General features: G+C 46.7%; 2 protein-coding genes across 2 annotated transcripts; one reads left to right on the top strand and one right to left on the bottom strand.

The window, feature by feature from the left end:
- Nucleotides 1–18,605: 18,605 nt before the first annotated feature.
- Nucleotides 18,606–96,605, bottom strand: NHSL2 (NHS like 2). The gene is made up of 8 exons (XM_082609101.1): nucleotides 96,128–96,605; nucleotides 36,858–37,013; nucleotides 33,642–33,769; nucleotides 33,140–33,335; nucleotides 31,205–31,336; nucleotides 27,668–29,995; nucleotides 25,617–25,749; nucleotides 18,606–24,772 (listed from the first exon to the last, which is right to left on the bottom strand). The coding sequence occupies exons 1-8, from the start codon at nucleotides 96,168–96,170 to the stop codon at nucleotides 24,448–24,450; spliced, it is 3,441 nt and encodes a 1,146-aa protein (XP_082465227.1). The 5' UTR covers nucleotides 96,171–96,605; the 3' UTR covers nucleotides 18,606–24,447.
- RTL5 (retrotransposon Gag like 5) lies at nucleotides 37,481–41,860 on the top strand. The gene is made up of 2 exons (XM_082609096.1): nucleotides 37,481–40,838; nucleotides 41,284–41,860. Exon 1 carries the CDS (start codon nucleotides 37,482–37,484, stop codon nucleotides 39,201–39,203), a length of 1,722 nt encoding a protein of 573 aa, XP_082465222.1. The 5' UTR covers nucleotide 37,481; the 3' UTR covers nucleotides 39,204–40,838; nucleotides 41,284–41,860.
- Nucleotides 96,606–108,347: the final 11,742 nt, after the last annotated feature.

The raw sequence follows: 108,347 nt of genomic DNA, 5'->3' as shown, positions 1-108,347 counted from the left end.
ATACAAGATCTCCATTGCAGCACGTGGGATCTTTTGGTTGTGGCATGTGGGCTTCTTAGTTGAGGCATGTGGACTTGTTAATTGTGGCGTGTGGGCTCTTATAGTTTGGCATGCATGAGGGATCTAGTTCCCCGACCAGGAATTGAACCCAGGCCCCCTGCATTGGGAGTGCGGAGTGTTATCCACTGGATCACCAGGGAAGTCCCCCTTCTAGTGTATTTTTAATTTAAGTTATTGGGTTCATCATTGTTTGTTTGTTCTTTTGTTCTTCTAGGTCCTTGTTAAACGTTTCTTGTATTTTCTCCATTCTATTTCCGATATTTGGGATCATCTTTACTATCATTACTCTGAATTCTTTTTCAGGTAGATTGCCTATTTCCTCCTTATTTATTTGGTCCTGTGGCTTTTTACCTTGCTCCTTGGTCTGCAACATGTATTTTCATTTTGTCTGACTTACTGTGTTTGAGGTCTCCTTTCTGCAGGCTGCAGGGTTGTAGTTCCTCTTGCTTCTGGTGTCTTCCCCCAGTGGGTGAGGTTGGTTCAGTGGCTTGTGTAGGCTTCCTGGTGGGAGGGACTGGTGCCTGCATTCTGGTGGGTGGAGCTGGATCTTTTCCCTCTGATGGGCAGGGCCGCATCAGGTGGTGTGTATTGGGGTGTCTGTGGGCTTAGTATGACTTTAGGCATCCTGTCTACTGATGGGTGGGTTTGTGTTCCTGTCTTGCTTGTTGTTTGGCATGAGGCGTTCAGCACTGGAGCCTGCACGCAGTTGGGTGGAGCCGGGTCTTGGAGTTGAGATAGAGACCTCCAGGAGAGCTCAGGAATTCTCTGGCGTTCCCGCATCCTGGACTCAGAGCTCCCATCCCAGAGGATCAGGCCCAACTCCCAGCCTGGAAACCAAGACCCTGGAAGCCACATGGCTCAGGAATAAAGGGGAAAAAAAAGAAAGAACGAAGAAAAAAGGGCGGGAAGAAAACAAATGAAAACAAAGAGACATACAAAACCCAAGACAAACAGCAAAGAGGAAAACAAGCAAACAGCAACAGCAACAACTAAAAACAAACAAGCAAACAAATGGACAAACAAAACCCCAGACAAATGGTAAAAGCAAAACCAAACAAACAAAAATAAAACAAAACAAAACCCAAAGAAACACACACATACAAAATAAGAAACAAAAACATAAAACAGAGAAAACAAAAAAACAAGAGAACAACCAGACAAAGAAAAGAATCCCAAAATGAAATCAAAGAATTAAAAACAAAACTAACAAAAACAAAAAATAAAAAACAAAACAAAAGCAGAATTCAAACTGAAGGAAAAAGCAAACAAAACAAACACACAAAAACGATTAAAAAAAGGTAAGAACAAATAGAACAGAGGAAAAAAGATAAAAACAAAACAGAACAATGGAAAGAAAAAAAGGAAAAACACAGAAGAAAAAAGTAAAATAGAAATAGAAATATTAAAAAAATACATTAAAAAATTAAAAAACTAAATAAAAACATAATAAAAAATAACAGAACAAAACAAAACATTAAGAAAATAGTAATAATTATATTTTCTGGGGTCTCAGCTGTCAGTGTCCTTGCCCCTACTGTGAGTCACAGCCAACCTCTGCCTACCCAGGAGGCCCTCTGAAACCTCTAGGTAGGTCTCTGGTCCCTCTGTGGGCACTGCGCAAGCAGCTTAGACTCTGACCTGGCCCAACTCCTACGTGTAGTAGTCCCCAGTGTCCACAGCTCCTAGAGCTAGACCGCTTTCAGTTTTGGGAACACTTGTCCATTCAAAGTCCACAGCTCCTAGAGCTAGACTGGTTTCAGTTTGGGGAACACTCATCCATTCAGATACTCCATAGATGCAGGGTTTACCAAGCAGATCACGGGGATTTAATCTGTGGTTTGTGCAGCTGCATGGAAAGATTTTTTACCTCTTCCTTAGTTGCCCCACCCTTGGGGCTCAGCTGTGGTTTTAGCCCCATCTCTGGTGTGGGCCTCCCACAGGAGGCTGCCCTAGAGCACTCAGGTCTGTCCCCATGAAGACAGGGCATGGAGATGGCACGACTGCCTGGGTTGTGGGGGCCCTGGCGATGACAGCTGCGTGGGAAAGCTGGGGGCCACTGGTGCGAAAGGTCCGGCCCTAGTAGGTGCCTTTCTTAGCACTTGGTGGCTGACGTGCAAAGGTCAGCCCTGGTGGGGGCTTTTCCTAGTACCTGGTGGCAGTTGCGAAAAGGCCAGCCCTGGTGGGGGCTTTTCCTAGCACCTGGCAGGGGAGGGGGCCAGCGTGTGGGGAGAGAGAGGTTGCAATGGTGGCTCTCCCCCATGCTTCACTCAGCAGTGGAGCCTTGCTTCTATGGCAGTCTGGGTTTCCTCCACAAGCATTCCTGTATGTGGATTTCCTCCCTCCCATCCCCTCAGGCTGTCTCCTCACAGCCAACAGCAGTCCTCCCACTGGGTTTGCTCTCCAATCCCCACGTTCCAGCTCTCAGCCTCTGTGTGCACCGGCGGACACATGTCCCAGTCTGGGGTGCACAGGGCTGTGGCACAGACTGTCTGTGTAGGACTCACACTCTCCTGTCTGCCACAAACTGGCCGTTTCACCCTCCTCTGACAGCCTCAGATGCTCCCCTTCTGTCCCAACAGATTTCCCCATCAGTGAGGGGGCTACCCCAATGTGGGAGCCTCTCCTTTGCTTCAGCTCTCCCCCAGGGGTGCAGATACCATCCGACTTCTTCTCCTCTTCTTTCCACCTACCCGGTTATGCGGGGATCATTCTTGTCCTTTCGGTGTCCAACGTCTTCTGCTAGTGTTCAGGCAGTGTTCTGTGAGAATTGTTCCATCTGTAGATGTATTCTTTTTTTTTTAACATCTTTATTGGAGTTTAATTGCTTTACAATGGTGTGTTCGTTTCTGCTTTATAACAAAGTGAATCAGCTATACATATATATATATATCCCCATATCTCTTCCCTCTTCCATCTCCCTCCCTCCCACCCTCCCTATCCCACCCCTCTAGGAGGTCACAATGCACCAAGCTGATCTCCCTGTGCTATGTAGCTGCTTCCCACTAGCTATCTATTTTACATTTGGTAGTGTATATATGTCCATGTCACTCTCTCACTTTGTTCCAGCTTACCTTTCCCCTCCCTATATCCTCGAGTCCATTCTCTAGTAGGTCTGCATCTTTATTCCCGTCTTGCCCCTAGGTTCTTCATGACCATTTTCTTTTCTTAGTTTCCATATATATGTGTTAGCATACGGTATTTGTTTTTCTCTTTCTGACTTACTTCACTCTGTATGACAGACTCTAGGTCCATCCACCTCACTACAAATAACTCAATTTCCTTTCTTTTTATGGCTGAGTAATATTCCATTCTATATATGTGCCACATCTTCTTTATCCATTCATCTGTCGATGGACACTTAGGTTGCTTCCATGTCCTGGCTATTGTAAATAGAACTGCAATGAACATCGTGGTACATGACTCTTTCTGAATTATGGTTTTCTCAGGGTATATGCCCAGTAGTGGGATTGCTGGGTCATATGGTAGTTCTATTTTTAGTTTTTTAAGGAACCTCCATACTGTTCTCCATAGTGGCTGTATCAGTTTACATTCCCACCAACAGTGTATGAGGGTTCCCTTTTCTCCACACCCTCTCCAGCATTTATTGTGTGTAGATTTTTTGAGGATGGTCATTCTATCCGGTGTGAGATGATACCGCATTGTAGTTTTTTTTTTTTGTGTGTGGTACGCGGGCCTCTCACTGTAGTGGCCTCTCACTGTTGTGGCCTCTCCCATTGCAGAGCACAGGCTCCGGACACGCAGGCTCAGCAGCCATGGCTCACGGGCCCAGCTGCTTCGTGGCATGTGGGATCTTCCCAGACCTGGGCACGAACCCATGTCCCCTGCATCGGCCGATGGACTCTCAACCACTGCGCCACCAGGGAAGCCCCCTCACTGTAGTTTTGATTTACATTTCTCTAATGATTAATGATGTTGAGCATTCGTTCATGTGTTTGTTGGCAATCAGTATATGTTCTTTGGAGAAATGTCTATTTAGGTCTTCTGCCCATTTTTGGATTAGGTTGTTTGTTTTTTTGATATTGAGCTGCATGAGCTGCTTGTAAATTTTGGAGATTAATCCTTTGTCAGTTGCTTCATTTGCAAATATTTTCTCCCATTCTGAGGGTTGTCTTTTCATCTTGTTTATGGTTTCCTTTGCTGTACAAAAGCTTTTAAGCTTCATTACGTTCCATTTGTTTATTTTTGTTTTTATTTCCATTTCTCTAGGAGGTGGGTCAAAAAGGATCTTGCTGTGATTTATGTCATGGAGTGTTCTGCCTATGTTTTCCTCTAAGAGTTTAATAGTGTCTGGCCTTACATTTAGGTCTTTAACCCATTTTGAGTTTATTTTTGTGTATGGTGTTAGAGAGTGTTCTAATTTCATTCTTTTACATGTAGCTGTCCAGTTTTCCCAGCACCACTTATTGAAGAGGCTGCCTTTTCTCCACTGTATATTCTTGCCTGCTTTATCAAAGATAAGTTGACCATATGTGCGTGGGTTTATCTCTGGGCTTTCTATCCTGTTCCATTGATCTATATTTCTGTTTTTGTGCCAGTACCATACTGTCTTGATTACTGTAGCTTTGTAGTGTAGTCTGGAGTCAGGGAGCCTGATTCCTCCAGCTCCATTTTTCTTTCTCAACACTGCTTTGGCTATTCGGGGTCTTTTGTGTTTCCATACAAATTGTGAAATTTTTTGTTCTACTTCTGTGAAAAATGCCAGTGGTAGTTTGATAGGGATTGCACTGAATCTGTAGATTGCTTTGGGTAGTAGAGTCATTTTCACAATGTTGATTCTTCCAATCCAAGAACATGGTATATCTCTCCATCTATTTGTATCATCTTTAATTTCTTTCATCAGTGTCTTATAATATTCTGCATACAGGTTTTGGTCTCCATAGGTAGGTTTATTCCTAGATATTTTATCCTTTTTTTTGCAATGGTAAATGTGAGTGTTTTCTTAATTTCACTTTCAGATTTTTCATCATTAGTGTATAGGAATGCAAGAGATTTCTGTGCATTAATTTTGTATCCTGCTACTTTACCAAATTCATTGATTAGCTCTAGGAGTTTTCTGGTAGCATCTTTAGGATTCTCTATGTATAGTATCATGTCGTCTGCAAACAGTGACAGCTTTGCTTCTTCTTTTCTGATTTGGATTCCTTTTATTTCCTTTTCTTCTCTGATTGCTGTGGCTAAAATTTCAAAAACTATGTTGAATAATAGTGGTGAGAGTGGGCAGCCTTGTCTTGTTCCTGATCTTAGTGGAAATGGTTTCAGTTTTTCACCATTGAGTACGAAGTTGGCTGTGGGTTTGTCATATATGGCCTTTATTATGTTGAGGTAAGTTCCCTCTATGCCTACTTTCTGGAGGGTTTTTATCATAAATGAGTGTTGAATTTTGTCAAAAGCTTTTTCTTCATCTATTGAGATGATCATATGGTTTTTCTCCTTCAATTTGTTAGTATGGTGTATCACATTGATTGATTTGCATATATTGAAGAATCCTTGCATTCCTGGGATAACCCCCACTCGATCATGGTGTATGATCCTTTTAATGTGCTGTTGGATTCTGTTTGCTAGTATTTTGTTGAGGATTTTTCCATCTATATTCATCAGTGATATTGGCCTGTAGTTACCTTTCTTTGTGACATCTTTGTCTCGTTTTGGTATCAGGGTGATGGTGGCTTTGTAGAATGAGTTTGGGAGTGTTCGTCCCTCTGCTATATTTTGGAAGAGTTTGAGAAGGATAGGTGTTAGCTCTTCTTTAAACGTTTGATAGAATTCACCTGTGAAGCCATCTGGTCCTGGGGTTTTGTTTGTTGGAAGATTTTGTTTTTTAAATAAATTTATGTATTTATTTTGGCTGTGTTGGGACTTCATTGCCGCGCATGGGCTTTCCTCTAGTTCCAGTGAGCAGGGGGCTACTCTTCATTGCAGCATGCAGTCTTATCGCGGTGGCTTCTCTTGTTGCGGAGCAACGGCTCTAGGCACGCAGTTTCAGTAGTTGTGGTGTGGGCTCTAGAGTGCAGGTTCAGTAGTTGTGGCACTCAGGCTTAGTTGTTCTGCAGCATGTGGGTCTTCCCGGACCAGGGCTTGAACCCGTGACCCCTGCATTGGCAGGCAGATTCTTAAACACTGTGCCACCGGGAAAGCCATGTTGCAAGAGTTTTAATCACAGTTTCAGTTTCAGTGCTTGTGATTGGTGTGTTCATATTTTCTATTTCTTCCTGGTTCAGTCTCGGAAGGTTGTGCATTTCTAAGAATTTGTCCATTTCTTCCAGGTTGTCCATTTTATTGGCATAGAGTTGCTTGTAGTAATCTCTCATGATCCTTTGTATTTCTGCAGTGTTAGTTGTTATTTCTCCTTTTTCATTTCTAACTCTATTGATTTGAGTCTTCTCCCTTCTTTTCTTGATGAGTCTGGCTACTGGTTTATCAATTGTGTTTATCTTCTCAAAGAACCAGCTTTTAGTTTTATTGATCTTTGCTATAGTTTCCTTTATTTCTTTGTCATTTATTTCTGGTCTGATGTTTATGATTTCTTTCCTTCTGCTAACTTTGAGGGTTTTTTGTTCTTTTTTCTCTAATCGCTTTAGGTGTAAGTTTCGGTTGTTCATTTGAGATGTTTCTTGTTTCTTAAGGTAGGATTGTATTGCTCTAAACTTCCCTCTTAGAACTGCTTTTCTGCATCCCATAGGTTTTGGGTCATCGTGTTTTCATTGTCATTTGTTTCTAGGTATTTTTTAATTTCCTCTTTGATTTCTTCAGTGATCTCTTGGTTATTAAGTAGTGTATTGTTTAGCCTCCATGTGTTTGTATTTTTTACAGACTTTTTCCTGTAATTGATATCTAGTCTCATAGTGTTGTGGTTGGAAAAGATTCTTGATACGATTTCCATTTACTTAAATTTACCATGGCTTGATTTGTGACCCAAGATATGATCTATCCTGGAGAATGTTCCACGAGCACTGAGAAGAAAGTGTATTCTGTTGTTTTTGGATGGTATGTCCTATAAATATCAGTTAAGTCCATCTTGTTAAATGTATCATTTAAAGCTTGTGTTTCCTTATTTATTTTCATTTTGGATAATCTGTCCATTGGTGAAAGTGGGGTGTTAAAGTCCCCTACTATGATTGTGTTCCTCTGAATTTCCCCTTCTATGGCTGTTAGTATTTGCCTTATGTATTGAGGTGCTCCTGTGTTCAGTGCATAAATATTTACAATTTTTATATCTTCTTCTTGTATTGATCCCTTGATCATTATGTAGTGTCCTTCTTTGTCTCTTGTAATAGTCTTTGTTTTAAAGTCTATTTTGTCTGATATGAGAATTGCTACTCCAGCTTTCTTTTGATTTCCATTTGCATGGAATATGTTTTCCCATCCCCTCACTTCTAGTGTGTATGTGTCCCTAGGTCTGAAGTGGGTGTCTTGTAGACAGCATATATACTAGTCTTGTTTTTGTATCCATTCAGCCAGTCTATGTCTTTTGGTTGGAGCATTTAATCCATTTACACTTAAGGTAATTATCGATATGTATGTTCCTATTACCATTTTCTTAATTGTTTTGGATTTGTTATTGTAGGTCTTTTCCTTCTCTTGTGTTTCCTGCCTAGAGAAGTTCCTTTAGCATTTGTTGTAAAGCTGGTTTGGTGGTGCTGAATTCTCTTAGCTTTTGCTTGTCTGTAAAGGTTTTAATTTCTCCATCAAATCTGAATGAGATCCTTGCTGGGTAGAGTAATCTTGGTTGTAGTTTCTTCTCCTACATCACTTTAAATATGTCCTGCCAGTCCCTTCTGGCTTGGAGAGTTTCTCCTGAAAGATCAGCTGTTAACCCTATGGGGATTCCCTTGTATGTTATTTGTTGTTTTTCCCTTGCTGCTTTTAATATTTTTTCTTTGTATTTAATTTTTGATAATTTGATTAATATGTGTCTTGTCGTGTTTCTCCTTGGATTTATCCTGTATGGGACTCTCTGTGCTTCCTGTACTTGACTAACTATTTCCTTTCCCATATTAGGGAAGTTTTCAATAGGTATATTCTCTATCCCTTTCTTTTTCTCTTCTTCTTCTGGGACCCCTATAATTTGAATGTTGGTGCGTTTAATGTTGTTCCAGAGGTCTCTGAGTCTGTCCTCAATTCTTTTCATTTTTTTTAAATTCTGCTCTGCAGTAGTTATTTGCACTATTTTATCTTCCAGGTCACTTATGTGTTCTTCTGACTCAGTTATTCTGCTATTGATCCCTTCTAGAGAATTTTTAATTTCATTTATTGTGTTGTTCATCCCTGTTTGTTTGCTCTTTAGTTCTTCTAGGTCCTTGTTAAACATTTCTTGTATTTTCTCCATTCTATTTCCAAGATTTTGGATCATCTTTACTATCATTATTCTGAATTATTTTTCAGGTTGACTGCCTATTTCCTCTTCATTTGTTAGGTCTGGTGGGTTTTTACCTTGCTCCTTCATCTGCTGTGTGTTTCTGTGTCTTCTCATTTTGCTTAACTTACTGTATTTGTAGTCTCCTTTTGTCATGCTGCAAGTTCGTAGTTCCTGTTGTTTTTGGTGTCTGCCCCCAGTGGCTAAGGTTGGTTCAGTGGGTTGTGTAGGCTTCCTGATGGAGGGGACTAGCGCCTGTGTTCTGGTGGATGACGCTGGATCTTGTTTTTCTGGTGGGCAGGTCCACGTCTGTTGGTGTGTTTTGGGGTGTCTGTGGCCTTATTATGATTTTCGGCTGCCTCTCTGCTCTTGGGTGGGGTTGTGATCCTGTCTTGCTAGTTGTTTGGCATAGGGTGTCCAGCACTGGAGCTTGCTGGTCATTGAGTGGAGCTGGTCTTGGCGTTGAGATAGAGATCTCTGGGAGATTTTCGCCATTTGGTATTACATGGAACCTGGGAAGTCTCTTGTGGACCAATGTCCTGAACCTGGCTCTCCCACCTCAGAGGCACAGCCCTGACGCCTGGCTGGAGCACCAAAAGCCTGTCATCCACACGGTTCAGAATAAAAGGGAGGAAAAGAAAGAAAGAAAGAAAGAAAGAAAGAAAGAAAGAAAGAAGAAGATAAAATAAAATTAAATTTAAAAGTTATTAAAATATATAATAATTATCAAAAAAACTTTTAAGTAATAAAAGAAGAAAGAAAGAAAGAAGAGAGCAACCAAACCAAAAAACAAATCCACCAATGATAAGAAGACCTAAAACCTGTACTAAAACAAACAAACAAACAAACAAAATCGGAGAGACAGAACCCTAGGACAAATGGTAAAAGCAAAGCTATAGAGACAAAATCACACACAGAAGCATACACATACACACTCACAAAAAAAGAAAAAGGGGAAAAAAATATATATATCGTTGCTCCCAAAGTCCACCTCCTCAATTTGGGATGATTCGTTGTCTATTCAGGTATTCCACAGATGCAGGGTACATCAAGTTGATTGTGGAGATTTAATCCGCTGCTCCTGAGGCTGCTGGGAGTGATTTCCCTTTCTCTTCTTTGTATGCTCCTGGGGTTCACCTTTGGATTTGGCCCTGCCTTTTTGTGTAGGTCGCCTGAGGGCGTCTGTTCTTCACTCAGACAGGATGGGGTTAAAGGAGCAGCTGATTTGGGGGCTGTGGCTCACTCAGGCCGGGGAGAGGGATGGGTACCGAATGTGGGGCGAGCCTGCAGCGGCAGAGCCTGGGGTGAAGTTGCACCAGCCTGAGGCGCACCGTGTGTTCTCCTGGGGAAGCTGTCCCTGGATCACGGGACCCTGGCAGTGGTGGGCTGCACAGACTCCCGGGAGGGGAGATGTGAAGAGTCACCTGTGCTTGCACACAGGCTTCTTGGTGGCGGCAGCAGCAGCCTTAGCATCTCATGCCCGTCTCTGGGGTCTGCGCTTATAGCCGCGGTTTGAGCCCATCTCTGGAGCTCCTTTAAGTGATGCTCTTAATCCCCTCTCCTTGCACACCAGGAAACAAAGAGGCAAGAAAAAGTCTCTTGCCTCTTCAGCAGCTCCAGATATTTTCCCGGACTCCCTCCCGGCTAGCTGTGGTGCACTAGCCCCCTTCAGGCTGTGTTCACACAGCCAACCCCAGTCTTCTCCCTGGGATCTGACCTCTGAAGCCTGAGCCTCAGTTCCCAGCCCCGCCCGCCCTGGCAGGTGAGCATACAAGCCTCTCGGGCTGGTGAGTGCTGGTTGGCACCTATCCTCTGTGCGGGAATCTCTCCACTTTGCCCTCCGCATTCCTGTTGCTGTGCTCTTCTCTGTGGCTCCAAAGCTTCCCCCCTCTACCACCTGCAGTCTCCGCCCGTGAAGGGCTTTCCAAGTGTGTGGAAACTTTTCCTCCTTCACAGCTCCCTCCCACTGGTGCAGGTTCCATCTCTATTCTTTTGTCTATGTTTTTTCTTTTTTCTTTTGCCCTACCCAGGTACTTGAGGAGTTTCTTGCCTTTTGGGATGTCTGAGGCCTTCTGCCAGTGTTCAGTAGGTGTTCTGTATGGGTTGTTCCACATGTAGATGTATTTCTGATGTATTTGTGGGGAGGAAGGTTATCTCCACGTCTTACTCTTCTGCCATCTTGAAGCTCCTCCTGTAGATGTATTCTTTTTATTTATTTATTTATTTATTTATTTATTTATTTATTTATTTATGGCTGCGTTAGATTTTCATCACTGCATGTGGGCTTTCTCTTGTTGCGGCAAGCAGGGACTACCCTTTGTGATACACAGGCTTCTCATTGCGGTGGCTTTTCATTGGGGAGCGTGGGCTCTAGGCATGCGGGCTTAGTTGCTCCGTGGCATGTGGGATCTTCCCGGACCAGGGCTCAAACCCGTGTCCCCTCCATTGGCAGGCGGACTCTCAACCGCCGCACCACCAGGGAAGTCCCTGTAGATGTATTCTTGATGCATTTGTGGAGAGAGATAAACTCCACGTCCTCCTACTCCTCCGCCATCTTGGTTTTTCCCTAGTACAAGATATTGAATATAGTTCCCTGTGCTATACAGTAGGTCCTTGTTGACATGTATTTTGTATATAGTAGTATGTATCTGTTAATCCCAAACTCCTAATTTATCGCTCCCCCCTTTCCCCTTTGGTAACCATAAGTTTGTTTTCTTTGTCTATGAGTCTATTTCTGTTTTGTATCATACTACTTGATCTCTCAGCAGCACTCGACACAGTTGGTCATTCCTTACTTCTTGTAAAACCTTCCTTTTTGGCTTTCATGACACCACATTCTCTGGGTTTTCTCCTTCTGCTGCTCTGTCTCAGTTTTCTTTGCTGATCTTCTTCTTCTACTCAGTTTCTAAGTATTTGAGGCTTCCCACAGCTCTGTCTTGATTCTCTCCGCTATCTACATTCTATCCCTATGTCAGCTCATTCAGTACCATGGCACCAAATACACCTATATGTTCATGGCTCCAAATTTATATCTCTTGCCCTGACTTCTCTCCTAAGCTCCAGCTTCACATAACCTGCTCTCTACTTGGTATTTCCACTTGTATAACTAATAACTTCATGTGTTTAAAACACAAATTGTTCCCTTCAGCTCAAACATCACCTCCTGACAAATGCCTTCCCTGACCACCTTATCCAAAATAGTTCTCCCCTATTACTTTCTATCATAACATCCTATTGTATTTCCTTAATAATCTAAAATCATCTTGCTTGTTTGTTTATCAGTGTGTTGTCTGTTCCCTCACACTAGAGTGTAAGCTCCTTAAAGACAGGAACCTTGACTGTTTTGCTTACCATTATAGTCCCAGCTCCTAGACGAGTGCCTCTCTTATAGTAGGTGCTCAGTTAATATTTGTTGACTAAATGTTCATTTGAAAAGGAGATGTTGGAGATACAGGATAGAGGGGGGATAAGGAAGTGAGTGCACACTGGTGGGATTGTGGACTTGATGTTACTAAGGTAGAGGACTTCCCCTCTGATGGCTTCTAATTCCTCTGAGAAGCAGGTGGCAACATCATCTGCTGGAGAGGTAGCAGGGAGGGGAGACTAGTGGAGGGTTTTGACTCTGAGGAAAGTGGATGTTTGAAGTTGTGATGAATAGGAGAGCTGATTATGGAATGAGAGAGAGAGATTTTTTTTTGAGTAGAGCCAAAGGCCCCTTTTCAGTAAGAGAACACCAGTTTGCATGACTGTGCGTGGTCTTCTCCAGCAGCCTGGGTGCGAGAACAGAGAATGTGGACAGTTGGATTGATCCAGGGGGGTTGTACCTCGTGGGTGGGAGGAAGGACAATGGAACTAAGGTAGTCGAGGATGTTTGCAAGAGAGTGGTCAAAATGATAGACCTGAACTAACTGGGGAAGAAGTTAAAAGAGAGGGAAGGGCTGTAATATAAAGGAAAAGTACACTGAGCTCCATGAGAGCAGGGATGATGTTTTTCATATTCAAAGCTGTATCTCCAGTACTTAATACAGTGTCTGGTGTGTTAGATGCCTACTAAATATTGGATGAATGAATGTGTTAAGTTATTGGAGGTCTCAATGAACTTGAACAGTGTCATGGAGTAATTGAATGAGAGAGTTGGAAAGCTAGGAGGTTGTGGAAGACTAAAGTTAAGATTTCAGTGATATAGCAATTCTGGAGGATGACAAGGTTCATTTGTGACCCTGAGAGTGGGTGACTGGAGCAGGAGAGGAGGCCATAAGAAGAGAGCAGGAAAGGAAGAAGAAGCCAGGGATTTGCAATGGGTCTTCCACAGGAAGGTTGAAGTGACCCCAGATTTTGGCAAGTCTAGGGGTGGAGAGGAAGACTGAATGAAGGGGAGTGACTGAGAGGTTCAGCAATCATGGTCTGGAAGGTACAGTGGGGAGTAAGTAAGGAACCCACTCTACCTCCATATGCAGAAGTATTTAGGGAGGGAAGGAATCTCTGGGGAGAGGCCTATAGGAGAAGTGGAGTTCTCAGGGGAGAGTGAGATCTCAGTTAAGGAATGCATAGGGATGCTTTATGTTGGGGCTGTAGGGGTAATTATTAATCCCTAGAATTGAGGTTCCAGTGGGCACAGTTGAAAATGATGGGAGGGAGGGGGACAGTGGAAGGTTGGGTAGGAGAGTGGAAGCTTAGAGCACGGTGAAATCAGTATTGAGAGAAAAGGGGTGACCAAGGGAGTTTATATCCAGGGTGGTGACTCCCAGATAACAGGAACGTGTGGCCCATTGGTCCTGGTCCCCAGGGCTGCAGACTGAACTAATCTCAGCAGTGGCCCCACTCGCCTGTAAGCTCCATGAGGGATGGGGATGGTGTCTGTGTCCGTCACTACTCTACCCTCAGCATCTAGTTGCCAGGCAGGTAGAAGGAGCTTGTTACATTTTTGCTGACTGGATGAATAAAAGAAGTGGCTGGAGGAGCACGAAATGCCTGGCCCACTGCAGGTGCTTGATAGATGCTGGTGCCATTTTATTCCTGGTATCTTATGATGGCTCTACTTATCCATTTGCATCTGTGACATGCCCTTGGAGAAGGTTTGTTAATGGGCATGAATGAGGCTTGTGAAACACCAAAGGCCAATTAAGGCTACTGGTATATATCCCGACATGGTGACTACAATTTGAGGAAGGTAAGAACCTCATCAAACAAACTGTAATCTTTCTGAAGTAAGGAGTAGGAACCAGAAAATAAGAATTTGTAAGTGTTTAACCTGCATTGTGCTTGGGAGAAAGACACCTGTAATGGACACAAAACTGTGTTGCCCAGATCCCCCTTCAAGGGCAGATATTGCCCCAGCTTCTGGGAGTGCTGTCAGCCGAGAACTGTCTTTAGCTGTCAACTCCTTCGGAGATTGCCTCTGCTGGAGAGAGCCACCTCACCCAGGGACTGACTGAAGCAGGGGTGTGAAAGCCTGCCTTTGGCCCATGTGGGACAACTCTGATGGGTCACATTAGTGCCTGAGCTCTCTGTTGAGTCAGCTGAGGCTTTGTGGCACCTGCGTTGCTGCCTTTTCCTTCTTCAGCCTAAGCTTATTTCCTTCCCTTCCCTCCCACAGATGTCAATCCCTCGGACATTTCCTAATAAACATCCCGTGCACCAAACTCCATTCCCGAGTCTGCTTCCCAGGGAACCCAACCCGCAACAAGGCTCAAATGCCTTCAGGAGCCTGGCACCTGATATAAATGAATGAAGCTGGTTGGGCTTCATATAACAGGGAGTGGTGGGGAACTAGGTAAAGTGGAGAGTTTGTGCCCCACCTACATTTTGAAAAATTAAAAACCAACATTGTGTACTCCTGGCAATGTATGAAAACTCAATTCAGTTTGCAGGCCTCCTGTTTAGGACCTGTGCTTTAAAGGTGTCCTCTCTCTTTGGTTAATATACCGGCCCCTGGCTTTAACATGTCTTTTGTGAGTTTGGTCAGTGTGGGTCAATCCCTCAAAGCTCCCCCAGCTCATGGTGGGGGGGCGCAAGCAGGCCCAGACCCTGCCGGGGTCAACACCAGCCCCTGAACCACAGGGTCTCACCGAGGTACTGCTTGCTGTGAGGCCTACCTCGAGCCAGTCTCCTTCTCTGATCTTGGTCTTAAGTCTTGACACCTACTATTGTCTGAGAGTAGCCCTAGCCCCTCTCCCTTCCCTTGTAAGCTTTCTAGGTTGTTTCAGGCTCTGTGGTGTCTTTTTGAAAGATCAGCCCAGTGGTGTCAGGGGACGTGAGCTAGCACGGGGCCTGGGGAGACAAGGATACTGGCTGCAAGGGCCTCAGCCTTAGAGGCCTGAGCCAATTGGCACCAGAGAACAAAGCTCCTTTTGGATGGGACTTGACCCTTGAATATAGCTGTCACCACCTACATGGTGGGACCATACCCTTCTTGAGGGATGGAAGTGATGTGGGCCACATCTGGTCTGTGTTTTTTGCTCCCAGCCCTGACTCACTCTGGTCTTCCCTGCTGGGTGGCTTCATTGAGCCAGAGAACAAAGAGGGAGTGCATGCCCTGAGCACAGTTGCTATGGCAACCTCCTCTCCTTAGGAGCCTGGTGACCGGTGCCTACTTCACCAGAGCTGCGGCTGTCTGAGGCCCCTTGTTGCTTCTAGGAGCAGTTGAACTAGAATCCCTGAGACAAAGTCCTCAAAGACATATTCCCTGCCCCTATAACTTAAGTTCACAGCTCGGTGGGCCAGGTTTCTGCAAGACACTGTGTCCCGCGTATCTGTTTTGGGCTCTCAGGGGTCTGTGAGAATCAAAGCTCATGTTTGTGGGTCCCACACTTGTGTGGTCTGGAAAACATACTCACAAACTGGGCTTAGTGTCTGGATAAAGTCATCATTGCTACAATGAGAATCAGAGGGTGAAACAGAAAATGATTTTAACAGAAAAAGTTTATTTTAAGAAGACACAAACAGCTCTAGCTATATAAAGAATACAGTTCAATTGCTGGTAGCAAGCCAGTAAGGAATGCTTTTTCTTTTAAAGGAAAAAAAGAAAAAGAAAGACCAGAAAAACCCTTTGTAATATCACCCCACAGAGGGCTCCCTTCCATTTTGTGTTGGAACTCTAAAAAGACCGGGATGACAATCTCTCTTAGTTTATGCTGCTTCTTGATATTTTTATCCAGGGCCACATTCTCATCACTTGGGGGAATTGCCTTATCTCTGCCTTCCAGTTTAGGATCTCGGTCTGCAAATTCCTGTTTCCCTTATTTTTCTTGAGTGCACCGTTGGCATTCAGTAAGCATTGAATGGTGAGCGCTAACATAACAAAAGTCCTTCTCCTGACTATGCAGAGTAGGCCTAGCCAATCCTCCTTCCTCATTTTGCTTTTGGCAAGTGTGGTACTTTTGCTGCTTTAGAGTCCAAGGTACAAGCCTGGTTTCCTTCTTAAGGCTGGAAATCCTAAACAAAAGGCAGAAAGAAACTGTTTCATGGATGCTTTCAAATAAGGAAATCCTAAAGTTACTCATGTCTTGAGTTTTTAAAATCTAGATTTCAGTAAGTGGGTAAATCCCTGGGCTCAAATGACAGAAAGCAAACTAAAGGTCCCAAGAAACAATGTTCTTAGATTTAAAAAAAAAATCCTGCAGCCTGAGAGGTATGTCTAAGTGACAGAGTTCATATGGAATTAAAGTCCTAGCTCTTTGTATGTTGGCCTGTCCAGAATTGCCCCAGGGAAGTTTCTTCAAATGGCTTCCTGGGAGAAGCCAGCACAAGCCAGTGGAAAGAAGGTTTCAAGAGACAAGAAAAGGGAAATGCCTCAGGAGCCCCACCATCCCTCCTCCTTGACAAGCCCCATCAGACCTGGAACTGGACCAGAGAACTGATGACAGAACTGGATGGTGTGTGTGTGTGTGTGTGTGTGTGTGTGTGTGTGTGTGAGAGAGAGAGAGAGAGAGAGAGAGAGATACACGAGTAAATGGGACCTTCATAGTCCAGGTGGAGAAACCACGCATACACACACAGGCACACACCTTGTCTTTCACCCGTATCCCCCAATATTTATACAAGCAAATGTGAAAATGTGAAACTGAGCTTTACACCCCCAAGTAGCATGAAAGGTAGAGATGGGAGTGAGATGAGAGAGATGTGAAGAAGCTTTAAGGAACCCTCTTAGGGGTTCAGAAAACAGGAGGTGGTGGTGTGCTGAATGACCGCTGGCTGTGGTGCTGCATGGGGCATCCCAAGGAGCCGATCCCCAAGGCTGGGGGTCTAGGAGGCAGGGGGTTAAGGTGGGGAAAAACTGTGGGCACAAAACACCTTCCATACCTCATTGATTTCATTGCTGGGGCTGAGTCTAGAACAGGTCCAAATCACATTAAATTGGACACATGGACATTTTGGGTTTTAAAACCAGCCATTGGAACCAAGAGAGCTAGTGATTCCCCTAGGAAACAGTAGACTGAACTGGAATTTCATGGCCTGGGCCACCAGACTTTCCAGAGATGGCCCTGAACACGTGATGGCAGTATAGGGCAGAGTGGGATAGATGATCCAGGGCAGGCGTCCCTGACCACAGTTTGGGACAAACGAAATAAGAAACCTCAGAAATCCATTCTTTCCTGCCAACTCACCCCACACTCGAGGAAGCAGAGGCACATTGGATAACCAGTACAGGAGATCTAAAGAAAAGAATGAGGGTTTCTACACCGAGGTAGTTAGAGAGTGAGACAGAGAGACAGAGACAGATGAGAGAGTCCATCTAGCGGAGAGTACTAGTTGGCAAATGCAGCCCCTTTCCACTCCCTTCTGCCCAAGCCGGCCTGATAGCTCGGGAGATGGGAGGGCAGTGAGCCACATCACCCAGCACACAACTGAGTCATCATGTGGGTCACAGAAATGCCCGTCCCAGGGGTCAGCAAACTATGACAAGCAGGCCAAATCCAATCTGCAGCTTCGTATGGCCCAAGAGCTAAGAATAGTATTTACATTTTTGAAGTGTTGTCAAGCAAGCAAGCAAGCAAACAAACAGTAACAAAGAAGAAGACCATGCTACAGAGATCAACTGTGGCCCACAAAGCCTAAAAGAGTTACTATCTGGTCCTTTATAGAAAAACTTTGTCAAACCTTGGTGTAGATGATGAGGAAAATCCCACCAATCTCTGAGCGTTCCTGAAAAGGGAAACCAGAGGAGGTCCAGGAGAAGGACTGGAACAATGGGATAATTGGAAATACCACTCCATCTGACGAGCACTGCCTGCAACTCTACTAAACCAGACTAATGAGGTACACAGGAGCTATAGAAGGAAGCCTGAGAATAGCTAAAGAGAGAGTCATACTAAGGAGCATTAGGCAAAGAATGTTCTGGAAACGAAACTGCATGCAGAGCTCAGTACTGATTAGGAAATTTGGTTATCGTTTGATGAGACTGAGATAGAGTTTGAGCCCAGGGATTGTTAAAATATCAAGAAGTTTCTAGAATACAACTAAGTATCTCACGAACACCTAACAGTCTGAAACTATCTTGTAAAGTTTAAGAAGGGGAGGATAAAGTAGATTCTAGGAAAGCCTACACTGGTTTGCCCTACTTTAAATAAATGCCACTTACAAAAGTTCACACTGAAAAAAAAAAGAGGCATTAGGGGACATTGACAAGAGGATTTTTCATTTTTCAAAAGAAGTCACCAGAAGACTCCCTTCCATAGGAAGCTTCTCTACTAAAAAAAATGAAATTTAATCTATAAAAATTCATTTTTCAAATAACTTTTAGGGAAAGCATCCACTGTATAGAGTAGGGCATGTACATTGAAATTGGAGGGAAATGAAAGTTTCTAAACTGCAAATCAGATTTGTCTTTGGATTCACAAGCTGAAGAACTCGAACATTTTCCTTAAAGCATATATATTGCTCGCTGAAATACCTGGGAAATTCACGTGTCATAAAAGTAGAAGCCAGCTGTGGCTCTTCCATAAATGCAGTGCTTTGGATGAAAAAACACTGGGCCCAGAGGTAGGAGAACTGGGATTGAGGCTGGGCCCTGCCACTGCGTGACCTTGTGTAAGCTTTTTGACTTTCTGGGCCTCAGTTTCCTCCTCTGTAAAAGGAGAGGTTGGTCTCTTTCAGCTCTAACATTCCATGACTACAGATAAATATAGAAATAAGATCAATACAGCAATCTAGAAATAAGAAATAGTCCCCAAAGTAAGCTCTGGAGTCAGTAGAAAAAAGTAGCAATGAAATATAATAAAAAGAATAAAATTTTAACTACTAGCCAGAGTAAATATATCTCATTTAAAAATTAATGAAAAGATTTGTAATTTACAATTGATTCAGCAGAGGTAAGAACATACATGTTGCTGTTTCTTCACCATCACACATATGGAGGAGGAGATGAGTGTCAGGTGACTTGTACAATGAGCATGATGCTGCGTTTGCATGCAGAACATTTTATAAAATTGAACATTAAAAAGAGCTCAACACCACATAAGGAATACATTTCCATAAAGCTTGGAATTAAAGAGAGAGGAGTTAACTGGTTGTTCCAGTTCAGATTTTGTTTACAGATTTGTTGATATCAAATTCCACAAATATGCAAAATCTTAAAATCAAATCTATTTCTGCCAGAGCCCTCCTAGAGAACAGCCACCACAGGAAAGACAGACATTTAAGGGTACCAAATGAATGTAACACATTTTCCTCTTTCCTATTTGTGAATTACAAAATTGTTTTTAAACCAAAAACTGGCCAGATGTGCTGGCTAAGTCAAATCAAAGGTTTTGCAAGTTGAGCAAGTAGTTGATTCAATCTGATAATTTCTTAACAGCAAATAAAAATGTATCCGAGCAACATGACAATATAAATCACATGGCCAGAGACTGACAACATAAAGTAACGACAGCAGAAAAGATGGGAAAGGCTGGAATCGTTTGGAGAGTCGTGGCTACAGTGACTCAGGGGCTTGAAGAAGTAACGTCACTGGAACACACACACACACACACACACACACACACACACACGCGCACGCACTATAGGGATGCTGCTGCTGGTCCTGGGACCACGCTTTGAGAACCACTGGCCTAGATTTTGGGCTTTACTGAGCAAAAGTAGATACCTATTTCACATAACCCATTACTTATGCAAATTTCTTGTTTTGTTAAACTTATTAAAAGTGCCTTAAATGTGTGCCTATAACCATTTCCTACTGTATTCCTCTACAAATATTTCAGAGTATTAAAAAATTTGTTTATTTCATATCCTTGTTAAAATCCTTATCATTTTTGCTGCCCTTTGACAAATGTAGCTCTCTGTACCTCTTTCCCACTCATCCGTTTAAATACCAAATAGTTTAGTCAAGTACAGCTGAAATACACGCAAAGGCTTTGGAGGGACTGGGCGCTCTGGAATAGATCGGGTCTCATTCTCACACCAAGGGGAAGTAGTAGCACAAAACACAGATAAGCGTTGGGGGGCAGCCGAGGCCGCGTGCAGTAAATCTGCGCCTCGAGGAAGTTTAATAATCTGGTACCAGAGGTACTAGACGGCTGACATTGATCTGACACTGATTGGACAGTTTCACCTTTCATAAACAGGACACATTTTCACAAACTCTTTAAATCCTTGTGTTCTTTACTCAAATACTAAGTAGTATTAATTCCATTTGTGTAAAAATGTTAAGGTATAATAAGAATTATCTGGGCCTTCTCAGTGGCTTTAGTAGCCATTTCCGAGAGTCCCTTGGTAGTAACCATACTGAACAGCACTGCGAATCAGGAGAATTTAATCGACCATCAGCAATTTACTTAGTTCCAGGAGATTAAGATTTTTTTCTATATTCGGGAGTTAGTCATCAGGGAATTTGACCTTTCCATGGTGAAAAAGACACTTCTGCAACTGATTGATGCCTAAAATTCTACAAGTAGAACGTCATTCCTTTGGCTTAAGGCTTTTTCCCTGTTAAAATGCAAGTGACCCTCCAAAGAGGTATCATTAAGCCTTATAATCTCAAAGTAAAGGAATTTATCCCTTTCCTGAGAGCATGCTTTCCTTAGCAAGGAGGAGGACAAATGAGGACGCACTCAGGAGAGTTGGTGCCAAGAAGCAAGGTCTGGGGGGAATTGAGCAGACAGAGGAGACGGAGGATCCCATTGACCTCCAACTCATTCACTATTTTGCTGAAGGGCTGTCCCTGTCAGCATCCCTATTGAAATGGGTGCTAACTTGCCACTTGGAGTAGGTTACTTAGAAATCGGCCATGTTTTCTGATAATATTGAAGAGTCTTTGATGTGTAGGCATACAAAGGTTTAGAACAATGGGAAAATAGATGGCAGTAAAACACCTGGTGCGACAACAGATAGGGAGTTACCCCCCCAAATCAGAAGAACCATACATGTCCATAGAAAGAAGATAAACCAATATTACTTTATAGAGTGCAAATCGCAAGGCCGGGACAAGGGTAAGGCACTAACATGGCCCTGAGAGTGGGTGCCTCCTTAAATTTTGCACCCCAGGCACCTCACTCACCCTACTCTAGTCCTGGCCCTGGCAAATCATATTAAAGTGAAGCCTGGCCATTGTGTTACAGACTTGATGATAATGGAAGGTTCTCTGGCGGAACAGAGCACTGACTGTGAACTTGTATTTTTAATAAGTAGTTTGTTGAAGAGGAAGAGAGCAGGTGGCATGGACGTATCTGCTCAGACTGATGGGGCCAGCGGGATCACAATCCGACCCACGTTGTCGGAGAGTTAAAATGGGTGTCCGGTGACGTGCTTGTTGTGAGAGCCTTGCAGACTCTCCTCTGTCTTTGCACATTCAAGGTAATGATTCCAGATCAACTGGTCGATCTGTGGTCAGTAAGCTAACGCAAGCTATTTTGCTGCCTGCGGTTTTGCATCCTTAAAGGGTGAGCTGTCGGCTAGGGATGCAGTTCAAAGAAATAGGGACTGAGGGGCAAGTTGGGGCCATGTGGGAGGCCCAGGTGAGAGACTGAGACAGGCAAAGGACAGGAGAGAGCAGCGAAGCTTCCTGCTGTGCTGAGAACGACTTGCTCCCTACCCTCAATGTTTGAACCACAAATACATAATGAACACCCACCAAGGGCAAAGTGCTCTTAGCTACCGATTAACCTCCTCCCCTGGGGACGACTGCATCTACTCCTGCCTAGGCAGAAGTCAGTCCAGTAGAGCCACCTGCTGCTGTTGGTTGGAGTCAGAGGAAACAAAGGGACAGAAACAACTTGAATTGGAACCTGACTTCCTGGGGCCAACTTCATTTCACCTGTATCCCTTCTGTATTCCACCTTCAAAAACTGTTATCACTCTTCACACTAGTAATAGTGGCAACAGTTGCTTCTCTGAAAGGCCTCCTGGAAGGGGCTTTCAGCCTCTCTTCTCCAGCCTTGGCAGAGTAGGTGCACGAGGCAGCAGACACTGTGGCTTGTGCCTGGGTGGAAGACAGAGTTGGTGCTATGATACCCAAGGGGAGGCGAGACGTTGAGTGTGAGGATTAGGAGAGCTGTCCGGTATTACGTTCATCAGAGATTGGTAGAAATTCTACAATTTGGTTGTTTGTTTGGGACTAGGTCCACCTGTTGCAAAATATTAAATGCATATTACCAGTCCTCAGTGTTACCTGTGACCGCATCATCTCTGCCCCGAATCCTCTTATGCTAATGGCAACACCACTGGGCATTGGAGGGCCATAGTGAAGATGTAGAAGACCTTCTAAACAATTCCAGGCGTACGAAGTATTGCAGGGGAAAGCAAGACTCAAGGTAATTGAAAAACGTCAAGGTGTCTGGATATTCAGCTTTAGAATCCTTCGGAAAAACCACCAGAGGTGGCAAGGTGAGGGGAGAGGCAAAACCCACTAGAAGTACCAAACAAGAAGCTTCCAGAAAAGTTAGCGGAAGTAACAAGTCCTATACTGTGTGACTCTCATACTCTGCTTTAGAGCTCCCAATGGTTCTGGAGTAGAGGGCCCTGGCGGCCTTTCACTTTTGTTAGGCAAAAGCACAAACACCCCTTCATTTCCCCACAGAGGAAAATGGTTCCATCCTTTGGGATTCTGAGTCCGGGGCAGACAAGTGTGTGGCATTCGTATATAAATTAAGGCCAGGAATGAATCTTATTTTATTTCAGGCAAAACCTCTGAAATTTGGTCAGGACCCTTGAACTAAATAGTTGGTACGCTTTCAAAAGCAACTGGGCTTTTAAGAACTGTCTATTATTTGAGGTGGCTTCTGTCTAAATCAGGGGGAGGTGCTGGGCCTGACCTGTACTCAGAAGTCTAGAATTCAGAACTGTACCAACCAAGGGCGCAGGCCTAGGGCTTCTATGTGAGAGGCCCAAGTCCCCTCAGCACTCAGTGTGGTTTTCCAGCTGCTCTTCCGCTGTGTGGGCAGTTGGGCTAAAGAGCTTGCTTCTTATTGAGACCTGCCAAAATCAAGATCTGCTTGTCTCTGGGAGCAGTTTCCACATTCTCCAAGAGGTTGACCAATGAATCTGTTGGGTGGGGGGTGAAGGAGGAAGAGGTCAGGGGACTCTCTTTGTGAAGCAGGCTACAATTTCATTTGACTTTCCTTTTTCCCTCTTGGGAATGGTGGACAATTAATCCTCAATTATTGGTCAGCCAGTTTTCTTTGTTCAGTGCTATTTTCCCCCCAACCTCCCAGAAACCAGACATATGAAAATCAAATGAATCACGGCTCTTGCTTTGCTTAGAAAATTGAACTGACAAGGAAAGTTAGTGTCTATAAGCTTTGGCAGGGGGTGGGGAGAAGGGGTCACAATGACTGTCCTGGGACTCTGTCAGCATCCAGTATCCCATTTACCCCAGTCCTTACATTCTCCCCCAGCAGGTTAATTGAAAATTGGTCAAACAGCAGAAAGTAAATGGCAAAAAGTAGCCCTTTTTTGGGTTATGGGCCATAGCAACTTGCAAGGCTGCCTTTCAGAGTTTGGATCTATCCTTTTAGTCTGTACGTTCTCGGTTTGGGAACAGAGGAAGATTTCCTTTAAACAAAACCAAACCAACCACAAACCACAATCTGAAGTGAATGGTGGTGGGCAAGTTACACTTACTTTCTCTCCTCCTTGTGACTTTGAGGATGCTGTTCCTTCAGCTAAAGACTTCCTGTAATGAATACTATAAGCAAATGAAGCGAGAGTTCTTCGAATGCAGCATGAGCTGGGCACAGACACTAGCTACCGTTGTTGGCAGACATTTGAAGGATCTCAAGGCGCACATGTGAGTTACCTTGGCTAGATCTGAGTGAACAAACGGCTGCCTTGTTTGTTGGCCGAGGTTGGTTCATCCAAAGCAACCCAGTCCTGACCTTTTCTAGCAAAAGGGGGTGGGGAGGGGGGAGGAGGTCTATATGTTTACTAAAACTCATCACCCTGATCTCCGTGTAGACAATCAAACTGAAAAAGGTGTGAAGTTCAGGACAGAGTCACATTCATATTTTGCACGACAAAAGCCATCCAATCAACCTCATGCCGAAACAAGTGCACACCTGCAAACCTCTCGCGGCGGAGAATTATACTGTGGCTGAAGAGGCATCAGGGTCCTTCTGTTTCTCCATGCAGGGCCATCAGGGCCTTGCTGGGAAAGTGAATAATCAGCAATGGCACCCTATGTCCCCTGGGTTTGGCAGCCCCCAATCTGCTCTCTCACTGTGCCCCTCAGTGATAGGAGCCAGGGATCGAGCAGCCTGGTCATTGATTTAAAAGATGGCATATGTGCCCTTGCATCTGAGAATTTCTTCTGAGTGCATACCACTTGGGGGAAGTAAGGAGAAAATCGGTAGTTAGTAATGGCAAGATTGTAAGTATGAGAACATAAAATGTCTGAAGATGATTAAAGTGCCTGATGATTTTAGTTCTGGATGTGGCCTCTCTCCTGCTGTCCAGAGTGTGAGTTAATGTAAAAGAAATGCAGGCTCTTTTGTTATTTCCATGGTTCCTTTTTAAAACCCTTTTTCTCTTCCCCCTTTTCTACTCAAGCTTAGTAACTCAACCTTGCTTGCTGAACTCAGGGCTTAGGTACTGGGGTTATCAGGGGTTTCGTAGTCTTTCGAAAATTGTGCAATAATTCGCCGAGCTAGTGGGTTAGTGGTCTTCAGCAGTTCAGCTGCTGAGGGGCGGGACCTTGGAGTCGCCTTGCTTCCCTTCTTCTGTAGCAAGGCCTTGAAATCATCATTTCTGCCAGCATCTAGGCTGGCACTGCCGCTTGACCCTGCAGAGGCAGCCAACTCACTGATGGGAGACTCAGCCGTGTTCCTTATTGGTGAGTGGGAGGTTGGTCTGCTGCCACCAGCAAAGGCCTCACCAGGCTCCTTCCAGCCAAGCAGCTTTCTTTTGGACCTAAATGAGAGAAAGTTTGCTTTGAGTGAATTCACGCGGCAGACATTTCCTAATGCTTCATATAACTTCACGAATGCCAGTGACACAATCTGGGAACTTCTACGCAACAGCCTTGTGAGCAGTTGTACTTACCAGCTTTCTCTCTCTCCACTAAGTCCTCAGAGTCCCTTGTCTGGCCCCCTGTCCCTACACTCCTTTCAGTGCCCACAGCTAGAGTCACTTGGCCTATGCCTGCAGGCTCAGTCCTGCCCAGGTTCTGGTATCAAAAGGAAGAATTGAAGGAGTCAAGGCTAGTAGCTCAATGACTCTGAATCAAGACAGCCCACGAGCTGATCCTGTTCTGAACTGGTGCTCCAACTCCCATAACTGGGCTCTTTCACGTTTCCTCATCATGGAGCCCGTGCCTTGTGCTTGTGTCCAATAACTGGGTCCCCGTCTGGTCCCCCTTTGCCTAAGCTCCTGCTTTCATGCTCGGCCTGGTGCCCCACTTCACTTCTTGATGAGATTTTTTTGGTACAAGGAATTCTGTGAAGGGTTAAATGTCTCTGACTCTAGGCAAAGCTGTGAGAAAGCAGATGGAGCCACAATAGGCCATGGGGTTGCTAGGAGACGAGGGGCCTCTCACTCTGCACCTGGTCCTCCCTTCCCCGCCCGCCTCTCTTCCACTTCACCCAAAGATGTCAGTGAATTGGAGGTGGTGAGGCCCTGGACTGGGTTCACTACGTGGGTATCTGAACTTAGTCTCCAGTTTCCATTCTAAGCATTCTGCTTAGAGGTAGCAGTTTTTCTTCTGATATAAGAAGGAGAGGCGATTATAATAGGAATTTAGGAAATTGGTCCAGACCTGTGGATCACAGTAAATAAATCTTCAGTTGTTCGTGAAGCCACAAACACATCATCATCATCTTCCGCAATCCATTCGGCTGTTTTCTCACTGATTACACTTTTTTCTTCGGTGCTTGGTTCCATCGAGCTCCCTAGGCATAAGAACCAGAAGGAATGACTTTGACCACAATTGTTAGGACAAAGCACATTCTCATATGTATTTCACGTGATGTTCAAAGCAACTCTGGGAGGGCAGCAGGGCAGAGACTTGCTGTCTCCATCTTGCAGAGGAACAAAATGTTCCTAAGGTTAGTGATTTGGCCAACAAAACATGGAGGGAGTGATGAAGATCAGCCTGGGTTCCTGTTCTCTCATGCCTTTTCCATTACAACAGGTTGCCTGAGCATTCTCTCGTTTTAAATGCATCATTTTTAAAGCTCAAGGAGCTGAGAGCAATCTAAAGCGATGACTCAACCAGTGGGTGGGAGTGGGACCTATCTGAATCTCAGAGGGAGCCTGTGGAGTTTGAGGAAGCAGATTCTAAAATTACCTGTGGCTTTGATTTGTTTGCTTGTTTTAGTCACAATGATTTAACTTACGTTGAAAGTCCAAATCAGCTTAAGGAAGGCCATAAGATTTTGATGTTTGGTGTTAAGGGTTTCAAAAAGGATGAGAAACATGGATGAACCTAGAGGACATTATGCTAAGTGAAATAAGCCAGTCACCAAAAGACAAATACTGTATGATTCCACTTATATGAGGTCCCTAGAGGAGTCAAATTCATAGAGACAGAAAGTAGAAGAGTGGTTTCCAGGAGCTGGTGGGAGAGGGTGATGGGGAGTTATTGTTGACTGGGTACAGACTTCAGTTTTTCAAGATGAAGACAGTTTTGGAGATGGATGGTGGTGATAGTTGCACAACATTGTGAATGTGCTTAACACCTACTGAACTGTACACTTAAAAATGGTTAAGATGGGGCTTCCCTGGTGGCGCAGTGGTTGAGAGTCCGCCTGCCGATGCAGGGGACACGGGTTCGTGCCCTGGTCCTGGAAGATCCCACATGCAGTGGAGCGGCTGGCCCCGTGAGCCATGGCCGCTGAGCCTGCGCGTCCGGAGCCTGTGCTCCGCAACGGGAGAGGCCACAACAGTGAGAGGCCCGAGTACGGCAAAAAAAAATGGTTAAGATGGGCTTCCCTGGTGGCGCAGTGGTTGAGAGTCCGCCTGCTGATGCAGGGGACACGAGTTTGTGCCCCAGTCCAGGAAGATCCCACATGCCGCGGAGCAGCTGGGCCCGTGAGCCATGGCCACTGAGCCTGCGCGTCCGGAGCCTGTGCTCCACAACGGGAGAGGCCACAACAGTGAGAGGCCCGCGTATCGCAAAAAAAAAAAAAAAAAAAAAAAAAAAAATGGTTAAGGTGGTAAATTTTACGTTATATGTATTTTACCACAATTAAAACAAAGAGAGACAAGCAAAACCCCCAAAAGGATGAGAAACATTTTCTAGCCTGGTCTTAAGGTCCCAGGAAGAGCAAGGCTCAAACCATCCAAGAAAATGAGCCCCCTTCCCTCTAGAAAACACTAAGAGAAGCTGCTGCTGGTAACATATTCCACTGCTTGAAGCCTTCCAGCCTGCCATGGCGCTTGAACTCAGGCTGGGAAGGTACTGAGTCCCGCGCATGAAACTAAATTCAGTGTGGCTGGTGAAAAGTGCCGTGTGGTGACGTGGAGAGACAGTGCCTAGGGCAGGAGATGCCTGCCTGAGGAGGAAGATAAGCTCCTAAGGTCCTAGGGTGCTAAGACCTAGTTTGATTTCATTAGCTCAGCACTGGCGGTTTCAGAGTAGTCTGGCCCAGACTGGGCCTTGGAGATCCACCCCTGGGTTGGTCCCGATCCCAAGGGCAGTGAGATGGATTTAGAGTAACTCAAACCCTCAAGAGGTGTACCCTACTGATTTGGTCGCCCTGGGATCAGGATCATTATCTGGGGGCATTTGCTTCTGCCTCTGGCACTCTGTCCTCACCCTCACCTCTCCTGGGATTGAAAGGAAAAGCCAGCAGACACTTTACTAACCCAGAGGGCTTGCCTCCCTTTCACTGTCAGCTTGTGGTGTGGAGGTTGTCCTTGTACCAGCCGATGGCAGGTGGTCGCTAGTTGGGAGACACTTGGCATCTTCCTCCAGGGTGATGATGGGGCTGAGAGGCAGCCTTGGTTCAGCCGTGTAGGCCTCCATTTGAGTTGTAGGTGAGGTGAGAGGCAGGTACAGCACGCTGGGCTTTTTTGGTACAGGAGGTGGAATCTTGCCTTTCTTTTTCTCAGCTTCTTCTTGGCTCTGGAGGCTAATTCTTTCAGGTAGGGCTCTCCCCTTGGGGCCCTCATCCTCCGTACTTCCCTGGGGAGGTTTCTGTGTTCCTGAGAAGAAAGCACCAGAGGAACTGGGAAAAGGCGTGAAAACAAGAGATGAGGGTGCTGTTGACTCCCCCAGGGTTCTGCCCTCAGGGAAGCTGGAGGACTTTGGTTTCCGAACCACGGTGTATATATCTTGAGGGAGTGGCCTCATATGTTGAATTGAGGTCTTGGGGGTCATAGCCAAGGTAGGTGAAGTTAGTGGGTACTCCTTGGGGACAGCTGGTGGCTTGTGGACCAAGCTTGGAGGCCTTCGGGCCAGTGGGGGCTTCTCGGCTATGGGAGGTTTTGCCTTTCTCTCTGGCAAGGTGAAGACTTCGGCTCCTGACTCCTCAGCATAGTCAGGGCTCTCAATGTCATCTTCCGGTTCAGACTTGCTGACTGACCTCAGGCGAACAGAACGTAAGTCAGACTGAGTAACCATGGGCATGATTGGCTGGTTGGGGCTAGTTTTCTGGGCCAGCTTGGCCCCAAAATTTGTATCCGAGTGATGCCGGCTCACCTTGGTTTTGGTTCGGATGGAGATACTCATCCCAGACAGGTCCAGGTTGGTTGAAGAGGTCAACGGTAGGTCAAATGATAGCCGTGACTTGGACATTTTCTCCACTGGTGATGTTGGGGGTAGTGATGACTTCCTCTCAGGTACCACTGGACGCACCCGGACACTGCTGCTTGGAGGGGGCAAGTGGCCCAGGGTCAAGGACATGGAGACAGTGGGTGTTGGTGTCTCTGACTGGCTGGAGTATCCACTGGAGGGTGACATCAGCCCAGTGGGCCTTCCTGGGGAGGATACCTCCCTGGCCTCCACCTCGATGGAAAGCTGGGAAGGCGTTGTGGCTCTGGAGGTGGAAGGGGAGGCGAGAGACTCTGAGCTGCCCTGAACTTGGGTGCACTCAATGACTGTGGTGCCAGTGGCAGTACTGGAGCTGGACAAGGATTGGTAGGTGTCACCAGACTTCCAGTCAGTAAGATACCAGTGGTGGGCGAATTGTGTACCCTCTGGGTCTTTGAAGGTTGGCACAGCTGGGTGACCCTGAGTATCTGGGTGGGATGAGTGATGTCCTTGGTGTTCCAAGGAGAGGCAAAGGCTCCTGGGCCTCTGGTCCTTGGGTAGCGCTGACCCACCGTCTGGCGAGAGGACTGGTTCATCTTTGACCAGCGAGACACTGCGAGTCGGAGGGGAAGGCTTCTTCTTGGCCTTCTTGAGTGAGATGCTCTTGGACCTCTGCCTTCTTTGCTGGGCCTCCTGTTGGGCGCTAAGGGAGGCAATGTTGTCAGCACTGTTACTGCCCTCAGAACTTGTACTGGCATAAGGCAGGGCACAGGCTTCACTGGCCTTCTGCTCCTCGTCATTGTCCACATCCGTGGTGCCTGTGTCTGTGGGTACAGACAGTGACCGCTCCCGGAACCTGCTGGCCCCACCTGGGCCTGTCTCCAGCCTTGAGGTATCACCAGTCAGGAGGCCAATCTTGGAGGGTCGTTCTGATACGTGCCTTCGTTGAGTAGAATGCTCAGAGTAGCCAGCAGACCCACTGCATCCTGCTGGGGTATCACGAGTGACAAAGAAGGTAGCAGCCTCCTTAGGAACCAGAGGTGGCAATGTGTGCAGAGAGATCCAAGAATTCCCAGAGGAAGGACTTTTTCCATTTTCATTGTCTTGACTGCTCTGAGCAGTGGCACTTGGAGTCACGTAGGTAAAAGCATCTCCCTTCCAGGAAGGGGAGAACGTTGATTCTGTTGGTCCATTGCAAGAACTGGGGACGCTGTACACCATCCCCATGCTCTCCATGCCAGGGACTTTTGTGCCACCACGTGCCTGGAGAGGTTCTTCCAGATCACTAGAAGGATTTCTCAGGACTGGTGAGGTGAGATTTGGTAACTGAGCTTCCTGACTGATGGCAACTCTTCCATGAACACCTCCTGGAACTGAATGGCTGGGCTTGATGTCTGAGGTGGTAGAGCGGGCCACACTGCCTGTGGGGCTGTTGCTGTGACCTGGGGGAGGTAAACACAGAATGTTAGTGGTGCAGCCAGAGATCCCCCAGCAGCAGCTGTCACTAAAGAGATGGGAGCACCAAAGTTTTGCCAAGAAGCAGTTGCCAACAGCTTGGTCAGAATTCCTTGGTTCCTTGGACGTTGGGTCCTTGCCCATCACCACACAGTGAGTCACAGGGCGCCCTTGAATTGTCCAGATGGCTGCCAAAGACTTTCCAGCTTTGAATATGCCTTTCAGAGCTGAAGTGGCACGTGGGACTACCATGGGTTTTTTCCAGGCTTTCACCCCAGGCTCACGAGACGACCACAGACCTCAGCGTTCACCTCCTCTGAGATGAGAGCAGAGGCTTTCAAACTGATAAAGGACAGCAGTGTGAACTTCAGCTCCAGCAGTGCATTGGGAGTATGCCACAGCTGGAAAGTTCAGAGTCTGGTTGCATTTTTGACACCTTTCACTTTTTAACTTGGCAATAGGAAAAAGTGAGAATAACCTACAGATGTGAGGAAACCATTCAGATGTTGAAAATCCCCAAATATTTTCTCATATGCACAACAATTATATCATGATGATGTTATATGATGATGATGATGACAACGATGACGACTACTCTTATGATAATTTATAATAACAGCCACCATTTGCTGAACACATACTATGTACCAGGCACATGGTAGGAAAATTACATACAATAACTCTGATCCTCAGGAACATTCCACCGGGTTGGAATCATCATCCCCAATTTACAGATGAAGAAGCTGAGGCTCAGAGAGGTTAGGAAACTTGGCTAAGGCCTCACAGTAAGTGGAGAGGCCAGAATTTGTATCCATATCTCTCTGGTCTATGCTCTTTGGATGGCCTTCATTTAATGGCAGTAATGGTTTTGTGAAGATGGCACTTTTAGCGATGATTCCCCCTCTTAGGCATCTATCTGCCTAAATTCGAGATACATAGTTATATTCCACTTATAATAGGAAACAATAACATAACGAATTTATTAGCCTGGGAGACCTGCTCTCCATATTCGGATGCTGCCCTAGACAAAAGGTCCTTGGTTATCCTTAATTACTATATTGGCTTTTTCAGGACATCCAAAGTCCCTCCCCCACCCCATCATTCCCGTTCCCTGTCACAGCAATACCACTTGGGTTGCAGAAATGGTGAGAGTGAGCAAGGGGAAGGGTTTGAGGGATCAGCTATGGTGGGGTCACCTTGGTCTCGCTGAGAATAGTTAGAGAATCCAATAATGGTCCGCCTCCGCCTCAGGGTGGACTTGGGGTTCACGGCTGTCTCTGTGTTAAACAACGAGTGTCGCAAACTTGCATGTTTATCAAACTGCTGCCCTGTAGCCAAAATAAAGACACTTGGGTGCATCCTGGTTTCTGTTTACAGTATGGTAGAAACTGGCCTGAGGTTGAGAGAAGGGATGATGTCAGTAGCGATGAGCATGAATAGCATCCAGGCAGGTGACCCTTCTTCCCCATCCCCCCCAACTTGGCCCCGGGCACCCGCAGCTCCAAAGCACGCATGCTGGCTTTCAGAGGTCCACCCAGGGTCACCTGTGAGTCTTAGGTGGCCGAGAGCCATGGTTTTCAACCCTGGCTACATATCGAAATAAACTGGGCAGCTTTTCAAACTCTAATAACTAGACCCCACCTCAGAACACTTAATACTCTGGGAATAGGGCCCAGATAGAAGCATTTTATCTAACTCCCCAGGTGATTGATTGTTCAGATGTACAGCCCGGGGTGAGAACCACTGGAGTGGAGAGACATGTTGAGACTAGATATTGCTTGATTGCAATCTTTTCTCAGAGAAAAGCCTTTATTCAGGCCGACGAAGACAGTGTCTCCAAGAAGCTGCGCCATCCCTCCCCACTATCCAGGAAGCAGTCTGATGGTCTGCCCTCCAGCCACATGATCACATTTGATCAAAGTTCGCCCCTGCGTGGTGATTGAGATCTATTTTTCTCAAAGCACCCGCTCAGTCTTTGCTCCTATGGAATTGCTAGGGCAGGGGCAGGGCGGGGGCAGTGGGGTGAGGTTTGCTGCTCCCCTGCACTGTCTTCATTCAGCGACTGGCTAACCAAACCCTCCCCTCTCAGCCCCGTGGCCACATAGGTACCCCCTTCCACAGAAAGTGGCTCTGTGGGCAAAACACAGGGCCAGCCTCATTGAGAGTAAGGTAGAAGTTCAAAAGCAAAGCACCCACCATCACTTTGTGAGTTTCTCCTCTCAGCCCTCACACCTCTTAGTACATCTCCCCAGGCTCTGGGCTCTATTTCCTGTCTCTAATTTCCTGAGATGACACTGGATTACCCCATATCCAGGGAGCATCACCACCTGTGGCCAGAGCTGTCCTCATCATCTTCACCAACTTTTTCCAGCACACCACGGGCTGGCACTGGCTCACGGGGTGCCTCTGGTCCCCTTGGGTTAGGAGGTCTTGATTTCGTCAGGCCATTGGCCCTATCTCCTTCTGAAATGGCTGACCCTCTTCCGCTTCCACTTACAGCCGGTTAAGTGTGGAGAATGAATTAATAATGGGCATGGTACAGGGTGCCACATGTCCCCAGAGACATAGCCAGCTGAGCTGCGTACATTATTTTCCCCATCTCAAGGTAGTACTGGATCCCTCTTTGGTCTCACACAAGTGGAAGAGGCCCACCTCACTAGGAGACTGAGTGATGACTCAAAGTGCCACAAGGCCCTTGGTCTGTACTCTGGGTCTGATCCTCCCATTTACCGCCAGCACTCTGAACCCCACACTTCCCCTGCAACTCCTATCTGTGTGCTCCAAACCCGGCTTCTGGCACAAGGAGTCTTCTTTCCCCAAACCAAACATAACTCATACACTCTAAGTTTCCACAGATGCTCCAAAGAGCACATGAATTCATAAGGTTTTAGAGTTTTCTGTTAAGAGAGCTTCCTTTGCCATCAAATGGTCTCAGTTAGTGTGGCAGGGCCAGTAGAGAGTGAAGAAAGAGCATGCCTCTGTTCCCGGGCGAGAGCCACGACCTTGACAGTGCAGGGTGAGCCAGTAGCAAAGAAAGTCTCGCTCCCTCCCCCAGCACCCAGTGCATTTGGAGAGGATGATCTGTAGTTGGCATGGAGGAAGCGAACAGAGGCGATGCTAAACAACTCTACCGGAGACATTGATGGGCACGATGTCAGAGTGCGTGGGGCAAGGCTGAAGCCATCGCTTCTCCTCTAGGACGGGCAGGGGGAAGGGGCTATTCCAGGCAGCTTGCTTGTCGGCTGTGGTAGGCAGGCTCAGGGAGGCCTCAGGGGCCCTCACACCCTGCATGGTAGTCTCATCCTCGCTCAGCTGCCGTTTTGTGGGCTGTTGGGAAAGAAGGTGATGGGAAGGGTGTGCTCCCGACTGGAGACGAGCCGTGCCCACAGAATGGCTGTCTAGGCAGGGTGGTTGGAGGCTTCATCTGGGAGGCAGGAAAGTGTGGACAGGCTGCCAGGCCGGACGCCTGCCGTGCAGGTCCCATCTCGGCAGGGCCTCAGGATGGCTCTGCTGGTGAGCAGAGATGAGCAGCAGCTTCCAGTGGGTAATGTAAGCAGTTCCAGGTTCCCCGTCAATGGGTGCGGGGCGAGCTCTGCATGCTGGCTCTCCCAGGTGGGGGAGGAGGCAACTCACCATCAGTACAAACTCCAGACGCCTGGCAGACTGGGGCCTTGGGCTGGGAGTGGGCTCAGGGGCCTCATCAGCAGAGCGGAAGGTCTGCCCCAGAAGTCTGGCCTCCGAGTACTGTTCCTCATATTCTTCTGAAAAACAGCACAGTGGATACACACTCTAGGGAGCCACGGCCAAGCGGTGGGCCAGGGAAGGACCATGAGCTGGGGGCTCCTGCTCTAGCTGCCAGGTCTGACTCTCATTGTTTCTTTAGGATAGTTCCCGGCATCTGAGCCATTTGGGAATGGAAAAATGCCTACCTCCTATGAGGAGAAAGGAGAGTCAATGGATTTGAGTTGTGCTGGTTCGGGGACCAAGCCTTTGTCTCCATGGCCCCCACCTTAAGTGCTCAACTCAGGCAAGAGGCTCAGGATGCAGATGCCTTTTGCTACTCTCTGCTGCGAGATTCTCTCTTTGAAGCCCTGCATCTCTTCAGGTTTTCTGCAACCCTACCAGGGACATGACCTGTGTGAAGCACAAAGAAATTTGCATTGGGAAGTCCAACGTGGAATGCTCCCTTGGATGCTGAGAACTCTTACCTGAGCCTCTGAGGGCTCGGTTCCCTGCACCTTAGTCCCGCTGTGGGGGGCATATCAGGTCCAGGAAGGATAGGGAAGGTGGAGGTAGTGGCGGAGGAGGAAGGAGAAGTTCAGGGGCATCGCTGGGGAATAAGAAGGATGCAGAAGATTTGAATGGGTTTCATTTAAGTGATGAATTCAACGAGTGAAGGAAGTGAGACTAAAGAACAGTCAGGACTCTGCACATTTGAACAGAGATTTGAAGAATCATAGAAACTTGGGGTCAGGAGGGGCCTCGAGGGTCCTCTGGTCCAACATCCCATTCTGGGCTCCGGCTTCCTCAGCATCCCTTCCAGGTGTTTCTTCAGCCTCCACACACACCTGCCTGCAGAGAAGGGGAGAAGCCTTCCTCCCAAGGTGGCTCATTCCATCCAAGGACAGTTGGGGCTTTCAGGCATGTCAGGAAAGTTCTTCCTCATCTTGAGGTACCTTGGCCTCCCCCTAGGTTTCCACCCACGTGTCCTCATTCTGCCCATGGTGGCAACACAGAGCACACTGACTCTTTCTTTCTGCATAGCAGCTCCTCTCTTATCTGAACACAAGGCTCATGGTGTCCCTTAGAATCTTGCTTCTCTAAGCTTGCCACTGCCCTGGCAGGGAGGTGGGGTCATGGCCGTTGTTCAGTTGGGTGGCCCCTCTGCAGTTTTCTGTTCTCCGTAAAAGTTACTCTTTGTTGGTATGGGTAAATGACAGCTAATAAGACCTCTTTTCACTTTTAATGTTCACTCAGCAAATGTCCTCTTGGGGATCCAGCCCTGTGCCAGGTGTTTCTGGAAACCGGAGAGTAGTAAGAGACGTGATCCTTTACATTCAGAAGCCCAGTCTGGTTAGGTGGACAAAATATATACCTGGGACTAGTAGATGAATGAGTCAATGAATGAACAAATGAAAGAAAAATCAGTTCGGAACTATACAAGTCCTCCTGAGCTGGGTGGTACAAAGGGCCTCGTATGAGTGCTTAGGGAGGGAATGATGCAAAGTGCAGAACTAGTGTTAAAGGTCTTTTTGGATGCGGCAAGAATAGAACTTGGAAGAAAGTGTAAGGATTGGAGTGGGGAAGAGGGAGTAAGGGCTTTTAGGCTTGGAAAAGAGGCCCGAATGGTAGAGTGAGTGCCTGGAGGGTGTAAGGAGCTTGTGACTAGCACTGGGGTTTTATTTGTCTTATTTTCTCGAGATCTAACTTACCTACAGTAAAGTGCACAAATCTTAAGTGTGCAGCTCAGTGAATTCTGACATATGCATGCCCCTTGTAACTGCCATCCAGATATTTGTAGCACCCCAGTAGTCTCTCTCATAGCACTGAGTTTTAATCCTATTGCCACTTACACTGGATAAATCCCTCTGGTCAGTGTGTATGTTCTTCACATTGTAAGGTCCTGTGGGGGACCACGATTGTTTTTTTCTTTTACGTTAATTTTAATATTGCGTCTAGATCATCCTATGTTCCAAAGGACACAGACCGGGAGTTGATGTTGCATCTTATCTGGGTCTCTCCAGCTGCAAGATACTCTTGCTAATCAGTTTATGGACACCCTATTTTTAATTCTCACAAAATGCCATGTGGGGAAGCGGAATCCCCATTTTAAAGATGACTGACTGGGCTTCCCTGGTGGCGCAGTGGTTGACACTCCACCTGCCGATGCAGGGGACACGGGTTCGTGCCCCGGTCCGGGAAGATCCCACGTGCCGCAGAGCGGCTGGGCCCGTGAGCCGTGGCCGCTGAGCCTGCGTGTCCGGAGCCTGTGCTCTACAACGGGAGAGGCCACAACAGTGAGAGGCCCGCGTACCGCAAAAAAAAGAAAAAAAAAAAGTAAAGATGACTGACTAATCTGAAGCTCAGAGAGGTTGGGTAATCTGCATAATGTCACACAGCTAGTTAGGTGTGGGATTCAAATTAGCTTCTGGCTCTGTCTGATGTGAAAGTCTCGGTTTTCTCATTCTGCCTGGTGCAGGCAATCTGACTGCTCAGGCATTATGGCTGGACTGTTTCTCTGGGTTGTGTGGACCCAGCTTTGTGTACAAGGTGCTCATTAGTATACTTCAGAGACATGGGGTTGGGAATTGGGGATGAGGTGAGCTCTGAGTGCTGTGTATTGGGCTTACTTTGGTGAGGCAGGAGCGACCCAGGAGATATGTGGACAAGGTTATTGCAAGAGCAGAGTGAGTGAAGCCCAGAGTGGGAGACCCTGCAGATGCCTCCTTTGTCTTTGGGCGCCGGGATTCCAAAGACTTGGGTGATGTTGCAAGAGAAGGCCTGAGGGTATGTGGGCCCACACTGCGGGAGCCTCTCATCCAGCGCTCTTTGTAAATGACTTGACCCATGGCCCTGCCTCGGCCCTCTGTCCCTTTTCCCCAGAGACTACTGAACTGAAAAAAACGAGGGAGGGGGACCAGAGGGTGTAAACAGCCGTAGAGTTAGGGCTTTTGGAGTCAGTAGTCTGGAAGGTGAAAGATGGAAAGAGTGTGTTTTGTTTCTCAATAGGTTTTCTACTATTCTCTCTCTTTATTTCGCGAGTCCCTGTCCTCTTTCTTCGTCGCCTCCCTCCAGACGCTATGCATCTGTCCCGTGGGCTCCGGCCGCAGCCCCCCTCCCTCTCAGTACCTTGCAACAGGCTCTGGAGATTGAGCTGCGCCTCGCGAAGCAGCTCCTCTACACTCGGGGGCCTGCCCGAGGAGAGGAACACGTTCACTGGCTGTCGCCATGACGACCTCGAGTGGGCAGTCGCTGTCGCATTTTCCCGACCCGAGTTAGCTGCAGCTAGGGAAGGAGAGAGGCAGTGAGAGGCGCCGCCGGCGAACGGGGGGGCGGGGGCGGCGCGCGGCGGCCAGTGGGCGCCCGCGGTTCCCCAAGACCCGCCCCGGCCGGGGGTGAGGGGGCGGCGCGGGCCACACTTAAAAGGCGGGGATGCGCCAGCCGCACGATTTTTCCTCGACAGATCGTGCCGCAGTCCGTTCTCTCCTTCGCCATCAGCCTCCGCCCGCCCGATCTTCGCCTCGCTGCCTCGCCGCCCGCCTCCTTCGCCCGGCGCCTCCCGGCTCCCGCCGCCGCCCGCCCTTTGCGCTCCCCGGGACGAGGTAACGCGCCCTGGGCCGAGCCGCCGGGCCCTTGCCCCGGTGGGTGTGGCTCGGCCTCCCGCGCGCCCTGCCGCCGCCCCCGGCTCCTCTAGCGGCCCCCAGCTCCCCATCCCATCCCCGCCCGCAGCCCCAGGCCCCCAGGCTAGTCCTGATGTCCGAGGCGGCCGGGAATCTCAATAGTCTCCGCATGGCGAACGTGGCCCTGCGAGAAGAATTAAATGCCCTTCGCGGGGAGAATGCCAATCTGGGCCTTCAGCTCGGCAGAGCCCTGGCCGAGGTCAATTCCTTGCGGGGCAATGTCTCGAGCTACATGCGTTGGCCGGTGCCCGTGGTGCCCGTCCTTTCCGAGGAGAACTTTGAGTTCCCGCTCAGTGAGATTGACGCCGTTCCTGAGGGAGAGCTGCCCTTCCTGTGCTGGCCTCCCCCGCGCGCCGAGCCCGAGTACGCCCCAGACGAACTGTTGATTAGCGTGATCCAGGATTGCGGCACCTCCGGCGGGCCCACCGACCCACCCCCGCTGCCCAGCCCGCCCCCGCCGGCGCTGCCCCCACCCTCGGCCAAGGAGCTGCCCCCGCAGCCTCCTCTGCCGCCGCTGGAGCGGCCCGAGATAGAACCCTTCTCGGGCGACCCAGTCTACCTGGCTGAATTCCTGATGCAGCTAGAGACTTTCATAGCCGACCATGAGGATCATTTCCCCGGGGGCGCTGAGCGGGTGTCCTTTCTGATCTCCTTTTTCGCTGGTGAAGCCAAGGACTGGGCTGTCTCAGTCACCCAGGAAGGGAGCCCCCTGCATGCCAACTTCCCGCGCTTCCTGGATGAAATCCGTAAGGAATTCTGTGGCCCCATCCCCCCAAGCGTGGCAAAAAAAGCCATCCGCAAGCTCAAGCAGGGAGACTGTACCCTGGGCAGCTATGCAGATGCTTTTCAGTTCCTGGCTCAATTCTTGTCTTGGGATGACTGCCGCCTTCAAAACCAATTCCTCAAAGGCCTGTCAGAATTCTTCCGCAAGGAGCTCTTATGGTCAACTGAAATGGCCGACCTGGACGAGCTGATTCTCGAGTGCGTGGAGATAGAAAGAAAGGTGCGTGTCCCCAAGCCAATCCCACTCCCTGGGGTTCGCAATATTTTCTTCCCTTTTGCAGCAGACCGTAATCTTGAAGGTGAAGAGGGAGAAGAGTGCCACAGTGGGGATGAAGATGAAGAGGCATGCAGGCGCAGGCTCCAGGACAAGGACCAGGGGAGGCGCGTGAGAGCTATTCAGCAAGAGACCAGGGGGGAGGAGGGGGAGAAGAGGGAGGAAGAGATGAGGAAGAAGGAGCTGAAACAAAAAGGGGAGGAGGACGAGGAGGAGGAAGAAGAAGAGGAGGAGGAAGAAGAGGAGGAGGAAGAAGAGGAGGAGGAAGAGGAGGAGGGGATGAGGAAGAAGAGGAAGAAGGAGGAGGAAGATCAGAATAAGGACGAGAAAGACGATGAACATGAGGGTGGCCGCCAGGAACCGGAGCAGGAGCTCGAGCAGGAGCCAGAACAGGAGCAAGAGACAGAGGATGAGACCCAAGATGATGACCTGGATGAGCTGATGGAGATAGAGCCCACCTACGCCAATGCTTCATCCCAGACTTCTGGCTACTATCATGAAAATTTCCTAGATGTGTCACCTCCCATCATACAGCCCAGCAGACGGAGGAACCAGAATCGAGTCCCACTTTTGGAGGGCCTTCCAGGTACCAATTCACCATTCTACAGTTCGCCGCCACTGATTCGCCGGGCAGGTCGCCTGGGGCAACGCCAAATACGACGCCGTCCCCCCGTGCTATTCCGCCTCACTCCGAGGCAGGGGGGCCACCGGGCTGCGCGGGGCCGCATTCGCGTGTGACAGCCAGGGCGAGCCGCCCCCCCCCACGCGAACACACCCTTCCACTGCTTTCGTCCCCTGCCCCTGCTTTCGCTGCCACACCTGCCCCATTGACTGACCAGTACTTAAGGGAGTTCCAAACTTGCAGAACCCGAAGAAGACCTGGAGAACTCCAGACCTTCCTGCGACCGTGACCGGGGAGTGACACCCGGGAAGGGAGGGCTCAGCAATAGCTGCCCTCTTGGTGTGCACTCTGCTCAGTCCTGCCACGAGCTAGAGAGCAGGTGTCTGGGCCTGTTCCTGTAAATGAACTGGTCACCCTCTTGTATTTCCCCTCTAGTTGTTCCCAGCGCTCACCTCTCCTGCGTTTATTCACGCCGTGTTCTATGGTTTAATCCTCTGACGGGCTAACCGGGACTTCACCCAGTGCCTCACTGCTCTGCCCCAGTGAGTGAAAGGACAGGCTCCACTGAACTCTTAAAGCCGCTGAGGCCACTTACTAGGTATAATCAGTGGAGAGCAAATGCTATCAAGAAACGTTCCTGGAAGCCTACACTTGCTTCGGGTCACCCCTCCAGCAGGAGGGCCCCGAAGAACCCCCTCCATCTAGCCCAGTGAGAGTATGCAAAACCACGTGTCCAGTGGACCACCCAGCTGAGACCTGACCTTGACTGACTGAGCAAGCTGGTTCCACCTTCCCACAGACTACAGGCTCAGGGCCTCAGGGCTCCCCAGATCTGGGACCCTCTCCTCTTACTACATTATACCCTCCTGGGCATCCCCAGTGGACAGAGCCCAATGTTCCATGCCCTACCCTTTTCCTTGACATTGCCTAGAGGGTACGCAGTTGGGTGGGGGAGCCGGAGGAGGAGAAAGCAGCAGCAACAACTCAGTTTGACCTTGTAAAGAGTGACTCTTTCCTTAGGGACGGTGGTCTCCTCCCCCAGCCAGGCCTTGGACTGCAGTCTCCAGCCAAAGGTCTTGGCAGAAGATTTGCCATCCTTGGGGTTCCAGAGGTGGCCTAATTGGCCTTTCCTTCCCAGACTGCCAGAGAGAGAGGCCCAAGGCCTGCTCTTCAACTCCAACTTAAAGGACTCCTTATTTTCTGAGAGTAGAGAGGAAGGTCCTGTCTACAGAGACTTCACCCACTGCAGCCTTGCTGTCGGGATGACCTTGTGTCTCTCACACTTGGCGCAAGCCATGGCCTGGCGCTGGGCATCGAGTAGGCGGTGAGGCCTAAGCGGTTGACTGCCTCCTAGTAGCTCCTGGGGCTTCTGGGTCCTAACCTAGGGGCCCTCATAGAGACCTGCTGCCTGTCTTGGGTCCAGAAAACACTGCTTCTGCAGTGAAAAATACACACTATGTCACTCTGGCCACAGAATGCCAGTCAGATCCACTGCTGGCCTGAACTGCCCTCCACACTGGGCTTCCTGCACGGGGCCTGGCAGCCGGGCAAGTGCAGCCGAAGTGTCTGCGGCCAAAGGGAGGAAAACAGTAAATTAAGCCTCTGTTCCTCACTGGAGTCTGATAGGTAACCTCAGCCCAGCCTTAGGATTTTGAGCCCAGAGGCAAGAGGAAGGAGCTGGAGGAAGAGGAGTCATGGAGAAACCCAGGCCTCGGCTGGTTTCTGGTGAGGTCTCTGTTCATCAGTGGGAGGTAAGAAGCCCTTTTGTTGCTCACACATTTCTCAGCCTGGGGATCGGTGGAGTCAAGTTCCTATAACCTGTTGTTATCTTTTAAAAAGGCTACTCCCCTCCTCCAAAGAGAAAAGTAATACATAATCATTATAGAAAAATTGGCAAATAGAGAAAACGATAAGAACCCCAAAGTCCCAAACATTCAGAATCCCACCACACAGACGCAAGCACTGTTAACACTTTCTTTCTAATGTGTTCTCACTGCGTCTTTTCAAAGCCAAGATCATCCCGCGAGCTCTCGATCAGCAGGATTTAAGATGGCTGCCACCTATGCAGTCACACAGACTGAATCATTTATTTACGAATTCTCCTAATGTGTTGGACATGTCAATTGCCTGGTTTCCCCCATCCCCACCAGTGCAGGAGTAAATAACCCTGTAAAGAAAAGTTTGTCTGTTTTTCAGCTATTTCCTCAGGAGAGAGTTCCAGAAGGGGAACCGCTGTTCTTCAAGGCCGTGGACCCTGTTTGCTGATGGTCGACACGCTGGCCCTGCTGCCCACGTGCCTGCCGGAGAAGTGCAAAGGACAGGTGCCTTGCACGCCCATCTCCAGGGACCCCTCAGCACAGGCCCTGCCTGTTCCCATGGTGCTTCTCATCCTGAGCCCGTGTAGCCTCAGCCGGGGAAAGGGCAGATGAGCAGTGAGCTGGTTTCTGGCCCTCTGGTGGCAAGGGGGCTTGGGCTCCCTTTGACCCTCTTCCCCCCTTTTCCCAGGTCTTCAATATTGTGATGTAACAGCCACAAGGGCTGTAAGAGGAACTATGGGCTTTGGGCGCTTTCTTGGGTTGAAAGAGGGGTGGGTGGGGACGAGGGGATGCATGCAGGGGTATGAAGGCAGCCCACGGATTCCCAGAGACCCGGGAAGAAATCGTTTGAAACCAATGTGTTATCGTATATTGTTGCATTACTGTGTTGTGAAGATGAGAAATCGTTCTGTATGCTAAAGCTTTCTCCTCAATAAAAAAGATATAGGGTGTGTAAAGACTGTGTCTCTCTGGGTTACTGAGCAAGCACAGAAGCCCACCTAGGAGGCATTAGGTACTTACCAGGCACTTCGCCTGGATCAACCCTAGCCTGAAGCCTTGAAGTCCTTCGATGAGGAAACTAAGGGCTTGTGGATGGCAGAAGTTGTCAGGAGGGAAGTGGAGGGGCTAGGTATCTTGAAAAACAGCATTAGTTCTCCACTAATATAAAGATATAAAGGTATGAGTGGTCTAGCCCTACCCTACCATCCTATAACAGTGCTGACCCCTGGCCCCCAAACACACCCCCGCCCCGCACACACACCCCCACACAGGACTTTTGAGGGAGGGAGGGGGCCCACGTTGGGGAAGGGGGAGGGCCCTTCCACTTCTTGACACTAGATGGTGCTATGGGACACCAGTGAGAAAGCTGGTGAAGATTTTTAAATACATCCCTAGAGCAGTCCACGCAGACACCCTCCAGTAAGATTTCACTGCTCCTCACAGATTGTGGGAGCAGAAGAAACTGAATCCCATTCTGGGATTTGCTCAAGTTTCCCAGCCATGAGTTGAAATTTCTTCCCCTGGGACAGTGGGTGAGAACGTTTATGGACTTACACCCCCTACCAGGTATAAGTGCCGTTCCAGGCACTACACATCCGTTATCTCATTTCATCTCACCCCCATCTTACAGATGAGGAAACAGGCTTAGAGAGGAGAAGTCACTGGCCCAAAGTTTACAGCTGCTAAGTGGCTCTATCACAGCACGGCAGCTGCCCATTCGTCAGCTCCAGGGATGCTTCACCCCTCTCTGCCTCCCCTCCAGTGGCCCTCCTGTTTCCCGGGTCTGCCCTGTCCTGCCCACCTGTCCTCTTGCCCTGCCACCGTACAGGCGTGCAGTGAGAAACGAAGCCAGGCATCAGAGTTGCACTTGCTTTGCCTCTTTATGGGGGAGGGAGGAAACCAGCTTGTTTCTGACTGTGTGCCAGACACTTTCACCACATTTCATTCCCACACTCAGTGAGGCAGGTGTCTTGTTTTAGAGCTGAGGGACCTGAATTTCAGAGATATTAGGTTGCGTGGGGGACTTGGGTCTTTGTGACTCCCAGACCCGTACTCTCTCAACTCTGATACTCCATGCCCTTTCCCAGGAAAGCCCCCTGACGAGCTCAAGCCTCACCCTGACTGGATTCTGGGTCTTTGCCAAAGCAACCAGGTATGCATCAGGTGCCCTCTCTCTGGAGGCTCCAGAACCAGTCAGTTCTGCCCTGCAGGGAAGGGCCTGCAGAGCAAGCCAGGCCAGTGGCAGGGCTGAGTTTACGGCGATGAGTATGCATGAGTGTGTGGCTGACTGCCCCTTCTGGGGAGGGACAGGGCTGTGGGGCCGTGAGCAGCATCAGTGAGCACTAGGGTTCCCCTTTCTGCTTCAGGGGGTCAGATAAAGTCTCCAGCACCCCCTGGAGTTTCTCACGCCATTGCAGGTAGGGAATAGGTGATCCCAGATTGAGTGTGCGATGGCCCATCAGAGCAGGCGGGGGAAAGTAAGAGCAAGGTCAGCCTTGCCCACCCCTGCAGTGGGGAGCCCTATGAGTATAGGGAAAAAAACCCTGGATTCCAGTCCGGCCCCACCACTGACTGGATTTGGGGCCCTATGTGAGTCCCATCCCTGCTCAGAACACAGTTTCCTCATCCACCTAGTCCCTGGGGCCCAGCGCATGGCTGGATACACAGTAGGATCGCAACCCCAGTTTGGTACATAAACTAAGAAGTGAGTGAATAAATGGGCCGCTGGATGGAGACCTAGAGGTAGCTCGCTGAGGGCATCTGCAGATGGCATGAAGCTTGGAGGACTAGAGGATCCCCTCCAAAATGGAATCAGGAGCACCCCTGCAATCTCTCTAACTTGGAAGGATGTACTGAAATGACCTTTACTAGGTGCACTTGTGAGATCTTGCAGTTAAGTTCCGAAAACCATCTGCAGAAGCCCCAGTGGGGAAGATGTGGATGAGAAGAAACTTGCGAAAAAAAATCTGAAAACCTGAGTTGATGGGGGCTCAGGATGAATCAGCAGACTGCCGTGGCTGCCAGAAATGCTAATACCTTCTGGGGCTGCTGCAACAGAGTGAGTGCGAGACCCAGGAGATGGACAGGGCCCACCTGGGATCCTGGCTGCCCAATGGAAGGTGACCAGGTTGCATCTCACAGAAGCCCTTTTGCATGCCCAAAATAAGAAAATAGAGCAAAAGCCAGGAAGAAGGAAGGAAGGAAAGAGTGGGGGCAGTAGAAGGGTGACAAGGATGGCAAGAGTCATAAAAACTCTGTCCCCAAGGTATGGAGGAAGGCAGAGGAAAGCTTGCTGCCTGTGAAGCAGGCTTCACTGTGCCTCTCATTCATTTTGTGAGGAAACTGGCAGCTCAAGGTCACTTGCTCCATTTGCAGAGTTTGACTGTGAACTCCAGCGGTTAGACCTCCATAACTCTTAACCTCCACCCTCCACTCACAACCCACGCTGGTAGAATCAGAATGTCCAGGAATTTCTATTTCTAAAAAGCTCCCTAGGCAATTCTAATGACCAGCTCAGCCCAGTGCAGAAAAGAGCATTGGGGACCAACTAGCCCGGGTGATATTTAGCAGCCAGTTTGGTCCTGAGACTTCCCATAGAGCTCCCTGGAGCAGGAACCAGCCTGGAGATCCTGCACTAGCACACAGTAAGTAATCAAGAAATATTTGTGCAATGATCCCCCAGCACGAACAATGGTCTGGTGTGAGCTCGCCCCTCCAGGACACCTGCTCAGATTGCACCTCCTGAGAGAGGTGCGCCATAGGATCAGTGCAGAAATCTGACTTTGAGAAACCAGGTCCTAAGCCTTAACCCTTGACCGCCAGAACTGACTCCCATGGGGCCTTGGCCCCTCCCAGGGGATGAGGACAGGCATTAACAAGGCAAGAGATTACCCCCAAATGGGGGTGGGGGCTCTACCTCCGGCTAGCACTTCCTGCATCCTGCCCAGACTAGGGAAAGCTCGGCAGACCACTTCTCCCCAGGGACTCCACAGACACAGAAACACAAAGCCCAGGGCTCTCGGTTGCCCTGGTAACAGCGGGACCTACTTGGAAGAAAATAGTCTCTGAAAGGCTTAGGAGGGTGGATATTTCCTTTGACAGAGGGCGGGCTCTGACCTGTTCTTCACGGCCCCTGTGCCCTTCCTGCCTGCCACACAGAAGGGTACAGCTGGGGCCCCTCACCTCAGCTACTCTCCCAGGAGGGCAGGGCCAGAAAGTAGGGCCCTGGCTTTTTATTCTGCTCTTGCTGTGCACTGTTAATACGAGAAAGAGGCTAAAATGGAAGGTGTTAGCCTGTGAATTCATGGCGGCTCTCCTCTGGCCCAAGGAAGCCTTTCCATCCACAACCAAACTTGAGGGGGGCAAGTGCCCCCAGCAATTGCCGGTTTGGTCCTACCTCCTCCTCACCACTTAGTGCAGACACGTGAGCCAGAGGGAGTGTCACAAGTTCCAGACTCCTCCCCACCCAGTTTAGCACACCCCTCATCTCTCCCCTGGACTGCTGAAGTAGCCTCCCTGCTGGTCTAACCAGCCTCCAGTCTCTACCCCTTCTAATCAATCCACCTTCCACACGCCTGCTTGGAGTGTGGGTGGGCATGGTCCTTTGAAAGCACAAATCTGCTCCTGTTGCTCCTATACAAAAACCCTTCAATGCCTCTCCTTCGTCTGTTGGAAGGCTTGTGGACTCGGTTCCGGCCTTCCTCACTAGCTGGTTATAAATAAACTACCTATGCCGTCTCCTCTGCCCATGCCAACCTTCTTCCCTCTTCCATTCAGTCCAAACCCCAGACATCCTGAATTACCTTCTTCTTTCCTTACATCCCGGGCCCCTTTATGCCTCTGGCCCTTTGCACACTCTATTCCCTCTGCCTTGAAAATTCATAAGCACTCCTGGCCCCACTCCAACTGGCAACCTCCTCTGCTCCAAGACCACTTCCTCCACGATGCTGCCTTCACTCCCCAGACAAGCTCCTGCCTTTCTGAGTCCCCAGTCACTCCCCTGCCCCTGACCCCAATGCTCCATAAGGCTTGAGCAGAGGCTGGTCCATGACCCCAAATGAGCTTGGTGCTCATTTGTCCCCTTGGCACATGGGGGCTGCACTGGCAGTAGCCTTTGGGAGGAGGACTGACTTCCTGAGATCTGGCTGAGGGCTGACGGTACGCAAGTGGAACTGGGAGCACCACCCCTCCCCCCGCCCCCGCCATCAAGTTGGAGGTGTGGACAGTAGGAATAAGTTGGGAAGGGAAAGCAGGAGGGTGCAGAGCTTGTTGTTCATTCCCAACTAAGCCCCCTGTTGATGGTCCCTGTCTCTTTGGGGGGCCATCACTCCCAATCTGTGATGAGGTGGAGAGCGACATCCGCTGGGCTTGTGAATCCCACAGACCTGGCTTTGAACTCTGGCTCTGCCATTTCCTTGTGTGTACCCTTGGGTCAGTCATTTCACCTCTCTAAGCCCCAGTTTCCTTTTTCGAAAAATGGAGATAATAATAGTAGATATTAGTGAGATAACTGATATCAAATGACAACAACAATAAAAATAGCTAATACTTACAAGCACGCACTATTGGTTGGGCACTAAGCGCTTTACACTGATTAACTCATTGAATCATCACTACAACCCTATAAAAGTAGGTAGTGTTATTATTCCCCATCCTGCAGGCTAAGAAACAGCAGGGAAATTTTAACTTGCCTAATGTCACAGCACTAGCATGCTAGTGCTTTCGAGCCCTCCACTAAGACAGGGGAGGTTCTGTGGAGCAGAAATGAGGCCAGTGGGGCAGGAGAGGGCCAAGATCCAGGGCTGGGGTCTCAATCCCTTCTAGATCATGGGTCCCTCTAGGAGTTTGGTGAAACCTCTGGACTCCTTCTCAGAATAATGTTTTCAGATGCATAAAATATAATGCATAGAATTAAACAGGAAATGAATCATATTGAAATAGTTATAAAATACTTTTCAGAAATTATGATCTAGTTATGTTACTACTTTAATAATGCATTAAGTTACAAGACTGAGCGGCAAGTCTATAGATTAGAAGTTTTGAAGTGATGATGAGCATAAGTAACTTTCTTGAGATACAATAGCTGTAATCTGATATGAAAATATTTGTGATTTCTATTGGGGATAAAGTCACTGTTAATAAAGATACTGTTAATACTATTATGCGGGCTGCCTACATTCCTAGTTTGAGGAACTGCTAAATTTCTGTTAGAGGTTAGTGGAAAAGGATCAAAAAATTTTCCCATGCAAGTTCACAGACCCCCAAATTCTTTCCACCCCTTGGAGGTCCATAGAGCTCAAGTTGAGAAACCCTGCCCTCGGGTGTCAGAGAAAAGACAATAGCTGAACTGTAAGCTCCCAGGAGAAGCTGGGGGCTGGCAGAAAGACAAGTGTGTGGTTTCTCTTTCAAGAACTGTTTACAGAAATCATGAAGTCTGGCAGCTCCCTCTTCCTCTTGGTCCTGAGTCAGCAGCCCAGGGTGGGGCTGAGGCTGTCACACTTGGTTTGAGTTTCAAGCTCACCACACACTCCTCCCTAAGAGTTGATTTGTTGCCACTTCCTTACCAGTGAAATCTTGGTGGGTTTTGCTCCATTTTAAAATTTGGACTTGCTTGCACACACAGATTTCCCATTAGTTTGGAAATAATCTTTAAGCGAACATTTTATTGGCTCGAAGACATTTTCTGAGCTAATGGATGCTTCTGCCCTAGCACCCCAGCCAGGCTTAAGTTTTGCAGAGAGAAGGGGAAAGATCACCAACTGTGCCATGCACCCCAGAACACCAGTCAAAATCGGCAATTATTTCCCAAAATACCAAATGCTTTTTCCTGACTTCCTGGCTTTGCCACCTGTCAGCTGAATCCCTGCCAAGCAGGGCAGCACAGTGTGGGTGCCATGGCCAAGCAGACAAATGGTCAGAACAGCAGTAGGCCTCTGCTCTCATTCAAGACTCAAAAAGCACTGTTCATCAAGACCAGGCCCCAGGCCTACTCACAATGCCTTGCTTGGGGGTCCCAGCTGGCCAGGGTCCGCTGCCTTCTGCTCTTCCCCAGGCACCCATATTTACTCAGAAATGAGCAATACTTGGCTGATGGCTAATGTGCTAAAAGAGCTGCAGCTTAATTTTCAGAGTGAGAGGATGAGATTGTGATAGCTTTATGAGCTGTAGCCAGGGGCTCATAGAGAGTCTGGTTCGCAATGAGTCTGCCTCAGTTAGTCGAGGGAAGAGAATAGTATGCTTTGGGGGTTCAGATTGAGAGCTCCACATGCTGGAGTGTGAATAAGACCTGTTTTCTTGACTATAAAAGAAATATATGTATGTTCTTAGGTTGGCCAATGCTCCCAAACATAGGCAGAAAGAGACTGAGGACCAAATGAGAATTCAAAAGAACTTTGATTAGCTAGATTGATCAAGAATAAAAGAGAGAAGAACCCAATTACTTAAATCAGAAATTTAAAAGGGGACATTACAATTAACCTTACAGAAATAAAAAAGATTACAAAGGAATACTATGAACAATTATATGACAGTAAGGTACACAACTTAGATAGAATGCATAAAGTCTTAGAAAGACACAAACTATTGAAAAGACACAAAGAAGAAACAAAAACTCCAAATAAATCTAGGTAAAGAGATTGAGTTAGTAATCAAAACTACTCATAAAGAGAAGCCCAGGGCTTCCCTGGTGGCGCAGTGGTTAAGAATCCGCCTGCCAATTCAGGGGACACGGGTTCGATCCTTGGTCCGGGAATATCCCACATGCCGCAGAGCAACTAAGCCCACGAGCCACAACTACTGAGCCTGTGCTCTAGAGCCCACGAGCCACAACTACTGAAGCCCGCGAGCCACAACTACTGAAGCCCGTGTGCCTAGAGCCCGTGCTCTGTAACAACAGAAGCCACCTCAATGAGAAGCCCACGCACGGCAATGAAGAGTAGCCCTCCTTGCTCACTGCAACTAGAAAGATCCCGCGTGCAGCAACGAAGACCTAAGGCGGCCAAAAATAAATAAATTAAATAAATTAAATTAATTAATTAATTAATTAAATAAATACGATTGACTTAAAAAAAAAAAAAAGAAGAAGAAAGAGGGCTTCCCTGGTGGCGCAGTGGTTGAGAGTCCGCCTGCCGATGCAGGAGACACGGGTTCATGCCCTGGTCTGGGAAGATCCCACATGCCGCGGAGCGGCTGGGCCCGTGAGCCATGGCTGCTGAGCTTGCGCGTCCGGAGCCTGTGCTCCGCAATGGGAGGGGCCACAGCAGTGAGAGGCCCGCGTAACGCAAAAAAAAAAAGAAAGCAAAGCCCAGATACAGATGGCTTCTTTGATGAATTCTATCAAATAATTAAAGAATTAATGTCAATTCTTCACAAACTCTTTCAAAATATAGAAGAAGAGGTAACACTTTTCAACTCATTCCATGAGGCCCATATTACCCTGATACCGAAACTAGACAAAAAACATCACAAGAAAAGAAAACTACAGACCGATATCTCTTATGATTATGGACACAAAAATCCTCAACAAGATACGAGCAAACCAAATCCAGCAACATATAAAAAGGATCATATACCATGGCCAAGTAGGATTTATCCCAGGAAGGCACAGTTGTTTTAACGTCTGAAAATCAATTTATAAAATAGAGTATATCAATGGAATGATAAACAAAAACATAATTATCTCAATAGACACAGAAAAAGGATTTAACAAAATACAACACCCTTTCATAATAATAATAAAAAAACCTCTCAACAAACTAGAAATAGAAAGGAACTTCGTCAACCTAACAAAGGGCATCTGTGAAAAACCCACAAGAACATGACAATAGCGAAATGCTAGAAGCTTTCCCTCTAAGATCAGGAATGGACAAGTGTGTCCCCTCTTGCCACTTCTATTCAACATTGTACTGGAGGTTCTAGCCATTGGTAAGAAAAAGAAATAAAAGGCACTGGAAAGATTTGAAAGGAAGAAGTAAACTATATTTACAGATGACATGATCTTGTATTATATATAGAAATCCTAAGGAATCTGGTAAAAAAACTATTTAAATTAACAGATGATTTCAACAAAGTTGTAGGATATGAAATCAATATAAAAATTGCATTGTAATACACTTGTAATGAACAATCTGAAATAAAATTAAGAAAATAATTCCATTTACAATATCATCAAAATAATAAAACACTTAGAATAAATTAAACAAAAGTGGTGCCAGACTTGTACATTGAAAACTTACAAGACATGTTGAAAGAAATTAAAGAAGATTGAAACAAATGGAAAGACATCCTATGTTCATGGATCAAAATACTTAATATTGTAAAGATGGCAATACTCTCCAAAATGATTTATAGATTCAAAGCAATCCCGATAAGAAGCCCTGCTGGATTCTTTGCATTGATAGACATTGACAAGCTGATCCTAAAATTCATATGGAAATTCCAGGGACCCAGAATGGCCAAAGCAAACTTAAAAAAGAACGAAGTTGGAGGACTCACACTTCCCACCAATTTCAAAACTTTATACAAAGCTACAGTAATTAAAATAATGTGCTGGGACTTCCCTGGTGGCGCAGTGGTTAAGAATCCGCCTGCCAATGCAGGGGACATGAGTTCAAGCCCTGGTCTGGGAAGATCCCACATGCTGCAGAGCAACTAAGCCCATGCACCACAACTACTGAAGCCCGCGTGTCTAGAGCCCGTGCTCCGCAACAAAAGAAGCCACTGCAATGAGAAGCCTGTGCACTGCAACGAAGAGTAGCCCCCACTCGCTGCGACTAGAGAAAGCCCACGCACAGCAACCAAGACCCAACACAGCCAATAAATAAAAAAATAAATAAATTTATATAAAAAAATAACGTGCTGGGCTTCCCTGGTGGCACAGTGGTTGAGAGTCCACCTGCCGATGCAGGGGACACGGGTTCATGCCCCGGTCCAGGAGGATTCCACATGCCGCGGAGTGTCTGGGCCCACGAGCCGTGGCCACTGGGCCTGCGCGTCCGGAGCCTGTGCTCCTCAACTGGAGAGGCCACAACAGTGAGAGGCCCGCATACCACAAAAAAATAAAAAATAATCAGAATAATGTGCTGATAGCATAAGGATAGACATGTAGATCAATGGAACAGAACTGAGAATCCAGAAATAAACTCATACTCAAGGCCAGCTGATTTTTGACAAGAGTGCCAAATTCACTCAATGTGGAAAGAACAGTCTTTTCAACAAGTGGTTCTAGGACAACTGGATTTCCATATGTAGAAGAACGAAATTGGAATTCATTCTCACACTCTTACAGAATTAAATTCAAATTGTATCAAAGACTTACACATAACAGCTAAAATTATAACACTGAGAAGGAAACATAGGTGTAAGTCTTTGAGACCTTGGATTACGCAGTAGTGCTTAGATGTGACACAAATTGCACAAACAACAGAAGAAAAAAATAGATAAGCTGGAATTCATCAAAATTAAAAAATTTGTGTTACAAATAACACCATCAAGAAAGTAAAAAGCCTACAGAATGCCAGAAGATATTTGCAAATCATATGTCTAATAAGAGACTTGTATCCAGAATATATAAACATCTCTTACAAATCAATAATAAAAGACAAATAAACCAATTCAAAAATGGGCAAAAGGTCTGAATAGACATTTCTCCAAGGAAGATATACAAATGGCCAATGAGCACATAAAAAGATGCTCAACATCATTATTCATTAGGGGAATGAAGATAAAAAACACAATGAGATCCCACTCCACACCTACTAGGATGGCTAGAATCAAAAAGTCAGACAAATGTTGATGAGGATGTGGAGCAACTGGTACTCTCACACATTGCTGGTGGGAATGTAGCATGGTGTAGCTGCTTTGGAAAATGGTAAGTCCCTCAAAATGTTAAATATGGAGTTGTCATACAACCCAGCCCTTCCACTACTAGGCATACACCCAAGAGAAATGAAAACACACGTCCACACAAAAACTTGTACATGAATATTCATAGCCACATTATTTACAATAGCCAAAAGTGGAAGCAACTCATGAGCATCAACTGGTGAATGGATAAATAAATAAACAAAATGTGGTATAGCCACGCAATGGAATGTTACGCAGCCATAAAAAGGAATGAAGTAATGAGACATACTACAACATCAATGAACCTTGAAAACATTATGCCACGTGAAAGAAGCCAGACACAATAGGCCACATAGTGAATGATTCCATTTATATGACATGACCAGAATAGGCAAATCCATAGAGACAAAGTAGATTAGTGTTTGCCTAGGGCTGGGGAGGGGGTTCAGGGTTTCTTTCAGGGGTGTTGAAAATGTTCTAAGATTGTGGTGATGGCTGCACAACTCTTTAAATATACTAAAACCCATGGAATTGTACATTTTAAAATGGGTGAACTATATGGTATATGCATGCATTACGTCTCAATAAAGCTGTTGTATACATGAAAAATAACCTTGGTAAGTCAGAAATGTACCACAATATCATACTCAAGTATTAAAACAAAGGCCATAAGATGAGATCAGGGTAGTTTATGTGATAAACTGCAGAAATTCTAGTACGTCTTAGTAGATTCCATAGTCACCATGTATCAACAGATATGCTACCATTTAAAAGTAAACAGGTTACCGAGGTACAAAGAAATACTCTGTAGAAACAAGCACTATATTCAGATCTTAGTAAACTCTAACTAGAGTGTCCTTGTTCTAGGTACCAAAGTTTAAAAGAGGAAAGTGGAGCTGAGAGTAGCATACATGTTTGAAGTTTCAAGCTTACTACACACCTACCCCAATAATTTGACCTAGATCTTAATCTTGAAGTCAGCTATCCTGGCCCTATGCTAGGATTTTACAGCCCAATCAGGAGTCCCCTGGTACCTAGATATATGTAGGTGACAAGATGGAGATATAGACCCGCCGGCTAGCTGGACTTATTCCTTTAGAGATGGAGATTTAATTGAAGCTCTCACCAAATATTCAGAATTTTACACAGCAATCATCAAGGTCTTAGAGCTCCCAAGGCCATGCTGACTCTCAGCTGGAAACTTTCTCCCTTCCTGAGGATGAATTCATTGCCCAGCCCTCATGCCCACCTCCCAGCCGTCCTTCATGCTATTATTGAGGTTCCTTAGTTGGACCAGACTCTGGCTCACATCTCTTCCCTTTTAACCTTGAGGGACCTTGTGTTTTGCTCTGATGTGACCTGATGAGCCCAGAACTGCTGTCCTGTCCCTGAGTGGAGACAGGGACCCACATGTGGCAGCCCTATATCTTGAGTGTTCTGGAGTAGTCTTCAACTCTGCCCATTGGTTATCTATGATCCAATACATTTTTCTCATCTAGTCGAATGTAGTTAATATTTTGATTCCAAAGGTATATTACATTTAACCACAGGCAAACATTTGTGATTAGAGAAATAAATCACCCATAATTTTACCTTGTTCACGTGCATACACATTTTTACATAAATACAGTCACAGTAAAGAGACAATTTTGTACCATATGGTTTTACTTATCAAATCATAGGAATTTTATGATCCTGTTTTTTACTTAGAGTCACTGTCATGCTGAAGGAGCAGACAGAAGCCCTAGGCTCCATTATTTCCAACAATAACAGCAGTTGTTAACATTTATAAATACAGCCCCTTACCACGTCCCAGACATTGCTCTAGGAACTTTGCAAACTTAATCTTCACAATAACTCTATAAGGCAGGTACTATTATAGCCCCCATTTTACAGATGAAGAAACTGAGACACTGAGAGGTTCGATGCTTTGTCCAAAGTCATATACTAGTAACCCAGGCTGCCTGGTGCCAGAGTTTGTGCTCATAACTTATCCAGCGAGTCTCGAACTTCAGTGAGAATCAGAATGCCATGGAGGGCCTCTTAAAACACAGACTGCTGGGCCCCGCTCCCAGACTTTCTAATCGAGTAGGTCTGGGGTAGAGTCCAAGATTCTGCATTTCTCGCAAGTTCCCAAGGGATGCTGATCCTGCTGGTGCGAGGATCACATTTGAGAACCACTGCCTCCCGACAGCAGCACGCAGCTTAGAGATACCTGGATCCCCAAACCAGTTATTACAGTGGTCAGGGAGGGGGCATCACCTGTCACCTGCCTCCTCTTCTCCTTCCCCCATCCTTCCCTCTGCGGGACACCCACCGAGGAGCACCACATCACAAGGGGGTTGCCTGAAGAGAGGGCTTATTCATGCCAGTCTCAGACTCAATTAGCTAAATGCAATCCCATCCATTAAAAAGACTGATAAATCGGCCCCTGGCTGTCAGGCTGCCCCGGCCACTGCTGAATTAATGCCTGTGCTGTCACTTGTCTGGTGCCTGCAGCCAATTGATCTCACAGGTTAATAAGATTAACTCAAGGTTAACTCAGCCAGACTGCCTGAAGCCTCTCATGTCCCCCCCAAACTGGGGAGGCTCAGGCTTGTCCTTGGTGCAAGGAAGCTCTGCTCGCCTCCAAAGAGAGCAGCTTTCCAGAAGAGGAAGGGCCATTTTGTGTTGCATCCACTAAGTCAAATTTCACTTTGTGATTTGCAGGATTGAGATGGGCTCATCTGGAAATTGATTGGTAGGTGTGGGGAACAAGCTGGTTTAGCATTAATGAGGAGGAAGAGATTTGTCCATTTGATCACAAAACAAACCACTTGAAATTTTGGGCAGCTGTGTCACCAGGGAAAGAGGGTGGGACCTGGGGCTCTGAGCCTACCTCATCACCACCTAGCTGTGTCTCCTCTCTGAGCCCAGGATTCCTCACTAATAATATGCAACCATAATATTTCCACCCTGTCTGTATTCCAAAGCCATGAAAGGATCCTAGGAGACAAAGTCTGGAGCAATGTTTTGGATCCTGGGAAGTACCTAAACTAAAGGCTGGCCCATCGGTGGCCCTCAAAGGTCACTGCCTTAGGAGACAAATCAGGAATAGAGATCAGAGCTCAGAATGATAGAGCAGCCAGGCATCTGAGTTCAAAAATGAGGTTTTCCGGGGCTTCCCTGGTGGCGCAGTGGTTGAGAGTCCGCCTGCCGATGCAGGGGACACGGGTTCGTGCCCTGGTCCGGGAAGATCCCACATGCCGCGGAGCGGCTGGGCCCGTGAGCCATGGCCGCTGAGCCTGCGCGTCTGGAGCCTGTGCTCTGCAACGGGAGAGGCCACAACAGTGAGAGGCCCGCGTACCACACACACACAAAAAATGAGGTTTTCCTCTTTGAAACCGCCCCCTAATATCTGCCTATGGCCTTGCCCTTCATGAGGGTCACCTGCAAGGCAGTCCTCTTATAGCGGACACTGTGATGTGCTGCCCAGATCTCACCTCAGGGACAAACAACTTAGTCTCCTAAGTGTCAGCAGAGCTGCCATAGGTAGCATTGCACTGCCAGCCCTCTTTGGGGATCGCTTGTGAAATGTCGCACCTCCTTCCTGGGGTGACTCTTTCATCCCAAGTCAGGCCAACTCTGAGGGGCCGGCTCAAAGACAGAGCCTCCCGCTTAGATTGACCGAGTGAGGCTGTTGTCAGGACTGCCGTGCAGTTTACTTTATCCCCTCTGCACGATCCTGCTTCCTTACCCACTTTCCACAGCTGTCGATCACAAGATCCTCCCTACTAAACTTCCCGCAGGCTCATTCCCTCTCAGAGTCCACTTTCTGGGACACCCAACCTCGCTTGGCAGAGAGAGCACCTTGCATTTTGAAAGGTGCGTAGAGGCATGCTCCTACCGGCCCTGACGGAGACTAGCTTTCCCTCTCCCTTTTCCTGTTAATGACCTCTAGGCAATCTCTCTCTTCAAAAAAAAAAATTGTCAAATTTCGTTTCTTTCTCTTATGCCTTTCTTTTTTCCCCTTTTTACAAAAGCAAAACGTGTTTGTCACAGTGAAAAACCAGAACATACAAACAAACTGAAAGAGGAAAAGAATACACATCATCCTACACACTGCTGACACCTTAGGTGTATCTTTCCTGAAATTTTCCTATGCCAAACAAATTAAGGGATCATACTGTAAATATTGCTTTGTGGTTTGTTTGCTTACACTCTCTCTCACTCCCACAATAAATCTTTTCTGCCAGCCTTATTCAGCTACCCTGTGAGACTGAGGAGGTAAAGACCCAGAAGCCTGTGGGCAGCCAGAGACCCAAGTCCAGCCCCTCACATAATAGAGATGTGGAAACTGGGGCCGAGAAAGAGGAAAGGTGTCTTCTCAGGTCTCACATTGTGTTAGTGTGACAGGGGCTCCTCCCCACCACCCAAGGCCATCCATATCACTTCCTGAGCCTGTTTTCCAGATGTCTGAGTTGCCCAATGAGGTTCAAACCAGGAGAGGAGCAGGAAGCAGGATTTGCATAAAAGAAAGGCAAGAAAACAAGGACAGCATATCAGTGTTTGTGCCCGGGTCTGGGCCACTTTGCAGGCTTCAGAGCCCAGCCCTGAATCAGGAGGCCAATGTTCTGCTCAGTACTCTAAGCAGAGTACTCAGAGCACCCCTCACGGCCACTGTCGTCCTGCTTCTGCTCAGTACTCTGCTGCCCTGCCTCCCATCTGTTCCCAGCATGATGGCCAGAAGAGTCATTCTCAAAGTCAAGGGATAAGGAGATGGATTCTTAGATATGACACCAAAAGCACAAGCAACAGAAGAAAAAAATAAGATAAATCGGGCTTCATTAAAATTAAAAATTTTTCTGCTTCAAAGGACACCATCAAGAAAGTGAAAAGACAACTCACAAAACTTGAGAAAATATTTGCCAATCATCTACCTAAGGAACTTGTATCTAGAATATATAAAGAACTCTTACAACTCAATAATAAAATGACAAATAGTAACGTAGTGCAAAAATGGGTAGACATTTCTCCAAAGAACATATACAAATGGCCAGTAAGCACATGAAAAGATGCTTGACATCTTTAGTCATCAGAGAAATGCAAACCGAAACCACAATGAGATCCCACTTCACACTCACTAAGATGGCTAGAATCAGATAATCACAAGTGTTGGCAAGGATGTGGAGGAGTTGGCCCCAAATACACTGCTGGTGGGAATGTAAAATTGTGTAGCCACTATGGAAAACAGGCTGCAGTTTCTCAAATGATTAAACAGAGTTACTACATGACCCAGCCATTCCATTTGTAGTTATCACCCGAGAAAATTGAAAACATACGTTCACACAAAATCTTGTACACGAATGCTTGTAGCAATACTATGCATAATAGCCAAAAGGTGGAAACAAACCAAATGTCCATCAACAGGTGAATGGATAAACAAAATGTGGTATATCCACACAGTGGAACATTATTTGGCAGTAAAAAGTAGTGAAGCTCTGGTACATGCTACAACACGGATGAACCTTGTCAACATTATGCTAAGTGAAATAAGCTAGTCACAAAAGGTCACACATTGTATGATTCCATTCATATGACATGTCCAGACTAGGCAAATCCAAGAGACAGAAAGTAGATTAGTGACTACCAGTGGTCGGGGGTGGGTGTTGGTGGAAGTGGGAAGTGACTGCTAATGGGTAAAGGATTGCAAACGTTCTGGAATTAGACAGTGGTTATGGTTGCACATATATGGGAATATACTAAGAACCATTGAATTGTATGCTTTAAATGGGTGAATTGTGAAAAGATACATGTACCCCAGTGTTCACAATAGCCAAGACGTGGAAGTAACTTAAATGTCCATTGACAGATGAATGAATAAAGATGTGGTATATATACATACAATGGAATATTACTCAGCCATAAAAAAGAATGAAATAATACCATTTGCAGCAACATGGATGAACGTAGATAGAGATTATCATACTAAGTGAAGTAAGTCAGACAGAGAAAGACAAATATCATATGATATCACTTATATGTGCAATCTAAAAAATGATACAAATGAACTTATTTACAAAACAGAAATAGACTCACAGACATAGAGAACAGACTTATGGTTACCAAAGGGGAAAGGGTGGGGGAGGGATAAATTAGGAGTCTGGAATTAACAGATACAAACTACTATGTGTAAAATAGATAAACAACAATAACCTACTGTAGAGCACAGGGAACTATATTCAATGTCTTGTAATAAACTATAATGGAAAAGAATCTAGAAAAGAATATATATATATATATATATGTATATATATAACTGAATCACTTTGCTGTATACCTGAAATTAACACAACATTGTAAATCAACTATACTTCAATTTAAATAAATAAACAAGTAAATAAATAAATAAATAAATAAATGGGTGAATTATACGGCATGTGAATTATATCTCAATAAACCTGTTACTAAAGAAAAATGTAGGGCTTCTCTGGTGGCGCAGTGGTTGAGAGTCTGCCTGCCGATGCAGGGGACATGGGTTTGTGCCCTGGTCTGGGAAGATCCCACATGCCGCAGAGCGGCTGGGCCTGTGAGCCATGGCCACTGAGCCTGCACATCCGGAGCCTGTGCTCCACAACGGGAGAGGCCACAACAGTGAGAGGCCCGCGTACCACACACACACACAAAAAAGTAAATTATATTCTATTGTTCCTCACCACACCCTCCCATTGCTTCTCATCCCATTAGATGAAAATGCAAAGTCCTTACCATGATGTGGCCTCTGGCTCCCTCTCTGGCCTCATTGCTTACCACTCTCCTTGCTTGCTCTTTTTTGGTCACTGCTGCCTTCTTGCTGCTTCTGAAACATGCCAGGCCCATTCCCACTTCAAGGCCTTGGCACTGGCTGCTGCCTCTGCCTGGAACACCCTTCTACCAGATAATCACATGGTTTGCTTCCTTCTTTCATTTGGGTCTTTGCTCAACTATCGCCTCCTCAGGTAGACCTTCTCTGATCCTGCAATCCTATGGTACCCAGATCCTAGTCGCCCTGGCCACATCTCTGCTTGCTTTCCTTCATAGTGCTTCCACCATTTGAAACTTTTCTGGTTTATTGATTTCATTGTTTCCTGTCTATTTGCCTTTCACTGGATGGTAAACTCCCTGAGGCCAGGGACTTTGTCTGTCTTGGTCACCAGCCTATCCACAGCGCCTGGCACATAGTAGGTGCTGGGTAAATGCATGTTGAATGAATAAACGAGTGACTCTCACTCCAGCCAACTGTCCTTGCAAATATCTGCTCCTGATGCTGAGGGAGACTGAGTGTGAGTGTCTGGAGGATCAGTGCAGCCCTTCCTCACCGCTAACGTGCTACCTTGGAACTGCTACTGCTGCTATAGCTCTGTTTTTCTTTTTTTTTGGCCGCACAGCGCAGCTAGTGGGATCTTAGTTCCCAGACCAGGGATCGAACCCACACCCTCGACAGTGGAAGCGCGTAGTCCTAACCACTGGACTGCCACAGAATTCCCTGTGATTCTTTAATTTAGCTTTTGATGGCGCTTACCACCTGCTGTCAGCTGCTACCCAGTCCTAGTCCCAGCACCTGGAAGCAGTCCTGGCTGCTGTGGACTGTGGTTGCCTGGTGACCTCTGTCTTTTCCACAGGTTGGGAGCTCCTTGAAGAGAGGGGCCGTGGGCGTCATTCCTGGAACATCACCTGTACCTTAGAACTACCTGGGGAACTTAAAAATACTAATCCCTGGGCTCCACCCTCAGGGATTTTGATTTATTTGGTCTGGAGTAAGGCTCCAACATGGGCTGTTTTAAAAAACTCTCCAGATGATTCTTTTTTTTTAACCCTTTATTCAGTTCCTATTGTATGTCAGGCATTAGGTAAGCCCCGTACATATATTATCTCTAATTCCTACAACAAGCTTTCATTTAAAAAATGAGATTGAGGGGCTCTGTAAATCACCCAGCCAGTAAAGAGTAGCCCTACACTTAAATTCAGGTCTCTCTGACAGTTAATTTTCCAATCCAGCTTGCAGAAATAGATATGATTTCTTAATCATATATATCCCCAGTGATTCCAGTGGGCAGTGGCTTTGCTAACACTGAGCTGAATGTAAATAGAGCTTGGGGCTGCTGAGGCAGTCGACAGAGTCATAAGGCAGTTTTCTGGGGGGTTCTTCTAGCCCTGGAAGCAATGAGGGATGAGAACTCTGTAGTTCTTAATCCCAGCTCTGTGACTTCCCAGCTGTGTGACCATGGGCATGTCACTAGCCCTCTGAGAGCCTCCGTTTTATCTTTTATAAAATGGGAAAAATAGCATCTACCTTACAGTGAGGATTAAGTGGGAATGGGGATGTTTAATTTCTGGCAAATTTTATTCCCCTACTCAAAACTGCACAAGACCTGGTGTGTGTGTGTGTGCATGTGTGCGTGTGTGTGTGTGCACGTCCGCATGTGAGGGCCCTCGCTGGGTCTCCGGAGTGCAGATGGACCCCCCTTTGTGCTCCCTGCTGAGCACTGACTGTGGTGTGCTGGGGTGAGGGTGTACCCGCTTGGTCCTGGGTTGGTGATCCTCCAGGCAGGCTCTGAAGGCTTTGTCTTGGGCTGGGTGAGGGGCTCTTTCTTAGGCCCTTGTTATTCAGCTGGGCCTCAGCCCATGCTGACAGCTACATAACACCAAGCAAACCAGCGTACAACAGGCTGGTGATAATCTCACAACAGTAGCCCGTTCAAGGCTAGAAAGAAAAGAGGGCAAAGGGCCTCAGCACTATTCATTTAATACTAACTGGCAATTTCAAAGGCAGCAACAGATTTTGCTATGTATTAAGAAAAGCCTTGGTGCACAATGACTCAGCTTAGCGGGATGGAGCCTGCTTATTCTAGTGGGCCCAGGACACCTCACAGCAGCCTCCTAGCCTCCAAGGTTCACAGTGCATTGCCCAGCTTTGTAGGGAAGGAAGCAGAAAACTTGACCGAGGCTGGGCCCTCTGATTGGCCTCCTTTCCTGACCCTTGGAGTCTCAGGTGCTGCCACCCCTCTCCTTGTTGGCTTGAGACACTCAACCTCTCTTCTTCCCATCCCAAAGGCCAGTGTTTCCTGAGTCTGAGGAGCCCTTTGGAATATCTGAAAGGGAGAGGGAATCAAGAAGTGAGAGCAGGGCCCCTCTGAGGAGGGACCAATTTGCCATTCCTTCTGTGCAGGGCCCTCTGGCTCCCCAACGCTGCCCAGCATCTTGCCTGGGGATGCCTGTATTGGCACCCAACTTACTGCAACGTTTTCCCCCAACGCATCCTTGGACTCCTTGAAGGCAAAAAGCAAATGTAATGTGTCTATGCTCTTCTCAGGGCCTGACACAGAGTAGGTGCTCCATAAATTATTTTGAACTGAATGAACGAATGAATGAGGGCATAAGATAATACCTGGTTTCATGTTTCAGCTGATTAGTCCCTTGACTTTGCAGCAAAGGCCACAAGCGGTGACTAAGATTCCAATCCCGGCTCTGCACTTACTGTGTGACTTTTGACAAGTCACTCCACAGACCTAAGACTCAGTCTCCTTATTTGCAAAACTGAGGCAATAATAATGCCTGGCAGGGTTGTTGCGAGGATTGAATGTGTGAGAGAGAGTCAACTTAGCTCAGTGCCCAGCACATAGTTAGGACCCAATCAAGAGTAGCTACTGTGATTTTTCTTCAACTCTCCTGCCTTCCCCTTATTCCAGGAAGTTGTGGTGTTCCTCTGGCAGCAGAGTGGAGGGCTCGCTTGCACACGCTTGCTGGACCTCTGGTCAGGACATCCTCTTCCCGGGTAGCTTCCTTTCCCACGTATCCTTTATGACCTCAGCCTGAATCACCACAGGTGGGTCCCCCGAGAGCGGCCCCCAGTCCCCCTGCACAAGCCCACCCAGGTGGGATGGCTTGATCCTCAACTGGCCCTCCTCCTCCTCCTCTTCTAGGCAGAACCAGGGGATGAGGAGATGAGCTCACGAATTGTTTTCCGCTCTTCTGAAAACTCTCAGTCCCAAAACATTGCACATAACCTCCTCGGCCAAGTTACTTTCCTAATCCCAGTTGCCATAACAACGTGACTTAATGAAGGAGCAATTTTTTTCTTAAAATAATTTGACCCGTTTCCATATCAACTGAGGTTTATTTTGGTTGCCCGCTCAGCAAGGGCTTGGTAGCCAGCACCTGGCAGCACCTTCTGCACCCTGGAAGGGACCTGGATTTCCAGGGGGGGCATTTGAGAAGTGGCATGGGGATGGCGGTGGTCACTTGTGCTGAGGAGGACAGGCTCTCGGTGAAGAGAGCAAAAACCAGAGTGTGGGCACCTCAGAAGTTCCTCCTTGGGGTTTTCGGGGTAGGAGGATGGAGGAAGCAAGCCTATTCAGCGTCCTGTGCAAAGTCTAAGGCCTATAGCGACAAATTCCCTGTTGTTGGGCCTCCCTCACGGGACCATAGGCTAGGAAGGAGCCCCAGGACTGGGCCTCTGCCTTGGGTAGCTTGCAGAAGTGGGTGACAAGGGCAGGCAGGGCTGCGCAATGTGCCTGGTACATGATTCTATCTGTGCCTAAGCTGGCTGTATGTGGCTAGATTTCTTCAGCAATATACTCATTCAACACACATTACTAAGTACCCGCTAGTGCCCGGCACTGTGCAAGGAAACTGGGGATACAACAAGACACAACCCTGCCCTCAGGGAGCTCCCATCTGGTGAGGGGCTAGGTCACTCTCAGAGGCTGCCCCCTAGGTCACTGCTTCTCAAACTTTTCATGCATATGAATCCCATGAAGATGTTGTTAAAATGAAGGTTTGAATCAGTAGGTGGGAAGGGGGTGTGTGCTGAGATGCTGTAGTTCTAACTAGGTCCCAGGTGCCGCTATTGCTGCTGGTCCTCGTATCACACTCTGATTAAGAAGAAGTTGGTAGAGAAAAGACACCTGGGCCAGAGGGAGGCATTTCACCCCTCTGTTCCTGCATCCTCCAGGGGATGTTCAGTCCTGTGAGTTTCAGCTGCATCTCCCACTGGGGTGAGATGACTTTCTTACTGAGTAGACATTCTGCTTTGCACTCTGAGGGGCAAATCTAACTTCTCTAAATCTGTGGGTTTTTTAATAAACAAGAAAAAAAATGGGACAACCTCAACCTTCTCAGTCGAGATCCTGTTTGAATGCACACTTTGGAGCAATGAGTTGTAGGGGAACCAGCATCAGTCAGGAGTCACATCCCAGCTCTGTCTCTTCCTAAGCCCCATGGCCTTGGGCAAGTCTCTCCACCTCTCCATACCTCATTTTCCTCATCTACAAAATGGGGATCATAAGCATACCTGGCTTATCCTCATGGGGATGTTTTAAAGATGAAATGAATTAATATCTGCAAAGTACCAGACACAAAGTAGGTGCCCAAAAATAGTTCATTCATTCAGCAAATACATTGGGTCCTTCCTGTGTACTGGGCACGCAGGCATTGGGGGATAATGACCAGGATGGGCACAGTCCCTGCCCTCTTGGACTTTGCTTTGAAGCAAAGGATGGTTTGAGGAGACCGTCCTTATGGCTAAGGTCAGGATGTGCCAGGGTGTCCGGAGGGATGCTAGGGAGCTCTTCAAGGAGCTGTTTGCCTTGTGGAAAGACAGTCATTTGGCTGTCTTTGGCTTTGAGGTTGGAGTGCATTAACGGATGGGCAAGTGCCGAACAAAGGGCACCCGCTACTGTGGCCGCCAGCAGAGCTCAGCAATGCGCCATGGTGTGCAAGTTCCCACCCACCTTGAGGAATCAAGAGGACCTGTTAGTCTGACCTCTTAAATCCCTCTTGAATCCCTTCCCTCCTCTACTCACTGGCACCTCCCCACATCAAAGCCCTCTTAACTTCTCACCTAAACAGTGGCAGGAACCTCCTGCCTGTCCTCCCTGCCTGGGATCTTGCCCTCCATGGGGCCACCAGAGTCAGCTTCTAGTCATACAAGTCAGATCACCTCATGCCTCTGCCTCAAAACCTCTGGGATAAAATGCCAGTTCCTCAGCCTGGCTGGCAAGGCCTCCTCCGCCCCTCTCCACTACACACGTGCCACTTCCTTTAGAAGCGCCATCCTCCGGCATTCCTTTGTGCTGACACGCCTCTTGCCCCCACCCCTGCCCTCTTTTCCACCCAGGAGAAGTCTCTCCATCCTCCTAGAATCTCTGTTAAGTTTTCCCAACTTCTCTTGACCACATTTGTGGCTCCTTCCCCAAGGCCCTGTATATTGGTACACAACGAGTCTGCAATGTCTAGGTTGGTGGGTCCAAGTCCCACCCTAGGTAGTGAGTGGAAGAGAGCAGACACAGCCCTGTGAGCAAGAGCCATAACACCATCCAGCATTGCAACCCTAGCATCCAGCTTTTCTGGCCCTAGTGTTCATGAGCAAGAACGCTGCCATGACAGGGCCCCTGCTGAGGAGAGCAGCAGGCTTGAATGGGGTCTGAGGTGAACTGGGGAGGGGGGACCCACGCCCACCCACAAGGGGGCAGCACTTAGTTCTTGCTGACGGGTTCATTGTGGTCAGATCTTACAATTTTTTAAAAAGTGAATTGGTCCCTAGGGTCTCCAGAACCTTTTTTTTTTCCCCTTAGATTCCGTGAAGAACCTAGGGGCAGGACAGGAATAAAGATGCAGACCTACTAGAGAATGGACGTGAGGACACGGGGAGGGGGAAGGGTAAGCTGGGACGAAGTGAGAGAGTGGCATGGACATATATCCACTACCAAACGTAAAATAGATAGGTAGTGGGAAGCAGCCGCATAGCACAGGGAGATCAGCTCGGTGCTTGGTGACCACCTAGAGGGGTGGGATAGGGAGGGTGGGAGAGAGACACGAGAGGGTAGAGATAAGGGGATATATGTATACGTATAGCTGATTCACTTTGTTATACAGCAGAAAGTAACACCACTGTAAAGCAATTATACTCCAATAAAGATGTTAAAATAAAAAGTGAATTGGCAACTAACTTAAATTATTTTTTTAAACTATGTACAACAACAACAACAAGCTGGTCTTCAGCCACATTTGGTCTATCAGCCTATCATTTTGCAAACTCAGAACCTGTTATTTTTTTGTGGAATGAATGAATGAATGAATGAACAAATCAATTTTTCTGGATTTTAAAGTTTGGGGAGAGTTTGTGCCTAATCAGTTGGGTTGCTATTTGGTTTGCTTTTTTGGTCGTAGGACATAAATGTCAAAATCAAAAGTCAAGTTTGTACATTTGTCGCTTTCAAAATGAAGCCCAACCTCCTTTTACTTGGCAGCTCTAACAGTATCATTTCCTGGACAGACTGCAGGCCTTGTGAGCAGGGCTCTAACCTCAGTTGTGGTGACATCCCCTCTTTGAGATGTGGGTCGCCCCAGAAGGAAGGGAGGGACACAGAGGCCACAGAACCTGTTTCTGCTGTGGTTGGTTTGCTTAGTTTGGTAACCTCTTAAAAACAAACTGCAGAGAATGGCAACGGCTCAGCTCTCTCCAACTTCCCCCCAGCTTAGCCCCAAATGGGAGAGGTTGGAGGAGATACTGAGGACCCTGAATTATAGGCACCAAGGACTCAAATTCCTTTTAGGCCCTGACTCGCTGTCCCTGGGACTCCTACAACTGGCTGTGGACGGCAGGGTGGGGCTTGCTCAGAGGCCTGCGCAGGGTTGGGGGGGTAGCCACTTGCATTTTCCCTGCGGCTGGGAGAACAGACTTTGAGCTTCCCCTCTTCCCCCATTTAGGACCAAGGCACTCAATCCCCCAGCTGCCAGAGATGTTGGCTGATGGCTCACAGTTGAGTCCCTATCCAAGGTAATGCTCCTTCCCCGGGGAGAGGGCAGCCTACATCCAAAGACTAGTCAATAGATGGGGGGCAAGGGTGGTGGGAGGAGAAAGGCCCAGCCGCCAGCCTCAGTTGGGACCCTCTGAAGGGAACATCCCAGCTCAGAGCTCCTCATGGGATCAGCTAAGGTCTCCAGTGTGACTGTGTTTTGCAGTTCAACTCCTGCCTTTGACCAATCCTGCCTCCCTTACTTCTTCACAGGTGCTATTCTAGAAGCCAGTCCCATAAACCTGAACACAAATCTCTGTCTCAGAATCTGTTTCCCAGAGAAGCCAGCCTATGACAGCCCCTTGCCTTGGTCTGTTTTCTCCCACTGTCCTTTTTCCACTGATGACTGTAATTACTCCAAATGCTTCCATGACCATCTTGAAGGATGACCCCCCTCAAATCATTCCTGTTGCCATGGCCACTCTCCCAGTCTGCCCACTTGCATTTCCCAGAGCTGGGTGGACAACTTCACCTGGATGGCCATTTTTTGAGTCCCAAATTTAATATGTTTAAAACAAAACCCTCTCCCACTCCCCCGATCAAACTTTCCTCCTGACTTCTCGACTTCTGTTAATGCTACCACCACCTCTGGAATCCCAGGCTGGAAACCTCAGCATCATCTTGCGTCGTCTCCTGCTTAGAAACCTTTAGCATCCTCTTGGTACCTACAGAGCACAAGCCTGTGCTGCCTCTTCTGGCATCCAGGCCTTCCCTGTTGACCCCAATCAGCCTGATTTCCTGCCAACTCTAGAACCCAGGAGTTCTTAACACATTTATGGCTTGGACCATTTTGGGAGTCTGATGACACCTATGGACCCCTTCTTGGAATGTTTCTATAAGCATAAAATAAGATACATAGGATTACAAGGGAAGCCAACCATATTTAAAGATGGTTATAAATATATATGTTTTAAAATTTGTGATATAGTAATAGACATTTCATTATGAGCACATTGAGTAACATGATCTAGTGGCAGGTCCAGTAACTACCACACTTTTGAAGTAGCCATGAGTGTAATGTTCTTTCAAAATACCTGCAGCAACGGTAATGAGGGAAAAATCTCTGCAGTTCTAATTGGAGACAAAGTCGCAGGTAGCGCTAATATGACTTCAGTGTGCTGCTGCATTCTTTAGGGAAGGCAAGGTGAAATTTCAATTAGAGGTTAGTTAGGACAAAGTTGTAATTTTTTTTCCCATCCAAGTACGTGGACTCCTGGTCAGGCACCTCTGTGCTCTGGGAGTCGATGCTGTAGCTCAAGTTGGAGATGCATCACACTTCCCTGAACAAATTTCACGCATCCCATCCTGCTTGATGCTGGGAAACTAGCACTTGGGCCATGGGTCGAGTTGGCCTCACTCTCCATGTGGACTCTCTGGCGCGCAGGCTGGCCAGGGCTTGGGGCCCTGAGCAGAGTGGTTCACTGCCTGCCAGGAGTACACACTCCATTTGGGCAGCTCCTGGGGGATGTCTTCCCTGGCTTTTCTCCCCTGAGGTCCCAGGCCGGGCCTGAGTGATTTTACATGTCTCCACTGGCCTAGCCAAGATCACCCAGGCACTAGGATCATGGGGTAACTCACGGCCATCAGGCCAACACATAGTTGTGGAGCATCTAGTTAAAAAAGTCACCTTCAAGGTGCCATTCAGAACGGTGGAGAGGCTACTACTCTGCTGGGGCCCTTCTCCTGAGCCTCAGTGGCTGGGACTCACCAGGTTCTTAGGCTTACAATGTGCACCCTATCCTTATCTTGCTGTCAGATGCTACTTGTCCTGCAATGCACAGGACAGTCCTATGCAATGAATTGTCTTAACCAAAATGACAATCATGCCCTCAATGGGAAACACTGAGTAGGCACTCTATAAATGTCTGCTTAGTGCCCCCGTGGTCCTCATCAGCCTGGGGCGCCAGCATCTGAGGCATGGCCAGTCAATGGGCATTTCTCTTGACTCCTCCCATCCCCCTCCCACCTGAAATCCCTGTGACTTTTACAGCTAGAGCTGGGATTGGGTAGCAGATATGTAGGATGGTGAGAGGGCTTTTCCTACTGTGGTCACCACAGCTGTCAGTTCCAAACTGGAGCTTTCTTAGGCCTGGATCTTTGCTGGATCAAGAGGATCTGGGCTTGACAGCTGTCACTAGGCAGAGAAAAGCTGGCAGGCAGCTGCTTTCAGTTTCTTCCAAGTGCCTGGTGGCCTGGGACCCCTGTGGCTCTGCCCCTGGGAAGGAAGGCCTGTCCTGGGCCATCTCTGCCTTGGAACTTGACCTAGGGAGTGGGCACTCTCACCCAGGTCAGGAGAAGGTGCCAACTCCTACTGTGCTCTTGTGGGTAAATCATTTCCAGGCAGGAGCTGCCACGAGTCACCCTGTTCCCAGGCCAAACTACTGCAGGAAATGTCTGCAGCCATGATTGGTGGAGAAGTGGCTGCTTCTATTAGTTTGACCTGCATTCTGATGAAAGGGATAAAACACTTTATATATTAGGTTGAACCGTACAAAATTGCTGGTGTTCAACTGTTTTGGGGCAATTTCTTAGGGTTCAACCTAAAACATTTTCTCATTTATTCCTTACCATAATCCCAGATAGGTATTTTTAGCTCCATTTTACAGAGCAGAGTCCTAAGTCTTGGAGAGGCAAAATGACTTTTGACTAAGGTTACATAGATAGGAAAAAGCAGGCTTGAGACTTGAACCCAACCCCCATGCTCTTGATTCTCAAAGTAGGATGATTCGCCCCAGAAGACCCTACAAGCAATAATGTGAGGAGAGACAAGGTTGTGAGACTATTCTCCAAGCCTACCCTCAGGAATCCTCGGGCTGGTTGTACTCAGGATTTTTTCTTACTTACTGGAGATTAGTGTCAGCCTAGGTGCCTGGAGTAGAAGGCACTAAAGTGATGATGTGAGAGATTTTAGTTTGAGGGCTTTGGGAGCAAGTGGTACAGCAAAGACAAAATCTAGAGCATGTTCATCCATCCATCCATGGGAACTCTACTGGTTAGCTCCCATGTATGTACCAGGCTCTGCATTAGGTGCTGAGCTACTGACATTCAGGGATGAGTCCTAATCAGCAGGGTTCCACCCTTTGGCCAGCTGGGGGAGGGAGCTGGCACGGTGGAACTGGGGTGAGGCCACCATGTGCATATGGGACTTTGATTTGTTGTGAAGCTGCTCTGTCTTCCTAGTCCTTTTCCTCTGGCCCAGGCTCGACTTGTTGGGAGGCTCCAGCTTAGGTGACCAGGCAGAAAGCAGCTGGGTTTTGCTGGTGTTTCAGGAGTCTAATCCCTCTGAGAGCCTCTAGGCTGCAGGGCTGGAGAACGCAGCAGCAGGAGTGAAAGAGGAATGCTGGGCCCCCGCCCCGGCAAGGCAGCCACCGGCAAACTGGGTGTGAGACAGGTGCAGAAGAGCTCCCTCCCAGCTGCCACAGGACGACCTTCCTTTCTCCTGCTCCAGAGTCCACTGTGAGACCTTGGCCCAGCCCGCCACCATGGGTTGGTTCTTGTGGCTGGCCAGGAGGGGAAGGGTAGGCTGGGGTAGGGCTGATTTGGAAATCAGTCAGGCAGTGGGCAGGGGGCCACCACCGTTGCCCAGGGGCAGCATGCTGCCCTGCAGGGGATAATCACATTTCTCAGCTTCCTGCCAACCCAGGGGCAAGCTCTCAAGCCTGCTGGGAAGTCCAAATGCTTCCCAAACCTGGCCTGGCTCAGGCCAGGCCAAAGCTGGCTTCCCCATCCTCAGGGCCCTCCAGCCACCTGCCTCGTCCCACACTGCCAACATCCATCCAGGCGCCAACCCCCAACCTCAAACCCCACTGCAAGTCCCCTCACAATATGCAATCGTGCTCATGCTCACCATTCCAGGTGCTAGGCTGGGCTGTCATGGCCGTCACCACTGACACCAAGGACCGCAGGAGCTCTGGGGGCCACTGGGTTAAGATCTCACAGTTGAGTAAGCCACAGTGTGGGTTCCTCACACCACACCCTCCGTGACCCCAGTGCCAGGGCTTTCCTCAGAGCCCCATTGCCACACCACTCTGTTTTTGAAAAAAGGAAATGGAGCATTGGGTACAATGCTCATTAAGTACAATAAGAAGCTGTGAACAGAGGTACCTCTGGAAGCAAAGAAAGGGGAACCTGTGACAGGCCCCAGATGATCACTTCCTGAGCACTCAAGGTCCTTTCCTTATCTCTGTGGCCAGCAGAGCTAGAGCCCATGAGGGGTAGGGAGCTGGGCTTTTTGTACTTGGTTGGCTGTTCTGCCCTGCACCAGGCCAGCGTGCAGCGAGTTTATGGGGGTCCACACACAAAGGACCCGAGAGGCCCCAGGAGTTGTCCCAAGTGGTGACGCTGAGGTTTTCATTCTCAGCTTCTGCCCTTCTAATCCATTCCTACTCACCACAGAGACACACAACTCAGGTGACATTTTGGCCTCTGCCTGCTAGACCTCCACTCTCCAGTACCACAGCCACCAGCCATGTGTGGTTCTTGAGCACTTGAAATTGGCTACTCTGAATTGCAATGTGCTATAAATGTAAAATTCACACCGGATTTTAAAACTTAGTATGAAAATAAGAGCGTTAAATGTCTTATTAATAATTTTTTTAATTGGAATTTTTTTAATATTGAGTTGTGTGACTTCTTTATATATTTTGGATATTAACCCCTTATTAGATACATGATTTGCAAATATTTTCTCCCATTCTGAAAGTTGCCTTTTCATTCTGTTGATGGTTTCCTTTACCAAGAAAAGTGTTTTAGTTTCATGTAGTCCAATATGTTTATTTCCGCTTTCGTAGTCTTTTTTTTTTAATTTTTGAACTTTATTTATTTATTTATTTTTTGCGGTACGCAGGCCTCTCACTGTTGTGGCCTCTCCCGTTGTGGAGCACAGGCTCCGGACGCGCAGGCTCAGCGGCCATGGCTCACAGGCCCAGCCGCTCCGCAGCATGTGGGATCCTCCCAGACCGGGGCACGAACCCACGTCCCCTGCATTGGCAGGCAGACTCTCAACCACTGCGCCACCAGGGAAGCCCCTTGAACTTTATTTTATATACTTTTTTATACAGCAGGTTCTTATTAGTTATCCATTTTATACATATTAGTGTATATATGTCAATCCCAATCTCCCAATTCATCACACCACCACCACCCCGCCACGTTCCCCCCTTGGTGTCCATACGTTTGTTCTCTACATCTGTGTCTCTATTTCTGCCCTGAAAACTGGTTCATCTGTACCATTTTTCTAGGTTCCACATATATGCCTTAATATACAACATTTGTTTTCCTCTTTCTGACTTACTTCACTCTGTATGACAGTCTCTAGATCCATCCACGTCTCTACAAATGAGCCAATTTCGTTCCTTTTTATGGCTAAGTAATATTCCATTGTATATACGTACCACATCTTCTTTATCCATTCATCTGTCGATGGGAATTTACCTTGATTCCATGACCTGGCTAGTGTAAATAGTGCCACAATTAACATTTGGGTGCATGTGTCTTTTTTTTTTTTTTTTTTTTTTTGTGGTACGCGGGCCTCTCACTGCTGTGGCCTCTCCCGTTGCGGAGCACAGGCTCCGGACGCGCAGGCTCAGCGGCCATGGCTCACGGGCCTAGCCGCTCCGCGGCATGTGGGATCTTCCTGGACCGGGGCACGGACCCATGTCCCCTGCATCGGCAGGTGGACTCTCAACCACTGTGCCACCAGGGAAGCCCCATGTATCTTTTTGAATTAAGGTTTTCTCTCGGTATATGCCCAGTAGTGGGATTGCTGGGTTATATGGTAATTCTAGTTTTAGTTTTTTAAGGAACCTCCATACTGTTCTCCATAGTGGCTGTATCAATTTACATTCCCACCAAAAGGGTGCAAGAGGGTTCCCTTTCCTCCACACCCTCTCTAGCATTTGTTGTTTGTAGATTTTCTGATGATGCCCATTCTAACTGGTGTAAGGTGATACCTCATCATAGTTTTGATTTGCATTTCTCTAATAGTTAGTGATGTTGAGCAGCTTTTCATGTGCTTCTTGGCCATCCGTATCTCTTATTTGGAGAACTGTCTATTTTGGTCTTCTGCCCATTTTTTGATTGGGTTGTTTGTTTCTTAATATTGAGCTGCATGCGCTGTTTATATATTTTGGAGATTAATCCTTTGTCCGTTGATTCATTTGCAAATATTTTCTCCCATTTTGAGGGTTGTCTTTAAGTCTTGTTTGTGGTTTCCTTTGCTTTGCAAAAGCTTTCAAGTTTCATTAGGTCCCATTTGTTTATTTTTGTTTTTATTTCCATTACTGTAGGAGGTGGATCAAAAGAGATCTTGCTGTGATTTATGTCAAAGAGTGTTCTTCCTATGTTTTCCTCTAAGAGTTTTATAGTGTCCGGTCTTACATTTAGGTCTCTAACCCATTTTGAGTTTATTTTTGTGTATGGTGTTAGGGAGTGTTCTAATTTCATTCTTTTACATGTAGCTGTCCAGTTTTCCCAGCACCACTTATTAAAGAGACTGTCTTTTCTCCATTGTATATCCTTGCCTCCTTTGTCATAGATTAGTTGACCACAGGTGCATGGGTTTATCTCTGGGCTTTCTGTCCTGTTCCATTGATCTATATTTCTGTTTTTGTGCCACTACCATACTGTCTTGATTACTGTAGCTTTGTAGTATTGTCTGAAGTCCGGGAGCCTGATTCCTCCAGGTCCATTTTTCTTTCTCAAGATTGCTTTGGCTATTTGGGGTCTTTTGTGTTTCCATACAAATTGTGAAATTTTTGGCTCTAGTTCTCTGAAGAATGCCATTGGGAGTTTGATAAGGATTGCACTGAATCTGTAGATTACTTTGGGTAGTATAGTCATTTTCACAATGTTGATTCTTCCAATACAAGAACATGGTATATCTCTCCATCTGTTTGTACCATCTTTAATTTCTTTCACCAGTGTCTTATAGTTTTCTGCATACAGGTCTTTTGTCTCCCTAGGTAGGTTTATTCCTAGGTTTTTTTTGTTTGTTTGTTTGTTTTTTGCGGTACGCGGGCCTCTCACTGCTGTGGCCTCTCCCGTTGCGGAGCACAGGCTCCGGATGCGCAGGCTCAGCGGCCATGGCTCACGGGCCCAGACGCTCCGCAGCATGTGGGATCTTCCCGGACCGGAGCACGAACCCGTGTCCCCTGCATCGGCAGGCGGACTCTCAACCACTGCACCACCAGGGAAGCCCCTATTCCTAGGTATTTTATCCTTTTTGTTGCAGTGGTAAATGGGAGTGTTTCCTTAATTTCTCTTTCAGATTTTTCATCATTAGTGTATAGGAATGCAAGAGATTTCTGTGCATTCATTTTTTATCCTGCAACTTTACCAAATTCATTGATTAGCTCTAGTAGTTTTCTGGTAGCATCTTTAGAATTCTCTATGAATGGTATTGTGTCATCTGCAAACAGTGGCAGTTTTACCTCTACTTTTCCCATTTGTGTTCCTTTTATTTCTTTTTCTTCTCTGATTGATTGCCATGGCTAGGACTTCCAAAACTATGTTGAATAATAGTGGTGAGAGTGGACATCCTTATCTTGTTCCTGATTTTAGAGGAAATGCTTTCAGTTTTTCACCATTGAGAATGATGTTTGCTGTGGGTTTGTCGTATATGGCCTTTATTATGTTGAGGTAGGTTCCCCCTATGCCCACTTTCTGGAGAGGTTTTTTTTTTTTATCATAAATGGGTGTTGAATTTTGTCAAAAGCTTTTTCTGCATCTATTGAGATGATCATATGGATTTTATTCTTCAATTTGTTAATATGGTGTATCGCATTGATTGATTTGCATATACTGAAGAATCCTTGCACCCCTGGGATAAATCCCACTTGATCATGGTGTATGATCCTTTTAATGTGTTGTTGGATTCTGTTTGCTAGTCTTTTGTTGAGGATTTTTGCATCCATATTCATCAGGGATGTTAGTCTGTAATTTTCTTTTTTTGTAGTATCTTTGCCTGGTTTTGGTATCAGGGTAATGGTGGCCTCATAGAATGAGTTTGGGAGTGTTCCTTCCTCTGGAATTTTTTGGAAGAGTTTGAGAACGATGGGTATTAGCTCTTCTCTAAACATTTGATAGAATTCACCTGTGAAGCCATCTGGTCCTGGGCTTTTTTTTTTGTTGGAAGATTTTTAATCACAGTTTCAATTTCAGTGCTTGTGATTGGTCTGCTCATATTTTCTATTTCTTCCTGGTTCAGTCTTGGAAGGTTTAACCTTTCTAAGAATTTGTCCATTTCTTCCAGGTTTTCCTTTTTTTGGCATAGAGTTGCTTGTAGTAGTCTCTCAGGATGCTTTGTATTTCTGCAGTGTCTGTTGTAACTTCTTTTTCGTTTCTAATTTTTTTTTTTTTTTTTTTTTGTGGTACGCAGGCCTCTCACCTTTGTGGCCTCTCCCGTTGTGGAGCATAGGCTCCAGACGCGCAGGCTCAGAGGCCATGGCTCACAGGCCTAGCTGCTCCACAGCATGTGGGATCTTCCCGGACCAAGGCACGAACCTGTGTCCCCTGTATCGGCAGGTGGACTATCAACCACTGCGCCACCAGGGAAGCCCTTCATTTCTAATTTTATTGATTTGAGTCCTTTCCCTCTTTTTCTTAATGAATCTGGCTAAAGGTTATCAATTTTGTTTATCTTCTCAAAGAACCAGCTTTTAGTTTTATTGATGTTTGCTATTGTTTTCTTTGTTTTTATTTCATTTATTTCTGCTCTGATCTTTATGATTTCTTTCCTTCTACTAACTTTGGGTTTTGTTTGTTTCCTTTCTCTAGTTCTTTTAGGTGTAAGGTGAGATTGTTTATTTGAGATTTTTCTTGTTTCTTGAGGTAGGACTGTATTGCTATAATCTTCCCTTTTAGGACTGCTTTAGCTGCATCCCATAGGTTTTGGATCATCGCGTTTTCCTTGTAATTTGTCTCTAGGTAGTTTTTGATTTCTTCTTTGATTTCTTCAGTGATCTCTTGGTTATTTAGTAACGTATTGTTTAGCCTCCATGTGTTTGTGTTTTTTATGTTTTTTTCCCTGTAAGTGATTTCTAATCTTATAGCGTTGTGGGCACAGAAGATGCTGGATATGATTTCAATTTTCTTAAATTTACTGAGGCTTGATTTGTGACCCAAGATGTGATCTATCCTGGAGACTGTTCCGTGTGCACTTGAGAAGAAAGTGTAATCTGCTGTTTTTGGATGGAATGTCCTGTAAATATCAATTAAATCTATCTGGTCTATTGTGTCATTTAAATATTGTGTTTCCTTATTAATTTTCTGTTTGGATGATCTGTCCATTGGTGTACGTGAGGTGTTAAAGTCCCCCACTATTATTGTGTTACTGTCGATTTCCTCTTTTATAGCTGTTAGCAGTTGCCTTATGTATTGAAGTGCTCCTATGTTGGGTGCATATATATTTATAATTGTTATATCTTCTTCTTGGATTGATCCATTGATCATTATGTAGTGTCCTTCCTTGTCTCTTGTAACATTCTTTAAAGTCTATTTTATCTGATATGAGTATTGTTACTCCAGCTTTCTTTTGATTTCCATCTGCATGGAATATCTTTTGCCATCCCCTCCCTTTCAGTCTGTTTGTGTCCCTAGGTCTGAAGTGGGTCTCTTGTAGACAGCATATATATGGGTCTGTTTTTTTTATCCATTCAGTGAGCCTGTGTCTTTTGAATGGAGCATTTAATCCATTCACGTTTAAGGTAATTATCGATATGTATGTTCCTATTACCATTTTCTTAGTTGTTATGGGTTTGTTTTGTAGGTCCTTTTCTTCTCTTGTGTTTCTCACTTAGAGAAGTTCCTTTAGCTTTTGTTGTAGAGCTGGTGTGGTGGTGCTGAATTCTCTTAGCTTTTGCTTGTCTGTAAAGCTTTTGATTTCTCCATCCAGTCTGAATGAGATGCTTGCCGGCTAGAGTAATCTTGGTTGTAGGTTCTTCCCTTTCATCATTTTAAATATATCATGCCACTCCCTTCTGGCTTGTAGAGTTTCTGCTGAGAAATCAGCTGTTATCCTTATGGGAATTCCCTTGTATGTTATTTGTCGTTTCTCTCTTGTTGCTTTCAATAATTTTTCTTTGTCTTTAATTTTTGTCAATTTGATTTCTATGTGTCTCGGTGTGTTTCTCCTTGGGTTTATCCTGCCTGGGACTCTCTGAGGTTCCTGGACTTGGGTGGCTATTTCCTTTCCCATGTTAGGGAAGTTTTCGACTATAATCTCTTCTAATATTTTCTCGGGTCCTTTCTCTCTCTCTCCTCCTTCTGGGACCCCTATAATGCGAACGTTGTTGTGTTTAATGTTGTCCCAGAGGTCTCTTAGGCTGTCTTCACTTCTTTTCATTCTTTTTTCTTTATTCTGTTCCACAGCAGTGAAATCCACCATTCTGTCTTCCAGGTCACTTATCCGTTCTTCTACCTCAGTTATTCTGCTATTGATTCCTTCTAGTGTATTCTTCATTTCAGTTACTGTATTGTTCATCTATGTTTGTTTGTTCTTTAATTCTTTTAGGTGTTTGTTCTTTAATTCTTCTAGGTCTTTGTGAAACATTTCTTGCATCTTCTCAATCTTTGCCTCCAGTCTTTTTCCGAGGTCCTGGATCATTTTACTATCATTATTCTGAATTCTTTTTCTCGAAGGTTGCCTATCTCCACTTCATTTAGTTGTTTTTCTGGGGTTTCATCTTGTTCCTTCATCTGGTACAAAGTCCTCTGCCTTTTCATTTTGTCTATCTTTCTGTGAATGTGGTTCTCTTTCCACAGGCTGAAGAATTGTAGTTCTTCTTGCTTCTGCTGCCTGCCCTCTGGTGGATCTGTCTTATTAATAATTTTTAATATTGATTTCATGTTGAAAAATATTTTTGATAATTGGAGTCAATGAAGTATATTCTCAAGATTAATTTCATCTTTTTTTATTTTATTTTTTAGTATGGAAACGAGTTGAAACAAGATATATAATGGAAAAAACCGACTATGCCAAAAATCGTTTCTAGAATCTCTTTTTTTTCCTTTTTCCTTTTAAAATGTGGCTACTGGAAATGGGCGATACTGGTGTAGAAACTGGCAAGTTGTTGAATGAAATAAAATAGTCCAAGAGAAGTTCATGTGTATATGAGTGCTTAGAGTATCATAAAAGTGGCATCTCAAGTCAGCAGGGAGAAAATGTGGCTACTACTAGAAAAGTCAAAATTCCATAGGTGGCTTTCATTTGTGCTTCACATTCTATTTCTATTGGATGGCGCTGTGTGCTGGGCTTCCTATTTTACTTAAATGTCAATCAACAGGGTTCCACACACCACAGGATGTCCATACAATGGGGTGCCATGCAGCCACTGAGAAGAATGAAGTAGATATCTATGAGTAGAAACGGGAAAACTTCAAACATTGTAAATGAACTCTACTTCAATGAAAATAAATCAGTAAGAAGATGTGGTACATATATACAATGGAATACTACTCAGCCATTAAAAATAATGAAATAATGACATTTGAAGCAACATGGATGGACCTAGAGTTTATCATACTAAGTGAAGTAAGTCAGACAGAGAAAGACAAATATCATATGATATCACTTATATGTGGAGTATAAAAAATGATATAAATGAACTTATTTAGAAAACAGAAATAGACTCACAGACATAGAAAACAGACTTATGGTTACCAAAGGGGAAGGGAGGGGGAGGGATAAATTAGGAGTTTGGGATTAGCAGATATAAACTATTATATATAAAATAGATAAACAACAGTGTCCTACTGTATAGCACAGGGAACTATATTCAGTATCTTGCAATAAACTATAATGGAAAAAAGATGAAAAAGAATATATATGTGAATAACTGAATCACTTTACTGTATACCAGAAACTAACACAACATTGGAAATGAACTATACTTCAATTAAAATAAAAACTTTGTTTTAAAACTACCAAAAATTAAATTTAAAAAAAAAATGGGAAAATTTCAGTTATTTTTAATTTTAAGGGAAAAAGTATAAGGAATGGGCCAACATGTATAATATGATCTCATTTGTGCATCTAGAAAGCACACATAAGTTTGTATATGAATGATACAATATATTGTATTGTATTGTATAATTGTATATTGTATAATATACAATATATAATTGTATATTGTATAATATATCATATTGTAAACAAGTCTGCCAAGGACACACAAGGACTGTTACCATCAACGGCCTCTTGGGAGCATGAGGAGGGCTTTGAGAGGGAGGGAGAAGGACTCTGACCCGGATTTTTCACTTTAAACCCTTCAGTGCTATTTGAAGTTTTAACAACAAATGTGATATTTTTACAGTAATGAACCCATTACATATATTTAAATTTTATATGTTGGAAAATAATTTATTATAATAGTTTATATAATAGTATAAAAGTATTAACATTTTTCAGCCCCCAAATCAGAGGTTCTATTATTCTTTTCATAGCTTTATTTCTACTTGCAAACACCCCTCTTGCCTTACACTTTCTTGTTCCTCCTTTTCTGCCCTTTTATTTCCTCACCTTCTGTTTCCTCTCACCTTCAAAACTCTGTGCATGGGGAGCCATTCCACTTCTGTTGGCTCTTTGCTCAGCTTGAACCTGAGGCCCCCTATGTCTTTCCATAGAAAAGGAAGGCACCCTGCTGGATAAAGCTCAACTACCCACAGCATTATCAAAGACGACCAGGAGACTTCCCCTGTGGTCCAGTGGTAAAGAATCCACCTTACAATGCAGGGGACATGGGTTCGATCCCAGGTCAGGGAATTAAGATCCCACATGCCGCGGAGCAACTAAGCCTGGGCACCACAACTACTGAGCTCGTGCGCCTCAACTAGAGCCCGCATGCTGCAAACTATAGAGCCCATGTGCTCTGGAACCTGTGCGCCACAACTAGAGAAGAGAAAACCCGTACACCACAACTAGAGAGAAGCCCGCGTGCCACAGCGAAGAGCCCATGTGCCACAACTACAACCCAACGCAGCCAAAAATAAATAAAATTTAAAAATAAATAAATAATAAATAAGTCTTAAAAAAACCAACAACAAAAAAGACAAAGACCACCAGGTCAGCCCCATCCACTGTGGAGAGGAAAACCTACCCAGTGGAGATACACCCTACCATTTCTCCCTAGGAGTTTGCTACATTCATGTTAAGATGAGACTGCTTAGAAAAGAGAAAAATAACAACTTAGGAAAACTTGTGTGTGGTTTTTTCTTTCCTAGTTCAGGGATGGGTGGAGGCAGGGTAAAAGCAGTGGGCTTTGGAGAGGTTTGGTCCAAGTTTGGGAAACCAATTTCATGTGCCATCTGCAGTTAAAAATCACTAAGAGGTTCAAGTGTTTTGAAGAGAGAACTATAGAAGTTGGAGAAAGGAAAAAAGCTCTCTAGCTACTGGGAAACAGGTATAACAAAAGATTTGTTTGCTCCAGGGCAGATGGAACCTCAGTCCTTAGTGTTTAATTGAGAGAGGAAAAAAGACAAGAGGTCTCAGCAGACTGTCAAGCAGATAATAGCTTCTGAAGGGTGGGCCTGCAAGGACTGAGAAATAAAAGCCCTGTTGATGTGTAGAGGGGACAATTGGTGTGGAAAAATACCAAATTTTCTTGTAACAATCATTCTCAGTGCAAATGAAATAAATTGCTTCAATAAAGAAGGGCCTTGAATGTCTATTTGAACTTTTTGTTTTTCATGGAGAGACCTGCCCCTCCCCCACCCCTCCCCCACTCCCCAAAGTTAAGGACCTGGCAGTGTTGTAAGTAGCAAAAGCACTGGACTGGGAGTCAGGACATAGCTCTGGTCCTGAATTTGCAAAATATGACAACAAATAATTGGTGTGAAATTCCTTCGAAAACTATAAAGTATGGTTCACTATTGTTATGAAACTCAAACTTGTCTTTGGCCCTTCCTGTCTCTCCCTCCCCTTTCAGGCCTGTTCTCTCCCAGACTCTTGGAACAAAAAATACTGAGCCAGAGGTTTGAAAGGAATCCAGTTTAAAGAACATATGCTGGTCCCTGAGGAGATCACCTAGACTGAAGAGTTTTTTCAGCATCCTAAATGAATGGAAACTATGTTGTTTTTAAAGTAACATTACATTTGAAATTTGGAAGCAAAGGATTTCCCTTTAAGGGGAAATCTGCATTCATTGTAAAGCCGGAATGCCGTATATTTGCCTTTATTATCTACCTCAAAGCAAAATTTTAAATACTAAACGATTAAGATCAAGTCTAGCAAACCAATTTGACTGGAATTGCACCATTCTACAGAAGGGAGAAGAGAAGAAACTCAACCTCCACATGGAATCCCTCAGCAGCCTTGGGACTGACTCTGTGTGGCTCCCATGGCTCCAGTCCTTGGGACACAGCTAGCTAAGATACCTCCTTGCCTCTTCCCTGCTCCCAAATGTCAGTCCATCATCCAGTTCTGTTGCTTCTACCTTCAAAATAGATCCAGAATCTGACCCTTTCTCACCGTCACTGCCACCACCCTAGTCCACGCTACCATGGCTGGCAGAAGCCTCCTAAGTGGCCTCCAGACCCTTCTCTCGCCCTCTCACTCTACAAAACAGCCAGAGCCAGCATTTAGAAAGAACAGCTCTACCTCTGTGTGAACTTTGGATGGGTAATTCTTTGGCTACTGTCTGCCATCTGCCTTGGGCTGAAAGCTCCATGCTAGCAGGGACCTTGTCTGTTTTGCTCATGTCTGTATCCCCAGGACTGGCTTCGTGCCTGGCATGTAGTGGACACTTACTGATTGAATGTAGGGATAAATTTTAACAACTAACACTTGTACGAGCTTTAAAGGTAAACATCTCATTTGATGCTTGCTTGAAATAACACTGTATCGTAGATATTATTGTTCTCACTTTACAGATGAGGCAACTGGGGCTCAGAGCATTGCCCAAGCTGACAGAGTTAATGCAGAGAATATTGAAACCCAGGCCTGTGGGGGTCAAAACCTATGCCTTTCTGGCTACATGCCCCCTGGAGAGCTACAGTGGTGTGGAGGGCAAGGAGTCTAGAGGCACTTTGATGTTTCTTGGCAGTATAAGAGGCCACCTTGCTCAGGCCTTTAGTGCCCAGGGGCAGGCACTGTGGGGATTCCCTGCCGCCCAGTGGGGCAGAGTGAATTCTAATGAGCTTTTCCAGGCTGACTTAGAGAACTACTATAACTACAGTGACCTTATTTTCTGAATCTCAAATCAGGATCCTTGGTCTGACAAACAGAACCCAATACTTGAAACTGGGACTTTTCTGGAAAATCTAGGGCACAGAGTTGCTATACCTGAAACACATGACAGCTACATAATGGGCACTTCTCAGCTAATTCTGACTCAGCCATCTTGGTCCATCACATCTCAAGAAGATTCCTTAAAAGTAACTGTTTTCTGGGCCTCGTGTTTCTATACACCAAATTCTTTCCACCCACTCTTTTTGTTTGTTTAATTACTTCCCTACTCTCTCTTATCTTTTCTGTTAACCACTTTCTCCCTGGTCTGCCTCAAAGAACTTCTAGGTCCTGCTTGCTGATGGATGCCATGAATGGCTGAAAGAAATAATAAGCAAAAGTGCTTGGGGACTATGGCAACAGGGGCCATGGCAACAGGGCCAAGCACTGAGGACTGCCCTTCCTACCCCTCCTAGTTTCTGTTTTAGACCAAGTGCTGCTGATAAGGCCTGATGGTTCCATTGTGTCACCCGATCAGGGCAATGCTGCTTGCAGGAGGCATTGTGGCAAAATTTCAGTTCTGGGAAGAGCTTTGCAATACTCTTGCTTCCCTGCACCCATGCTGCAATGGTGGGCTCATGGTAAAGGCTCTTGACAAATCAGGACTGGATCTAATATTTGCCCTAAGCATTCATCACACTCGGTTTGAGTACACACAGAATCCTTACATGGGCGGGCAGGCAGCCTCCACCATTTGGGTGACAATAGCAAAAATTAGGTGGCCATCCTCTTGGGCCAGGAAGCCAAGAATCATGATGTTATTACCCAAGCAGCCCACGCCAAGGATTTATACTGGAGTCTGGGACAGAAGGGGGTTCTCAGTGAATCAGGGTGCGAGGTCCCTCCCCGTAGAGGATATTGGTCTCTCTGATGTACTGGGTGATCCTGGACAAAAGGGTTGGCTCCAGAGAGGCTGTGAACCTGTCTGAGCCTCAGTTTCCTCATCTGCAAAAAAGGAGCAGAGGGAACCTTTGCTCTACTTCTATTTTCTTCTTTTTTGAAGATGATGAACTATTTTAAGCATAAAGAAAAGTATTAGGAACAAACACATTTCCTAGTATTTACCCCAGAACCTTTTCCTTAAAGAAATAAAATAGTACATGTTCAGTTGAAGCTGCTTGTGTCCTTCCCCAGTCACATATTCCTCCCTCCAGAGGCAGCCATCCTCCTGAATGGACAGCCTATGATTCACATGCATGTTTCAAAATATACTCTGCATATGCTCGTAAACAATGTACAAGATACAGTATTGTTTTGCATGTCCTTAAACTTTGTACAAATTATATTGAACCGTATATATCTTTCTGAAATTTGCTTTCTTTGCTCAACATTAGATTTGTGAGAAATAGCACATTGATGTTGGTTCAGACATTTTTATGCTGTGTAGTATTCCATTGTTTGAATTTACAGTGATTTTATTTATCTACCTGTCCTCCTGTTGTTTCTCAAGTTTTTGCTCTTTTAAACAATGCTGTCATGAACATCCATGTTATATGTGCCAGTGTCCATCTGCGTGAGAGTTTCTCTAGGATAGACACCTAGGCATGCAATAATGGAGGTAAAGGGTGGAAGTGTAAGTTTTTAAGCCTTATATGTGGGCAATATTCTTTTTTTATATTTTTAAAATTTTTTTGGCTGTGTTGGGTCTTCGTTGCTGTGCATGGGCTTTCTCTAGTTGTGGTGAGTTGGGGCTACTCTGGTTGCAGAGTACGGGATCTACGCACGCGGGTTTCAGTAGTTGCGGCACGCAGGCTCAGTAGTTGTGGCTCGCAGGCTTAGTTGCTCTGCGGCATGTGGGATCCTCCTGGACCAGGGATCGAACCCATGTCCCCTGCACTGGCAGGTGGATTCCTAACCACTGTGCTGCCAGGGAAGTCCCTGGCAGGTGGATTCTTTTTTTTTATTTTGTTATTTTTGTTATTTATTTTTAACATTTTTATTGGAGTATAATTGCTCTACAATGGTGTGTTAGCCTCTGCTCTACAACAAAGTGAATCAGCTATACATATACATATATTCCCATATCTCCTCCCTCCCCCCCATCCCACCCCTCTAGGTGGTCACAAAGCACCGAGCTGATCTCCCTGTGCTATGTGGCTGCTTCCCACTAGCTATTTACTTTACGTTTGGTAGTGTATATATGTTCATGCCCCTCTCTCACTTTGTCCCAGCTTACTCTTTCCCCTCCCCGTGTCCTCAAGTCCATTCTCTATGTCTGCGTCTTTATTCCTGTCCTGCCCCTAGGTTCTTCAGAATCATTTTTTTTTAGATTCCATATATATGTGTTAGCATATGGTATTTGTTTTTCTCTTTCTGACTTACTTCACTCTGTGTGACAGACTCTAGGTCCATCCACCTCAGTACAAATAACTCAGTTTCGTTCCTTTTTATGGCTGAGTAATATTCCATTGTATATATGTGCCACATCTCCTTTACCCATTCATCTGTCGATGGACACTCAGGTTGCTTCCATGTCCTGGCGATTGTAAATAGAGCTGGCAGGCAGATTCTTAACCACTGCACCACCAGGGAAGTCCCAAGGGCAATATTCTGATATTTATCCAAAGTAACTATTCATACTCTATTTGATCCAGTAACTGCACTTTCATAAAAGTAGACTAGGGAAGTAGTCATACATGTACACACAGATTTATGTACAAGAACACTCATTGCCCCGTTATCAGCAATTGGGTGAAACTGGAAACATTCTCAACATCCATCAGTGCAGAGCAGGGCAGATGAACAACTTATGGAACCCCCACCCTAGAGAATGCCTGGACTCTGGAAGAAAGCAATGTTAAGCAGTCCCTTTCTCACCTACTGCCTTGACTCCTGGACTGAGGAAATAATGTTGCTCACAGCACAGGGCCAGGTACCCGGGAGGGGACTTGTAACTGCTGGTGTATTAGATAGAGATACCCTCACTCCTGCCATGTGGAGACCTGGCCAGAGTCCCATGTCTGCAGGGAAGGTGCCTTTCCTGGCAATCAATTTCAATAAAAATAGGGAAATCATCCAAGGAATAAATTAGAACTCAGGTTGTGGAACTATCAATCAGAGGGAGACAGAATTCATAAGTGTTTGAGAGGAACATTTGCAAATTGATGAGGTGGCTTGTTTAGTCTCAAAGCTAAATGGCCAGCAGAAAGAAAAGGAAGAAAAGGCTCTTTCCTTTGGTAATGAACACCAATAAGAGGAAATGTTTGTGGTGCCTGGTGGTATTTGACTTGAGACATTCAAGCATATCTCTAGAACTGCAAGCACACTCTCATTTACTGGGAGCTTAATAGATAAAGCCAGAAGGTTTAACTTTTAAAAGTGACTTTAATAATCACAATAGATAATACCTCTTGAACACCTTTAAGTACCAGGCACTGCATTCTTTGTCTAGACTAGTTTTCTTAATGACACAAGATAGATATATTATGATATATATATAATATATATATATATATATATTATATATATATATATATATATAACCATTTTATTGGTAAGGACAGGGAGAGGTCAAGGAACCTGCCCAAAGCTGCAGCATTAGTGATAGTCAGGATTTGAACTCAGGTCTGTCTGGTGACAAAGCCTGCATTTTTCTCCTTATAACATGCTGCACCTTTACATTGAAGACAGAAGTATATCAGAAACCCAGGTAATTGATTTGCTAAGTGTGGCCTTAGAGAGGGCTCCCACAATGCTTTGTGTGCCTGCCTCACCCATAGCCCCTTCTGAACAAAGTGTACAGAAGTGATTCCTTGATTCTGGATTATTATTTACTCATTCAATAAATATTTTGTTGAGTGGCTAATCTGTGCCAGGCACTGTTCTTTTGGTAATGACTGAATGAACTGGGGAACCTGTGCCTGAGTCAAGGGTAGCCATCTGCCAGCTGGCTCTGAGGGCGCCCAGTGGCCTGTGAGTGTTCTGCAGTGAGGACCCAGACAGACAGGTGTTCCAGAATGCAGAATGACCAACTGACCCGATGAGACTCCTTCCCTAAGTAATGTGATGTGAGACATACAGACAGAAGAGCACATGCAGTGGGGGAGGCCCAGAAGCCAGGAGATGCCCACAGAGACAGCAGTAAGCAGAAGCCACGGGAAGTGGGTAAAGCAAGACCACAGGGAGCAGCAGGAGAAGCAATGGCAGAGAGCAGCTGAGTGGGAGAAGTGGTGGGCACTTTGCTTTCTTGTAAAGCACTGCTGAGGCATCAGTTGTGAAGAGTAGTGGCTGCCCGAGATGACTTCCTGTCCTTCACTTACACGTGAATCCTTACACTCACGCCCTGCCACCCAGGAAACCAAGACACACCCTTGTTCTTTCAACCAACTAACCTGAAGTGTCTGGGAACCCAGACCGCACATGAGCTGTGCTTCCCAAGGCCCGGGCTTGCATTTCTGAACCTGGGTCTTGAGTTCCATATTCAGTCCTTTTGGGTGTGTGTGTGTGTGTGTGTGTGTGTGTGTGTGTGTGTGTGTGTGAACTTGGGAACAGTGGGTGAAAATACGTTTTGCTGGAGGCCCCGCTCTCCAGCAGAATGCCATCCAGGCTTCCTGGTCCTGGCTGGTGATGCACATAAACAGGTCCAGAAGAGGTTCTGTGTGAAGCTGGAAGAGGGTGGCAAGAGCCAAAAGGATCTCTTTGGGCAGTCCAGGACCTGTATCACATGGGTTTGTGGATCATGGGTAATTCCTGGGTGCCACTAGACACCTAAGGTCTTGGGGACACAATTTTGTGGGTTAAATGCACCATCGGGCTGTTATGAGAGTCTCAACCATACCCATGGGGAACAAGTGGGCGATCTGTGCCTTCCCTGACTACACTCCCACCTCACCACTTCAGGTTTTCATCCTCTTCCTCTGGCACAGAGGAAAAAATTTTGTTACCCACTGTGATGGGGAGAGAGGGACAGGACTCTCATGGCTAGTGGGAGGGTCAACTGGAACAATTTCTTTGGAGGACAGTTTGGCATGATCTGTCAAAAGTGTAAAATGCACATTCCTTTTATCCAACAATGCCACTTCTAGGAATTTACACTAGAGACAAAGTACACACGAAGACACATGAACAAAGATATACATTGTAGTACTATGTGCAATAGCAAACTACTGGCAATAACCCCGTCAGTAGAAGATAGGTTAAACAGTGGTTCAGCCACATGATGGCATACTCTGCAGCCATTAAGAAGAATCATGTAGCTGAAATATGTGCTGATATGGAATGTTGTCTCTTCCTCTGCCCTCTCCCTCCCTCCTTCCCCCACCACAGACACACACACACACACACACACACACACACACACACATACTCTCACACATAGAAGTGATCTATGTATGCCCGTCGATCACTTCTGGAAGGACACACAAGCAACTGGTCTCTGTGGTTGCCTCTTGAGAGGGGAGCTATTAAAGTGGGGGTGGGGGTTAGGGGTAGGCAGAAGAATTACTTTTTCGCTAAATACTCCTTTTTACTGTTGAATTTCTTTTGCCACCTGCATATATTACTTCAAAGACATGAAAGTAAAAAGAAAAAGCAAAATTAATTGCAGAATTCTTTATCAATAGGGTGTTGGTTAAATAAGTTGCAGCATATTCTTACTAAGGAATGCTATATAGCCATTCAGAAGAAGAGATTCTGCCATAGAAAAATGTCCACAGACAGATTAGGTTAAAAACATCAAGGCTCTGTACAAGATGCATAAGAGAATCTCACTTATGTAAAAAGATATGTATACACATACACGGACATATTCATAGGAAAAGATCTGGAATGAGTCACAACATGCAAATAACAGATGTAGTCTCTGAAAGTGACTGGGATTGACTAGGGGGAGGGGAGGAGAGGTTAGAGGGGAACTTTAATTTTTTTCTCTAAATGCTTGCTGATTTACCTGTGATTTTTTTGGCATAATGACTCTGTATTTTATCTCATAATAAAAATATATAAATGGTAAATAAATGATGAGGAAAACAAGAAGTCTGATCTTAGAGGAATCTGCATTCTAAAGCTTGGTTTCCTCACATGCTCCTCTGTTCAAAAGCTGCCCAGTGACCTCACAGCAGGAAGGTCCAGCACCTCAGTCTGGCACTGGAGGCCTCCAGGTCTGGCTCACCTCCCCTTTTCTTCCACTGCCCCTTCACGCTTTCCTCTGTGCAGCCCAATTGGCCTCCTCACTCCTCACCAGGCCCAAGCAGGTGTCCATCTTTCTTCCCTATTCAATTTGCTTCCCTCATGCTCCACAGCTGGCTCTGCTGTCCTTCCCCACCCCCACTCCTTATCGACCTTCTGCTCATGCTTCATGGCCCATCTCAAGCAAGTCTTCTGGAAGCCTTCCGCCCATTAGTAACTGAGCACCACAGGGACTCATTTGGAGCTTGGGAAACTGTCTTGTGACATTATTTGGCCATCTTGTATTGTTATGGAAGCTTTATGGAAACATTTAACTAAAATATGGATATCATGTTCTTGTTTACAAAGCACTTATACGACTATCACTTCATTGGAGCCTCCCGTCCATTCTATGAAGGAGGCAAGGCAGGTATTATGATTATTATTCTCATTTTATTGATGAGGAAACTGAGGGGCAGGGAGGTTTCTTCTTCAAGGTAACATACATAGAAAGTGGCCAAGAGGGAGCTAGGTCTGCCGGACTCACCAAGAACACCTGCTTTTGTTTTTCCAGCCAGAGTATAAGTCCCTGGAGGTACATTTTCAACGTTTCTGTGCACACTAAGGGGACAGAGGGAAAGCCAGCAGTGTTCTTATGAGAAGCTTACCAAAGGAGACTGACAGTCAACCAAAGGGCATGTGGTGGGGACCTGCCGAGGGCTTAGGCCAGTGCTGCATGCTGAGGGACACCAGAACCATAGTACCTGTCCTCAAGGAGCTTACCATCTTCAACTGAGGCCAAACACGCTGAACAATTAGAATACAACCAAGTATGAAATAAATGTGATTTGAGGTGGTATACCGATGAACTTTTTTCTTTACATAGCTTAGCAAACCTGCAGCTTTGGGCAAGTAAAATCTTTTAAAAGAGAGTCAATTTTTTAAAAATTAGAAAATAGTACAGATAGCAAACAAAATTTGTGACAGAGGTACATGGATGACTGAAATTTGGGAAACTGCCATAAGCCCATTAGGATAAGAGATGGGCCAGGGGCATAAAGTGGGAGCTCTGCCTGAGTGAAGCTCAGAAACTCAGCAGGGAGTTGGGAGAAGCCAACCTGGCTGGGACTGAGGACACTGAGACTTGAAAGCTCCTTTTCAAACTCTGAGCCAGGCTAGATTCCAGAGGCTTCTGCTAACCAGTCTGGGAAGTGTGGGCTAGATCAGGAGTCATTTCAGTTCTGTGTGTGGGAGGAACAGTGAAAGTGGTGTTTTGAAAGACCAGTCTGGTGGATTCATACTGGATTTAGTATGGACTGAAATGAGCCTGACAAGTGGCCCAGGTCTGTACTTGCTGGGTACCCCTCAGAAGATGCCACCAAGATGTTAATGCCATGAGAGTCAGGCCTTGAAGCTAAAGATGTTTCTTTCATGGAGACCCATATGGGAGTTGTGATTTGTCATGTATTATTTGAGGTGTTAAGAAAAACTATCTGCAGCTTGACACAGGGCAAAAAATATTACTGAGTGCCCTTTCAAGAACATAGGAGAGTATCATCTCTGTGGTTGTTTGACTATTCACTATTTAAAAAAAATTTTAAATTGAAGTATAGTTGGTTTACAATGTTGTTAGTTTCAGGTGTACAGCAAAGTGATTTGGTTATACATATATATCTGTGTGTGTGTGTGTGTGTGTGTATATATATATATATATATATATATTTATATATAGTCTTTTTTCCCCATTCTTTTCCATTATAGGTTATTACAAGGTATTGAATATAATTCCCTGTTCTGTACAGTAAATCCTTGTTGTTTGACTATTCACTATTAATTAAGGCCCACTCTGTAAAGTTAAACGTTATCTTGTAAAAGAGTGATAAGTTGCAAATGATTTTTGCCTGGTAGAAATGAAAATTATTTCTGTCTAGTAGGAAAGATAGCCCCAAGAGTTAAAGTTTTATTATCCTGTATAACTAACCAGTTTTGTATCCAGCTTTTTGACCTTATTCCAGCCTTCTTTTGAAGTCCCTCAAATCTTTTGATCTCTCATACATTTTTTTTACTATTTTTTTAATGTGGTAAAAGAGATATAACACGAAATTTGCCACTTAAATCATTTTAAGTATATAGTTCAGTGGCACTAATTATATTCAGGATGTTGTACAACCATCACCACTATCCATTTCCAAAATTTTTCATCACCCCAAACAGAAACGTTAAGCAGTAATTTCCCTTCCCCCTCTTCCCAACCCCTGGTAACTTCCAGCCTACTTTCAGTCCCTATGAATTTGCCTATTCTAGATATTTCATATAAATGGAATCATACAATATTTCTTTTGTGTTTGGCTTCTTTCACGTAGCATAATGTCTTCAAAGTTCATCCATACTGTGGTATGGATTAGAACTTCACTCCCTTTTATGGATGGATAATATTCCACTGTATGGATATACCATATTTTGTTTATTCATTCATCCATTGATGGACATTTGGGCTGTGAATAATGGACATTTTGGCTATTGTGAATAATGCTGCTATGAACATTAACATACAAGTATCTGCTCAAGTCCCTATTTTCAATTCTTTTGGTCATATACCTAGAAGTGGAATTGCTGGCTCATATGGTACTTCTATATTTAACTTTGAGGAACTGCCAAACTCTCATATCTTTTAAAAAACAGCTTTACCACAATGTTGGTTCCTTCATCAATGAGTTCAATACATTTTTGATACGTGATCACTATACATTTCAATGAGAGTCATGTTTTTAGTTCTTTGAAAGTTACACTTTGATAAGGGCAATTTATCTACCTTGCTAATCTTTAAAGCGTAAAATTGACTCCTGCACCCCACTTTGGCCCCTATTGCCTATTGCAAGCTCCCTACAAGGAAGTCAAGGAAATGAGTAGAAATGAGGGCTCCCTTGCCGTGAGGCCAGCATGGTGTTTTGGTAGTTATAACAAGAGGGGAAATTTTAATTATGATCCCGTAATAGTGATGGCAAATAAAATCATGCAGGGCTAGGCATGGACACAGAGCGTGTACATCTTTATTTTCACTGGGAACGTATGGAGACTTTTCTCCTTCGGAACATAGAGCAACTGTTGGTTCTCTACAGTGTGACAGCTTCGGCTAGGAAAACTCTAGAGAAAAGTTTTGCTTTAGGTGAGCTCTGGGACCAGAGAGGCCACAGAAATGAATCCACTGGGAGAGATGCTAGTATTCTTTGGGGGCAGCTTCAAACTTTGCCCTCATCATCATTTGACAGAAAATCTTTAAGGCAGGGAATGAAGAGAAGAAAGAAACTCAGCCTGCAGTTTGAGGAGGAGGGTAGGCACAAAGGTAGGGAGAGGGCACAGACTTGGGTGGGTCGGGGAGCAAGGAACAACAACCCTGCCCAAGACACAGCTTCTCATTGGGGATTTTTAGTTGCTCCTGAGCGGTCTTTTATTCAAACTATACAACCTCCCCCATAGAACATCTCTCCTAGAGTATTAATCACACATAGAATCAGAGGTATTCTTGGTTTCATACATTTTTAATGTTTCAAACCAAGAAAGTTTTGCCTTTTTGAGTAAGGCTGAAATTTTTTAAAAAAACAACGTATTTTTCCCCCTCACAGCTCAAAAGGAACGAATTGGATTTTGATCACAATTTTCTCACTTTTGAGACAAGATATGGAAGAACAGATGAGTGTAATGGAAGAATTTCACAGGTGGTTAAGAATGTGTAGGAAAAAGAAAACCAGAATAAAAAAGAATGTCACTGTTATAAATATGATCAGAATATATCTATATCTGAAAGCATACCAGGCAAGTTAAGAAAATAAAGGTAAAAATCTACTTTCCTCTGACGCCCTTATTTTACTCCCTCACAGGGCTGTGACAAGATGGAACGTACGTAATAAGCACTTTGCAAAGGACTGCACGTGGCTTGGAGAGGGGCTGGGTGGTTTAGGCCCACCCGCTTGGGGGATCTAAGTGGCAGTGAGTTCTAGAGAAAATCCCTGGATCTCAATTTTCACATGTGAAGAGTGAAGACAAGAATTCATGCCTTAGAGGGTTGTCAGAAGTGTGGTAAGATAAGGCTTCCAAGAGAAGCAAGAACGAGATGCTGTGGCAGCATGGTCTGTGGGACCCATTGTAGCCCCTATACACATTGTTCTAGAATAGTTTTTTTTCCATATCTGTCACCCTAATTATACCAGAAGTTCCCTGTGACTTGTTTGCCTCTGTATCCTCCTTGCCTCTAAGCACGTTGCCTTGAACCTCATACTCAGCCATTTATTTTTTAACAAACATTTACTAGGCTCTTCCAGCCACCAACTCTTGACAGCTACATTCTGCCCTTCAAACCACTGCTCTATTTTCCCTGCCCTCCCAGCACTGAAGTCCCAGGGGGCAAGACAAAGCTCCTTTCGTGGACACAGCGATGCCCCCCGCCCAGACTCCCCCAGGACTGAGCACTGTTGGCTGACAGTCCTCTTCGAGGATTGCCCAGCCGCCTCCTCAGACCAGTGCTGCATCGCCCAAGACCGTGCTCCTTCCCTGGGACCAGCCTGCATCTAATAACTGGTCCATATGGGCTGGTGTCAACGCCTGGGCCCCTCACCCTAACTCAGAACAACTCTGAAGGGCCAACCCAGTTCCAGAGCTCCTCACAGGGTCAGCTGTTATGAGCTGTCCCAGCCCAGCCTTCTCCCTCGAACCAATCTTGCCTCCTTCTCTTAGATCCCAGGTGTTGATCTCAAAGGCACCCAGTAAACTTCTTACATGCAGCCTGCAACCGTCCCCCAGAGGCAGCTCCTGGGCCAGCTTTGTGGCCTGTGTAGGCTCTGGCTCAGCATCTGGTAAGTCTCAATTCCAAGTGATCCCAGGAGCTGTAACAGTCCCCAAGGCCCAATCACTGTGCCCAGGCCTTACTCACAGTTACATTTTTATTCATTTCTCTCTCGCTCGCTCTTTCTTATAAAATGCATTTGGAACCAATAGGGTGGAAGATATTAGCCTGGAAGCACATGATTATAGCCATGGGAGAGACTATAATAGGGAAATAAATGAACCTAGTGCTTAGCTGAAGAAAAGCTCCCTAGAGGAGGTACCATTTAAACTGAGTCTTGAAGGCTGAGTTAGGGTTTGATGGGTGGACAAGGGATGTGGGAGGGGCACTCCAGACACAGGGTACAGCATGTGCAAAGGCTGGCAGGCGTGAAAGGGTGTAGGGTGTGGGAGGGAAAGGAGTAAGGAACAACAAATTCTGGGACACTAGTGGGTGTAGACTGTGCAGGGCGCTATGGGTCACACTGAGGAACTTGGTGCTGAACGAATGCCACCTTCCAGTGTTGCCTAAGCTTCAGCCATTTAGGAACCACTTTGACAAGTTTTGCCATATCTGCGCACTGCTGGCTCTATTTACTATTCACTTCATCTTTTTCTCGACATGAATTTTTTTTTTTGCTTAAAGAAATATATATTAAAAAATTTTATATGGCACCCAAGAACCAAAACAAAAAAGGGGATCTTTTGCCAGAAATAGAAAGTAATTGTAAAAATAAATACAATGGGAACAGAACAGAGTAATTAAATTCTATGTAGATATCATTGCCTGTCTTTGTCTTTGAGCCTGAGGCCTGCTCTAGCTCTGTTCCGAAAGAAGATTAGCAAGCATTACACAGGGTGAAGAATAACATCACACTGAGACTTTCTCCTTGATGTAATCAGAAAACTAGAAAGAGAAGGAAGCGAGAATCATTTTCTCACCATGTAATTTAATGTTTTTTAAAGATGCACCGTGTACCATTAAGATTCCCCTTGGCATCCCCCTCCCTAGCGCTCGGCTGGCTATGAGAACAGTTGGTAAACAATAAAGTGCCCTACAAATGTGCTTGTTATTACCACTTGATTGCTTTGTCCATTGGCTCTGGGGCAGTCATTCTGATGTAGCTGTCCTTTCCTTGGCTTAGCGAAGGTTTCCAAACCAGTGCCTGTGGTGACCATCATTATCCATATTGTGCGAGAGAAAGCAGAAAGGGTGGGGCTGGGAGAGGGGCAGGACCCTGGGCATCCCAGGTTCTTAGAACTGTGAGGGCCTTTATAGAGCACCCTATCTTCCCACTTTACAGGTGGGGAAACTGGGACCAGAGGAGGGACACAATTTGTCTAAGGCCACAGAGGGTGTTAGTGTTAGTGGTCTAGTGGGCAGACATGGAAGAAAGAATCGTATAGCCTACTGTTTGAGACTCCTGTTCCTAGTAGCTGCTATCTGTGAGGGAGAAGAGAACAGAATGTGGAAGAAGAGATAGGCGGAAGTCAGCCCATCAGGCCTGAGAGCACGGGGGCACCATCAAAAGACCTCCTAGGCTGGGCTCCACAGCTAGGGGCAGAGGTTGAGGTGGGCCTGGGGCCTGCGTAGTGGGCAGTGTGGACAGAGCCTGCAAGGGGCTCAAGCATTTGCAAAAGATACCCAAAGAAATGAGGGAGAACTGCCTCCAAAGGGCAGTACCGACACAGCCAGAGGTGTCCCGGGACTGGGCAAAGCCACCGGGCTTTCTTTTTTTTGAATTTTTGAATTTTATTTTATTTAATTTATTTTTTTATATAGCAGGTTCTTATTAGTTATCTATTTTATACATATTAGTGTATATATGTCAATCCCCATCTCTCAATTCATCCCACCACCAGCCCCCCCGCCACTTTCTCCCCTTGGTGTCCATATGTTTGTTCTCTACATCTGTGTCTCAACATCTGCCCTGCAAACTGGTTCATCTGTACCGTTTTTCCAGGTTCCACATATATGCGTTAATATATGATATTTGTTCTTCTCTTTCTGACTTACTTCACTCTGTATGACAGCCTCTAGATCCATCCACGTCTCTACAAATGACCCAATTTCGTTCCTTTTTATGGCTGCGTAATATTGCATTGTATATATGTACTACATCTTCTTTGTCCATTCATCTCTCAATGGGCATTTAGGTTGCTTCCATGACCTGGCTATTGTAAATAGTGCCGCAATGAACATTGGGGTGCATGTGTCTTTTTGAATTATGGTTTTCTCTGGGTATATGCCCAGTAGTGGGATTGCTGGGCCATATGGTAATTCTATTTTTAGTTTTTTAAGGAACCTCCATACTGTTCACCACCGGGCTTTGGAGTTTGACAGGCCTGGGCTCAATCCCGGTTCTGTCACTTTCTAGCTGTGTCTGACTTTGGGTAAAGTCACTGAACTGCTCTGAGCCCATCCCCTCTCTGGAGATGATGCAGGTACTATTAGCACCTACCTCCTAGGAATGCTGTGAGGATGGCACAAGGCAATGTATGCAAAGTATCATATACAGGGTCCGGCACATTACTCAGCATTACTCCCTTTCCCCCTTCTATGGCCACAACCAGACCCCTGACAAGACATTTTCTTCTCTCCTGGCTCCCTCCCTTAGCCCAGCCCACCCCTCGCAGCCCATCCTCTGATCTATTCTTGTGCTCACCTGCTGTCCCACTTATTGGGCTATGGGGTTCATAAGCAGTCTTTCAGGTATTTGCAGATAAGAAAGCTGAGGGGGCACACTACAGGGGGTGGGACGGGGACCTCTCTCACCGAGAGACAGAGGGGATGGTGGGTGCTCTGGGGCAAGTGGCCTGCACCCGCTGGAGGGAAAGGCTGGCTGTGGCTTAGCAGAGAACAAAGAAAAGGCGCTAGGCTCCTGTGGCGGCGTTAGAAGGCAGCGCCTTAAACAAGTCCCTCCATTATAAACTACAAGGCGGAAGGTTAAATATAGCCCTTTCCAGCTGTCTAGGACATAGATTTATGAAATGTCAGAGTTGCGTTAGAGTGAGAAACGATCTTATCTCTGCTCTGTTTTTAGAGAGTAGAAAGGAGGCAATAGAGAAGAGAAATAAATCTGGACTTGCACCAGTGGGCGGTGGGCGGCCACTGGAAGATTTTTAGCAGCCGGGGCTGTTGTATAAGGTCTCACTCTGGTTGCTGAGTGGAGAATGGGCTGGAGAGGGGCAAGAGTGGAAGCAGGGAGCCCAGCAGCAGGGAGGGAGATGGGAGTGCTGGACCAGAGGAATGGGAGGAGAGAACCCAGTGCAGGATGGGGCCGGCCCTGCAGGCCAGGTGCCCCTGGTGCTTCCCTCCCTCCACCCCTCCCTCCTTGGAAGAAGAAGACCAGCTCTCAGTTGCCCTTGTCTTCTCTAGGGCTCGCTCTGTTACTTCCCAAAGACACCCAGACTCCTTACTGCTTTGTAAGGCAGCCCATGGAGAGTCTGTTAGAGAGTTCCTCCTTGTCCACAGGTCACACAGCTCTGCCTCCTGAGCCCCCCCTCAGCTCCCATCTATTCCCTTCACCCTGTGACAGACCCTCAAAGACCTGAAGACCAAAGACCACTTTCCTCTGCTTCTTCTCCATGTCAAACAGCACGTAGTCCTCACAGTATTCAGTTCTCAGTGTCATCACTCTGCTTTTCAAACTCCTTTAGCTCATAAACTCCTTTTGAGCCTACCACAGAGGACCAACCCTTGTTCCTGCCAGCTACCTCTGCGGCCGTGACTAGAGCTTCCAGTACATTGTCAAGGGCAGGCAACATCTTCTTCACACAAACCAAAGAGGGGTCCCCTGGTGTGGCTCAGGACCCTGAACTTGATTCCACCCTACTGCCAGGAGGCCTGGCTTGAACTGTGCTTAGAAAGCACTTGGTCCCTTGGCAGTAACTTGTGTTGACAGATGACCAGTGATAGGCACCCCTTTCCTGCCCCCTCCCGTCCGCATCCTTTGGTAGTGCAAAAAAATCAGCATTTTAGCAGGACTTCAGGAGGCGGGTAAAGCCCCGAGATTGACTGAAAAGGCATTTTCCACCATGCAAGGGACAAGGCTTCAGAGAGCATGTTAAGTCGATTTATAGAAAATGAGAGATAGTATTTCTGACACATACGCTTATAATTCTTCAGTCACTTTTCTTATCCCTCTAGAATCCCAGATTATCAGGGTTGGGATGTGATCACATCCACCCTCTCCTCCTCCAGAGCCACCCAATTTTGAATTCCTTTTATAGCCCCTCTGCCAAGCGGTTATCCTGCCCCTCATCGCATGCCTCTAGCACTAAAGGAACCCATCTTCCCCCCAAGAGGCCCAGGCTGCCTCAGGACAGCTCTGAGTGCACGACCCTCCCCCTCAGTGAGCCCCGATTCCTCCCCACGCCCCCTCTGCTGAGCATGCGACCCTGCTCCTCCTCCGACTCACCTCCCCGGCTCCAGAAGAGGGTGATAGCCTCGGCTCTCTCCATCCTAGCGGTGTGGACGACCAAGACTCCACATCCAGCAACTCCTCATGCAAGGGAGAAGCGTGTGGTGAGCCCACACTGAGGGCAGGGAGCCGAGGGGCTCCACGCTGTTCTGAACCCCGTCCCCAGGCTCCTCAGCGGACACCCAGGGACTCTTCCTGAACCCCGTTTCCCAGCACCCTGGCTGGGTCTGTTTGGCCCTATCGGTCACATGCTCTGTTGCCCGTAAAGTTGTTCCCAGGCTGCCCAGCCCAGGGAAAGCGAAGCAGGATTCAAAGAGTGAGTTTCCTCTCTCTCCTTTTCCACTCCCCGCTGCCCCCACTTGCCTGCCCACAGCCACAGTGGTCCAGTCCGTCCCGTCACAGCGAGACCTGTCTGTGAGTTGGTCTTGTCTTTCTCTAGGAAAGGTTCTCGGCCAAAGGCCCGAATCAGAGCCACACGGAGGGCTGACCTCCCGCTCTGCTGCTGTCCTACAGTGAGGGGAAATGAGCAGGAACTGGCTGTCTGAGTCAGCGCCCCTGGTCTATTGTCACCGTGCGGGCCCCTTCCTTCCCAGAGGAGAGACGTGCAGAGAGATAGGCCTTGTTTTTTGCAAGCCTCTCTTGCACACACACACACTTTCTCTCTTGGCCTGGAACAAGGCTGTGCACTATGGCCAAACACAATTCAATTCAGTTTCCCCAACTCCTAGCGAGTGCCTACTCTGGCAGAGGATCACGCCTCCAGCACATAAGGGTCATGTCCCAGCATCTTCGCCACAGACAGAGGAGCTAATGATTAGGAGCCCCAGTAACTGGGGAGGAAACTGAGGCTCGCGGAGGGAAAGGGGCTTTCACAAGGTCCAACAGCCAGAGACTAGTGAGACTCAGAGTCCGACTTTGCTCTCCATAGCATCAAGTGGAGAACCCTGCTGTCCTTCCTCACTGCTTCTCCCACCTCCACCCTGCCAGCATTCTAGAATCAGCATTGCAAATTCTAGCAAAGCCTATTTCCCAGGACACAAAGCAGGAGAGAATTGCTGACTTTAAAACATTTAAAACATATCTTGTTCAAATTTGTTTCTGTGTGTTTAGAAAGACAAGGTCCTGGGAAATAAGCCATGTGTGCCAGAAGCTCATTGCAGAGGGACTCCATGACCATACCTGGCAAAAAGAGCACAGGCGGACGGACGGCGCCCTGTCCCAGTAACCGGCTTTTAACCGGAAGAGAGGCGTCATGGGTTCTCGCTCACAGAGTGAAGACCTAGCCGGAGCTTTGTCCTCTTTCCCATTTTTGCCAGAGGTGCAAAGAGACAGGGAAGCAGCTTGAGGGAGGGAGGTGGGGGCCTCCACTGGAGGAACCACCTTGTTGCCTCAAGTACAAGGATGCTGAGCCCCTCTTGTGCTGACGAGACTCTCAACTCCTCGAAGGCAGGGCTGTGGGTCTCTGGAGGCCCCACCCTCAGAACATATTTGTGTGGCTTGGGACAAAATCCCATCTAAAAAGACTGACATGAAATTTCCAGGCAAGGACAATGGGTTGTGCCCCCAAGGTTGGGAGAAGGTTAGCTTCTAGGAGCAAGGACCTATTGACATCATCAACTGCATTCAAGAATTTAAGTAGGCTGAGGACCAAGCGGTGAATATACACTGTTGCAACACCGAAAGGGTAGCTTGGCAAGGCCAGCTTCCAGAGGCCAGACGACAACAGGTTAGGGAGGGAAACGGCAGGGAAGGGGAGACCCCTCAGGGAGTCTGGCTGTGGTTAGAGAGGAGAGAGAGCCATAGTTAGAGGGAGAGGCAGAGCTACGGCTGGAAATTAGATGTTTGTCAAGATGGGAGAGATGCTCTGTGTGTGTGTGTGTGTGTGTGTGTGTGTGTGTGTGTGTTTTATATATAGATATATATGTTCATTTATTATTTTTGTGTCAAGATTGCTGGGTTTTGAAAATAAATTTATTTATTTTTATTTTATTTATTTTTGGCTGCATTCGGTCTTCATTGCTGCATGTGGGCTTTCTCTAGTTGCGGCGAGGGGAGCTATTCTTCGTTGCGTTGCATGGGCTTCTCATTGCGGTGGCTTCTCTTATTGTGGAGCATGGGCTCCAGGCACGCGGGCTTCAGTGGTTGTGGCACGTGGGCTCAGTAGTTGTGGCTCACGGGCTCTAGAGCACAGGCTCAGTAGTTGTGGCGCACAGGCTTAGCTGCTCCGTGGCATGTGGGATCTTCCCAGACCAGGCAGGGCTCGAACCCATGTCCCCTGCATTGGCAGGCGGATTCTTAACCACTGCACCACCAGGGAAGCCCATGCTGTGTGTTTTTAAGTCGAGGAGCTTCCATCAAAATTGCCTCTCATCCTACCCTCCACACCCCCTGAAGGCTGGACGTCATCTCAGACCAATTAAACCAGAATTTCTCAGGGGTGGTGCCCAGGAGTTGATAGTGTTTTAAATCTCCCCCAGCTGAGAATCATCACACTAGTTCTCGGTAGAGACTGAAGTCCAGTCTTAGCCCAGCTAGTGGGTAGAGGGGAAAGTGGCCTGACTCTCTTAGCTCCCCTATGTTGGCAGCTTAGCAGAGTAGTTAAGAAGACAGACTTGGGAGCCCTACTGTCTGGACTTGAATCCCAGTCTCACTTGTGCACCCTTGGACAAGTTACTTACCCTCTCTGAGCCTCAGTTTCTAATCTATAGATTAGTTATATAATCTACCGTTTCTAAACTATACATCTCTTTAAAAGATAATAACAGTACCTATACCATCAGGTTGTTGTGTGGATCAAATGAGTTAATATCTGCAAAGTACTCAGGATGCTGCCAAGTTTGACAGCTGGGGCTGGCCCGTGTCTTCTACTATCTCTCCTGGAAGTCCACGTAAGGCTCAGGAGAGCCTCCCTTCAAAAATGTTGGTGGTCCTGCCCTCGGCTTGGTCTCCCATCAGCTATCATCCCTGGCCTGCCTTGCACAGGCTGGATTCTGTCAGCCCCCTCAGCAGCTGCTTCTCACCTGGGCTCCTCTAGGCTGGAGCTGGCTGCTGTTGCTGTGATAGGAACCACCACCACGCATGAGCAGAGCCATATTGTTTGGAGTGGGAAGACTCCACAATTAGAGTCTCGGCCGATATCTGCCCTTTGTTTCTCAACTCAGGTTTCTGAGTTCTTCTGGCTGGAGTCAGGGCAAACTATTGTCCCTGGGTGGAGAAATGATTGGTGTGTGTCAGTTTCCACAACACAGACTTCATTTTGGGGGGGTTGGAGGCCTGATGATGATGGGGGAAGGGGCTGTCTTCATCCTCAGAATAAGCAGTGTGACCTTGGGCTCTCTGGATCAGGACTCTGGCTTGGGTGGCCACTGAAAGAGACCTCAAACTTTCCCCTTTTGCCCTTTACCTTGAGTAGACATCTCCTGTCCCCCAAGCTAGGCCCTGAAGCACCCAAAGAATAGGAGAGAGCTGGTGACAGAACCAAAGGTTGCGGTAGATGTCCAGGAAGACAGCCATGGTACAGGGGCAGGGGTAGTCAAGAGTCTGGAAAAGGAGATGGGGTAAGCATCTGTGTTCCCCAACAAAAGTAAGGGCAGAAGTGTGAGGAGCTAAGCCAGGCCCCCAAAGCCAGGTCCCCAAAGCAAGAGCAAGGTTTCAGGCTGCTGGGTGGGTGAGAATATTTCAAAGGAGCAGTATGCTAGACATGGTATGTGCCTTTTATCTCCTGTGTGGCACAGGAGAGGGGCACATCTTCTCCAAGGCAAGCCTAAAGGGGCTAACCAGCAAACCGTGCCGCCCTGCCCCATCCCCCAACCTCCAGGTCTACAAATTCCACAAAAGGAATTCACAGAGGTGGCTCTGTGCCACCTTCCCCAATGCCAGAAACGAGAGGCAGAGAACACACTCCACTCGGATGGCAGGGAGCAATTGGGAGCCTCATCCCGCTTCTGGGACCCCACAGCCCTCCATGTGTGCTCTTGGAGAATTTGACAGGAGATTGTTAAATAGAAAATCTGCTGTTGGGAGAGATGAAGGTTTCATCAAAGACCGTTTACTCGACAGGGATGCAGATGGCACTTAGGAGGCCATGTCAGCCCAGATTGTTTGGAAGTACTGCCCAGGGGTGATGCAGAACTGACCTGTCAGCATGCAGGAAGGACCCCCTTCCAGGGACATCTTTCCTTGTCATCTCAAGCATCGTTTTTGCCTCTCCTCCATGTCAGAGCCTTGTCTGTTTTCTCCCAGTTTGGTCACATGGCCAATGTGGCACAGTGTGTCGCCACCAGAGTGATGAGGAAATCTCAGAGGCCACAGAGACATCTCTTGGGCACTGGTAACAGTGGTGGGTGGGGGGAGCGGGGGCGGAGAGCAGCTGGACTGTGACCCACATCAATCTCATCTCTGTAGCTAGGTAACTGTGGGCACATCACCGCACTTGTGTGGGTCTATAAAATGAAAGGTTTGTGGGAGATAAGTGGTTTCCAAAAGCATATCTCACCTTTTAAAAGGGTCCCACCATGATAGACAAAATGTCTACTTTTCCCATGGAAGACTTTTTAACGTTGACATGCAAAAATCATAATATATACACACTGTGCTCCTCTAGGACTCCCTCCACACCCCTCTTGGCACCTGTTGAGAAGCTCAGAATCAGGTGATCCCTAGAGACCCCTCCTACTCTGACAGTTTTAGGCAGTAATGATGGCAGCACACCCATGCTCCTTGCTTACCATGTGCCAGGGGCTTTGCACGCAGCACCTGGTTTCATCCTCACAACCACCCTATGAGGTAGACACTATGAATCCTACCAGACCAAGGAGGCAACGGAGACTCCGAGAGCTTAGGTCACTTGCCTAAAGGCCTACAGCTAGTATGTGGCCAAGTCTGGCTGAGAATCCAAGCAGCTGTGGAACTCTTCGCCATGTTCTGTATCAATGATTCTAATCTCTCCATGAATTTTAAGCATTTTAGAGGAGAAAAACCTACAACATTGCCCCAGTTATTCCCCAACCATAGGTAAAACCGGAAAGCTTCACTTGCTTAATCAAATTTCAATGGCATCCTGCAATCAGAGAAGATACCTGAAACTACCCAGCAGCACAGGCCCAGCCTGGCTTTGTTGTCAAGTGAGGTGGGACAGTGGCAAACAGTACCTATTACTTTTGTTTCCAAGTCTTTGTATCTCTACCATGATGAGGCTTTACACTGTGTGGCATTTTTACACCTCACACAAAAAGCCCTTTAAAACATCCTGTGCCATTTTCTCCTCACCACAGCCCTGTAAAGTGGTGGTGGTGATTATTATTATCCTCTCGTGACAGATGAAGAAACCGAGGCTACAGGAGTAAAATAACTTCCTCCAAAGACCCTAAGCAAGGGTCAGAGCTTGGATTCGAACCTGAGGTTTCCCACACTAAATCCACACATTTCCACATTCCCTGTGGCTGCTTCTCTCCATAAAAACAGACGCCGACTTTTGCATTTATGTCTTTCAAGTATATTTGCTGGCTCAGGGACGTGATATGATTTGGTCTCTCAGCTTGACAGAATGATTTGTCAGGGTAATTGTTCTATATGTTAATGGTTTTTATTTTTCTTTGCACAGACATTATAACAGCATTAATGGAAGTCTAAGGGAAAAGAAAAATTCACCAATAAGCCTGCCACCCACAATAAATCAAGTTTTGCTTTTTCCACAAATTTCCTTCCAGCCCTCGCTCGTGTGTAGACATGCTTTTTTGCAGGGTTTGTGAAGCTCAGCCTAGATAAAATTTGGTATCGTGCCTTTTGTATGTTATACTTTACTAAGAGCATTGTCCGTGTTGCTCAACTATCTTCATAATTAGCTCTTTAGCGGCTCCATCTCACTTCAGTGAGGTTGGCTGCATCAGGTTCACTTAGCCATTCCCCTATTATTTGACAGTAGGGTGGGCACTGTACTTTTTTTATATACGCTTTTTGCTTCCTTCTAGTTCTGGCCCAGGGAATGTGGGAGTATCACGATTGGCCTCAAGCCCTGGGCCCATGCCTCTACCTTCAACATGTCTCTCAGCTGTGGGAGGTGAGGAGCACCAGGAAATATCTTGTTTGGTGGCCTAGGGTTTCCACTTCCTCCATACCTTCCAATGGGCTCATTAAGTTGGCTTAGGAATTATGCCTTTGTGAAGAAGGACCCCAGGCGGATAGACACCACTTGACTCCCTTATAAGTCTCTGCCACTTCAGCATCCATCATACTGAAATCAAGGATTGTGAGAGTTCCATAAGCTTGTGACTATGAAAGGGCCACGTCAACTATGAAAATGCCTGGCAAACGCAATGAGATGATTTCATTGTGTTTAGGTACAGAGGAGAGAATGGTGGGCTCATTTTCATCTTGAAGCACAGATCACCTTGCTTACAGTGCCAGCGTGGCTGCTTGGTGACGTGGAGAGGGGTTGGAAAGAAGCATGATACCAGTTGTCTCTGCATCGGAAGCCCCTCACAACACCTGGTTTGGGCTTAAATTCAAGAATCCCCCACTTTCTCACTATCTCAGGAATCCTCAGCTCTAGCTTCTGGACCCAACATGGAGCCTCAAGTGAGTTCAATTATTCCAACAACACAAACGTGTCATCAGACACACAAATGGTGGGACTTCTACAAGGCTGGGAATTGCAGTCCTTGCTGCTATAGAGATCTGCTAGCCCTACCAGCACAGAACCATAGAACCCTCCTTTCACCATACCTGGTCCCCAGGGTTACTAACTCCTGTCACAGATGCAAAGATGCTGAAAAGCACATGGCATGGCACAACGGGCACAAGCTTGATAATCAGACAGACTTGGCCTCAAATCCTGGCTCTGCAACTTCCTTGCTATCAGACCATGAGGGAGCTCACCCCCTGAGTCTCAGTTTTCTCCTCTATAAAATGGCATCAACAGTCCCTGCCTGACCAGCACAGACAAGACTACCCATGAGCAGAGGTTACCCCCAGCAGGTACAGGTCAGAGGCATTCTGGGAGAGAAGGGGAGAAGGGGGCAGATGGGAAGTGAGGGGTACATGGAGGAGGAGGGGAGTGGGGGTGGTGGGGGGAAGGGAGCAGTGAAAGTTGGTGTGGATCATTTACCAGGAGAGATTCATCAAGTCCAAGACTGTGATTTGGTCATCTCACCTCCAGGCAAACCATTTTTGAAAACTGTTTCACAGAACAAATAGGAGCTATACTAATGGGAAGTTGAATGCAATATGTGCTAATTATTAAAATAAATAAAACGTTTCTCTATCGTTTTCCAAAAAACAATCCCCCCCCAAAAAAAACCACTCCCTGCCTGGAGGTTGTTCTGAGGGTTAGGTAAAGTTGTGGATGAAATGTGCTGGCATTTATATATAGGATGGATAAACAACAAGGTCCTACTGTATAGCACAGAGAACTATATTCAGTATCCTACGATATACCATAATGGAAAAGAATATTAAAAAAGAATGTATATATATGTATAACTGAATCACTTTGCTGTACAGCAGTAATTAACACAACATTGTAAATCAACTATACTTCAATTTTAAAAAGTGCTGGCAGGGCTTCCCTGGTGGCGCAGTGGTTGAGAGTCCGCCTGCCGATGCAGGGGACACGGGTTCGTGCCCCGGTCTGGGAAGATCCCACATGCCGCGGAGTGGCTGGGCCCGTGAGCCATGGCCGCTGAGCCTGCGCGTCCGGAGCCTGTGCTCCACAACGGGAGAGACCACAACAGTGAGAGGCCCACGTACCGCAAAAAAAAAAAAAAAAAAAAAGTTCTGGCATACAGTAGGTGTGTGATATTGGTTCCCTGTCTCTTCTCTGTGGGATACTGGTTCACATAGATGGTTCATATGTGCACAGGTATGCACATGCTGTGTAGTTAGGGTGGCACTAGCATGTATCTTCCCTCACCCCATACAGATTCACAGGGCAACAGGGCTACACTTACTCAAGAGGTGAAAGGGGGTGTGAAAGTTGATGAGAAATCAATTCCAACTCACGAGCCTGGTAGATAAGTCTTTCCAGGGTCAAAGCAACCTATGCTCTAAGGTCATGTTGGGCTTCCACACACTGTGACTACCGTGCCCCCACCCCCCACCTCCACCTGCTTTGTAGCTGCACTGGCTGCTCCCCACGGTCCTCACACATGCCAAGCTCACTTCTGCTTCCATTCTCAGGGCAAGACCCATGGTGCTCCCCGATCTGCAATCATAATCACTTGTTTCATTTGGAAAGCAATCCCAACTTTCTAAAAGCTTCCTAGCATCTCACACCACATCTTCCCAAGCCCCCTTGGCAAGGGTGGGGTGGGGTGTGTGTGCTAAGGATCACCTTTAAGGATTTATAGCTTTTATAGCTGAAGGATGGAGGTAACAGAGGTGAATGACTTGCCTAAGATCACCCTGCTGGTTCACAGGCAAGAGAGATGAGCACCCAAGCCTTCCAAGGCCTGGTCAACAGCTTTTCTCCACCCTCTGGTAAACAAATGTTAGCCCCTGCCTTAGAAAAGCTCACATTTTACTAGGGCAGATGAGCATGTAATAACAACCATAAAAACAACAATGCCTGAAGGAAACCAATCTGAAAAGGCTACATACTGCATGATTCCAACTATATGACATTCTGGAAAAGTCAAAGCTATGTTAATATTATAATGATCAGTGGTTGCTAGAATGATTGGCAGTGGTGGTGGTGGAGGGGAGATGGAGGTGGAGCACGGAGGATTTTTAGGGCAGTGAAAATACTCTGTATGATACCACAACGATGGATACATGTCATTATACATTTGTCCAAACCCATAGAATGTACAACACCAAGAGTGAACCGTAATGCAAACTATGGACTTTGGGTGATTATGATGTGTAGGTTCATCAATTATAACAAATGTACCACTCTGGTGCGGGATGCTGATCATGCAGGAGACTATGCATGTGCGGGGGGAGGGGGGATATAGGAAATCTCTATACCTTCTCTTTAATTTTTCTGTGAGCCTAAAACTGCTCTTAAAAAGAAAAGGCTTTATTTTTAAAAAGACAGATGAAAAGCACATTGAAAAAAAAAGACAATGCCAGCAACGATACAATTATGTACAAGTTCCCAAATTAGTACAGAGGAGGGAAGGATGAACTCTGTTAATTAATTTTGTATGGAGGAAGGAGGTCGGTCAGGTAAGGCTTTAAAGAAGAGGTGACACCCAATCAGGGTTTTGAAGGATGACTAGGAAATTGCCAACAGAAGATATTAGGTGGTTAGAGGCAGGGGTCCAATCAGAGGAAAGTGCATTTGTGAAAGCATGGACGTGTTGAATGGGCATGGTGTACCTGGGAAACCACAAGTTATTCAAGATGGCTGGATCATCAAGTTCAACAGGAAGTGACAGGAGGTAAGGCCAGAGAAGTAGGTGGGGTCCAATCATGGAAGGTCTCTAAGTTGTGCTAAGGAACATACAATTTACCCTAGAAACTGGTGCTTCCCAAACCTTAGGCAATCCTGTTTTACATTCTCAAATATTTCAATGCACCTATACTACTATTTACTTAGCTACTTTATTAAAAAAGATTCACTTTAAAAACACTTAATCTTGCCCTAATAAAAAATATATGAGAAACCACAGGTTGGATTTGCTAGTTATATTTTTTCCTAATACACATTAAAATATATCCAGAACTCTGAAAGGTGAAAAAAAGTTTTGTCTATACCACCTGCAAATGATTCTCTGGGCCACCTGGGACATGCAGGGTACATGTTGGGAGCAATCCTGATCTCCCTTCTGCAAATTAGCAAGGCTTAGCTTCATAGCACGGGAGTGCAGGGGCAGATCATTCTAGGGGCTGTGCTATGCGTGGCCAGGAGAAGGGCAAATATGGAGGCAGGAAGCCTAGTTCTGGAACGGGCCAGAGATAACAAAGGCCTGGACTCAGACATTGACAGTGGGATAAGAGGAGGGGCTGCCAGGTCTCAGAGGAAGACTCAACAATAAAGATTTGTTGAATGAACGGATGGATGGGTGGGTGGGTGAGTGAAAATTGTAAGTGTGAGGTGAGGGAGAAAGAGGAGATGACTCCCAGTTTTCTAGTTTGGGTTCCTGGAGAGATGGTGGTGTCCCCAAGAGAAAATGGAAAAGAGAAAGGGGGGCTTCTCTGCAGGGGCAGAGAGCAGTACAAGAAGATGTGCTCAGCTGAGTGTGAGGTCCTCATGTGATATTCAGGTGAAGATGGAGCAGTTGACTATGTTAGTTTGAGCTGGAGGTAGAGATTTGGAGGCCAAGCCTCTGGAGGTGGTCTCTGGGTGTGGCCTTGACCGCCAGGGGAGAGGGTGCAGAGTAGGAGGAGACACAGGCTGAGACAGCGCTCTGAGGAAAGGAATTTGCAGCAAGGGTGGGCAATGGAAGAGGTACTTTCTTTCTCCACAAAGCCTTTCCTCATGACCTCAGGACAAACTGCCTCCCATGGCCAGGGCCTCGCTTCCTTCCTTAGGCCACTAGCTGACTTTCTCCTGTGTTTCCCTCCTCTCCTTGACCAGTCTGTGGGCAGCCTGGGGCTAGGAGGCTAACCAGGCTTTCTCTAGTTAGCCCAGTGGGCATGAATGTTCAACCAAGGCTTCTGGGACTGCCTAGGGATGCTGAGGGTGAAGGTACAGTGCTGGGGGAAGGCAAGGGCCAGGAGGTGAAGCGGGGCAGGAGGTGGAGTGAGGGGCGGGGGGAGAAGTGGTCATGAGACCACCTCCTCAGGCAGCCAGAAGCTACTCCCATAGCTACTGCCTCCAGGATGATCCCGGATTGGAGCTGCCATTGAAGATGCAGAGCAGTTTTTAAGAGATGAAATGGCAGCCAGTAACTGTCCCAAGCTGTAGCACCAGCAGTTATGTGGAAAGTTATCCTCAAGCTCCTGTAGTGGCCTGTACAAGGCATCTCCATTTAATACCAGCAGGTCCTGAGCTTCCAGCTCTGTGGCAGAGAAGCAGGAGGTGGTGGTTGGGCCATTCACTTAGTGGTGTCCTTAGAAGAGTGTGTCCCCAGAAGATTCCAAAGAAACTTCAATGCCCAGAACCTTTGCCGTTGGCTCATTCCACCACAGGGTCCCCAATTCAGCCCATCCAGGAGGCCAAACCAGGACCTGCTCTGACAGGCGGGCCCCCGTGGCAGTCACCCTGCCTGGCAACACATCCCAAGTCACTAGTTTTGTAGCTTCCCTCCCCACTACACCCTGCAAGACTCCCGTTTTAGGGCTGCCCCTAGGACTGGCTGGCCCTGGGCAACTCCCCTCAACCAGACGGCCAGCTGAGTCCCCAGGAAAAGGGAGAGACAACCCTCTGGGCCTGAGCATGGCAGATTTTCAGCAAGACACCTTTCCATTTGTTGCTTTCTTATGGTAAACTTGAATTAAATTTAGCGAAAACTTTTTCTTCCTTCCCGCTGGCCTGAATGGTAGTTGAGGGCCTCCCCAACAGGTACAGATGAAAACCACGGGCTTCTCTGTGAGGAGGGAGAGGAGGGGGCACCATCAAGACAGAGGGAGGAGGGCAGGGAAGGTACCCCTGGCCCTACTGCGTGCGGCCTGATCTGAAGCAGCAGTGGAAGGTGCTACCCAGTGACCAAGGGAAAAGCAGGAGGGAAAAGAGTTGGTGGGGGGTGAACGGGACAAGAGAAGTTGCGTCCGCGTTGCTCTTGCACTGCCTGGGATGGCGGGCTAGGAAAAGTTGTCTCCAGATCCTGTGTCCCTGATTTCCACACCCTTAGCATCCAGGAAGGGGTTGTTGGGGGGGAGCTACGCCAGCACCCTTGTGTCCTTGTTTAGAGAGGGCCCAGGGGCGAAGCAGGGCACGCCCAGGGTAGGAAGGCAACAAGCTCAAAGCTGGCATAGGCTCCTCTCGCCCTTGTGGTGAGGAGAGCTCCCTGCCGGGGCTGGGGCAGAAGGTGGGGGCAGGGCATTACACAGCAAGAAACAGATCCATCTGGATCATTCCGTGCATGCAGCATAGGAGGTAGAGCCAGGAGAGGTGTAGGTGTACAGTGCGGGGGTGGGGGCCGCTGGGGGAGATGAAGGTTTGAATAACAAAGAAGGCTCATGAAGGATAAGCCGTGCATGGTTCCAGGTCTCTGCCTACTGATGCAGACAGAAAGCACAGTCCTAGCAATAAACTTCAGTCCACAGCACGTTGCTCACTTCCCTGACGCTCCAGCTACCCTCCAGAGGCTACACGGGGTTGCTGGTGAAGAGG

This window comes from Mesoplodon mirus (genome assembly GCF_964341445.2).
Source record: "Mesoplodon mirus genome assembly, chromosome: X".
NCBI classification, from domain to species: Eukaryota; Metazoa; Chordata; class Mammalia; order Artiodactyla; family Ziphiidae; genus Mesoplodon; species Mesoplodon mirus.
The sequence above is the reverse complement of the archived record's forward strand: the minus strand, read 5'-3'. Positions and strand labels throughout refer to the sequence as shown.

What these genes read in the sequence shown, in the direction of transcription:
- RTL5 (XM_082609096.1), top strand. Translation starts at nt 37,482, where the DNA reads ATGTCCGAGGCGGCCGGGAATCTCAATAGTCTCCGCATGGCGAACGTG.
- NHSL2 (XM_082609101.1), bottom strand. Translation starts at nt 96,170, where the DNA reads ATGGAGAGAGCCGAGGCTATCACCCTCTTCTGGAGCCGGGGAG. An exon ending in CCTCTTCTGGAGCCGGGGAG is followed by an intron (nt 37,014 to 96,127) that starts GTGAGTCGGAGG and finishes CTCCTTCCCTAG; the next exon opens with CTGCAGCTAACTCGGGTCGG. An exon ending in GTCTGGAGTTTGTACTGATG is followed by an intron (nt 33,336 to 33,641) that starts GTGAGTTGCCTC and finishes CTTTCCCAACAG; the next exon opens with CCCACAAAACGGCAGCTGAG.